The sequence below is a fragment of the Cygnus atratus genome, chromosome 6, assembly GCF_013377495.2.
Source record: "Cygnus atratus isolate AKBS03 ecotype Queensland, Australia chromosome 6, CAtr_DNAZoo_HiC_assembly, whole genome shotgun sequence".
In the NCBI taxonomy this organism is placed as follows: domain Eukaryota; kingdom Metazoa; phylum Chordata; class Aves; order Anseriformes; family Anatidae; genus Cygnus; species Cygnus atratus.
In genome coordinates, this window is record NC_066367.1 from 8844593 (window position 1) to 8987029 (window position 142437).

A 142437-nucleotide genomic window follows, 5' to 3' on the forward strand; every position below is an offset into this window, starting at 1 on the left:
CCACACAGGTGCCACACGGATCCCACAGGGGTCCCACACGGGTTCCACGTGGACCCCACATGGGTGCCTCAGGGATCCTGCACAGACCCCACACAGGTGCCACACACACCCCACACGGGCTGTCTGCCGGGCTGCCACCCGCTGCGCTCCGCGACCGCCCCGTCCCCCCCCGCCACCATCCCCGCCCCTCCGGCCGGGCCCCGAAATGGCGACGGCCCCCGCCCCTGCTCCCTCCCCTCCCCGGGCCGCCCCACGTGGTGCTGCGGGCGCCCAAATCCCGGCGGGCCGCCGCTGCTCGCTCCTTCCTCCTCGTCCTGCACATCCTCCTCCTCCTCTTCGTCCTCCTCCTCCTCCTCACATCCACCGACGGCGCCATGGCCGCCCGGCAGCAGCTCGGTAACGCGGCGGCGGCCGTGAGGAGGGCGGCGGGGTCCCGTGAGGGAACGGGGGGGACACCGACCGACCGCTGTGGAGAAAGCGACTGTTAAACCGACCGTTAACCGGCGGTGACCGTTAAAAACGACCGTTAAACGGCGGTGACCCTTAAGCCACCGTGAGGGAAAAGGGGGGGGGGGGGGGGGTGGCGGCCATTGCGCCGGGCCCCGAAATGGCGTCGGGGTGAGGGCTGAGGGGAGGGGGGGAGCTTCCTGCGTGCGTAAGTTACAGATCAATTTCCTCATCGTGCCTTTTTCTTTCTTTCTTTCTTTTTTCTTTTCTATACGGTGTCGCACTCTTAAAAACGCCATCCTCGCGCTCTTCCCGCCTTCCAGCTCTGCTCAGCGTCTCCGAGAAGACCGGCCTGGTGGAGTTTGCGAAGAGCCTGAATGCTCTGGGCCTGGGTTTGATCGCCTCAGGAGGAACAGCCAAATCCCTGAGAGATGCTGGCTTGCCTGTCAGGTACGGGTGCTGTCTTGTGCATCACCACTAGAAATGCTCCTTGTGCCCTGAGGTTGCTTAAATTACCTCCGTTCGTGAGCACAGAATGGTTGAAAACTGGCATGGGATAAAAAAAGTCTGTAAGTAAGTCTTCCCCACAAGACAAAGCAAGCAAACACGTTTCCCCTGAAACAAACAAAACTAAAAGCCCCGAAACAAACTTCAGAATCGTCTTGGCTACTTGGCTGGCTGGTGACAGAGTTGTGCTGTGCAGCTCAGCACTGAGACCAGTAGAGCTGTCAGGAGTGTTGTGCTGGAGATGCCTTTTTGTCTGTCTGTCTTGAGCCAGGTTTTCTCCCGTGAGGTAATTAGTGGTTTTGAAATTTGTAATCAGGCCCTAGTACTGCTCTTTACAGCTGGCTGGAAGCTGATCTTTGCCTGGCCCTGGGACAGGAAGAGTGACATGTGTCAGGGATATATTGAAGCTCAGCGGAGATCATTTGTCACAAATAATTTTACCAAGATGATGGCCTGTTTTTTGAGACAAAGCCTGCAAGTGCTGTGCATTCAGTGTCTGAGAAGCAGCATGCACAGACACTAGCTGTTTTGGCTCTTGATTTTTGGGAAAGCTTTTTGGGCTCTTCTGTGCTGAGACTCAAAATCAGCTCCAGCCAAAAAAAAAAAAAAAAAAAAAAAAAGAAACGTTTGCAGTATAGTGATGAAAAAATCTGTCACTTACTTGGCAGGACAGGTGACTGTGGCTTCTTTTTGCCTACACTGAACGCAGTGATAGGCCCCTGAGATGCATAAGCATGAATATACACCACCTCCAGAGTTCCCTCTCTGTTATCCAGCACTTGGTTTTGTCTCTCCAGGTTCCTTACTTGGCTGTGCTATTGGCAAAGCCTGAAGCAAAAGGTGGTCACATTTCCCCTTCTGTCTCCAGTTTATTGTAATTTGTATTCAGCTGTGGGGATGATACATATTTTCAAAGTGGATGAAAGACAGGCTCTAAAGTAACTTCATTGTTTGGGACATTTAATTAGGGTCTACCCAGATAGGATTATATGAAGCTGTTAGATCTATTAGAGAAACCCAGAATTGCTCTGTCTTAATTTGTTCTTACTTTGTTTTTCTGCAGTTCTGCTTGTTACTGCATTATTGTTCTGGTCCCTTCTCTGCCTTTGGATTCTCTTCTGTCCACCAATTCCTTCGTTTTATATCTCTTGAAGCACTGATGGTCATTGTAACTGTCAAAATCTATTTGGGACAGGAGGACTTTTAAAATTCACCATGGCTCTAGCACATTGGTCTGATCTTTGATGGTGGAGACAGTACAGGGGATAGTGTTTGCAACCTTCCGCTTCCTGAATAAAGCAGAGATGTTCAGCTCTGGCTGTGACCTAAAAGGTCACATCTTTAATGATGCGTCTTACCAACATTGCCAGTAGATGTAAATTGCCCCTGATGGGAATGAAACATTCAATCTATAGATAAAGTCATTATGGCACTTCAATTAACCTGCTGTTTTTTCATTGAGCAGAGATGTTTCAGACCTGACAGGATTCCCTGAGATGTTAGGAGGACGTGTGAAAACCCTTCATCCTGCAGTCCATGCTGGTATGTTGTTGATGGTGTGCTTTCAATCTGAAAAAGAAGTCCATGGGCAGTGAGGGTGGAAAGAAGGAATTGATGGCTGTCTGTTTGAGGGTTGTGTGGAAGAACTGAGTAATGAAAACAGACTTGCTCTAGCAGCAAAAGGAGAGGTATAATGCACAGGGTGGGGAAGAAGTTTATGATGACTGAAGGACTTCCTCTGTTGCTCTGCAGTTAGAGCTTTTCCTCCCTGGAGCTACCAGTATTTACAGGGCTCTTCTGTAAATGTGTGTGTGTGTTCTTTGCTTAGCCAATTTCAGGCCTGTGCAGGCAGAGAGCTCCACTGATTTGTAACCTGTGGGTGAATCTGGCACGCAGCATACGGAGCATGACAGCATAATCTTTAGTGGGTGATTTCTGCATGCTGTAACCTTTTTTTGTTCCTCTTCAGCAAGGAAGAGGTGTGAGGGTGATAGGTCAGTCTGTCTCATCTGCTGCTTCATCTCCTGTAACTGTCCTTGAGATCCCTTGAATTAAACCTGCTGCCCATCACACATTACACACCTGAGAATGCTGGAGGCAGTCTCCTCTGAGGACTTCAAACCCCAGGCTGTGCTGTTGCTTACTCCATGCCAGCCAGTCACCTGCGCATTTCTTTCTGAGCTCCTAGACCCCAGCTAGCCACCTCTTCTGTTCAGCTAAAGCCACAGCCTCTCTTGCTTCAGTTGTTTCATGAGCTTTGTGTCTTGCTGGCTGATGAGTGACAGGTGCCTTTTTCCTCTCCATGAACTCCTTGTCAGTTTTAGTGTTTCAAGGTTAGCAAGCGAATGCTTGCACAGTCTGCCTTTGAGGTTGTCATTCAGCGCTTGAAATCCTCTAGGATTCTGCATTGCAGAAAAAATCTGTTAGTAAGGAATCTGAGCAGCAGGGGAGTCAGGGAAATGGGAGAGGGTAGAGGAATAGGGACTGAGGACTGTGGAACTAGAATTGCAAAGATTATGGTCAAAAGGCTTTGAGGAGCACAGTCTGAAGAAAAGTGCTGCATTAAAAGAAAATGTTTGGTGGTGGTCTAGTTCTTTTTTTTTTTTTTTTTTAATAAGGATGTACTGTTTTTGTAACTAGGCATCTTGGCTCGCAATATTCCAGAAGATAATGCTGATATGAACAAACAGGATTTCAGCCTTGTAAGGTAAATAAATGTTTGGGGACGTGTTGTAAGTAAGTCATCAGTAATCAAAAATAAACATTGGAGAACTGTCAGCATCGGTGGATGGGAGCAGTAGGGATCTGCACACCAGAAATACTGCAGTCTTCTTCCTTAGCCCTGTTGAGAGATACTGTTTTTAAAAACAAAATTTTCTACAGATGCATCTTCATCTCTTGGAATAAGAGAAAACTAAAACAAAAGAGTTACGCCGTGGTTTCTTCAGGGATCAGAGGTTTTAATTTTTCCAGGTTATCTGTGAATTTTGATGCTTTACATTTAGTCCTTGTTGGGCCACATTACACTTTTTTGCAGAGTTGAATTCAGCGGTTTAGGAGCTGGTGCTGCTCCTTTCAACATGGCTCTGGGTGTTTGATCAGATGGCAATTCCTGGTTTTGAAATATTTCCTTAGTAAACATACCCTTTGAGATTTGCATAATGTTTACTGAGTTTCAACATGCAAATAAAGAGTAGACGTGAAAAGCAGGTCAAGAACGTGCACCATTTGTACAGACAGAAAATAAAGTTTAAAAAAAACTGAAAACTTACTTGGGAGCCATCATGAGAAGGAAGTGAGCTGCAGCCAGAGATTCAAGTAATACAATTCATGCGCTAACACATACCTAAGGTGTTTTTTTTCTATTTTTGTTAGAATGTATGTACTCAGTATTCTTACACAGGGCAGCTTGCGACTATGTGTAACTAATTGGTTTTGTGAGCAACCAGTTTTGTCAGTGGTTAGTTCCTGATTTAGAAATGAATGGTTGAACTGAACATAATAAATTATAGGTATAACCAAGAGAGGAGGCATAGTTTGACTGTGGTGGTGGGACCAGAATGCATCTTAGCTTTTAAAATTGTTTCTAAAAAGCAACGTGCCCAGGATGAATGGATTTCCAGGCTGAATTTGAAAACCTGGAATTTAAAACCGCAGGAGTCCTCATAGATGGCTCAGCAGTGGTGGCTCGTCATAGTATGCTGCATATTAAAGCAGGCTCTACTGAATTGCAGGTGGAGTAATGTTTTTACATCAGTGCCTTAAAGTGCATTTGCATCCGGAGCAATCATTTGGATTATTTTATGTAAAACAGAAGGAGCTGATCCTCAGCAGGAGGGTCTTTGCATAGTTGCGTTAAAGTTACATACCCAAGTCAAGGTAGGAAACCTTGGTATTATCTTGGCTTCCACAGAGAATGCCATTAGCAGTGCTGAAGTCCCCAGCTTGCTGATGGTTTGCAACGGGTCAGGAGCAGGAATGAATAGGGGAGAGAAACAGAAGTAGAAATAGAACTGAGGATAAAAGATGTGGTAGAGATTTAAAGACATGAGGGGGTTCTGAAAACCATGCTGGAGGCTGATCATCCCCTCCCCTTGAGTTCATCACACACTGGAAACAAGGGAACATTGGAGTTGGACGCGTTTGCCTTACAGGAAGTCACTGCTGACACTGGGCATGCCTTGGTGTTAGGTACCTTGATGCGTTCACTCTGCTGGGTTAAAAACCTCGTATGTGAAAATCAAAACAGATCCCTTGTTTGACTACAGTTCTCTGGCACTGGTAGGATGGGACAAGGCGAGTTATTCCTCCACAATTTGTGGAATAGGCTGCTGCTGCTTCTAGAGTAAAAATGGTAGAGAAATTACTTCATCAGATCAAGTAACATGGGATACAGGCTGTGCACTGAATACCTCTCAGGTTTTGTATGGTGTTTTGTTGTTGTTGTTTGCAGTAGACCTTGCTCTGGGGGCTTACTCTCTTATAAAAAATGGGTTGCTGCCTTTTTTCAGTAGTGCTGAGAGCCTTCCTTGAAGTCCTTTGGAATGGCTCCTGTTGTGCACCAGAATGACTAAACATTTAAACATATTTAAAGAAACTCTTTTAACTAATTTCTGTAAATTGTGGCATTGACCACCATAGCGTTGTTTAACACACAGAGTCCAGTTAAATTGTGTGCGTAGTTTCACCATTGTAACATCACTTGGGCTGTTGCTGGACACCATTGAGCCTTTTGGAGAAGGAAGCCTTAGAGCATTTTATGTTGGTCCCAGATCTGAGAGGCAAGACTGTAAAAACACTGATAAATAACTTTTGCATGCTAAGCCAAGCTTGGCCTTTCTATTTCTTGCTGAGTAACCTTGTTTCTCCCCTTGATTCTTAGAGTTGTCGTGTGTAACCTGTACCCCTTTGTGAAGACTGTGTCTTCTCCAGGTGTAACTGTACCAGAGGCAGTGGAAAAGATTGACATTGGTAAGTTAAAGGCAGAACGGACCCATTCTCTGGGCAGACGTGATGGTTTTGGTCTTTTAAGTGGTCTCTTCTGTTGATTTGATGGCCTTACACGCCCGTAAAGGATCATCAGACATCTATTTGATGTGGGAATACAGGGACGCAGTTTGCCATTCTTCAGGATTCTGTCTTGCTGGGACAAGATGGTTTTGCTGCACTCTTTACCAAGCTGTGGTCACGGGAACTGAGCTATTGCGGTGCTGTGGCTGCGGGGAAGAGATGGGAAGCCTAGTCCTGTACCCTAAAGTGTTTCGCTTGCAAGTTCAGGTTTCAGCAGTGGTGTCAATGGCCTCCGTGTGAGCTGTCCACTTGCCTCGTGTGGGTTACCTGCTCCTAGCAGTGGTGGCCAGGTCATCTCTGAATGTGCATTTTGGCAGCCACAGTGTTATCCCCATCACATGTTCAAAGCACCACGTCCGTGGTAACTGCCAGGTGAAAAATTCATGACAACCAAGCCAGGCTGCAGTGTGTCATGAAAGACATCCTTCAAGAAGGAGGAAGCAGTACGATACTGAGAATTTATGTGTCAGGCAGTAGATGACGACTGTGTGCAGAGATGACCTGCTGGCAACTTGCAAACTAATTCCTTTGACAGATAATCTCACCTTGAAATGGAAGAGTCATGAGCGAGCAGCTAACGCTGTAGTAAATCTGCAGCTCTCACTGCAAATCTCCCCCTCTGGGAGGGAGGGAAGAGGGGGGACGCAAATTCTGCATGTCTTCTGTGTTGCTTCCCAGTTTCGAGGAACTTAGAGGAAATTAGTTATCTTGTTGGCATTTTCCCCTTCTCCACTGAAGTCTGCTGAAGAGCTCAAGGATTAGAAGTAGGAGAGTGAATGCAGGGCTGGGTAAACCTCATTGCTTTTAAGCAGAGACAAAATTTAAATGGCAAGTGGCTGTTTCAACAGGCTGGCAAGGCATAGGTGGGGAAGTCAGGCACTGTCCAAAGGGAGGAGTCTGATGTGCAAGGATAGGGCAGGTAGGGCACACTTGCTACTAAAATGTAGAGAGCCAATTAAGCCTTTTTTAGAGCCTCTGGCAGTGTAAGAAAAATAAAAACCAGGAGCTCTGGAAAAAAGTTGAACCACTGAAAGTGCTCTAGATGTTGCTGAGAACTAATTGAGGAGGGAAAGAAGTTGGTCTGCGTACGTGGGAGGGTGGTTAGGGCCTGAGTTTGGAAGCACGGATGCCTGTATCTTCAGCGATTCTACTCTTGCTCGTTATTAACCCCAGAAGGCTTGCCTTTACTTCACTGCAGCAGCTCTGCCTGGCAGCTTGTGAACAGTGCAGGCGCAGTTTTGTGCCATGGGGTTGGACTGGGATTGAATTTTCTTGCAGTAGTTTAGTCCAAACGATGCCCAGCAGAGCTTTCCATTAAATGTTTTATGGAGTAGTGCTCACTCTGCATGTAGCAGTGCCAGCCTCTGCTTTTCTGTTGCAACAGCCTAGTATCTTGTCTGATTTAAAGTGTTTTAATCGCTGTGCAGAGTCAGATTTAAGGGGGAAGCATGGCATTTTATCTTACATGGAGGACCTGCACAGTATTCATTAATATTTGCAGAGAGATTTGAGAGCCTCAGTTGCTTGGCAGTGTCAAAGCGAATCTTAGAGGCTCGTCCCCAGCCCGGTGTTGCAGAGGATGATGCTTTAGCAATATGTGCAGAGCTGTCCTCTTCAGGAAGTGGCTGTGCTGCTGGCAGCATTGTTGCCCCAGGTGCTTAGCACAGCACACAACGTGTTTTCGCAGCGCTGATGGTGTCTGCACCTTCAGCACCAGGCTGCATTGCACGGGCTGACCGCCCTGTGCTTTTTCAAGATTCCCTTTTCCTCGCAGCACTGGGGGAGGTGGGCACATGGATACGGCACAAATGTTTGGTTGTGCGTGACCCTTCTTTGCCTCAGATGTGGCTCTCAGTTATGCTGTGTCCAGAAGAGAAGCACCTCATGCCTCCCTGCCTCTCTTGCAGGAGGAGTTGCCTTGCTACGGGCAGCTGCGAAGAACCACGCTCGTGTGACCGTTGTGTGTGATCCTGCAGACTACTCCTCGGTGGCTAAAGAGATGGCAGCATCACAGGACAGAGACACTACCATGGAAACCAGGCGTCACCTTGCGCTGAAGGTCGGTCGTCTTTGCTCACAGCAAAGGGCTGGGCCACGCTTGTTTCTCTTCTCCCTTTCTTTAAACACCGACTCCTTTGTAAGTTGATGCCTTGTCAGTTGACAAGCATCCCCCGTTCTTTCCCCAGGCTTTCACCCACACTGCCCAGTATGATGCAGCCATCTCCGACTACTTCAGGAAGGAGTACAGCAAAGGGGTGTCCCAGCTGCCCCTGAGGTACGGCATGAATCCTCACCAGAGTCCTGCACAGCTCTACACCATGAGGCCAAAGCTCCCCCTGACAGGTGAGGCCCAGGCTGGGCTGGCCCCCAGGAAAAGAGGGTGGCTGGGTATGTCTGCCAGGTGTCTTCAGACCTCAGATATCCAGCAGTGCCTGCTTTTAATTACTTTATTTCTGACTGGCACTGGCTTTGCGATGAAAAGGTTGAGCCGAGGGAGACAGAAAAGCTTGTCTGCTGACCCCCAGCAACACGTGTTGTCCGCACTGAAGATGCTTTGGGCAGATCTGTGTGGTGCACCTCCTGTTGGCCATCTACTTTAGATTTTGCAAAGGAAAACTTGCCATCAGTTTAAGATGCTTTGCTCCTTCCCATTTAACATATTTAGTACCTGCCCAGTTCTTTCATGTCACCATTCGCTGTCTAGAAACCAAGCTGTTCTTCTCTGGATTTTAGTGTTTCTTGTTACCCTCCCCCCCTCTCCCCCCCTCTCCCCCCCCCCTCTCTATATATATATAAAATGTAATATATATAATTACTTTTTTTTTTTTCTTTGAGCAGAGGTTTATTACCTTAGTTTTCCAGAGTGTTGTTTCTGGAGGCAGTGGCAGGGGGTGGTACCGGTCTCTCCCAAGAGCTTGGGACAGGTCTGGGGTCCGCCTCTGCCATTTTACAGGGCGTGCCGCTTACCACAACCTTGTTGGACTGGGGGTATCACTCTTCTGGAGAGAAAGTCTGGCTAACTTTGTTCTTGAGATTGTTGGCAAAAACAAGCTCTGCCTTGTGCGCAGGCATTGTCCCGCTGAGCAGACAGTGATGCTTTGTGTGGCAGTATTTCCTTGGACTTCAGCTCTGGTGCTTCCTAGGAGGGTTTTTTTACTCCTGCACTGGAAGCTGATTTGCTTTCAAGTCTGCCTCTCAGGCTTGGCAGCAGACCAATGTTGTGCTCACCTGTCCTGGCCTTGTGCTGTTGCTGAAACAACCTTTCCTCCTGTCTCCTGAAATGCTCGCAGTCCTGCTATGTCAACACCGACCATGCGGTTTTATGTGTGCCAGGGCAGAAGGCTTTGGGAGCAGACTTTCAAAGAACTCTTACTGTTGGCCCTTTGATCAGAAATCATGCCAGATGAAGCATTTTGTTAAAAGCTTGCCCTAAATTTCACGGCTGTGAATAGCTTTTCTGACAACAGTTAGAGGCACAATGTACTTAAAGTTTGGCTAGTGCCTGAATACTTTGTTGAATCAGAGACACCGTTGCTCTATGGAATTTCTTTACTAGATTTCAGCAGCCTGTGGTGAGGAAGAGAATTGTATTTGCATCTCCTGAGTCCTCAGCATACTCATTCCTCAAAAGTCACTGAAGCTTTTCAAGGTGCTTAACTAGTTGCTGAGGAGCTAGGGTCATTTAAAAAGAATAATCTTATAGTAATTTCCATTCTTTGTGGGAAAAATCTCTTCCACTTTTTCTCTTGACTCTAGAGAGAGGGTTCAGCCTGCTATAATGTGTCTGTCTGTGTGCTGCGTTGCAGTGGTGAATGGCTCTCCAGGGTTTATCAATCTGTGTGATGCTCTCAACGCCTGGCAGCTGGTGAAGGAACTCAAGCAGGCATTAGGCATTCCTGCTGCAGCCTCTTTCAAACACGTCAGTCCCGCAGGTAGGGTGGCTCCTTGTTATACCACGCTTTTCTCCCTGAACAGACTCTGTGTCTTGGCAGTTCGGGGAGGTCCCAGGGGCAGGGAGCAGGGAAGGGCTCTGGTGCGAGTGCCCTGGCTTGTGTTTCCCACTAGGTGCTGCTGTTGGAATACCTCTCAGCGATGAGGAGGCCCAAGTCTGCATGGTGCACGACTTCCACAAGACCTTAACGCCCTTAGCGTCTGCCTACGCACGAAGCAGAGGTGAGAGGCGCATGGACAAACTTAACCGCTCCAAAGAGCTCAGCTTAACATGCAGCCCTCAACAGCCTTTTGCACTCGGCAGGCTCTTCCCTTTGTAGCGCACTCCTCCTCCTCAGGTTTTGCTCCATAAGGATTCGACCGACTAAACGAGCTGCCCACATAGAAAAAATGGCTCTGCAAGTGAGCAGAACTTGTAAATTGTTGTAATTTTTTCCTAAGAGGCTAAAATCACTTTGGATGCTGTTCTTTAATCTAAATGAAAGACGTATAAAGATTTTTTTAATTAAAACATATATATATATATGCAGGTGTACATACATAGACATCATTGTGGGGTTTTGGCTAAAGGATCTGGATAATGAGGTAGCTGTGCTGGGAGCACACTCAGCCTTCTGCTGCAGGTGGGGTGCTTGGGAACGCTTCATGGGGCAGGAATGTTTCTGCCCTGTACTTGGGTGGTTTTCAGTGCTTTTGAAGTTCAGAGTTCACAAAAAAGAAAACTAACAGTAAATAAAAATTCCTCCCTCAGCTTAGCTGAGGTTCTTTGTTAATTCTGTCATTGTCCATGGCGTTCCTGGAGAAACTGGACAGATTTTGGAAAACAAAGCAAACTTACTTGTTAAAGGACACGATAGCATGGGTTTGTTTTTTCACTGTTTTTTTTTGATTAAAGGATCACCTCTGATCATTGCCCACAGAAAACCATTGCACGATTGGTAGAAGAGCAAACGTTTAGAATGGCAGTGACAGCAGGATGACCTTGCTACGCAGTAGAGCATCCATGATGGGTGCTGAGTGCTACCTCATTAAATACAGAGAAGACTTAACAAAAAAGTGCTCTTAGCTACCTTGCTGGGTCTGGTTTCTTGTGGGAAAAACCTGACGGGAGCATGAGCGTCTAAAAGCTTGCTTCTTTTTCCAGCTGTCTCCCATCTAAAATCTTTCTGTATGAACCTTGCCTCTCCCTGTCCTCTTGCCATCATGGCTACAGCAGAGCTGCTAACAGTAATGGAGATTGTAATTACTGAGTTAGAGCTTTTACAAACGCAGTGAAGGAAGACAATACCTGAGCTATGCAAATCTTTAAAGGTGCATGGGATTGAGGTAGGATTTTTCATTCTTGTTGCTCTCGTGGCCTATTTTTTTTTGCTGTGGAATTAAATTACTAGTTCTCGTGGAAATTGGCTGGGTTGTGGGAGCAAAGACTTCTCTCTGCGTTATGCCGTAGCTGGATAAGTTACTAGAAAATGTGATTTTGCAGGTGCTGATCGAATGTCTTCTTTTGGTGACTTCATTGCCTTGTCTGATGTCTGCGATGTGCCTACTGCTAAGATTATTTCCAGAGAGGTTAGTTAACAAGCAGCAAATCTTAGAGGTAGAAGGGAAAATCGCAATAGACGGAGCCACTGGTTTGTAGCAGCCATTCTGTTTGAATTTGACCTGTTTACTTAAGACTATATATTGATCCATTTGTGTAACTCAGTGTGTGGGGTGCAGAATTTACACCTCTCTCTTGATGCTCTTTTCCTTCTGCCTGGCTGCATGGCAGAGCTTGTGAAATCGTGGTGCTTGAAACGATGCTGTCCAAGAGGTGATTGCAAACCTCCGTCTCCCAGTAGGCCTCTGGAAAGGAGCCCTGATTGTGCTCTCAGGAGGATCTCCTTGAAAGGCTGCAGTAGAAGAGTAGGGGGCTGGAGCCTCTTGCCCCAGGCAGGAATGTGGATGTAGCCTGCTGCCTGCCAGTTGGTACAAGTTACCTATTGGCTCAGCTGCTTCCGAGGCTGCACTTTAAACTTTGCTGGGTTCATCTTTAAGTCCATAGCTAACCACATTGCACAAGTTTAAAAGCAGAGTTAAACAACAGGGAGTTAATGCTTTACCAGGCACGTTCATCCTGTTCCATGCTGCTTATGGTTTTGTTGGAGGGGAAAGCACAACATGAAAAGCTGTCTTGTATACTGGAGATTTCTTCTCAGAAAAAAATGAAAGGTCACATTTGACTTGTTTGTGAGGGCAACATTTGGTACACTACACTATTAAGAAACAAAGCAAAAAGAAAAAAAATGTTGGGTGATGAGAATGTGAAAGAAGTATACAACTTCATGGCACTGATTAACTCTTCCTAGCTTCAGCACTTTTAAGGCAAAACAAAACTACTCTTTTAGCTCTTTTGCCAATGTTTTGTGTCATCAGGAGGGTCGCTGCTGAAATAGGGATTTATATATATACATTTTTTGAGGCATGTTTCCTGTTAGAGCTGGGAAGTAGGGATGTCCTCTACCAGCAGTTTTCCTCCTGGAGGGGTGCATTAGTTACTAGTTCTGTTGTGTATGAAGTGATTGACTGTGCAAGAGCTTTCACTAACTCTGCTAAGAGCTGCCAGTGCTCTGCTGTTTCCTGTTTGAAGGGCTGAAACAGATATTGTAGTGGTATTATATGGTACAGACAGACCCTGACAGGTCAGTCTTCATCCTTTTGGTTATGACAGGAAGAGGTTTTGGTATTAGCTCTTCTCTTTTTCACATGGACACTGAGATCTCTGTGTGTTGCAGGTATCTGATGGCGTGGTAGCTCCTGGATATGAGGAAGAAGCCCTCAAAATTCTTGCCAAAAAGAAGAATGGTGGTTACTGCATCCTCCAGGTTTGTATTCCTGCTACACTGTAACCCTCTGATGCTCTTCCCGTATCTGCTTTTCACAGGTGCTAGTGTCCAGATTGCTTTGGGGTATCTGGACTAGGGAATCCAGGCTTCCCTGCAACATAAGGAAATGTTTCCTGTTTTTTGGGGGATTCCTTCAAAATCATCCACTTCTGGTGATTGGACTGACGGATTAATAATGCTGTCAGAGCAGCCAAAAAGGTCCCGCTTCTGCTTGAATCTGAGACAAATCTGCACAGAACTTTACTAGAACATCGCAGAAAGAAGAGCCAAAGGTTACCCGAAGTTGCAATTGTAGTGTTACTAGCGAGGGAGCTGTAGTAGGTGGCTCAGGAGCTTGAGGCAAGCAGGAATGAAATTGCAGACAATCTTGGCAGGCGATTACCTCCTGAATTCAATTAGCTTTGCAAGGATGAGGTTGGATTGGTTAAGGCTGTAGCTTTAGGGCCTGTCTGAACAGGGATGCTAAGCAAAGTTGATCTGGACAAACTTAAATGGGTTAGGGAAGCCATATAAAGTGTGTGCACGCTGGTATTTAAAGCTGGGAGCCTTAATTTGGTTTACTTCATGCCTCAATTACCTGAAGAGGGGCTACCAAAGTTCTAAATAAGCCTATGCACGGGTAGACCTTAACAAAGTTTAACAGTTCCATTTAACTTGGCTCCTTACACCTGTACAGCTTAATAGTGCTGCATGCTTGCATAGATGAGCCCCAGGAGAGTGAATCTCTGGAAATAATCATGTTCACTGTTTTCTTTAATGTCAAAGTGGCTTGGAAATTTTACCTTAAGGCATATATGAAACCACTTAAAATATTTGTGACGTTCCTGTGGTGGACTACAAGACTCTTTGTGCAGAAGTTCCTACATTTCTGTGAAAGACTAGAAGGCTGTAGAATTTTGTGGCTTGCACCATGGATGTGTGTATATGAACATCTAAACTGTACTACCTCTCTCCACCCTGTAAATGTTACTTCCTGCTGTTGAGACCTTGGTGCTCCAGTTAATTTGGGGTACTTCTAATGATCTGGCATTGCTTTCTCTAAATAGTTCACTTTTGCATTCCTTAGAGTGTGTGCTTTAACCAAGGCTGTTACTTGGTGTTGGCTTTGAGCTCCAAGTGCTTTAACTGGCCTATCTGTTGGCTTTTAGATGGACCCAGCTTACGAGCCCGATGACACTGAGATTCGGACCCTCTTTGGACTGCATCTCATGCAGAAGAGGAACAATGCAGTCATCGACCGGTCATTGTTCAAGAACATTGTTACAAAGAATAAAAACGTAAGTGTCAGAAGATAAATGAGCTTAAAGACCGGTAGAGTGAGCTGGTATGCTTTCATCAAGGAAGGCAGCGCTGTTCTATTTTAAGAGCTTTTAATATATTTTAATGAGGTTTAACTGGCTTTCACCAAAATAATGCAGCAAGCTTTTTGGCCAACAGTGCTTGGGCAAATCAGGGTGGTTTGGTTTTGTTTTGGTTTCTTGCATAAATAAGTGGAGATGGACCTTGCCCTTTATCTCTGACTAACAAAAGGTTTATTTCTTATTTATAAGAAGCCACGTTGTTTAATTTCTTATGGTGAGACAGCCATATGCTCAGGATCCATCGTGATTTCATTCTGACTCACTGTTCAGTTCTCCTGCTTGTGTGCAATGCATAAACTCTGGCCTTTCTGGTGTTGCTCATCACTTAGAGTTGACATCATCAGAAAACTGTCAGTTATTTCTGTGTCTCCGGTCTTGTTCTCATTAAAAAACAGATGTTAATGAGTGCGTGGTTAATCATGAGCTCAGGAGCAAGCTCAGACCTTGAGGTAATAAAAAACATATTAATAATTAGCCATGGAGTGTATTTAAAACACCTCATGAGGATATGTGAGCTATTATTATTATTGTGGTCCTGTGCGTACTTGAGTATGTGCTTAGCTTTTTGCCTGTGAGCACTTCTGAAAACAGAAGATGCTGCAGGATTAGGGCCAGTGCCAGAGCCATCTGGACCTGGTAGGACTGAGTCTTATCCCTACCAACTACGAGGTTAGCTGCCAGACCAACTGGTAACAGTTCTGTTGGTAACTGAACAAAACAGAATATTTTTAGCTATCTTGTTTTCCTCGCTGTGACACAGTCCTTGTGGTGCTTTTGGAGGCTTGCAGACCACCAGCCAGTTGGCTGGCCGTGCCCATTAGGATGGGCTGTTGACAGTGGCGTTTCGTTTCAGCTGCCCGAGTCTGCCGTCCGAGACCTGATTGTTGCCAGCATCGCTGTCAAATACACCCAGTCCAACTCGGTGTGCTACGCCAAGGATGGGCAGGTAACCAAACCAGAGGGCCCTGGGGAGCATGCTTTCACAGCCCGGCTGGTCGGAGTGCTCGCTTTCCTCAGGCACGAGCCTTAAAATCACCTAGTGCAGGAAGCTGCTCAACAGGTACAGATGAACGGCCCCACACAGTGCCATGCAGAACAGGAGCTAAACGTGTGCTTCTCTCAAAGCTGCCTCTAAACCCAAACTCAACATATTTCTCTTGGGGTAATGACAGGGCTGGCATTTCAATGACAGGGTTGGAAGAGTTCTTATGTGCTTCTGCAAGTTAGGCCTCGAGTCGCTTCTTTGTAACTGTTCTGCCTTTTCTTTACCATTTTTTGAGAGCATGTGCGTATGTTGTGGTCCGTATAGAGCCTTAGGAAATGACAGTAGTTATTGACAGCTAGGTTCTGACTGTCCACATGGTTCTGAGTTTTATTCTCTTTTCTTATATAAGAGAGATGCGATGTGGTTTCTTTTTTCCCCTTTGGGGAACTAGAAAACTTTCTTGCTTCCTGATTTTTAAATGCTTCTGATGGATGTTGGAATTTACAGGGGTATTATCAACTGTGTAGGTGAGACAGGGATTTTGATTTAAGAAATCTTTTCTTTCCAAGCTCTTACTAGGTGTTCAATTTAAATCAGTTATGCAAAAGTTATTGTAAATGTGTTGAAAATAATATATTTTTTGCCCGGAGGCTCATTCTTGTAACGCTGTTGTTTAGCTGGCCCTGTGTTCTCCATGGCAACTTTTCCATAACTAGGGTTATTTAAAAATAACAAATAAAACATAAAAATCAGAATGCTTTTGATCTTGATCATCAGAATTCAGCAAGATGGATCAAACAGCATATGCTTTAGGTGCAGACTGAATGAACTGCAGCACTGTTCTTTTTGCAGTGTTACACATCTACGTGTGTCAGATTGTTATTACAGCCCGAAAACATTGCAGCGCTGCCTCACGGTATTTTCTAGGGTCATGTGCTGTGTGGTTCTTGAAAACACATCTCTGGAGATGCAGCATTTTTCTTTTCTTTTTCCTCGTTTTTTTTCCTTGCATTTAAATGGCTCTGTTCTCAAGAGCACTAATTCCTGTAGCCCCAGAACAAAGGTGTCACTATCTTTCCTCCTTTTCCCTTAGTCCAACAGCAATTTCCTCAGTCCTTTTGTAAGTCTGAGCTTAACGCGGTGCTGCAGCTGTTTCTGAAACGTGTGTGGTAATGCATGCACCATATGGAAGGAGGAAGGTACGAGGGAGGAGTGAAAGCACTGTGGGCAGACAGGGATTTAACTAGCGTGGCTTCAGGGATGTTTTGTGTATTTGCAGGGATATATTTTAATTAAATACTAACGTGTGTTGTCTTGGTTTGCTGTATATGTGACAAGAAAGGCAAAGATCAGAGGTCTGTATGCTGCACTGGGAAACAAATGCCTTGTTTTTAACAGCAAAGATCAGCCATTCAATTGCTTAGTCACAAAGGTGGGAAATCGGTGCTGGGGGCCTCAAATCAAAGCTTAATGTCTTCCTAAAGAGACTCCTTGCAGTCCAAATGCAGAGATAGCAGAGTGGCATGCTATAGGCAGTGATGGAGAAGCTTAGATAGGAGCTCTCCTAGTTTGAAAATGTCTAAAAAGCCTTTTGGGATTGCTAAGTAGTGAGACCATTGTTCCCAAGGTACAGATGGGGCAGGAAAAAAGATCCTCTGAAAATCCAGCGCTGGTTATCTCAGGTTCCTTTGGGTGATGCTGTGCAGAACTCACTGCTGGTCGCATCAACCACCGAGGCACGTCATCAGATGAGTACAGGAGCGTTTGGGTACAAACCAAGCACCAGAGACAAAGTGATTTCAAGATTGTTAGGGTTAACGTGCATTTCCATGACCTGACTTGTTTAGGTTATGTGAGCCAAGTTTGGGAAATCCAGAGTTCTTCCAGTTCCATTGCTTTTGTTTCTGCAGGGGTTATTTCAGCCTCGCACCATTTCTGCTGCATTCCAGAACTGGTGTATCAGCTAACCAGAACTTTTTTTGACAGCTTGGCTTCATCGGCTGCTCCAGCTGGGGCTGGTGCTCTGTGCTAATAAGTCCTAGGAAAGGATGGAGTGGGAGGAAGCATTTATGGACTTGAGTGTCACTTAATTTGCAGGAAGCCAGCTGCCACTAATTGCAATAAACACTCTCACTTGTTTTGTCTGACTTTCAGCACAGTGAAGCCAAAGTCTGTATCGTGTTGATTTACACTTTGTTCAATGATACCATCATGTTTAAACATAGCTGTTTAAAAATGTTATTTCCTGGTTCTCTGCGCAGTAGGATAAAACAGACCTGGTGGTTCACCTGGTTTCCACCAATGCCACAGACATTTGTCAGTTACTGCCTTGCTTGTTTGTCTTCCCGATTGTGAAGTCCTTTATTTGATTTTATAATTCCAAAGGCGTTTAGGATTTCAGTTTTCATTCATTACTCAGGGTAAATCTGGCTAAATCCAGGCTAACCTACCTCATTTTGCAAGGACTCTCTGGACATCATCCACTCCACACTTTTGTACGCTATTCGAGCTGTGGGGACATGTTTGGCTTTCCTTTGAGCCGAAGTGTTCTGGTCAAGCAGTTCTCAGTTCTCACCCAAGCTTTTTTTGTTAATTTTTCTGCCCGCCCTGTGTTGCTGTGTCCTTTCCCTTGAGCCCAAGCAGGCCCTGCATAAGCACTTTTTTTCCCCAGTAGATTAAACTCTGACAGAAACCTAATTAACTTTTCTGTCAAAAAGAGGCAGGAAACGGAAAGGGGTGGGCAGGCTTTGGGGAGGATTTTGAAGTTTGTTATGATTTCATGTGGAAGCAAGCTGCTGGTTGAAGAAGGAAGAGATGAGGTGTAGGAAGAAGGAACAGACAGAAAGAAATGAAGTGAAAAAGGGAGAATAGGTACATTGAGACCTGTGTGTGGAGAGATCCGGGTACCAGTCTGTAGCGCGTATTAAGCAGAAGCTCAACCTTCTGATTTCTCCTCCTGAGGCAAGAAATTCCAGTCTAGACTGAAGAAATCTTCCCTAGCAGTGTTGCGTCAAAACATCCTTTTGTACAAAAAAAGGATTGAGCTTTCCCTGACTCAGCATTTTCCCACGAAGTGCATTTTATTACCATGTTCCTCCCAGGCTGGAACAGTAAACTCAAGAACAATGTAGGCTCATCTGGAGTAGGCATAAAGTGGAGGCTTTTTACATTCTTTTGCCTTTTATGCCATTATAATAACAGTTCTGTGTGTTGCAGATAGGCTTCCCCAAATCTACAGAATTTAAGTCTGAATCTAAGAATCTACAGAATCTAAGTCTGAAGGTGTGGGAGCAGGGACTGGACATCAGGGTGTGCTTCTGGGGGGAAGGTGCCCCTAAGCCATGAGAAGCGTAGAAGCTGTTTAATATTTACGATAAGACTGATAGCCCTGTGGGTTTATTAAGCGCCGATGGCTGTTGGGTTGGAGCTGAGCAGATGATATCAGATAGCAGCCCAAGCCTTTCATTTGCTCCTTGGGGGAACGGTATCCAGCAGCATGTTTTATGGTTCTGGTAAGAGGTGAAGTCACCGTGTCTTGATGAATGAGAAGACAAATGATTCATTCCTTTGAGGGCAGCCTTTGACTTATAGCTTTACCATCTGCTGCAGTCTGAGCTGGAAACTCTGAGGCACTGGCCAGAACTGCTGGCTTCAGCGCGGTGTCCCTGGAGCAATCCCCCCCGCAAACGGTCTGGTGAACAGTTCAGCTGTGGCTTCACAGGAGGAGGAAATTGTGGAAGGGAGTCTTGTAGTCTGACAGATCTCTGGTGTGAAAGGGCAGGAGCTCTCTTTGGGAAGCAGGACCCGGAGATCTGAAAGCCGTGGAGGGAAGTTACCAGCCTGAGTTTGACAACTGTGGTTAGATCGAGCATCTAGCATCTGTTTGTCTGGCACACGCTCATGGCAGAGGCAAAGCTGCGGAACTGCAGACAGCCTGGGGCTCAGGGGACCCCTGCTCAGTCCCTTGCACTTGCAAGCTGTGACTGCAGGCAGAGCAAAATGGACTTGAACAGCACATCCCTATGCCTGGAGGGCACTGTGAGGGCGAGTACAGAGTTGGCAGGGACCTGAGGTGCTCCAAGCACTTAGCACAGACTGCCCCGACTGGCACTGCTCTAGCAGTGGACCTGAGGTGAGTGGCTTTGTCACTGCAGGCAGAGGGACTTGTAGGGCCTCAGGCGCTGCAGCATGGCTTGCCCTGGCCGTTCACATGCGGCAGTAGTCAGCAGCGGTGTTTATGTACTGATGTGTTGTTTTGCCTTGGCTGAAAGGGAGCTGAGAGCCTGCCACGAGCCCAGAGCCCACGGCACTGTCTGGTTTGGCTCCAGTCTTGACCGTGATGAGGTGTGAAAGCATGAAATGGTGGCCCTGACAGTGCTGAGTTTTCCTGGTTCCTGAGAGGACGGTGAAGCAGTGTCCAGTAACCAAGATGTCCCTCGCCACGCTTACCTTTCAGTAGTGTCAGCACTTAAGGGCTGTCTTTGCCTCTAGCGCAAGTTTGTTTGTGTTAGCTAGGATGCAAGACTTGTTTGTGTTGTGCATTGGGCTGTGACACGAGGCTTGTGGGGTTACCTGACCACCAGGCTCCCAAGAGCTTCTGCATACTTTAATCTATGGTCCATGTGAAGAAATTGCCAGAAGTTGAATGTGTCTGAGGAGAACTGGGCTCCGAAGTGGTCTGAAAAAAGTGAATGAAAACTGAGTAAATAACATACTTTCATTGGAGCTTCCTTGAAGGAAAAGTCACCTCTTGGATTTTGCTCCCAGAACCACTAGGTCTGCCTTACATCAGGCACAAGTGCTATTAAATAAGGTTTGCAGGAGGCTGTTTTTAAAACTCCAGCCTTTTTGGCAGCTGTCAGAGTAGGAAATGTGTTGGGAGCTGCAGGGCCTTGATAATTACGTGATGCGATGGTCCTACTGGCCAGCCTTCCTGGTTGAGCAGTGGATTTACTTTCTTGCTGGCTTGACAGACAAAGTGCCCTGTAATCCTCTGCATATCGCAGTCGGTCTGTGATTCTCCCACTGGGAAAGGTAGATGATGGTGTTTGGGTGACCCGGGCTCAGCCTTTAACCTCCCTGTGAAGCGCCAAGGACAGGTAGGCAGCCCACCATCTCCTTACAGATTCATGTGTTCCTACAGCCAACGGGATTTTGCTTTGCCTTAACCAAAAGCCGTGACTCCCCCACCCTCCTGAGGCTGCACGGTTGGGCTCTGCTGGCTGAGGCTGTATTTTGGTGGATGGGGGAATGTGATGTCTGCAGAGCGGCTGTCAGCTCAGCAGGGCCGTGGAAGTTACCGGTGCAGAAAGCTGTCCCTATGGCCAGGCTACAGGACTGGGGATTTCAGTTTTCCTTGCTAATTACGTGCACTCTTTCCCCGATTCAGTAAGGAGCAGCTAGTTTGTGGGAGGTCTTTCCTAGTCCCTTGGCTGGAACGCGGCTGCGATTAGGATCTCTGTGAAGCAAGGCGTGATCCCGCTTTGTGTACCCGCTGCAGGTCATAGGCATTGGGGCCGGCCAGCAGTCCCGCATCCACTGCACGCGCCTGGCTGGCGACAAGGCGAACAACTGGTGGCTCCGGCACCACCCGCGCGTGCTCTCCATGAAGTTCAAGGCGGGCGTGAAGAGAGCGGAGATCTCCAATGCCATTGACCAGTACGTCACCGGGACCATCGGTGAGGTGAGTGCCGAGAGGTTTCCCCAAAGGCTTCAGCTTCTGCCAGACAGCTGGAACTACCACTACCAGGGTGGTCAATTCCCCATGGCCACGTCATGGCCGGGGCAGACTGCCCTGATTTGCCCCGCTGACGCTGCACCCGCTGCCCCAGGTACTGGGACCTGCTCTGTGCTTCGGTGTGCAGGTTGCTGTCCTCTGATAGCTTCTTTCACTGCTAAAGCTGCAGTTTTTAATTTCGCTGCCCCATCATGCCTGCTGTCCTTTCTTTCTCACGCTTTGCTTGTATGGCATTTTGGATTCTCAGAATCCATTCTCTACCTCCCTGATACAAGACAAGAAAATAGTATGCCCTTTTTAAGTATTGAAAGCTAGGAGCTGGAGTGAGGACCTCGTGAATCATCTCTGAGCGGTTGCCGGCTTAAGGGGATAAGGACTGGCGCAGTTGCTATTCTGAAGGTGAATCACAAACCAGGCTGCTGTTTGCCATGCATTAAGTCATCTCCCAGATCTGTTTGTGTGTGCTGGCATTTACACAGGGCAGCATGCCGCAGGCAGGCCAAGCAGAGCATCTTGGAATTAATGGTGGGGGGAAGTACCTCAAGTCCTAGGGTGCGGAGGGGAAGGAAGGGAGTCCAAAGAATGTAGAAAGAACTGGCAGTGGTAATTTGTTCCCACCATCACTCAGGACCTTAAAATTCCTGGTAGGAAGCTGCCAGCAGCAGAGCTGGGTGTCAGAGGGGTGCCATCGCTCGTCCCTGCGTGCTCCTAGCAGGGCAGTGCCCGGAGGCTGTGCTTGGGGCTGAGCTGGCACTCCCCGATCTTTCAGGATGAAGACCTGGTGAAATGGCAGGCCATGTTTGACGAGGTGCCCGCACAGTTAACCGAAGCCGAGAAGAAGCAGTGGATTGCCAAGCTGAGTGCCGTCTCCCTCAGCTCCGATGCATTCTTCCCTTTTAGGGATAACGTGGACAGAGCTAAACGGGTAAGGTGTCGGCTGGGAGGTCAGGGGGATTGCACAGACCGGGCTGGCCATTTGGATTCTGGGCAGGGTGTTCCTGTGGTCATTGGTCTCACCTAAATGGAAATTACCCAGCCATTGCTTAGGTTGTTGCTTTGGGATGAAAAGAGTATTGACATTTATTTAAAAAAAAAAAAAAAGGTTTAAGAGCAAGGCAAGGCCTCCAGAGGAATGGCTTTAATCTCACTTCTGAGCTGTGGAGAGAACCGACTGCTTAAACGAGGGGCTCCCCTTTGGCTCACTTCGGGAGTAGAGGCCGTTGTTTGTTCAGCCCGTAGTGGAGTAGGATGTTAATGAAGGGCTGGGGCTGCCAGCTCCTTTTCAGCAGGATTTTGGTTTTCTGTCCTCTAATCCTTCTCTCTCTCTTTGTTCAGAGCGGAGTACAGTTCATCGCCGCCCCATCCGGCTCCGCTGCCGACGAGGTTGTGATCGAGGCTTGCAATGAGCTGGGAATAACCCTGATTCACACCAATCTTCGGCTCTTCCATCACTGAGTTTACGGGGGCTGTTGTGGCCCCTCTTTGGTCACAGTCTCACCAGCAGCAGTGATTGGAATATCACCAGCTTAAACCAGGAGGCACGAGCAATCTACGCATAGCAAGTATTTGTAAGATCTGCAAACAAGACTTCTCCCTGTCTTAACAGGGAATGAAGGATGCAAGCAGTTGGCCTCTAATGTAGAAAATAAGTCTTTTACAAATAAATGTACGGTTCTTAGCTATGTGGAGCTTGTCGTATGTCGTCCAAATACTGTGTCCTGAGGAAAAAAGCTTATTTCTGAGGTAAATGTTATGGCCCAGACTTTCTCAATTCATGAGAAAGGTTATGGGATGGTATGGAAGCTTGGCTTAGGCCAGCTTGTGAATGTATTGATAACAACCTGGATTGTAAACTGAACTGAGCCCCTTTTTTGGGAGTTTGCAGGTACTGTCCTTCAAGTGCTTTAATCCATCATCCCCTTTCCTTGTGAGGAGAGGGAAGCGGATCCTTTGTGTGAGATAATCTCAGGTTCAGTACTCAGCCCTGCCCTGGATGTGCTTGTGGCTGAGCGGTGGTGTCGGATTGCTGTCTTAGAGGTGAAGAGACTCCTTCTGCCCATTTGACACGCTTGTTCTCATACGGAGAGTTCAATTCAGAGTTCATGCACAGGCATCTGGGAAGCATCTTGCCTGAAGCTGCTTCCGTTCTCCACTGTGTGCAATTTGCATAAAGCAGATTTGAACTCTGATTAGAAAAACAAAGTGAAAATCTGGAGCACAGTGAGATGAATAAAGTAACAGCCCAGGCACATTTCTGCTGGCAATCACTGTAACCATTTCAAAGAGATTTTTTGGTTCCATTTTATAAAATCTGTTCAGTTTTGGCAAGGAGCAAGCTGCAGTTCTGCAATAAACACATCTGTCGTGGCTCTGATCTCAACTGGTACAGAGGAGAAAGTCTGCGTGTGTTTGCTTTGCTCCAGCAAAGGGGCACGGTGGTAGGGGCTGGGCCTGAAGGGGGGAAATTCAGGTCCTGCTTCTGGCTCTTGCCCTGCCTGGGCGTGAATTTCGGTTTACCTGGGGTGGAGACCTGTTGTCTTTAGGACCGAGGGCTGTGGAAGAGCTGTCTGTGGGGTGGTCAGAGCCAGGAACAGGCTGCCTGGAGTGGCTGTGGAATGTGGAGATTGCTATTTCCTAAAATCTTGTCGCTGTCATGTGCCATGGAGTCAGACCACCTTTGTGTTTGTCAGACATCTTCACACACTGATGCCCGCACACCCCTACGTGCCGCTCCAGCAGTGGAGCAGGGGCTGTGGAGGTCTGAGCTTTGTGCACTGCCGATAGCCTTCCTTACGCTACCTTGTTTTGCTGTCGGGGTGCAGCTGTGCAAATTGAGAGGAGAAAAGTGGAGCCTTCAGCGCAGGCTTGTGTGGGACACGAGCCTGGGCAAGAAAACCCTTTGGGAATTACGTGGGTGCCTTGAGAGCACATACCGCTTCCCTGCCTTGCTGCCCAACAGCTCGGCAGGGCACTGAACACAGCGGTGGCTTAACAAAGCTTGTGGGAGCTTAAGTCAGGGTCTCCTTTATTGCTCGCCAGCAAACAGTGCAGGCTACTTTTATCCAGAACTGAGCAATGCCACTTCAGGTACTTCCTGAGGGGTGTGAGCAGTTCAGGGATCATAATCCGTGTGCTGGTTTTACCCTAACCTTTCATTCCATCTTCTGTGCGTACGTGTGCTCCCCTTGCCCTCCTCCTGTCTCAGGAGTGCCCCGGGCACTGCCCGGGAATTGCTGTGGCCTGAAACAGAGCCATTGCTTCTCCTTTCTGATCTCTGTGGAGGATTATTCCCAGGTGGCTGGAGTAGGCAGGACGGAGTAGAGAGGATTCTACTACTTTGGGCCAGATTAAGACAGTAGCCCAAACTAAAAGTGGTGTGTTACTCAACGGCTCGTGTTGGCTGTGTTAACCCCAGCCCTGGCCAACCTGACTGCTTTCCACACCACTGCTTCCCATGGAGTATCAGTGTTAGAGTCGTCGTGGTTTTTGTTAGCTTACGCTTTAAAATTTGGGTTTGGGACTCTTCCACTGTTCTTCCACTCCTCACTTGTCTTTTCTGTCACACTGCTTTGATCACAGCTGGCGCGTACCATGTGTGAGGGTCCCTCAGGAATCTGTTAGCCTGTTCTTCATCCTGATACTCTAAAGCACCGGATAAAACTGGGACTGGTAATATGCATCTGGCCAGCTCCTGTGCTGATGTGGTCCTGCTTCATTTGCTCTTTCTCTGCTGTCTTTGAGGAGCTATCTTTTGATGTTAATCAATGGGTACTAATCTTCCAGGCGAGATTTCTGCATGAGATGCTAGTAAAGGTCCAACCGATGGTGTCTGCCCAGGGTCTGTGCTTTGCTACTTGGGCTGAGCACGTTTCAATCCTCTGTGTGTGCATTTTAAAGGTCTGTAACAGTTCCTTATGAGGTGTGCCGATCCCCTGCTAGTTGAACGAATTACTTCTCCCTTTGATATTTGCAGTGATTAAATCTAACTGCGTAGCTCTGCTCAGCATCCATTTTCCATAGCACTTGGACATAGGTCTGCTCCCTTCGGCTGACGTTTTTTGAAGAGCAGGCTGCTGACAGGCTCTGTTTTGCACCATCACCATACAGCGCCTTGCCCCTGGCAGGGCCCATGGTGGCAGTGAGAACAGCTCCCAGAGGTGTGGAAGTAAGCAGAGGGCAGGGAGGAATCTCTCAGCCTTCGCAGCGAGCAGGAAGGGATTTCTTTTCCCTTCAGCTACCAAGGGGCTCCTTGCTGGAGTGCAGAGTCCTGACTCTGGTTGTCCCAGACACGGCGTCACCGTAGCCGAAGCTCTGTGCTAGCTGAGAAGACAAACCGGGGAGGTAGGTGCGCCTCCTCCTCTGGAACACAACGGCCAAGGGCTTAAACATGTGGCTGTGAGGGCCTTGGTGCAGAGCTCAGTGTCTGAAAGCTCCCTGCTATCGGGCAGGAGCTCCATTTGTCCCTACCCAGGCAGCTGACCCTGTCCTGAGCACGGCTTGGGTCGGACATTGCTTGATCCTAGTGCTCAAGAGGACTTTGGCTATAAATCAAGACTGCGTTGTAAGGCCCAGCTGCTGGTCCCTTGCCACTTCCAGCACTACAGGCTGGCTGAAGCAGGGACCCTGCACAATCTTTAGTTCCTTTTGTTGATGATCCTTTCTAGCAGAAAGGAAGTGTGGCTGATGTTTCGGATCTCACACGTCTCTACTCTCTGTGCTGCACTCTGCTAGCGGATATCAAACGTAACCGAAAATAAGAGACTCAGCTGAAGGACAGAATAGCCAGCATTGTGCTTATAAAAGTTAAATTCTATCAGCAATGGGAACCTTCGTGTTTTAAAGCACAGGCTCTCTCTACAGGGAGCTTAGGCAAATGCAGTGTTCAAAGCATTTTATCCCATAATCTTTCCTCTGTTTGTGGTGTTACAAGTGATGTGGCATTACAGTGAGGAGATCAGATGGACTCCAACTTGAGTTCAACTGAGCAGCTCCTGTGTGCCTGTCAAATGAGTTACTTAACGTCAAAGTGACAAATTTGTAATTGCTCTCTGGTCCAAAATATAGCCCTCCCTCGAGGAGGACAAATTAACAGAAATCTGGTTTAGCAGGGAGGTATTTTTCTGTGTCTGTCTAAGCCATGTTGAGTTTGCATGTATTTGAGATACTCATTTGGCTCTTGAACACTGCTGGGAGAGACCTGATTTCTATTGCAATCATTTTACTATTTGCAAATGTTTTTGTTGGTCTATAGATAGCAATCTGAAAGCAACGGCCATGTGGGTTTCTCGTGTCAAGAAGCCAAATTCTATTTTCATGCTGTGTTTTATTCAATCCAGAGAAATCCATTGACTTGCGCAATGCAGTGCTGTTGGAGCCGAGAGGAATGTGGCCTGAGGAAGCACGACAAGAACCTTTAATAATGCTCTACATTTGCAAATGTTCTATGGGTTTTTGCAAAGCTGGCAACAAAGGGACTTATTGCTAATTTTGTGCATTGTAATCAAGACTGGCTTTGTTTTTAAAAGGGCTTTTGAGGGAATTTTAATGAGCCCTCCCCCAATACCACAGTAGACTTGAACAAGCACCGACGTAGGTGAGGTCTGGCTCCCAGTTTTTGAGGCTTTCTGCAGAGGTTACTAACTGAAGGGTTTCTGTGACTTCGTTTACAGCAGTGTCTGAGGGCACGCTCACTTGTAACTAAACAACCTCAGCTCTGGATTTTTATTTGGATTTACCACAATGCAAATGCAGCTACAGTAGCTGAGATTTAAAGGAATGGTGTGATAGACTGTAATATAAACCCTTCAGCTGGTCACAGGTAAGTTATCCTCCACTACAGGGACAGGTAAAGTGTAGTCTTCCCCCATCTTTAGGGCAAGGCTTGGAGCAGGGGCTCAGTGACCCAGCATCAATTTTGACCTGGGGTGAGCATGGCCTCAGCCCTTGTGGCAGCTCAAACCCTTGAGAACGTTCTTGATTTTAGGTATTTAAGGGTCTGGCTGGACTGAGGCCCCTCTCCTTCGCCTCAGTTCTTGGCTAAAGCAGGAATTATTTTATTTTCCCTCCCTCCTTTTCTCTCTCCTCCACCTATTCCCCCAAAGCTGCCCCCTGCAGCATGGCATACATACTCAGAGGCTCTCTGCGCTCTACTGGGACAGGGGGGATGCAGCTGGAAGCCTTTAATTAACAAACTGCTCTACAAATAGTCTCTTCATGCTTCATTGAGATGTTTGCTCCATCTTGTTTCAAGGCACTGTTACTCCAGATCAGAATAATTGTCTTCTTCCTAGATTCCATGGTAGCAAAGAGAATCGCTTAAACTATGTCTGGTTTGTAAATCTTTTTATTAAAAGAGTTGTTTTTTTCTTTTCCACAGTAGTAAAGCTTTGGCACTTACAGTATAAAAATAATCACTGATCATAATTACACCAAATTCCTCTTTGTCAACTGCATACTAAGTGTCTTTAATACATTTTATTCCCATATAAAAACACTTGAAGGTCAGGGGAACAAAACTGATAAATAACAGTATGAGATACAAAGATACAGCTAGGAAAATACTAGGATCAATGAGAAAGAATTAGGACTGTGCATATTTTAAATATCACAGTGATTGGATTTGCTTTTCCTATCTTATTGCTGGCTGCACGCTTATGTGAAAGCAGAAGTGTTTGGTGGACTTTCCTATCTCTAAACTTCAGTGATGTCGTACTCAAATGTTGTTTGCATAGCACAGGAACCTTTGGTTTTTATACTCTCCCTCCCCCTTAATATTTTGATCCCCTGCCAATTTGGGTTAGTATCCTCCCCACCCCACTTTTTCCTTTAAATTTGAGAATACTGACTGGTATTCAACACTTTGAGCAAAAACAAGACAATTGCTATCATGAGAAAAGTCTGAAACACTCCAAGAGTGGCGCTTGGAGAAGCTGTGAGTTGAGCTTAAGCTGGGAGAATGGCTCCCGAACGAAGGGCCATTCTCAAAAGATGCGGTTTTGCTAGCATCACTCCAGTTTGGATGGTAATGGTGGCAGACAGGTATTTATTTATGCTTTGGTTTGGCTGTCGCCCTTGCCGCAAGAAGTCTTGCTGGATGTTACTTTCCCCGTGGATGTTGTGTGTCTGCCTGTACATCTAGGGGCATGAAACACTCAATGGGGCAGTTGACGTTCTGTCGGGAGGGAAGGAAAGCAGTTAGCGCTCTGTCCTAAGCTCAGACACTTGTGGTGGGGGCTGGTTGGTGCCAGCCCGTACAGCTGTTCCGCTTTGTGAGCACAAAGCAGGAGCTTTACAGCAGCAAGGAGACAAGGAAATCACTGCATGCACTACCGCCTCAACCAGAGCATGCAGGCATCTCCCAGAGCTGCTGAGTGACACTCGAGTCCCGCTGACGCTGTGTGTGGAAGTGTGAGCTCCAGCCCCTGTCCTTTGCTGTGCAGAGTGGTGGTTTGCTTTATCGATAGCTATCACCCGCAAGCACAAAGCTACACGCTCCTTTCAGCCCCCAGGCCCTGCCCAGACCCCCCTTCTCTGTGCCACGGACCAGCAGAGGAGGAAAGCATACTCACGGTGTTTGTGGCCTGGTGGTATCTCTGTGTGAACTGTGTGTAGGTATGGCCAGCTGAGCCTTCGGGGGCCACCTCCACGCTGGGCCGGCGGCAGTTGTCACAACGCCAGCCCTACGGAACAGAGCGCTGGTAAGACCTCACACACAGGTACAGCTCCACCACCACCGAGGTTATTCTCTTTTTATACCCCACAGTCCCTGAGCCCAAGGCCCTACAAATGGTTAAGCTCTCCTACTGATTATTTTTCTTCTTCTATGGGCCTGTTTTGGCCAGACATTGAGACATCATCTGACCAGAAACCTGACAGTCCTAAGACTGCTCTCCTCACTCCACGCTCGGCGTGCCAAGTCCCTCCTGCTTACCTGCTGTCCTCCATAACAAGTGCAGGAACAGATGGCCCCAAAGTACTCCTTCTGCCACTGCTCTCCAACTTGGTACATTTTCCCATCATCGTAGCAGGTGGTCTCATCTGTGGAGAAACAGAACTCGGTTGCAGGGCCTGTGCTTGGCTCTGGCAGTAGCAGAGCTCACAACAGGAGCCTCTGGCCAGCACACTCTGACCAGAGGCCCGCTGGCTGGCATGAGGAACACAGTCATTTCTGTAGCTCCCTAGACACTTTCAACTAGACCGTGAGGGTATTTGCCTGACAAGAGCAATGCTGTTTAATTCATGTCGCTGAATCCAAAGGATCTTCAGGTGACAGGCCCCGCAGAAGTGTCCTGTGTTGCTGATTAGGGCAATCTGTACCACTTAGTGCGGTGACATGTCCCTCGTGTGTGGCTTTGGGGTAAAGGCAGACAGGCACTGAGTGTGCTGTGACCTAAACTAAGAGGGTTTTCTTTTTAAGCGTAGAATTTCTTGTGGAGTTTCATGCTTTCAGCTCCTGAGAGAACAGTTTCAATCTGTTCCCAATTTAGCCTCCACAGCCTGGACCTGATAACACTGATACTCTGCTTGCCACCATGGCAGTACCCAAGTGAATGGGAACAGCCTTGAGATGGGTGCTGAACCTTCCCAAGCTGGTGGTATTTAACTTAAGTGACTTACGAGGTTCACACTTGAATTCTCCTTTCCCATTTCCAAGGCAGGTGCAGCTCATCATCTGGCCATTCTCCCCCTGCCGGTCCCACTTCTCCCCAATCTTGTAGTTCACACCGTTATCGTGGCACCACTCTGGAGAAGGCAGAGGAACATAAGCAGGTGTTACCCCACGTGCTGCAGTAGCACAGCAGGAGAACAGCTTGATGTTGTCTCAGGAACCAACAGAGGGCAAGAGAAAGAATCCCTACAGCTCTTGTGAGTCCTGAGGACAAAACCACCTCCAACAGCCACACATTTAGATTCCTGCAGCTTGTAACTGGTGAGATTCCTGCAGCTTGTAACTGGTGAGGTCCGTGACGTGTGGGAAATGAGTAGAGCCTCTTAGGAAAAGAGTAAGATGTGACAAAGATTGGTGTTGGAGGGGGTAGGAGAAGAGAAGAAATTCAAGGTAGGAAGGGAGAGAAAAATATTTTAAGTACTCTTGTGTTTTTGAACAAATACCCAGTAAAACTATCACAAACTGCAAAAGAAAACAAAGGGTAAGGCATGTGCATCAAATGATGAAATACAAATATTAATCCAGTAAAACAAATGTCTCCCCTGCAGTCACTCTGAGTCTATGCAAATTGCAGAAATGCCCTTTTTGCTTAGCTTACTCTGCAATTTAAAAGCACAATTTAAATGAATCAGACGTGTTAAACCACCACAGACTTTTGTTCCATTCCCTTGCATGAAATCCAAAACTCTTCCACGTAAGCTGCAGTCCTGCCAAGACTAAACCTTAGACCTGTGGCAGTGGTCTTGTCTGCTCCATGGTTTCAAAGAGCCACTGAGAGAAATCAGAGAACTGGTTCTGCAAGATGCTTTGCAAAGGCTGTCTGCGATGCAAAGCAGACTCTGGACTTGCTGTAATACCCACTGAAATCCACACAAGTTCTGTCTGGCCCTCTGCAACATAACCGGGAGGTGAAAATTCAACCAGAGTTTACTATTCAAAGCTGTCTTCTTAAATAGCTACTCAGATATTGTCATTTAGGCACCTTGTCTATCTCACATTTATTTACCCATTGCCTAGATATACCTGGAAAGGGTAGGAAAAATAACAAAAACATTTAATTTTAGTGGAAAAAGTCATCATATACCAATACTATATTGATTGCTGCTGATGCAATAAACAGCAATGCTACACAAGTTGCACAGCTGAGAAATAATCAGAGTTTTCCATCACCACTAATGATGCAAAACGCTGATTTGGTTTAAAAACTGAAGAGCCTGTGTTCATTTGCGTCATGTTTGGATCAGACTGGCTGTCAAACATGCCCTTAGAGCTCAGGGGGGTTAGGGACAGGGAGGGGTGGTCAGAAGCCAGCTACTCACTAGAAGAATCACATCTGAAATGACCACTGCCAAAGCCTAAGCACTGGCACCAGAGTTTAAAGCCAGTTTCAGATAACCGCTCCCACTCCTCGCCAATGGAATAGAAGGAGCCAGTGAAAGTATCGTAGCAGGTGTCGTCAGCTGGCTGGTTGAGTCCTTCAGACACTGGAAGGGAAAGAAAAGAAACAGGCATCATTAGTTCCTGTTGCTGTGTATGAAAGACAGAACGATTTTCACTGAATATGTGCATTTTTTTCCTTAAAACATCCTGGTAGTAATGGAACTACCCCATGGGCACACACCTGATGACTCTGTCAGCAGTTCAGACTCCCTGCGATTTATTTTCCATTTGCATGTGTCAGAGCAGTTGAATGAGAAAAAAAGCTGACGTGAAGGCTATTTTCATTTTGATTTGCCAAGTTTCAAGCAAGTGTGAGATTTTGCATTTGCTGCTGAGGAGCAGCAATCTGACTTAGCCTGTGTATGAGAAATGTGCTGTGAGATGCTGGGGACAAAGGCAGGAGGGTGGTGGCTGCATGGGCGCTTTTTGGAGGCATTTCAGACCCTAGCTTATGGTGGGGTGGGAGAGTGGAATGAGACCTTACAGCCATGCTGTTGGAGAGACAAATTTCCTGCCTTCTTTTTTGACCTCAAAATACACAGGATGAAATGGAGGGAGAGAAAAAACAGTTGCTGATCATATCCCTGTGCTGGTAAAAGCAAAGCCCAGGTCGTGCAGGGTGCGTGTGGGCTCTGGGCTTTCCAGCTGTGGCAAGTGCTGCCTCTGCCCACAAGTACTTGTGGTTGGTCACGAGGCTGCTAAGTGCAGCCTGTCTGTGCTTCATCAGCATCTCTGCAGGCAGCCTGCCCCGCTGCTGGACCTTCAGGACAGCCTCGTGGTGCTGCTGGGTAGCCAGCACAGAGGCAGTGGCAAATGACTGACAGAGCACTTAAGCTGGCCACCAGCATCTTCCCACGAGCACGCTGTGTTATTGTGACTGCAAGTTCTCCCCGCTGGGCAGGAATCTGCACCACCAGCATGATCCCTGACTTCCTTGGAGAGCTGCAAATGCCAGATCTCTTGCCCTTTCTCTCCAGCACAGACCCTTGAGGAATGTATGGAGCCTCAGGGCACATTCTCCATAATTAGACAACTGATCAAAACAGCTGTGGTCACACAATCAGTGGGGCAGCTATCCATAACCAGCATACCTTACAAATTACTTGTCCCAGTACCCTGCTGGCAAAGGTTCCTTTCAGACCTGTTCTTGAGCCTGGGCACCAGGTACTCGCTTCTTTGATCAAAGAAAGTGAGGCAGGTGCAGCAAAGGCTCACCTCGACTCCACAGAGCTTTCACTTACCAGTATTGCCAACCGTGACTACCTCCTCCAGCACCTTTTGTCTCCGGTGATCTTTCAGGGCTTCCACTATGATGTTGTAGGTGGCCCCTCTCGTAAGGCCGGTGAGCGTAGCACTGGAGGAAGTGCCAGGGACCCTGAACTGCAACAACAGCAATGGCACGTCACCAAAAAGGAAAGAGTGGTTACTCCTCAGGTGCCACCCCACTCACAAAGACATGGTGTTTAGATTGACTTGTGCTCTACACTGTGATGCAGCCAGCTCATTCCCCTCAGACACCGAGACCTTCAAACACCACTGAGTTAATTACTCTGGGCTGTGCTTTGTGATGGGTAAGTTATCACCATTTCAGGGAGACAGATATGGAGGGGGAGAAAGGAGACTGGCTAAGCGAGTCTTTGGCTTGAAGGAGCAGAACCTGAGTCTTCGAAACTCTAGAGCAAATTCCCAGTTGTCTCCCTGACTACCCCTTTCCCTGGTGAAACGTTGGTACTGACAGCACCTCAGGGGCTTGGCTTTGGCCGTTTTATCCTGTAGCCTCGCTGTGAACGAGCAGCATTTATCCTTCCTGCCCCCAGCTGCATTAATAAGACTAAGCCAACCCTCCCTGCCACCCCTTTAACACAGCAAAAGGCTGGAGGCCCAAGAGCGAGTCCAGCACCATCCCCGTGCTCAGGCAGTTCGCTTACCTGCAAAGTGTCCTCGTCCTGGCTGACGGGCTGACATGAGATGATGTACTCAGTGCTCTCCAGCAACGGCCTCCAAGAGATGGTGGTCTGAGAAAGAGCCTCCTGCCCCGTGGTGTCATTGCGCCTGGGCCCACGGGAGTGAGGGTAGGAAGGTTCGACTACGATAGGCACTTGGTACCCGGGGATTTCGATGGCTTCGTCCACATTCGGCGGCTGCCGTCTCGACCCCGGCCTGAGCGGAGTTGCTGTGGTGGGTACAGGCCGCCTGTAGCCGTGCTCTTCAAAGAAGACTTGCTGTCCCTGGTGTCCTATTGTCTGTGGGTGCCCTGAAGTGCCTGGAAGTTGGATACCATTTCCATTGTCATACCTATTGTTTGTGAGGTAGGGGGTCCCCTCGTCAATGGAAGGTACGTCGAGAATGTCGGGCTGGTTGGGGTGTGGTCTGGTAATCAACGTGGGAAGCTCATCTAGCCAAAGAAAGGTTAGAAGCCATAAAGCAAAGCACGGCAAATTAACAGTGGTAAATCAAACAGCTGGAGTGGATGCTGTACACTGCTCCAAGCAGATTAGCAGTTGTCCCAAGATACAACACACTTTTTATGACCTCATTGTGATTACTGAAGGTAATGATTTCTCTATATATTTATATGGCGTATAAATATATTTATTTCATACATGAGCATAAGAAGTGTGTTGGTATGAATTTTTCATACAGCAGAGCAACAGTTTTGACCACTGCATCCCAAAGAAGCCACCAATGCTCAAATTGAGAAGATGTAATTACAACAGATATTCTGAGGTTATCAATTAAGAAAACCACTGGTGTGCAGTAAGAAACTAGCCCCTAGACGGCGTTTGGATATCTACAGGGTATTTTTGCAATCTCAAACTGTGGAGGGGGTGAAGAGAGAAATGCAATGGGCAACAAGTAAGTCGATTCTACCTTTGATGGCATAAGCTAGAAGGAAATGAATATTAACCTTAAGTTAACTATGGATTAAGTACCCAGGCCAGAATCAAGCACCAGGTATGTTGATTTGTTCTTGGTGTTCAACATAGCCAAACGTTATTCATGTAACTTAGGAATCTCACCTCCTGCATCCTAGAAAGAAAATCCTCCTTACAAAGCCTATTTGACTCAAAAAAGAATGGCTAAATGGTGTGAACAGGATATTTTACTTACTATTGCTATTTCATTCTTGAGTTGGTGTTCCCCAAGAAGGGGACATCGTCTCCTGCTAGCACACAACAACAACCTAGAGCTTTGTTTTACCTGTCCTTTTTCTGCCAATCAGCGGTTCACTCTTTTGATTGTTCTTCACAGCAATGATGTAGATGATGTATTCAGTTCCTGGTTCCAAACCTGGAGAGGGAGAAAAGAAAATTTTATATTTAAAGAGAGGAGGGGGGGGGAAGGCCTAATGATAAAATGTGATGGTCAGCTAAAAGAAAGACAACTTTGTTCTGTTATTACAGTTTCTAATGAGAAACAGTGGTTTTATGGACATGCCTGTCCTATAAACACAATACATGTCTCTATTCAGATCAGCTATCAGATCTAACAACACACAGATGTTTCCTTCCCCCGCTGCCACAACTGTTATGCACTCAAGCGAAAGAGCCCATGATTCTGGCACTCCGTCAGTCACGCATTCTGAAGACTCATGTTTTGTGTCTGCAGCATCTGCAATCCCAGCTGACACGGTCAGATTTCAGTTTGTTCTGAGGAGCAGGGGGCTGGACTCTGTACTGCCCCAGAAAGCACGCAGGAACAAAGCTGGAATTTTCCTGCACAGGGAAGGAGGGAATTCCCTAGTGCTTTCTGTACAGTGATGTCCTTTGCTGTGGCTACTCAGCTGCACGAGCTGGTGGTATATTTATGCCTGGTAAGAGGGCAAGGGGTGTTGAGAGGATGGAGTTAAACAGCTCCCAGCTACTAGTAAAAGAAAAGCAACTCTTAAGCTCAAGTGCTTCAAGTGAGGAGCTCCCAAACAAAGCAGAGACACGTACCTGTAATAGTAGCCTCGGTGGTGCTGGGCCGAGGGCGAGGCAGAAGCTCCTTGGGTGGTGAGCCAGGTTTCTCGTACCTAATGATATAGCCTGTGATCTTGGCTCGGGGAGGCTGCCAGGTAGCCAGGAGGGAGTTGCTTGTGGTTGTAAGGAAGCGCAGGTTGGAAGGAGCATCGATAGCTAGGTGAAAACAAAAGGAAACAAGTCAAGTGCAGGAAAGGCGAGCAGCTTTACCCAGACTCTATCTTCTGAGACCCTTTTCAAACTCAGAAATAACACACATTGCTGCGAGTCATAACGTTATATGTGGTCAGATATGCACAACTTCTGCCCGCCCACAGGTGATCACTGTATGAACATGAGCAGAGAAGTCAGGCAATGTCATTACCAGTGGACGCATCAATCACTACCGGGGAGCTGCGTGCATTCTCGTTCAGAGTGTAAAGGTAGATCTTGTAGTCAGTGCCAGGTTGCAAGCCTGAAATGAAGTTCAAAGAAACATTAGCTTTTCTTGCTAAAACAGTAAGTATATTACAAAAGGCAGCCCCAGTTGTTAGTGTGGAGAACCTTCAGCAGTGTTTTCTATCTGTTTTAACATCAATCTGAGGAAGCCATTTAAAAGAGGCAGCAGAACATCTTTCAACAACTTCTTGGAGGCTGGTCTTAATGACTCATTTTTTTCCCACCTTTTTTTCCTGTATTATTCCCGTCAAGGAAATTCTGCTACAAAGCTAGAACCCAGCATACCTGCTGATGGCCTGCTGAAGCATCTCACTCACCAGTGATAGTGTAGGCCCTGACATCAGGGCTGATGGTCCTCTGGATGGGGTTCTGGCCACTTGCTGGGATGGCATCGATTTGGAAGCCAGTGATTGTCTCGGTCTTGGTTCTCCAGGTAATGGTGATGGTTGTCTCTGTGGCATCTGTCACACGGGCCCTGCGAGGGGGACTAACATCTGCACCAGAAGGAAAAAGTCTCCTGTCAGTACTGCGGGGATTGTGAATCTTACCGACTAAATGTGAAGGCCTTTGTTGGAACTTAGTGTAGAGCCCTACGTTTGACACAGAGTTTGATCTGTCTCTGGGCCTCCTCACCCAGCACAGAATAACTGGTCATTTGAGGAGGATCCCCCACTTACTTTCAAGAGTGGTCACCACCCCCTGGGCAGGTCGGCTGGTCAGAGAGTCCTTCAGTGCATACACACTCACTTCATACTTGGTTGCCACCTAGAACAGGAGTTGTTACACCACGTTATGACAAGGACCTGACAGGGAGAAATGCCCTTGTGTTTGGTAAAGCCCCATTTCTTGGTCATCAGTTACTGAGGTATGAAACCTTAAAATAAACCAGTGAGGGATTAACGGGATGATTCTAATGATTTCCACCTGTCATAAAAGACATGGACCCTGATAAACAGTAGCGTTGATAATGCTATTAGTGTACATGTGTGCACCCAGGAGCAGAGGAAATCCTGGAAGAAGCTTGTCATCCCTCATTTTGGGATCTCTGTGCTTCACAGCTCACTCTTCAGGAAAAGCTAATTCCTATCCTGTTTCTCCTGGGGTTAATGGATGCCATTTGCTATGATAAGGTGCTCTTGCTGTGAAGAAAAGAGAATAGTGGAAGTTAAAGTTTTAAGCATGGTCTTTAGTCTTTGACTGCATCGGACCAGGAGTCCACTTAAATTAGAATGTATTTTAAGGCTCACTTTTCAAAATGATTCATAAAACTCCTTAAAAACAGATCAGTAGCTTTTTAAGATAGCAGGCACCCTAAGAGCAGTGATTTTCGGCATTTTCCAGTACACGAACTACTGAAATGTTTCCAGTGGAGAAGATGGCTATATAGCAAATTTAAGCATACCCATAAAAGACCTGCATTTTTACTTACATTTTGCAGATGTCTTAGAAATAGGCAAGACTGCCAGATCTCCCATATCACAGCTTGAAAACCACTGCGTACGGTCACTTTATCTGACCTCTTTTGTGAAAGATGTGTAAAAGCATTTTTCTGGGTTGCTGTTGATTGTGAACCTGATTATTTGAATTTGATTAAGGCATCCCGTTTCCGTGCTAAACGAGGGGGGAGGGAAGAATGCAGATTCAGTAGGCCAGTTCCTCGCCTTTTAAAAACTATGATAATGAATAGTTACAGCTGATGGCTAGGGAGACGTCAAACAGAGTCAGACCCCTAGGAACTGTAATGAGCTACTCCAGCTGAGGTTTCCAACCCAGGAATTTTAAATGGGTTCAAGTTTTAACATTTCCTTCTCATAGCACACCAAAACACACTTCTCTGCATCGCACAAAGGAAAGTTACCATTAATCCAGACACAACGGCAGATGTACTGTCCGGAGAAAGGTTGATTTCTTTCATAGGACCAGTCTTCTCTTTGGGGTTCACTCTGACTCTGTAGCCAGTTAGACGAACATTTGGTGCATTCCAGTTGACAGTAAGACTGGTGGGAGTTACCTGAGTAAACTGCAGGTTTGTTGGAGGTGGGATTGCTGCAGAAATCAGGATTGGCACATGGTTAGTTTGAAGGAGGTGATGGTCTCAGATAAAACAGTATCCTGCCCTGAACATGAGACAGTTTCAGGCCTGAAATACATGAGGGGGAAAGCAGTGTGCTTTCTGCAAACACAGGTGCACAGCACCGTGGAAGGGGATAAGGCATTCAGGAGGAGATTCTCAAGTCTGTGGTAAGCCTTTTCTGGAGAAATAAGGAGGAGGTCTCATTGCTTCAACCCTGAAGTTAGGTGAGCAACACTAAGATACAAGGTGAATGCTTTGGGAGGTGCTTACACCTGTAGTAGGCCAATCTGTTTTAATTCTTCTGCCTGCCTCTGCTTTTCATCAGATGGCTGGTAGTTTAGTCCTGCTTCACTTGTCTCTCTCTGTTCATTTCTAAAGCATGACTGATGCTTTACAAAAGTAAGTAGGAAGCAGGCTCAGGAATCGCAAAGAGGATATAAAAATACTGCCAAATGCAGAGGGGAAGCATTTTACAGCCACTTACACAAGTGTAAATTACTACACAGAGAGCAAGGCAATGGAAAAGCAGAGCTGTGGTGGCCATAAGGCTCATCACAAGAGGCTGTTTGTGAGCTAATATATCTGATATCTTTAAAAACAAATGCTTGCATAACACAGGAAGCATCCACTGAAACATCTTGCCTTACTGTTTGTAATCCTCAGGCTGTAAACAGGGAAAAATATTCCTTACTATAGTGCCCCCTATTAGCATATTGCTGTGAAGTTTTCTAATTTTATAGACTGGAAATAAAAGATGTTTCTCCCTTGCTGCTTTGCTCAAGCAGAGCTCAATCTAAAGGCCATAAGAGTCAATGAAAGTCTTGAATGGCTTCAAATACACCTCTGAACAACCCACAAAGGGTGAGCCACAGAGAGTGGGCTTTAAAAAATTACTCCATTTGCATTTCTGGCAGGTAGTCAGCCAGCTGTTTCAATCATTACAGCACTTTGCTTCAGTTTAGTGCAATCTGAACACTAGGCACCACTGTCTTCATTACTGCCCTGGAATTAGAGTGCCAACTTTTCATCCACAAATGAATGGGAAACCTTTATTACAAAGGTGCTACTGCGACATGTCTGGCACTGTGCAAGCTTTGTAATGAATTCCATATTGCTAGAAGTAATCGTATCTCAAGGAAGAGTTTCCTTTTCCTTTCTCACAAAGGACTTTTAAATGTATTCTGCTCTGGGTTGGATCAGACTGGCACATCAGGGAATGCGGTCTCCTGAACAGAGGATGCCCTGTTCTTGTGGAGATGACGTGAGTGCAGGGTGCGGGCATACACACAGGCTGCAGTCCTTAGGCCAGTGCCAGTGAAGGATGCAGAGGCTCTGAGAGACCTCAAAGTCAACCAGTCTCCAAGCTTTTCACACTGATCTGTTCAATGAGGAGGTGAGGACCCTGGGGGATGGAAGCTGCCCTAGTCTGTCTGGTTTTGGTAACTGCTTCTGGTCACAGGGCCCCCAAACCCTACAGACAAGACAAGAGTGTGGTGAGAGGGTATTCCCACCAGGCGTTAGGCTCCCTGACTAGGGACTGAACATTACCAATCCACTTGAGGACTGAGAAAAGACTAATAAAGCAGCATCCCTCCTTTCCCTGCAATCTGCTTCTTCATTCCAGAAGATCTTTCCTGCACGCTCTCCCTTCCCCAGCGCATCCACAGGCCGACTCGGCTGGCAGCCAGCTCTCCAGTGCCAGCTCCTCGTCTCTCGGGAGCAATCACATCCCCTTTGCTGCCCCCGGGGCTTCCCCAGGGCCGAGCACCAGAAGCACACTTTACCCAACGGGGCAGAAGCCGCCGCTGCCATGGCCTGCTGGGCGTGTAGTTAGAGGTGTACCTGTGGACTGGGTCCCAGTGAGGGGCAGGCTCTCCATGTCATCGTATATGGCAACGATATTGATAGTGTACTCAGAACCTGGCCTGAGGCCATGCAGCTCAGCAGTGTCTTCTTCGCCACCTGGGGCCGGCAATAGCTCATGGATTCCATCCTCAGGGCTTGAGTAGGTCACCCTGTACCTGGTGACTTGCCCCTGCGGGCTTTCCCAAGCAATTTTGATGGAATCAACATCCACCTCAGTGAATGTTAGTCCTTTAGGGCGGTCAATGTCTGTTAGGCAAATTAACGGTAAGAGGTTAAGTGATAAAAAGCAGGTTGTGGGTGAGGAAAATAAAAAGCTTCTCTATTACATGCAAAGCAGTTTTCGGTTTTGCGCGGGCGAGAGGGTACTTGATTCTCCTCTGTGCTGCACCTTGCACACATGCTTACGCCTGTGCAGAGTCAGGCTGACAGTCTGCGGGTGCCAGACAGCAGGAAGGCACTCTTAGCCTTGCTGAACACCTTTGAGGCAGCCAGGACACCGATCTGTACCTGCATCTGAATCCCCTTGGCACTGGAACCCCCTTCAGACAAGTCCAGCAGCATTAAGCTAGCTTCAAGTGGTCAAGAGGAAAAAATTAAATATCTGGCTATCTCGAGACCTGTTTCTGTCTGAGACAGTATGTGGTGCCCAGTGCTAAAGGCAGCCAGACAACCCAGCTGACTTGGTAAGTTTGCATTCATGCTGCGTTAGCTTTTCACTATCGTCAGCTGCTGTGCGAAGCACCAGTCCGAGGAGAATCAGTCCCACTATTTTCTTTCATAAATTAACATCCAATTAACACACCTATCAAGAAAATTACTCAGTATATTATATTTTAAGATACCAGTTAGGAACAAAAAACTTTTCAGCTCTATTGAGTGCACAGAATGTCCACAGGTGCAACTGGGTGATGCACACACTTCCTAATTAGACCAATTAATTAGATTTTCCTAGAAAGATTTGAGCTTGATGCTAGACTGCAAGGTAAGTGAGCCTTGCTCCATACAAGTCTACTGTGGCTACACAGAGCTATACCCATCTGTTATACATAAAAGGAACTATAATACCATTTTTATATTGGATCCAAGTTATGCTCATCTAAAAGATTGCAACTTTTTTTTTTTATTTGCCATGTTATGTTAGTCCTGAATTTTCCACATTTTCTAGTTGGCAAAGATGATTTTTTCCAGGAACTTTTTGGTTCAAAATTGATGTGAACTTTCCCCTTCTCTGAAAAGCTTCAGCAAAATGTCTGTTGTCTTTAGGACAGTCCTGCAACTATTTGTGGCTGAGCTGTGGTTTTGAATGCAAGCTTGAGCACAGGAATAGTGTATATGGAAATCCCTACCTCAGAAGTGTCCCTGAAAAAGGCACTTACAGAGGCACCCTTCTGAATTAATTGCATGTTCCCTCTTGCCTCCTCTGTGCTCAGAGCAGTACTGTCCAGGCAGATAGAGCAACTGGAGGGCAGCATTCTTTTATTTTGGTAGTGCCTAGTCACAAATTCTTGGTAACTCATGAAGTTTCATTTACTCCTTTGCACAGGTCAAATGCTCCCAAGCTCAGTCCAGTCCCTTAACAGTAATCACCTTTGCCAACTAGCTCCATAAAGGAGATCTTTGCAAGGAGATCTTTGCACATTTTTTTCCACTGATTGGCTGAAGGCAAAGCCCAAAGAGACTTTGTGGCTTTAGTGAAAGAAAATCAGAAGTGCAGTATTTTGTGGGGTGGAGAGTTGCATTTTGCCAGCGTCTGGGGGAGAAGGACTGCATTTTTGCCAGCATCTGCAATTTAGGTGCATGGTACTTATCGCAGGGCAGGCCATCTTGCATTCTTCTGGGATCTGGGCACCTACCGCTTGGTTTCACTGGGGATGTGATACTGCATGGTAGATTCAGACATCAATAAATAACATGTTTTGTTACCGCAAAGTGAAATACATACTGGTGACAGCTGTCTCCACCAAGGGGAGGCTCTCTCCGTTCTGATTCTGAGCGTAGACACTGACCATGTACTCAACTGTGGGCTGCAGACCTTCAATAGTGACTTGTGTTTGATCTGGCAGGGAAAGAACAACATTAGTCTGTCTGCAGCTGCACAAAGCTGCAGAGCACCAGCCTCCAAGCAGTCTTGGATGAAGGGCCTATATTAGTCATTTCATGATTGAACATTAAAATGAGACAAGTTTGACACATCAGGTTTAAATTCTGCTTGCACTATGCTTCTCTGACAGTGCAGGACAAGGCACCTGCAATTTGCACCTGCTCAAAGGCCCCACAGCTCAAAGGGAGATTAACACAGTAGAAAAAGCAAGATCTGACCAGTTCTTGTTGTTTTCTGCAATAGGATTGACCATTAGCCCAGATGCAGCACAGGCACACCTGAGCACCTGTGTAAATCCCACAAAACCTTCTGCCCGTGTTCCTGAGAGCAACCTGAGAGATGGCTGGCCCTCTTTATGGTCACAAGATCAAGGCTGTATGTAGCAGGGACCAAGTTCCATATGCTGTGACTAAGGGACAATGCGACCCTCAGAAGGATTTTGGTGGAACTTTTGCTGGATGGTAGAAAATCCAATAGCATTCACTTAAAAATCCAGATATCTCTCAGATACACTGAGGTTGCCAAGGACAAACCTTTGCAGCAGAGTGGCATCACAGAAGTGTCAAGTTTTCAGGGCAAAAACGTGCCCTAGCTTCTGCTGGATGAGACTTCAGTGAAGTTAGCAGGATGGAAGAAAAGTGCAAGCAGGAAAAAGTTCGGTTTAGAGCATATGCCTAGCACCTGATGGTGCTGATTCTAGTGGTCCAGTCTTGCATGCTTTATAGACCTGTTGAAGGATGTCGTGTACTCTTACCTGGAGGGACATTTTTCGTTTTTGTGGGTCCATGGCCTTTCTTGGGGACAGCTGTCACCCGATATCCTGTGACTGGGGATGTTGAAGGGAGCCATCTGATGCTGATACTGTTGTCCTGGACATCGGTAACTTGCATCTGGGATGGTGTGTCTATTTCTGGGCAATAAAAACAGGTTTTCTGAGTACAATGCTACAGGAAACTCTCCCTCCACTGTTACCTCCTAGATGAATTTTATTCATCTCTTTTCTAGGCTGTGTTTCTTGGAACAGAAAGCATGAGGGACAAATAAATAGCAGCATGTTAGCCCAGAGCAAAAAGGTCTTAACCATGCTATATGGGTGACAGACCTTGTATAAGGGTTAGTTGAGGATTTCTGTTGTTTTTAAAGGTTACTAAATGCTTTCATCTGCAGCTACGGTAGGAGTAGGATCCAGACCAGGAGCGAGAAGAAAGTCCTGGAGTTAGAAATTTAGGTCTCATTGCAGTCACAGTGCACCAGAAGCACCAGAGTTGAGCCAACCAGGACTTCTGATATGAGAGCCCAACAGGATTTCCACTCCACAGCGAGCAGTCAAATATTGCTTGTCCCTATCTGGACTCCACTTGGTCTCCCCTCCTCCAAAAGTCTGAGATCCCCCTTCAGTGTCATGTACTTATCATGCTGGGCCACTGTTACATGCAGCTCCACTGAAAACAATGGGCTTAAAACACAGCCCAGGGTTTCTAACAGAAACCAGGGATCAGTGCCAACTTTATGGGGGGTAAGCCAAAAAAAAGCTTTTTTTTTATTTGTTTTGTTTTTGGTGAAGTTTTTGGTGGGGTTTTGTTGTACAGACAGGTCTCACCTGTTTTGTAGGTGACAGTAACTGGCTTGCTGCTGGCAGGGCTGTCTCCACGACCAGTTACAGCATACACGGTGATAGTGTAGTCCACGCCAGGTTTGAGGCCAGTGATGGTAGCAGTGGACACGGTGCCAGGCACTGTAAACTCCTGTACAGGGCTGCTTCCACCTGAAGAGGATGGGGTGGAAAAAGAAGTGTAATGGATCTCTTCAAGTATACATTTTCAATCATAAAAAAACAAGACAATCTTATAGGCATTAAGTTGAAGAGAGGATTATGTTGATTTCAGTGAATTTTGCGTCAGTTTTTTTCAGTCCAACCCAATGAAAAATTAAATATGCACACAGAAGCACCTCTAAAACAACTGGAGTGCTCCAAATGCTCCTTTTTGCAGGGGGCACATGAAGATAATTTGTTCTCCTGCAAAAATGAACCTTGTATTTGACAATCTTCTTTAAACATGCTGCAAAGATCTCAGAGAGAGGGGTTTTTGTCTGCTGCAGTCAAACTTGTCTTTGCAATTTGCTGTGGCTTTCTGATAGCCTCAGACTAGATCTGCTGATCTGCAACTGCCAGAGCAGCTTGCCCTCACCTGTTTCACCATAAGTGATCCGGTAGTATCTGACTGTCACTGCAGGAGCATCCCAGGAGATCACAAGGCTGGTTGGGCTGGTGGGGGTAACTTCCAGGTCCCTTGGAACGTCAGACACTAGAAATAGAAGTGAGAGAGAGTCTGAACACAACATACATCAGTACAGATCACACCCATCACACTGTACTTCTCTGCTTCTCATCTGTCTTAGTTCTAGCGCTGTGCACACATCTACAAGTGATGTATCATATCTAGTTTTAACAGCATCTACCTCACTAAAGGACACCTCAAATCCTCAAGGCAACTTTTAGTCAGCTTACTCGTCCCTCAAGGCTTACCTGTTGTTTGCTGGCCGACCAAGGGCACGCTCTCCTCCCTGCCGTTGATGGCAATGATGCTGACCACATACTCAGTCCCTGGGAGCAGGCTGGTAAGAGTGATGGAGTTTCGTGAGGGGGGCACGCGGTCCTCCTTGGGCTTGCTGGGACCATGCTCTGGGTGATACCGGATTCTGTAGCCGGTGATGGCGGCACGAGGAGCAATCCAGTGGACGGTGAAAGAGTTGGCAGTTATATCCGAGAAGTCAAGGCCAGTGGGGGAATCGAGACCTGGGTATTTCAAAGAGACAAGAGACTGAGCTCAGCTGAACAACTAATCATCACCACTGTCTTGTTGCATGAAGCTCAGTACCAAGACTCTGCCGTATCTTAAGCCAAATGCTATTCAGCTGTGGAACTAAGCACACACATGTTCAGGATCAAAGCAAGATAAACAAGTGCTGGAACACAACTGCAGGAAAGTGTATGGCAACTTTGGTCAACATCTGAAGTCTTCTCTAAATAACCAGTCTGACTTGTTTTAATATTTGTTCTTACACAGACAACACAACATAAAGCAGCACACAACCAGCAAGCTCTGTTACAGCTGTAAAACAAAAGTCACCGACGGATACAATAGGCTCTGCCTGGGCTCGTTCTCAGGCACACACGACTGGTACATTCACACGAGGGTCTATGATGCTCTATTTAGAACCAAAAGTTGTGGCTCACACCAAATGAGATATAAGACATCCTAGTATTTCCCAAGTTGTGGATTTGCATTGCTCTGATATCTATCTGACGGTCTGTCGACAAGGTGACCACACAAGCAAGGGCAGCAAGATCAACTTAATGGACGACACTAATTAATGCACAAAGCACGTCTTATGCTTTTTCTAAGTACCTGTTTTCTGGATTCCGGACAAAGGTGCACTCTCATGTTGCTCAGAAACACTGTAGACTCTCACAAGATATTCAGTACCAGGGAGCAGATCTGTGGAGTTTAAGTAAAGGGGTTTAGTCAGATTTCTTTACTAATGACTAGAAGTCACTTAAAAAGCTATGCAATTTTAATTGTGTTTATGGGGATAATCGGGTTTTACCTGATGGAAGGTCTGAGCCTTCAGGACAGTCAAACTCAAATCTTTTTTTGTGGCATTACTGTTGCCAGAAATGTTTTAGCCTGAAGGAGCACGGTATCCTGTATCACTGTGTTCTTATGTTGTGGGGACTGGCTAGAAGCAATGAGTTTTCATCACAGCCCCTTCTAGCTATCTAGTTATGTACCAGGGTAAAGCTTTAGCTGATATAAACTGAAACAGAGCCGAGGATTTTCAGCGCAGCTATTCTAATTTACATGAGCTTCAGATCTGGACCCTTATTCTAAAAAGAGCTATCGTCTTTCACTCAACCAATCCAATTCCAGGATGGGGAAAAAAAAACCTTGAAGTAAAACACAACTTTTGCACCAGCAAAAATTAACTCAGTTTTTGAAAAGTGCCCAAGATTTTTTGCCATGTCCCCTGAAGTTCCAAACAGTATTTATCTTCTGGTCCCAAATATACAGAACCAAAGGGACAATGACCTTTGGCACATTCTGATCGCCCCTGCCCCCCCCCTCCCCCCAAACCTCTGCACTATAGGTCCTTGTCTTCTTTGGCAAACTAGGAGAGTAATATGTATTTACTCTTAATACCTAACCAGGCTGCAAAGCAAAGCAATTACCCCATACTCTGATTCACCACCGTCCTTGGACTGATGGGAAAAGCTTTCCTGTGGTTTACTTTTAACTTAGTTAAAGCAAGTGGCCAAAATCCACCTGTGTGCATTTGCATGAGGCTACTTTGACATCAGCTTGTATCAGCTGAGAGTTTGACCAGTTATACTTACAGCAAACAGTTTTATTTTCCCTCATCTTATGCCACATCTCCACCCATATATAAGGGGCCTCTTATATTTGTCTTATCTAATTCTCTTACTTGTTAAGATCACCATGTTGTCAGAGGGTGAAATCGTCAGCTCTGCAACATCTTCGTCCTTCTTCACAGGTGAGTAGCGCACCAAGAAGCTGCTCAGCACGATGGAAGTTGGTGCAGTCCATGTCACTCTCATAGTATCAGGCCCCACATTAGTGAAGCGGAGATCAGTGGGAGGAGGCACAGCTATATAGCAAAGAACAAATATATATTAATCTTCTCTGATACATAAAAGTTGATCGAGACACGTGTTTAGGGAGTCACTAGAGAAATATCTCATGCATAACAGACTGTGTCAGATCCATGCAAACAGACTTCTAGACTACATTTGGTTCTACTACAGTTAAGAGAAAAATATGCCTGTACTGCTGTCAGGCTCCTTTAGCCTCCTGGCATTTCCCAATACTTTAAATATACCCTTCGGGGCTAATTTGAAAACAAGGTAGCAAGTTTCAGTAATGTGCTTCTTGCAGCTGGATTTCATATTACAGATGTGGAGCCAAGAGAGGTTTAAAGTTGCCATACAGCAGCTTACAGCTGGAAAAGTCATCTCATCTAGAATTCATACATGCACACACAGGAGAGGAGAGGGTATACCACTAATTTCCTATGACTACTTCTACTTGTGTTGAAGGATTTACAGCCTCCGGATTTTCAGACACAATAGGATTTCATGCAAGAACCAGTTTTCAGCTCGCCTTCTGCCCATGCACTACAGAGACCCTTGACGGTGTGACATGGCTGTCAATGGCATGTCCTCAGGGAGTGGTGTTTCATCTGCATCCTTTAGGGCAGTGTGGAAAGAGTGGGGCCACCACTGAAACAAACTGCTAGAGGCTCAAATAGCTCTCAAGGCTACAAATAAGCTGGAGGGTGCCTGCTGAACTGCTTCACCCTTTGGCACTCTGATTTTGGGGAACCACAGTTTAAATGTCTGGTGTATATATAGCTCGTGTTTCACACTCTCGATTCCAACTGGATCCCAGAAATCTGAAGGTGAATGAGGCTTGCAAGCCTGCAGCCATTCACAGTATTAAAATGCCTCAAATTAGAAAATTGAGCAGTGCATATCCAGCCCCAGCTGCCATTTAGAAAAAGAATTAAGCTGGGTTTGTCTGTCTTTCCCCCAGTGAGTGGCTCAATTCCTCTTTGGACAAAGCCCTGTCATCCCAACAGCTAGTGACAGCATGAAACACCGTCCATGTCACGAAACACAGAAGTTTTCAAAATTCACCCGTTTGCTGTGTCAGAGTGGTAGGGGCGCTCTCTCCGCCATTAATGAGTGTGATTACACTGATGTCGTAATCAATGCCCGGCTCCAAGCCTGTGACTGTGTAGTATCCTACTGAGGAGTCCACAAAATCTTCAAAAATAGGGACACTTTCTCCTGCCGCAACTACTGTGATGCGGTACCCAATAATGGTGGAGGCATTTAACGGGGTCCACCTCAGGCCGATGCTTGAGTCAGTTATGTCAACAAAGCTTAGGTCAGTGAGTTGGGGCACCTCTAATGAGTTAAAGAGCAAACGGAAGAGGCAAAGACACACAGAGGCAAAAGAAAGACGGGGGAGAAAAAAGCAGTGTTCATCACTATTAACATTGACAGAACTGTGGAAGCAATTGTGGTGATATGAAGACTTTCTCTTAGGGGTTGGGGAAAAAAGGAATTTGGGGAAGGGGAGGGTGTTGGGGTATTTTTGCAATTTATTTTGTACCCTTCTACACAGTCTCCAGCTGCCTCACTGGGCAGACAGAAGCTGAAACCCAGATTCCCCCAAGACAATGTTCTTTCAATTCAGACGTACAATTTTCAAAAAGGCCTGCAGCAGGCCAGCCACTGATGAGACAAAGAACCATCATTTTCTGACAGAGGAAAAAAGCACACCCCAATTATTTTTTCCAAGTTAAGAACAAAAGAACAAAGTTTTAGTGTATAAATAAAACAAGCTGATCTGAAATATTAGTGATTGACCTAGAGATTTTGTCTTGTTCAGATGTTAAACTTAACTTTTATCATTGGGATCATAAAAATATCAACCCCTTTGAAGGGGATGAATTGGCCTACACCACCAGCCAGTGAGAACCATCATAAAGCTTCAGTGAGGATCACCCAGTATCCAAACTACTTACAGTGGACTTGGAAAAAAGTCTCAAATACCTGTAATGGCTTGAGGGTCTGGCCCAGAATTCCTCAAGTTCTACTTACCACTAACTGCTGCCAATATATGTGCTAAAAAAGATGATCCAGAACGGTGAATAACAAGAGACTTTTTTTTGAAAAGATGGCAAATGGTTAAAAATTAGCTTTAGATGGTATGTATTCTGTAAGAGTGAGAATGTCACCATAATCAGAGGGTATGCCTGGACACGATGTGGCCAACAGGCTGACTTGATTCATTGACTAAATTTTTCAAAGCCTCAAACCTGATCCTCTGTAATGACCTTCTAGATTCTGCCTAAGTGTCTGTATGGCCAACAAGCACAGCTCTTCCTACAACATTTTTCCTATGGACATTATTCCTAAAGCAAAGCTGTTCCTTTCCTTTACATTAAGACCAACAGAACAAGGGTGAGCATGTGTATAAATGTTAGACGCATCTTTAATCTACAATGGTCAAACCTTCAGCTGCTCAAGTCAATAAACTGGTATTGACTTAAGCCACAAGATTTGGCTGTATAACTTTAGCCAGGTGATCCTGAAATTAGTGGGAGTTAATAGCTGCCTTTCCTCATTCAGGATCAGACACTGGCAGGTGAGTCAAAGATTCAAGGCTCAGTATCAGTTCTGTTGGACTGTTACATCTTAGCCTGAAAAGGAATTATGGGAGAGTAATATTGGAAGAGACTGACTGGCTTTAATAATAGTGGTTATGTTCTATTTTACTGTCCTGCCACGACAAGAGGAAAAAAAAAAAAAAAAAAACAAACTTATTTTACAGAATAGATGCCAAAAATATCGGTTTTCTGTAAAATCATTGTTAATCCACACGGAATGCATGTATCATATCACCTTTAAAGAGTGCTAAAAGCCAAAGACATACATTCTTAGCTCTTTCTCACACCAGAAGATGGAAAAAGGGCTAAAGCTATTACTGCCTTAATTAGGCAGTATCACAGTATTAGTTGACTCCCAGGGAGCATACAGCACTTCAGTGAAGCATGGAAATTTTGAAGCAGTGTTATATGAGCAAGCAAACAGTAGCTGGCATCACTTCAGGGCTGAGCAGAAAAAAAAAAACAAACAAACAAGGCCCTCACAAAGGAAAATGAAATGAAGCCATCTGGGGAGATGGACATTAATTTTGCTAGTGTGGCAACAAAGGTAGTTTCTGCAGTCATCTCAGTATGTAATGGGAGATGGCACAGACCACTTGTGTCCCAGAAGATGGGCATTTCAGCCTCCGCTCTCTTCTCCATTGTGCTGATCTTCTGCCATTATTGCTGCCAAAACTTCCTTTGCTTGCATCCTATTCATACCCCTCCTCACTTACTTCCTACTCCCACTGGCTGTGCTCCAGATGCTGGGGCACTGCAGGGTCAAATATAGTCTCTGCTGTTCTCCGGCTCTGAGCTGCACCAGCACTCATCTCCTTAATCATCATGTACTGCTGCACCAGCCCCATCTCCTTAACACCATGCTGTCTATGGACAGAAGATAGGCCACCCACACTGAAGTGGGTATAAAAACTCCTGTCATACCATGGAACACAGCTATTCTGTTTCTTGAGACTAAATCCGAAGTCCGAGCCTCTGCCAGACGACTAGCTGGAGTTCTGCAATGTAGAGCTCTCTGGCTTAACAATTTGAGTTTTGAGAAGCTAAAACTGCTGCTCATCCTTTTGTTACCTTGTGTGATGGTTTTGGAGATGGGGATGCTCTCCTGCTCGTCCTTGACTGAGTAAACACTGACGTTGTACTCCACACCCGGGTTGAGGTTTTCAAAGGTGCAGGTAGTCTGATCTGCACCTACCACTTCCTCCAAGGTGGAGCCCTGCTGCCCGTCGGTAGGAGCAGTGGTCACTCGGTAGCCACTAATTCCTGAAATACAGATATCCAGTATGCAGTAAACTCGTGCTCTACTTATATCAGGCATCAGTATAAACATCTGAGGCAAACATTACATTTCGCAAGTGTTTTTGCCAGCCCAAACCCAGCAGGCAAGAGGTTCCTTTGCCAAACACTCTGATATGAGCTCTGGGGGCACACCACCCTCACAGCATTATTTCAGTTTCCTGTGAGACCTTTCAAGGTGAAAAAAAATCTCATGACATATCAAGAAAAGATACATCTGCTGACAGTGGAGTTTTCAAAAGCCTTTCAATCCTTGTTTTATGGGAGCCAATTGTACAGCTCCCAACAGATTCTACAGGGAAAGATCTTGAACACTTTCAGAAATTCCATGCTTACTCTCAATGGCATGAACTCATTCTTCACTGCCAAAAGTCTTTTTTGGGTCTATTTTGCTTTTCCTGTTTAAACACCAGTTGGAATATTTGAAGAAATCCTTCAAATCCCTAAACCAGCTGAAATGATTAAAAGCAAGTCAAGGAATGCAAGTCATGAGAAGTTCTATGGCAGCCTATACTTAACTGTGAATTATATCCTTGGACATATCCAAAAATATATATATATTTTTTCCTTAAATGGCTCAGTAGCAAGCTTCCCATCAAGATCTTAGGCACTGTAGAATAAGCATTACCATTCTGGCACAACGGAGGGTTCAAAGCACAGTGCATATAGCTACCTGGAGTTGTGCTTCTGTCCCAGGAGACTATCAGGATTCCAGTATCGGGATTGGGCTCCAGGCGCAGGTTGGTTGGTGGAGACAGGGCTGCAAGCATTCAGAGAAATTAATCATTTATGGCACTGAGAACCACGTCAGCTCCCTCAGCATCCCTTCTCCCCACATTCTGTCCTCACCCTTCAGAATTAGTGCTACCGTCACCTATGCAGAGACACCTTCCAGACCACAGCAGGAAGAAGCTAGGACTCCCAGAAGACAGAGGAACACAGAGGAAGCAAGGGGAAGGAGTAATTATGGAAAAGCGTAAGTGTCATACGTGTAATCACTCTCCTGATGATGGGAGTCTCTCTCTCCTGGCCGTCCATCAGGACGGTGAGGCTGTAGGTGTACTCCACTCCTGGGGTCAGGCCAGATATCACGATGCTGCCAGAATCAGAGATGACCTCCCGGGGAGCCTCTCCACCTTGGCTTGGGCGCACACCCAGCTGCAGAGAAACAGCAAAGTTTGCTTTTCAGTCTCTAATACTCCTGTCCCAGGTAATTATCAGCATTCTGACTTGTCATCCAATGCGAGGATCATGGGTCTGTATGCTTCACACCAACCACTAGGCCTGTAGCTTGTTTTAGACAGCCTGAGCTCAAGCTGAGTTGTTTCATACCCTCTGGTTGGAAACCTGACCTGTATAGGCCTTCACGGTCCTATCAGCAAACTGACTGCAGAAATATAGCCACAAGGGACCATGAGGCCTGTAAATAACATGTCCCACTGAGGAACATGACATGAAGAGGACATACTTGCATCAGCCTCTCTGATCTGCACCTGCCCCCTGTAAGTAGAATGTTTTTTCCACCTCTTTCCTTTGTGCAATGTTCACTGTAGTCCATAGTTATCAGCTATAGTTAGTCCACCAAATTGCAGAGAAGCAAGAAAAGCACCGGATTTTGTTTTCTCCTACCTTGAAACCAATCCTTGGGGCAGGCGTCCAGGTGATGACAATAGAAGTCTCAGTCACTTCTGTGTTGAAAGGAGGAACAGAGCCAACAGGCTGATCTGTGAAGTGAATTAACAGAGACAGGCTGCTGTGCTGGTGATGAACAGTTGGAAAACACAACCTAGGGCAGTCCAAATAGCCAAAGCTATGTAGTAAGATGCTGAACTGTATTAGTTTTGAAAAGCAAAAAGACAAGATGACCTCTATCTTCTGCAGCATGCAAGTGGTCTAGTCATGGTCAGTGTTTTTGTTGTTCCTGAGGAAAACCAGAATACTGAGCCAGGCCTCCTATCTCCTCTATCCATCCAACCCCAAGAATTTGGGGAATACTGTTTTTGGCATGATATCTAAAGTGTTCCTCTGAAAGCAGGTTTTTCCTTCACTCACCATGTGCCATTCAAACAGCAGAACACTACACCCTTGTTTGTCATCCAGCTGTCCCAGATAGGACCATCTCATCCCTCACATACATCTTCAGCTCTTTTGAAGTCAGAGTGAAAGAGAGCTCAAAGTCCATCTGAGGAATCTGTGGTCTCATTGATATCTGTGAGGAGTACCACACAGAAGCCAAGGCTTTTGTGTATCCCAGAATCAGTCTAAACTCCACTGCACTTAATCTGAATTGACCACATGAATACTGAAGAGATTGTTTATTCATTTATAGTTGCAAACTGGTGAGGTTTCATTCAGATCAGCCAGAATTTTAAGACAATATTCATGTGAAGATATCCAATCATATCCTAATTGAGAAATATTTATAGATAAGACTGTCTCTGTCAGCAAAAAGCACCTCGCCAAGGTCAACAGTGTTACTGTGGTGATGAATTTAAACCCTTATTTTAACTTCACATTGTTATAAAATAAACCACATTCCCTTTTGAAAAGAGGATGTGGTTCTGGGCTTGGAGGGCTTTGAGTTTTGTCAGTTTATATGACTGCATCATTATTTAAAAAGGAAGTCTACTTGCTCTTTCTAGACGCACACGTGATTTTCTACAGACCTGCTTTTACTCTCAAGATCTGCTTAGTATTTCTTCCATGGAAGCTGCACAACTATAAGTGACTGAGATCTTAAAAAGTGTGTAGAATTTAACCTTCGTGTTAGTTTCTGTAACTGCTGTTGCTTAGACAGCATGGTTGGGCTTGAGAAATGACTGCCTTCAGCTTTATACAAATAACAGATTAATTATTCCTTACCCATTTTAAGGGAACTGTTTGCTTTCCTTGATTTGCCATGCCAAAACCAAACAACTGGCAAGACCACAAAATTAAATGTCTTTGTTGTTCAGTTAACCAAAAACTGAGGTACCAGCAACGTTTCTACTTTTGTTTTTAATCATCAAGAAGCTGAAATATATTTTACTGAAAGCTTTTTGATGCAAATAACTCTTTTACTGCCAAAAAGTTCAAAAGGAAGAAAAAGGAGTATTTCCCAAGCAGTTCTGCTGGATTGCCACTTCAAAAGGGTTCTTCTGTAAAGCAGTTCACAATAGCCACTTTCAGCTCAAGCCTACAGTTTTGAGGAAGGGCCAGGGTACCAGGGAAGAGGAATACGTGCCTATTATACTTACAAGTCGTGAAGACTCCAGTCTCTCTTGCGCTTTGCAAGTCTTCTTTAACTGCCACGAGGTACACTGTGTACTCAGTGCCGGGCTGCAGGTTCCTGAGGAGGTACTTCGTGGCAGAAGGTCCCACGTTGTAGGTCCGTGGCTGGCCTCCTCTCGTGGGACCTGCAGTCAGCCGGTATCCTGTGATCACAGCACGGGGCCGCATCCACAACACTAGCACCGAGTGCTCCGTGGTATTGAGGAATCTCAGGTTGGTTGGGGCATCAAGTTCTGGAATTAAAAAAAGCAGAACATGCATCAGTTTTTTTGGTTCAACCCCATCTCATCCCTACTTCCAAAGCACTTCCACTACCTTGCATAAAAACATGGGTGTAAAGTGAGGCTGTTGTGCCTGTATTTTAGGGCATTAGCATAACAGCAAGAAAGAGGGAAGGTGGGGGCCGTGAGGGAGCTGGAAATACAAATGAAATAACCATATCCATGTCTCAGTGCCACCCACTAATACGCACCGATCCTAGTTTTAGGCTCCAAAGAAAATAAAGACTCCGTGCCACACAGATCTGCCATACATGCCATCCCACAGGGCAGCCAGGCTCACGGCAGAGGCAAGACAGATGAATCCAACAGCTCTGAGGAATTGCCATAGTTTCTCATGGATGATGATTTTTTTTTTTTTTTAAATTAGCTCAGTTTAGACTTGCCAGCATTAGCAAGACTGAAACCTAACTTATAGCCCCTTTTCATCTGAAAGGATAAATGTTTTTGAACCTTTGCCCAGTCCTCCTCCCTGCCCCCCTCAAAATCCCTTCCCAAAACAAAACACCCCCCTGCCTTGTCCTTTTAATGACAAAATAATGAACAGTCAGCAGCTTTCTGGAGAAAACCAGCCTAGAGCTACTTAAAAATAACCATGCTGTGGAACTGACCATACAACAATCCTAGGCATGCTCATCTCTCCCACGGAAGTCATGCAACAAGCTCTTATCAGGCTTCCTCCGCATTTTATCGCTACCTCTGGGAAGCTGCCGAAACCGTTCGCCCAGAAAACTACACAAACAAGGGCCTGAAGTGACACAGCTTCTGAAGTGCTGCACTCGAGTCCCCAGCGAGTGGCAGAGATGTCACTGCCTTCAGCATAGGAGCTCTTGGGACAGGATGAGACTCAGACAGGGAATAACACTTGAGCAATTCTGTTCCACAGCAGGCAGCGTAGCACTGGCTGCAGCAAAGAGTTGCATGTCCACATGGCAAGCTTCCCCACCTTTTGCAGTCTCCAGTCGCATGTTAAAATTAAAACCAGGGAGGAGAGGTTCCATCAGTGCTTTTTTTGATGGCAAATGCCTTCCCCGGCCCAGCAAACAACATTTTTGTGATAGAATTAATGTTTTTGTCACCCTCCCAGTGATTCAGAGCAGCAGTTGTTGCCCTTTTCCCCCTCTACCTGCTTGTTTTCTCCTTTTTTGAAGGGGGAAGGAAAAGGAAGCAAGGCCTTCCTTCTTCCATCCCTTCCGAAGATGAGGAAAATATTTTGAAGAGACAAAGGATGAGTGTGGCCCTCCTCCCTAGGCCCCTCTCCAACCAGCAAGGCTGAGAGTCAGCTTTCTCTCTTCTTGGTACTTAGGTCTGTGTTGAGTCCCATCTGACAAGGATTGCATCTTTATCCATTTGTAGTCTACAGTCCCTTTCTGCACAACTTAATTTGACAGCTCTATTAGGCTTTTATCACTTCCTCTCCCCATACTGAAGAAAAGAGGGGATGATACAAAGCCACACACACTTGGGGTTTGTTTGTAGATTGCTCTTTAACGGAAGGCCGAGAAGAGAATCACATTTACACCGTGGGAAGAGACTTCTGCTGTGGGGTTTTCCTTGGGAACTCTGAATGATTTCTGTTTCCCAGGACTTTCGATTACAGGATGCAATTTATGTGAATACTTTCTGAAATGTGGTTTAGGCAGAGCAGTTAAGCAGATGATCACAGCCAAAGGAAAAGGATTCTAGACATTTGCTACTAGCCCTGCGCTCTCTGAATCAAGTGTCTGTGCTCTGATGCACATTTGTGTGTTGATTTTGAGATGGGCTCTACACCTATCCAAGGCTCCTGAAAACAACCACAAAACACTCACAGATCTGAGAGTTGAGCCCTTCTTTTTCTGCATGCTTCTGAAGAAGCTCAGATTCCTAAGCTGCATCCTTGCTATTGAAAGACTCAGTTGAAATAGGAGAGGGCATTCACACCATCTGTGTCACACTACAGACAGGTACCCATGGCAAAAGTCAAACAAAGATCCTATTTCCCCTGCATAGTCAAGGGGGAGGCTCTATTCATGGTTCCTAACTTTATGGCTATAAGAAACTATTTCTGAAACAGCAGGACTATATTCAGATAACCCCGTTTCCTTTCCTTCCTTCTCATCTTTATAGGAGTTGGGCTGGATTCTCAAAAGCTGCTTTTATTCACTGAAAAGTGTAAGAACAACAGATGTGCATAGCTGAATTTAGATTTAGGTTGTCTCCCCCATCCCACCTGGGGAGAATGAGCAAGTGGCTGCATGGTGCTTACCTACCTGCAGGGTTAAACCACAAGGTGGTCCTTTGAATAACGTAACCTGGTTGAAGAACACCACAACACCTAGTCACCCTCCTACTGCCCGATAAACAGGATCTGTTCAAATAAACCAGGTCCCAGGCTCTGTCTGGTCTGCTTCTCTTGGATCATGAACAGAGATAACCAACCAAAACCATGCTCAACTCTTCCTCTTCCCTCTGAAAACCTACTTCTTGCCCACCCAATGCTCTTCTCTTCTATGTGCTTCTGCAAAGCAGAGAGCAATGCTTGACAGACTGTGCTTTGCTTCTCACCTTGCCTCACACTGGTGACACGTTGCACTGCCACTAGATCACTAACAACAAGGTTCTGAGAGATCCTGCACACCCCTTCTCAAAAAAATACACACTCTCTGTGACACCATCAGTCTGTTGAGATCCCTGCAAAGCAGTTTCCTGGGTTTTACTGGGACAGTGAAATTTCTGGGGTGAGACAGGCTGTGGAAAGCCAGGCCTGACCTGGTGAAGCTAAAATGCAGTCCTTTTAAATGACAAGGCCTGTCCCTACATGCGCGTGCAGAACTCCTACCAAAGGCAGGAGCCAAACAGGTATGTGGCTGTCAGAAAGGAGATAGGGATTTTCAAAGCAGTCTCAGCAAGGCTCTTAAGTCATGCTGAAATCTGCCCTAAGGTATCCTCAAAAAAATCACAGGCTGTGATCTGCACAGTAAAAGAACTGCAGGGCCCATCAATTCTCAGCCAGTAATAAAAAAGTTGAATTCCAGCCATACGAAATTGTTTTAAAGTGCCATGAGAGTTAAACTCCCATTGGAAAGCCCTGGAGGAGGATAAATCTGCTGAAGAGATCATTGTTTGACTGAATGAATTCCCAGCCCTGTCATCCTAGTTATGGGATAACTCCCGGGCTATAACTGGTGCACTTTAAGTGCTCTGTTTATACATTTCTCTAAGCGACAGAGGAATAAGCACTTCAAAAGGTTGAGAAAAGCATGAAGGGAAGACACTTACTGGTGGTTTGCTCTCCAGTCAAAGGTTTGCTCTCCCTGCCGTGGCTCACGGCAAAGATCTTAAAGAGATAGGTTGTTCCTGGGATCAGGTCAACAACTTCAGCAAAAGAGCTTCTGGTAATGGGCAGCCTCTGGCCATGCTGGCCAGGGCGATTGACGGGGATTGCTTCCACCCGATAGCCAGACACTTGGCTCTGTGGTGGCGTCCACATGATGGTGACCTTGACATCAGAAACTTCCACGAACTGCAGATCTCGGGGTGAAGGAACTTCGTCTGAAAGTAGGGAGACGAAACAGCATTAGAGGGAATCCTTAGTAACTGGTAGAAGCTATAGGTTTACATGGAAGAAAAAAAAAAACCTAATTTTGATTCAACAATGGATAGCCCAAGAATATTTACCAAATAAATATCATGATAACCTTGCCTTAAAGGCATATACACAAATTCCAAGACAATATTCAAGCAGACTACAATTCAAAGTATAACTACATAGCTTTAACTATTTTATGATTTCAGTCAAAATATCTTGCCGTCAAACAAGAACAAAAAAAGCAGACGTAATATGCTACAGAATACCAAATATATGCAGAATCAAAAGCTTGAAAAACGAGAGTCCAATGACAAGAAATTCAAACCCAAGAGTTGGGGTTGAAGAACTTCCTTTTAAAATTAGAAGGGAGGGTTTTGAAAATCCATGGGATGTTCTGAACATCTGTAATTAACTTAAAATCCATCTTTTATAATTAAACAAATACAGGGGCTGATCTTGCCTAAAAGAAGTCAAAGACAAAATCCACTTCCTTTTGTGTTGGCCCAAAGTACTGCACCCGTGAATTCCTATGTTCAAACTAAGTTTCTTCAGATTAGGAGTGATACTGCCCTAAGGTTAACCAACACTCATTTTTAGAAGATATACATGCCAAACCATAAAATCATTGTGCTGAGTTCATTCCTGGTAAATTCCCATTTGCAAACACATGTGCTTGCAACTTGCAGGACCATCAAATTCCATTGCCACCACATCAGATTCCAATTTTTTTCCACTGTCCTTTTTTTTTGGTTTGGCTATCCAGCCCAATTGTCTACCTAAAGAACCCTGAAACCAGTATTTTCTATTTTATTGATTTATTTATTTTTAAGCGTGGGTGCCTCAATTTACATCATATGGTGTTATTTTGGCACAATCAATGTGAGCAGTGCCCCATCTCTGCTGACTGGGATGGAAAATAGCTTGGGACTGGAAGGGAGATGGAGAAGTCAGGTGAGCTATTTAGATTTGTGTTGTGGTATCTGAGTACATAACCTTAAACATCTGCAGGCCGAGCACTGAGGCAAAATAATTTACCAGACTCCTAAGATCTCTTAGCAGAATCCCCTTAAGACAACTTAAGGAACTCTGATCTCTCTTTTCCATAGACACAATACAAGCCTAACCTTTTGGCCTGCCTGCAGTCTGATCCCTTGGAATTATAACCCTATTAATGCAGAGTAGTGGTTTGACTGCGCCAATTCGTAAGTATGACTTTACCATAGAACTTCAGTATCCGTGACACAATTAAAAAAACATAACACAACAATAAAAAAACGAATTAAAAGTCAATTTAAGGTTCAGCAGCACTACTCATTTAGTTGTAGCAATGGGAACTCGCATTGTCACTTGGGTCTAGGTACTGACAGAATTCAGTGCCTGATCTACAGCACATGCTGGCCATTACCTGTGCGTGGGACGCCTGTGGTTTCCTGTTGGATGAAGACAGGAGTACTCTCCTGATTTTCTTCCACTGCATAGATGCTGATGTTGTACTGAACACCTGGCATCAAGTCACTGAGGGTTACAGAAGTAGCGGTGTCGGGCAGGTTAAGCTCCGTGCTGCTGCCTTCCACAGAGGGCGTGTAGATAATTCTGTAGCCTAAAGCAAGAGAGGTATATCTATATATACAGTCCTCAGGTGCAATGAGTAAGCCAATACAAGGAATGCTAGGAAGGAGAACTAAACATTTTCCCACTGAGGTTTCATAAAGACAGTTCCAAACTTCAGCAGCACCTGTGGCTTGCTTTTGCTGCAGGTCACATGTTCATAATGACTTACCCTGCATCAGAATATTTCTGAGCTTTGACATGCTGTTTTAAGACCTACACCGTTCTCATGTTTGTTATGGCAAGGTCTGGATGACAGGTACCAAGAGAAGGTCACAGGGCTTGATTTTATTTAACACAAATCCAGGAGGAATTACGTTGCACTCAGCCTCCTGAACTGCCTGGTTCAAACATTGAGACCCCTTCAGCTGTACATGCAACAACAAAAGCTGAACTGCCCATGGGCTTTCCAGCTGGTCTCTGAGACTGAGCAGCATTATGCACTCACCTACTGTCCCAGAGTTACACTTCATTATCCTTTCTACTTAGGTGTCAGATTCTATCAGTAGTGAGAAATAGATGTGTTCCAATTAGGCAAACCTGTGATTGGAGCCTGTGGTCTGCTCCAGCTAATGACAATTGATGTGTCATCTACGCTTTCCACGGTGTGATCAGGAGGTGCATCAGGAGCTGTTTAAGAGAATAACAGAGGAGGACAGAAAACGTGAGGATGAGAGGTAACAAATTTTCTGGGCAAACAAAAACGGCCTTAAAAGTGCAGCAACACCCAGCCACACATACCTGTAGTCTGTGAAGTAGACAGGATCAGATTCTGTTCTCCTTCTTCAGAGATCTGATAGACGTTAACAATATACTTGCGACCGGGAAGCAAGTCGGGGATGTTGACAGAAGTGGCTGTACTTGGAAGATCTACGGGAGGCAAGAAATGACAGATTGCCTTAGCAGTTCTATCTTGTCACCTTCTCACCAAACGAAATAATGGAGACCTCTGTTCCAATTTGGGCTGGATCAGTCCTCCTGCAATAAAACACTTGTTCTGCACTGTGGCCTTAGTCCACACCCGATGAGTTATGAGGAGTTGGGACAGGTCTCTATACTCAACAAGCAGTCCACACCTAGGACTGCAAGGCTGGATGTGCAATGAGGCAGGGCAACTCAAGCAGTATCCCCCTGCACGCTGTGGGCCTTTGGTCATCTCAGCCAACTGTGAACTCACTTCACATCCTAACTGCTGCGTTTTCAATACAGAAATATACGGAAGAATTTTCACATGAAGAAATTATGTGGAAAGACTGACTCATGAGGAGATGAATGACATTATGAGCCGATAAACTTCTCCCACCATCCCTTCCCCCATATGTCCACCTACATGCCAGATGTAGGAAATTCCCTTAAGACACTTGGCTTTAGTCTGGCCAGTAAGGAGCTGCTTCTTGGGGAAACTGGGAATTGCCTAAACTTTGCCTGAAAAGCCTCTGCCTGTAGACAGACAAGCTCAGAAACTGCTTCACAACAGAGCTCAGCTGTCTGGAGTGTGCAGACAAGAAGGCTGCCAGCACTGTCACCACTTTTAGTGTAAGCTACTTCTGTTCACGAGTCCAAGCCTGTAAGTTCAGGGGGCAAGAGCTGAGGGAGAATTATTAGCTCAGAGGAGAACTAGTTGAGATTGTAATCTCTGCTAGTCCTCCACAATCAGATCTTAACCAAATCATACTGAAACACAGCAAGATCCTCACTATTTACACCAGCTATACTGATCGTCACAGAAAACAGTGATGTAGTTAATGATACTTGGGTCTAATAGACTCAAATACTGTCTCACCAAGATACTGTGGCTCATCTCCCTCCTCGCTCAGCTCATACTCAACGCGGAATCCAGAAACTGTGTCAGATGCAGAAACCCAGGAGACAACAAAGCTGCTGGCTGTGATTTCAGTGACTGACTCGGAAGTAGCAACCATTGGAGGAAGAAGAGTTGTCTCTCCTGAAACAGTGTTGCCTAAAAATAAAAGAGGTTTAATTAACCGTTGTTACTTAGGTGTTAACCAGGATGCAGGAAACATCTTTGGGAAAAGCCTTTGGGCAAACTAGCACAGAGGGAGAGTAGGTTTCTCTGGATGCCACTCCTGCCCCGCTGCTCAACTCACTTGTCACCGCTGTGGTACTAGTTGTGGTAAAATCAAAGCGCGTGACTTCCTTGGGGCCATGCTGCTGAACACTGATGAGCTGTCCTTCATAAATCACACCAGGCTTCAGGCCTGAGATGGTGTAGGAGTTCAGGTGACCAGGAATGGTGGCTTCCTTCCAGTGCTTTCCAGAGTTTTTCTGCAGGAACAAAGACACCCATATAGCGAGAGACTCCATGGTCTGCACAAGCAGGCTGATCCAGTGAGCTAACCTGCTGCATAGTTAGCAAGCACTGTGATATTCAAACCTAAGTATGACTCGAATGGCTAATGAACAAAGTCAAGTGGAAGTATGCCAGGAAGCAGGGCTAATAACTTCTTGGGTGATTAAGTTTTACTGGGGTAAACTGAAAAAACAAACTTGAACTTGCTCCTTTACCAAGAAGGTTTATAATATATACACTAAAGCCATTCCTTATCAAAAATGTAGTAAGGCACGAAGGAATGGCTGGAAAATGCACATTTGAAAACCATTCACAACAGCACTCCAAGCCATCATCTGAAGACAATATACAGAAAAAGCTTGTCCCTCTACCCTGTGTTTGAACTCTATGGGAAGCTTTAAAATAATGCTCCATCCTCTGAGGTTTGTACTCCAGTGTTTTAAAGTCCATTTCTTTAAAGTCCATTTCATTCAGGCCTTGATCCAAGATACACTGAAGTCAGTAAAAAGACTTAAGTGCCTTTAATGGCTTTGGATCAGGGCCTTTATTGTTCTCTTAATCACAGGCAGCATTGAAGTACTAGTGTTCTTAACGATTAAATGGTCTTTTGTGAAGCTGTGCTCTGGGGAATTGTAACACAACTATCTACATTGGTTAGAACAATCACTCCTCAGACGTGAATGAGCCAACAAGCAGTGGTTAAACAGCTTTGGCTCAGACTTTACCGAAGATGGGAGACAGACTGCTTATTTAATCCTTTCCTAGCTGTTTTTACCTTCCTGTCCTACTAGTTTTTACCTCCTCGTTAATAGCGTACAAACTATCACAGTTGTGTCTGGGTACGCACACGGTACTAAAACAGTATTTCTGAAGGCAGGGAAGCTTTCACAATTGTTTACATTGCTTAAAGTGAGGAAGGATAAAGTTGTCTGCTTACTGCAGTAGTGCTTTTGTTAATACGGAAATTCATGAACACAATGACCAGTAATGTTTGCACATGAAAACAGCAAGTGCTTGTACAGCACAGGTTGTTTTTGATCCTCAAAGTAACAGTTAACCTTGTCAGGACAATGACAGTGAATTAGCAACTGAAGGTTGCTGAAATCATGTCAGCACTTCTTCCAGACATCCGAAAAAAACACCCACAAAATAACGAGTTTTTGAATGAAATAGCAGTTTTCGTGAGGCAAATATGGGTTCTCACTGAAAAGGGAAACAGTGTGGAATCTACAGGTGAAAGCCTGGAGCTTTAAAGAGCTGTGTATTTCTGGAGCTCTGAATGCATCTACAGGATAAGGTGGCTGATGTGGCACTCACCGGTCTCCAGCGCAGGATGTACTTGCTGATGTGAGATGTTTTTGGAGCATTCCATTGGATAGGATGGGAGTTTGGCTGATTTGTACTCTCTGTAATAATCACCTGAACAGGACCAGTTGCCCCTGGGGGAAAAAAAATAAGAAAAATCCCATTCTTAACATATTGGGGATGCTTTTCTTCTGCCTTTGTTGTTGAGTCATCAGAAAGCAAGAAAAAAAATGTATGGCTCACCCACTACTTACATACGTGGGAAACAAGTCAGATTGTACTATCCTTAATGCTTCAGTCTCAATAGAAAACTGATGAATTAGAATATATTCTAGGGGGGGTTAGCATGTGTTGTTTGGGTTAATTTCCTCTGTTATGAAATAGAAAATTGGAACTGCCTGGTATAGAAAAAGCGTAAAGCAAAGTCATTGTTCAAAGAGAGCTTCTCAGCTACTAACTGCTTTCATAAGTTATCTTCTGTGATGGGAGCAAGGGGCACAGGAACATGAGAGATGATCTAATCCTATGGCATGGTGAGGGGAAATTCCTGGTCTGACACCTTCAGCCTGCGAATATATGCTAGCCTTTTACTGCTTTGCTAGATTGCTTGATTAGTTTATTTGAAACTGAATTTCCAAGTCTTTGTGGAACACTCCACAGGTAGTGAGGCACATCTGCACACAAACCAAACCAGAAGGGTTGGTGAAAGGCTTGAGACACATCAGGTCCATAAACCCATGAAAACACAAGTTCAGCACTGCTCTAACACTTAAGACTAAATATGTAAACACAAGAAATTGGTAGCTAGATCACGCTCAGGTACGTTTTCTTCACAAAGCTCTCTAACAGAGAAGGAAAAGTTTTATGATCCAATGGTTCTCCTTCCAGTCCCTTCCTGCCTTGCTGGGGAGGTTTCACTGAACACTCAGCAACGTTGTACTCGTGTTAATTCTCAGAAAATCCCAGCAAAGAGCCACCTGGAATCTGCAGAAAAGTGCTGCTTTAGCCATTCAACATGTACACCCTCCCAACATTTCTATTTATAATTTATTTGGACAACTGTGTAACATATATACCTGCTACATATTTAACAGGACCTTTCTAGGCAAACAAAGCTGTGCCCACACACAAAGTTTCAAAGCTTACCTAACCCAGATCTAATGTTTCTGAATGTAGGTTTGGGTTTATTTACACATTTTCAGCCACTCTTATGTCTATAGAAAGCCCAAATCCCTGGTCTCCAGTCTGGAGACATGCATATTTCACATAGCTCAGGGAGATGTTTGTTTAAGCAGTTTGACAGGAGTCAATGAAGCTCAGCAATACCCTGTAAGAAACTCATGGTGGGGTTAGAGATGGTCTGCTTCCTATTCTTGCCATCCTTAGCTCACTGCCCCAAAATGAAAGGCAGTCCCTAGTTCTGCCTGCCAGGTGTCCTACTGCCATGCAGCTAGTAAGCCAGAGACAAGGCAATAGGAAGAGGGCTAGCTGTATTAAAATTCTTCCTCTGCATGAGATGATCAGGTTCAAATTCCCTTTCTTACCTTACAGGGCACTTAGGGGACAAATACATTGCACCTACTGAGTGGACAGATGTTTCTTAACCTATCTTAGCATAGAAACAGAGAATCAACTCAGCATTGAAGCTGCTACATCCAATTCTTATGCAGGGCCTTCATATTTACACAGATGGGTTGGGGAACCAGTGACATGACCATGGTCTCCTCCCAACAGAGGAGGCACGACACAGCATTAATATTTCATCTTTTTCAGGTTGAGACAGTGACAGTTGCAACTTTAAACAGGCAGGTAATTAGACCGGCAGTTAAGGAGGTTCCTCTCTTTTCAGGAACTGACTAGGCAAACAAAAGTTCAGATATCTAATTTCTTCAGGGCATTTATCAGGGGAAAAAGCTTCATTCTTTGGTGGATTTTGCTTCTGAAGTGAATGGAAGAGGGTTTAAGTTTTAAGCAGCAGAATCTGAAGGTTGCAGATGTGACATTGCTAAGCACCAAGAGGCCATGTAAAACCCAAGCTGTTGTGACAGTCCTCTAAGTGAAGCCTGGCCTCAGGAAATCTGTTAACAACCTGGCCCCTTCTATTGTAATTATGACACCTGTTTGTGTCTGTCAAGAACTGGTGAGGAAAGGGAAGACTGCTTTCCTCATCTCTTACTCAGCAGACAAGTTTCTTACCAGCATAGGCCTGCAGGGGCTGGCAATGCCACTCTCCAATACCACGACCATAACAATAGCACTGGTATCTGATGCCATGGACGTACTTCTCCCACGAATCTCCGATTTGGTAAAAGGTACGGGTTTCTGAATCCTGGCACTGATCTAAAGGCACAGAAAGAGACAGTTCATTACCACATGTTACCAAAACTACTGTCAAAAAATCTAAGCCAAACAGAAGAGGAAATCAGAAGAAACTTTTGCACAAAAAAAAAATATAAAAACATTTCTTTACAAATATTGTTGCATAAAGAGCAAGTGGCAGCAAACTGAGCCTTGAATCAAGGTTCTTGCTATATCACTGTGTGTGTTAAGTCAGGTGTTAAGAGGTTAACTCAGCTGTGATGCATTTCTTAAAACATTGTTAAGCACAGGCTGTCCACCTGGTAAATAAAACACTGGTAAGCACTGGCTGTCCCAGTGAAGTCAATGGGGTGTTTCTTCAAGAAAGGATTCGTTTTGCACTGGCAATTTTGGAGCCCAGTTCTTCTCCAGTCAACTGAGCTCATCTGTCATCCACAGCTAAACCATGCTGCTCTCAAGGAAACCAGTGGCAGAACTCCCACTGGCTTACGCAGAATTCAGACATACATAATTCTGAAGTGACCCATTAATATTCATCAGAATCATTCTAGATTTTACCATGGTATAAACCGAAGAAGGACTGAACAAATCCTGAAATCAGCTTAAGTTTGTGTAAATACAACAGTACCAATGCTTCAGTACATTTTGTAGCCTGACCTATGTCTGCGTTTCTGGCTCAATGGAAGTTTTCAGTGAGAACTAACATTATGCTGCTTGAGTAAACATGAGCCTTGTTTAGAGAGAGCCAACAAAATTAAACCAATTGCACCTTACAGATAAAGGAAATTTTGCCTCCCCTTCTTTCAAATTAATGGCTTTTAGGTAATGACTTTTAAGAGCTTTACAATCCAAGTTCCTCCAGTAAAACTGTATAGTTATTACTGTAAATAAAGCAGAACTTAACCACTAGTACTTTCTAATAGATTTTCTTGGCCATAGCTCAAAGTTCTCTAGATTTAGTAATTGCAAATCAAACAGTTAGGTCTTATCTTCCAGTCTAGGTTCACTAGGGAAAGTGGGAGGCAGAAAAAATGATTTAATTTTTTATTTATGTCCTTTATTTATTTATGTCCTTTAATTCCTGCACAGAGCCATGATGGTTTTAGCTAGCCTCCAGAGTGCTATTAACACCTATTCTCATTCTGAACTTTCTTTTTGCTGGAATAAAGGGCATCCAAAAAAAGTCAACTTAGTCCAAGGTATGTTAATATATGCTGGTAGCATTCCTCTCAGTTCAATGAGGAGACCTAACGATTTTAGGACAGAGAAAGGAAAGAAAAACTGCACCTAGCATCACTAGCTAGTTGCATCTTGATTTATCAGCACTTGGTCTGAGAGCCCCACCTGCTAGGCCAACAGCTCAGGTACCAGACTTTAGCCAATTCAGCCCAGCCTGTGGTTAATATGCCCAGCTACAAGAGCTTAAAGCATGTTACATTTTAGGAGATATGGTGCATTATCAACTTCTTCTGGGGCACATCTGATAACCCAACCTTACTTCCTTAAAACTGTGAACGCCCTCTCACTAACCCTCCAAATAGTGTTAATTCTACTTTTGCAGTTGTGCAATTCAAGGCAGAAAGTGCCTGAATTTGAGTTCTGTGAGCCCAAATTCACACGCCAGTTTCACCACACCGTAATGAATTCTTCCACAGCCATGGCCTGTGTTTGGCAAGAGGAAACAGCCGGTGACTTACCAACAGGATCACATTTCCATCTCCCCCGACCCTGGCCAAAGCACGTGCAGTTCAGCATGTGCCCCTCATCGTGACGCTTGTGGAACGTCTGGTTCACATCATAGGTGATACCGTCCACAATGCACTGGTCTGTTTGATAAAGAGCAGAGATACTTTGTCAGCAAGAGCTCTTAATGCTTAGACAAAATCCTTCTGCTTGGCACATATTTCCCTCCCCTTGATCAGCTTACGGAGACTGACCCTGACAAGCTCCATTCAAGCAAAATGGAGCCCCTCTGATATCTCAGATCATCTCAGATCAGTGCCACATACACACCGCTGCTCCTGAGTTCATTTATCAGCAGCGTGCAAATAAGTACCACTTGCAGAAAAATGCTCTGGAGGATGCAGTCCAAAGTAGTATGCATTAGTCAAGCTACAGGATTGCCTGGTTGCTCCTTAAGACAGATTCCACATTTGAAAGAATCTAAGCCAGCACACTACTTCTTTCACCTCTACCTCTTAGAAAGGTCTCGACTGTAAAGCCTCGGTGAGTCCCGTCTGAAGTCATTAGAACTGCACTACTCCAAATTCACAAGATACCACAATGAGGTACAGGTATCCTTATGATGTTATTCAGTCGGGCAACACTTCTATTCTTCGTAGTAATTTGAAGGCAGGAGCAGATCTATTCTACATCCAGGATGTTACTGGTGCCTACTAATCTACCATTCCCCCAAAACACAGTAACCAAACCCCGTGCTAAAGGGAAGCCTATTAAATTCAGTGGAGAACCTCATACGTCAACCTGTGGTCTGGCCCAGAATTCCTAAAGCCAGACTAATCACAGCAAGGAGCAGAAAGACAAAACAAACGATAAAACCACCCCAGAAGCATGTTGTTTTGTTAAGCGGGACCCAAGAGACCCAACTTCAGTTCTGGACTCAGTCACAGACATCTGTCCTTGGGGAAGTGACTCAGTTAATCCCAGGCCTTCATTCCCCATCATATTTTCCCACACCACAAGCATGGCATCAGGATAAACCAAGCAGTGGTCAGATCCTCCTGTGGGGGCTAAGGACCTCCTCTGGTTGCTATGTTTTAATAGTTCTACTTAGATAACATATGCCTTTTGAACGAAGTATGTATCCATGCCCCCATCACCAAGACCGACCACTTAAGCTCAAGAACTAAACTGCAGAGAACTGCGTTTGTGGAGAAAGGAGTCTCACAGACCTGAAAGACTTTTAGCAGTGCATTTCTCAGTGTTCTAAAGGAAACGCATAAAAAACCCTCCCAAAGCCCTTGAGCGGGCCTTTCCCTATAAATTAAATCCCATTTCAGCAGTGGTGTTAGAGTCCTTTCTTGGCTGCCTGACAGCAACCCCCCTGCCTTTTCCAGACATGAAGCCAATGCTGTGAGCTAACTGCAGGATGATCAAATGTCTGTGCTTTCAAGTCTTCTTTTTTTGGTATTGCTTAAGCACTTCTCCACTTGGGCCACTCATATAAATAAGTAAATAAGAGTAATCTCCGTGCTGTCCTGCCAACTTCTCATATAGATTAGCTTGCAAAGGGATTTGTCCAGCATAGAGGAATTGAAAATTTCACAGCAGAACAATAAAACAGGATGGTTCTGCATTCAAACTTCAGACTAGTCTGGGGTTTTGTCTGCTCTTGAGAGGCTTCTGCTGAGCTCTCTGTAAAGTCTCAGTGGCGCTGACTGCTAAATGCAGACAAAAGGAGGTAGGGATACATACTGATCAAGCTAATCAAGGTTTGCCTCTGCTTGCTAGCCTACAAAGGCTAGAATAATACTTCTCCAGCATGGAAACAAGACAGGAACTTCACATAGCCCCTCTGATTCCCTTTCTATTCCAAAGGAAAGCTTGGTAATGAAATCCTTGAGTCTAGGCTTGAATTGCCAGTAATGAGAAAGAAAACTAATTTCTCCCACCCTACTGAGGCTTACGCTGAAGAAGTGAGATGGACATGAAGATCAGTACCTCTGAGCTGGGAGTACGCAATGCAAGTCCACTCTCCACGGCCATTGCCTACACAGGTACATCTCATCATGTGGCCCAAGTCGTGCTGTTTGTCCCACTGGTCCCCAACACGGTACATGACACCATCATTGGTAGTGCAGATTTCTTCATGGGCTGGGTGAGAAGAAAGCAAGAGGATACTCTACGTGGCTAGAGGTAACAAGATTTTGGCAGGGTGATGATATTTTAAGTGTAGATCACCTGTAGGGGTTCATTCATTTTAGTTTTAATTTGAAAGCCTCTAGAATTAGTTTCTGTACAATGTCCAAAGGGTGCTGTGTGAAAGAATCCATTCTCGTTACATCCAAGCCTTTATGAACACTGTCATTTCAAGATCTGTGTTCATCAAGCTCATGAAGGGCTCAGATGCTGCATTGCTATTAATTACAGAAGGTCTTTTGTTCAAAAACTGGTAGTCGTATTCCCTCCCACGTGTCAAAGATCAGAGAGAGCATGGATTGCAGGAATGGACCACGATATTGATTTTGACACTACTGCCATTTCCAGGGTAACACTGATTTATAAGTGTAGACATTCCTAACCACAGATCAGGCAAGAGGAAGCGATGAGCCATCAGGGAGAAGCTTTGGCAGATGCAAGACAAAAACCTCCCTTGCTTTAAAGCAAGGTAGTTCAATGCTCCCCAATGGACCTACACCAGTTTGCACCAGCTGAGAAGCTTGCCTGCCACTGGCTTGTAGCAAAGGAGTGACAAAAATAGCGTTCTCTGGCATTGCCTGAGTCTCCACTAGAAGTGATTAATAGGGGAAAAAAAGGACAAAAAGCTTCAGAAGTTCCTTAAAGCTTTTTGGGCTGGGATGCAGCTCACTGGAAGCCATCCATAACTGTCCAGTGACAGACAGCTCTTTACTTTCCAGCTCAAAGAGCCACTTACAAGTGCTCCATAATCCCTTTATGGTTCTCAGTCTTACCAGCCATTGGGCAGAAACCAAATTTCTGGTCAGCATCATAGTTCTCAGTGGTTCCACACCACTTCATGTTGTCTCTCCGTCCCTCAGAAGTACAGTCAGTGTAGTTGCGGTTGTTGTACAGGAAGGGGAAGTGGCACAGAGCACCATTGGAATTGCCACCACGAGTCTGGACCAAAACTGTACAAGAGGGAAAAGGAAACAAATGCAAATCAAGCCTGTGCTCACCCCTGGCATGCAGGGAACAGCTTTAAAAACAATCCCCCAGCATTTATTTTTCCATGTGTGTCCTGTATGATATTTAATTAATTCAGATCTGGAAACATAAGCCTTGTACAAGGTCAGTTCCGTTTAAACATTGCTTTGGAAAGAGCTGCTCTGAGTCCCATGGACCCAACCATGGGAATTCCTGGGGAATATGGAAAACTAAAGCTCAGTGTGTTTGGGAAGTGGCTTTGCAGACCCTTTGTACCAGAAGTCCAGAGAATCAAATAACCTCAGTTCTCAGCATATCTGTATTATCTCACTGATGTTATTACCCAATTGTGCCCTTTGGCTTAAAGTAAAACCTCAGACCTCAGGAAAGGGTTACAACTCAGTTATGTACAAGACAAGTCAAAAACTCTGCAGGTTGAAAGCTTCATGTTTTGCAAGCAGTAGTGGGAAGAGGGCTCTAATCTACATGAACTATTCACCTCTTGAGCAACTCCAGTTTACAAATAATGGAGAACAAGGAGCTATTTGCTGAGGCTTTTTCTATATTGATATTTCTCATTCCTGACAGTATATCACAAGAAAACTCACTAAAACAAGAATGTGCATGTGCATATATATTTACATGTGTGCATACACGCATGTGGACAGGGGAGTGGGTTTTTTGGTTTTGCATTTGTTGGGGTTTTTCTTTTTAAAAAAAGAGCATTGTATGTGCTGCAGAGAAGGGCTTGACTTATAAAAATGAATTAGAAAGAGCAGTAAAAAAAGCCTGTGTAGTGTAAGAAGCAGTATTTTCATGTGGGAACTTGAAAAATTCTCTCCAAGGTCAGACTGCAGAGAAGCCTGCCTGGATACTGTTCCGTGGATGTCCGATGGGCTTTCCAAGAAGTACAACCACCCAGGTAACTGTGCTGTGAAGGCAATACGGGTCATCCGCTGACAAGAGGGAAAGCTGCTGCATTAGTCACACACCAGCTCTTGATCACAGTGATCACAAATCACATTAAGATTACAGCTATATATGGCAACCTGGCTAGATAGTCAGGAGCGAGGCAGTAAGAGAAGACTGCACAAACTGTGCTCTATGGATATCCTCTTCTTTGCAACCTAATAAGGGCATTGCTCTAGCAATTCAGCCAAGCAGAGGCAAAGTCCAAGTATGCTTTGGGCCAAAGCTCTATCCTAAGTACTCATGTTCCAAGGTCAGCTTGGAAGAGAGAGCAGAACTCAGAGGCAACACCTGTATCAACCCAAGCACTCTCCAAAAATGCCAAGAGCATAAAAATGCCGTGACTCCAGACAGCCCTCCCTCCATTCACAGAACTGTCTTGGTGTTGAGGTGTGCCTGGAGTCCCTCCAAACTGCTGGGACTGATCAGGCAGCTAAGAGCTTTTTTATGAAAGCTATGTGTATGTGAAGACCCTGTAAGAAGAGCTCACCATTCTGCTCAGTACAGAAGGAGTATCTCCTGTCCTGCTCAAAGTTGGAAGTGGTGCTGCACCAGAGGTGTCCATCTGTGCGGCCTTCAGTTGTGCAGGAGTAGAAAGTCCTTCCATTGTAGGTGAAAGGCAGAACACAGGCTTCTCCATCGGAATTGCCACCATATGTTTGGGTCACAGCTTTAAAACAAGCAAATCACAGCATTAGGCTCTGGCTTAAATCCTCAAATCTTACAGCTAACAGCAGTAGCCCCTCTGGGCCAAGTCACTGGCTGCTGTGAACCCACAGTGACTGCCATGGACCCGAGCCAATACACACCAAGAGAAGACTTAGTCCCACAGCTGTGTCATTCTTTTACATTCTTTTCTAAACATATATTATTGCAGCTTGGTCTGAATAAAATTATTAATGCTGCTCCCCGGGGGCTCCGTTTTCCCTCAGCAGTTATATATAACTCACTGGGAAATATTTTTGCCCTACAGAACTGGGATTCAAATAACCAAAACAACTACTTTTTCACCTCTTGCACCTTTCTCCAGCATGTCTTCAGCAGACATTTGCTACACCCACAAAGGGACTCCACTTCAAAATGAAGCCACAGGGCAGTCCCAAAAATCTCACTGGACTGAACAGGTACTGAACAAAGAGTCATACCTATTTCTTGGCAGCTGACTCCGTTGCCCAGGCAGGTACAAAGCATTTGCTGGCTGCCCTGCGTCTTGAGCCACTGCATACCCACTGAGTACACCACTCCGTTATCAGTTATGCACTGGCCATATGGCTGAGGCTGGGGCTGTTGAGGCTGAGGCTGGTACAACGCAGTCTGTACGTTTGTGAAGCTAGGAGAGCCAGAACCTGCAGGAGAACATGTGAGAGGTGAGACATCATGTGCAAAGCCAAGGGACAGAATGCTTCAACTAAATGCCGAGAAAATCTTAAGCACTCCATTAAATCGAAGGCACAATACTCTTAGCTTCCCTAGACACATTTTAATTATTCCACTTAGAGAACTTCAAAATTAGAAGAAAAACTCCATCTTCTGCTAATGATAGCCTCTGTTTTCTAACACTGTAGAGTGGCTTTAGAAAGGATTAAGACTGTCAACAGCTCTGCAAAGGAATTGTTTAAAAACAAATGCTTTTCAAAAAAGCTTTTAGTTGTTAGAAATCTAGAATTAAAAAAAAAAAAAGATCAGTGGCAAACTTATTCAGAACAGAAGTTTTACATTGCATACACCAGAAGGAAACCTAGATCCTTAAAATGGCAAGAAAATGAATGTAGAAGCTGAAAACTGACAGACTTTGGACAGGAAATATGTTACCTATAAACTAGGCAATATTTCATACAAAATTACAAACTAATGTATGTGTACTAAACAGCATTGTATGCATACTTTGCCTTTTCTGCTTTTTTTAAAGCCCAACCATTAGTAGGTGTATTTATCTTGTCAAAGAAACCAGAAGGTCTCAGTGGAGTTTAAATTAAGGGCATTTCAAGACAGTTACCCTGAGGCAAATACATCAAGTTCAAATACTAATCAAAATGCCATGTTTCCAAGACAAAGCTAGTAGATATTTCCTGCAGAAGCATGGTCCTAGATGTGATTTACTGTACTGTGATTGCACAGGCAATCACATCTGTATGTGCAAGCCCCATTTGTGCAAGGAAACCAAGTATAATTAATCTTATCTACACATGCACGAACAAGGAACACATCTCCTGAATTCTGACTTTTTTGCTGATCTTTCTCTGACAAGTCTTCTAAATGCCTAAATCAGGATGGTGCAATTCAGCATCAACTCCTAGCCCCTCAAAATGTGCCATTTCTTGCCTCTACTTTACACACTAAGATGCCCCACTTACCAGTGCTAGTTGTATGCAGGGATGTGTGTCTTTCACACTTCCATTCACCTCTGCCATTACCAGTACAGATGCACTGAAGCAAGTTTCCACGGTTATCCTTCTTGCTCCAGGTGTCTCCGATTCTGTAGGAAGTCTTGGTGTCTTGGTCATTGCACCTGTCTGTACAAGGAGCACAGCTATTAGCTATTTCTGGATTGGATGGCTTCACTGTCCAGTTTACAGTTCCAAACCATAAATCAAATGAGCAGATAGTTTAAAGCCTTCCTTGAGAGCCAACCTCGTTTTTGGTAGCCCACTAATACAAGCTCGATATGCACTAAAACCTGCAAAGGCTAAGAGAGCACAAATCCTGATCCTAAAGTCTAATGGAAAATTCCCACTAGTTTCCAGAACTGGGATAGTACTTCATAGCAATTGTCAAAACTAGCACCATAATACTCCCAGCATGAACACGGTAAGCTATGTTCAAAAAAGTTTAAACTTTTTTTTTCTTAAAGATCTTTTTCCTTAAAGTCTTTACAGTGGAGTCATTTCATACTATACATAGGACATAGGTATTAGTTTCTTCCCACTGAAGTAGAGCACCAAACTTAAACTATTTGAATGCAATATATAACTTTTTTTCCAAAACAAGCGTGCATGAAGCTGCCAGTAAAGTTAATATAAGCTGCTCATGTCATACAAGGAATATTAGACTTTCTAAATCTCCCCGTTATCTTTAATAACCCACAGCCCCCAATGAATTGAGTTAATGGGTTCAAAGGACGGCATAACAAACTACTTTTGTCTGGATGCCAGATCCACATGGATTATCTAGTTCTTCTTCTATTAGAACATTTTAACTTTTCATTCAAGGGCAACTTGATACAGAGGCTTAAATATAATCACAGATCAATGAACATGGATTTATGAAGAACTGTGGAAGGACATACGCATCATGTCAGACTGCCACTGAAAGAGCACTCTGGACAGAATATATGAACATGGAAAACACGTTACTAATTCACATTGGTTAAAATGACCAAAAAAATGAGTAATTTGCCAGAAGAGGGGTAAACCAGTGAAGTGTTCATAATGTAATTTGGCAAACATTACATGGAGAAAGCAACCTGTCTTATGGACATACAAATTCTCAAGTTAGACAATGAAAAGCTGAAATGTCCCCACAGAAGTCATCAGTGATTCTAGAAAACACCATAAAAGATATATAACAGCAGGCATACTGAAGCATAATGCTACTTTGTGGGCTACAGCTATCATTTTACATCCAGAGATTCAAATTTATGTATTTGATTACCTTTGAGAAACAAATTGAAAAATGAACAGGTCATTATATTGCAATTTCCCCTATGATACAACAATTCAAACCTGAGTTATAGGGGGAAAGATACTGCCAAATCATTTTTATTAGTAATATCTCCTCCAAAGTTCACAAACAACACATTCTGTTTTATTCATTCCTATTTGACAGCTAATGATTTTTCCCTATGTGTTGTAACAGAGTTAAGATTGTGAAAGCTGGTTTCATTTTTATAGCTTATTTCTTGACCAAGTGTCTCCAGATCTTCAGTTTTAATCCCAACCTCCTTACTGCTTTAGTTCTTTACAGGTCTGTTGTTTCTATCAGCAGATAGCTATTATCTGTGTGCCCCAAGGCAACTGAATATGAGGCAATTTAAAGGCTACAGAAGAGTTCCTCAAAACTTGCGTAATAAAGGTGTAAGGTACAACGTTAACTTTTCTTGAGGCAACTGGTATAAACCAAGAGCTCCACAATGGAGTCTGTTCCTAGCAAAATTAAAAGAGAAGGTAAATAAACAAGCGAGAGTTTGGATTTTAAAAGCCATTTGCTTTGTGAGTACTAATGCAGAGTATTTGCAGTAATGTGGTTCAACCATACAAAAAAACAGAGAAGTCACTTGCCCTGGCGAAGCATATTTACACTGAAGACAAAATGGTGGAGAAAAACTAACAAGTGAGATGGGACAGCAGACATAACAAACCCTCTTCAAGCACATAGCATGTATACACACACAAAACAACTTCAAAGGGAAAAGCATTTACATTTTCAACTTGTAAATTCTACTGTTGGATTTGGTAACTATTTCTCTTCAAAAGTCACTGTATTCTCCCTCAAAAGCCTATTTAAACCTCAAAAATGGAGTTATTAGACCAAACTCTGCCATTTTGCAGAGCAAGCAATTCCCCTGACTTCCTCAGGGAAAACATGCCTGTGACTCAACGGCTCTGCATATTTCCTGAAGCTTTTCTCTAAAGCAGATTAACAACCAAAATAATCCAGCCGCTTTGTCATTAGCACAGACCACCAACTCTGGCCCGCCCCCAGGCTGTAAGTGGCAGATGTCACCTCAGAGGGGTTCGTTTTCCACACCTCCTCAGGAGATAACTCTTGCCATCCCTCTAAAACTACTTCTGACAGCAGGAAAAGACCAACCTTTTCTTTCTGAGGCAGGAATTTGAAAGACACATTAAAATAAGGAAAGTGGATAGGGCAGCAGGTGCCTGTCAGCACTTACTTCTGGAGGTGCAGGTGATGCGGCCGCTGCCCTCCCCAAGGCAGGTGCAGTCCACCATCATCCATCCTTGGTAGGGCTTCTCCCAGGTCTCACCCACCACGTAGGATGTCCCGGCCGTATTGTCGTAGCATCGCTCAGCTGAGGGAGGGAAGAGGGTGAGTGTTTGCCTTGGGGCATCCCACATGGGGATGGCGACACCCCAGGCCAGGAAGAAGAGGAGGAGAAAGGAGGCTGAACCCCAGCCAAGCTGAGGGAAGATGGAGCCACCACCTACCCACAGGCTTGCAGGTCCACTCGCCCTTGCCGTTGCCCAGGCACACGCACTCCAGCATGTAGCCACCCGTCTCGTGGGGGCGACGCCAGGTATCACCAATCTTGTAGGACTGGCCGCCCTCATGACAGCGATCTGCAGGCAGGAGAGAGGCGGAGCTGAGGTGAGGGGCCCTGTGGCAACTAGTACTGACATAGGACAGCATTGTGGGGACATGGTAAGGGCCACCCAGGTGGGAGCGAGGGGTAAAAATGGTCAGTCATGGTGGAGGTGAGGGGAAGTGAGGAAAAGGAGGGCAGACCATGGCCACCTCCTTCAGGTTGCAAAATGGCGCCCACCATTTTCCTTTGAGGCCCGCCATTTTCCCTTGGTGCCTGACAGATATTTCCTTTACCAGGCCCTGTCCTCAGCTACACCCCACCAGGTTTCAAACCAGAGCTGAGACCTGCTGCTGAAAGGGGAACACCAGGGCATGAGGAGATGCTGTTCTGCCCTCAGACTGGGGCCTGGTGAGGAAGGAGGGGGCTGCTGCCATCTTGTGCTGAAGGGGCACCACACAGGCCTTTCGGTGGCTGTCCCTGCACAGCATGAGGGATGTGGCAGCGAGGTCAATATATGGGGGGAAAAAAAAAAGGAAGTGATACCCTGGAGACATCTGTATCAGGTTTAGAAATCCTGTCCAGAAAGGCTGATTCCCAGCCCAACAGAACCCCACAGGCCTGAGGTGCTCTGGGCCCACTGCTCAGCCCAGGCTCATGGAGGGAAACATGGTGAACGGCAGTTTGCTAACAAGATCTTCTTCCAAGGAAAGAAGGAGAAACACATCTGGTCATTTATTAGGAACCACTAAAACATTTCATTGGCTCATTTATGAAAGCTGGGAATCTAAGAGTTATAAAGATTGATTCAAAGCCAGTTGCAGTCAATGAGACTCTCCAGTGAGCTCTAAACCAGGCTGATGATGAGGAAATGAGACTTCTCTTATGTTTGCAATTTCCTTACTGACTCTTTCTTTTCTTACAACACTTATCATCCCTGCCCAATAAAATGCCATTAAATTCAGAAGGGCTTCAGCTCTACTTGTTATATTCGATGCATTTCTTTCCGTGCTATAATGGCTGGCTTCTGAGCCCTCTGTGGCAATGCTATTGGGCTCAGCACTGTTTGTCTTAAACAAGAAACTTCATACTTATAAGAACAAGACTTTTTTCCAAAGGTGCCTAGGGGACTTGGAAATCTCAGTCTAGAAGTCCCGAGACACAGCAATCTTCATCTGCACTCAAAGGAAGTCTAATTATGAACTGAAGGGAAATTGTGAACAATTCAGTGACTCAATAGTGAAAGGGTTTCCAGACAGAGAGACAGATTTTAAAGGGAAAACTGGGCAGAAAGGATTAAGAAGAAAGTATGGGACAGATGGGTAAGAAATTGCAGAAACACATAGAGCTGGCTCAATGGATATCAGATTCTTGTTCCCTTGGGTACTAGTGATGGCATGACATTTTTACAGGCCAGAGGCACTAGCTCTCAGGTGGTAAAAATTCAGAATAGTCCTATTAATGCTGACAATGTAATTTTGACCAACTAGCTGCAGATTAGACACTGACTTTTTTTTCCAGTCAGAAAAAACTTTCATAAATGTGTCTGTGAATATGTAACGCATTCCTGTGTATATTAAACGTACTAACCTCTATGGCTGTACACTAACAGTCATTCTGGCCTATGTTTTTATACATAAGACTTTACCTCTTAAATAAGAGCAATTTGGTTGTGCAAGTGCATGTACATGGGGTAAGGACTTCCAATTACAATATTTTAAGGGGCTTTGGATGAAAGCCCCCTAAATCTAGCTAATGGGCACTGGAAGAATTGTGCAAGTTGCTCTGGAAAATATGACACCAAGGAACAATAGCTCTAGTAACACACTCTTAGTTACGTACTGGCAATGGTGCAGCTGATTCTCCCACGTCCAGCTCCAATGCAAGTACAGTCCCAGATCATGGAGTCCTTGGGGCGCTCATATGTCTCCCCTACTCGGTAAGTGGATCCAGTGTATTTATCAAAGCAAGTCTCTTCAGCTACGAGGGGAGAAAAATGAACTTCATGAAACCACACCAGTAACAGATATAGACAACAAAAACATGTTCCTCATCTCCTCCCACAGATGCTCTTTTTTTTTTTCCCCAGGGGAAACATGGATTGATCTCCTCTTTCTTCTAACGGTAGAAGAGTAGAGAGGAAGTCAGGTGAAATTCACCCCCTCAGAGTCCCCATGCAGCTAAACAACTACAGCTTCTCTCCCACAGTGAGCCAGGAGTTGAGCATGGCACATAGGCAGGCATGCCCTGAAAGGATCAATCCCAGCTGTTTGAAGTGCAACAGTATGGAAGATGGGGGGAACAAACATCCCCCAGAAGCTGTGGGTTTTGTCATGTTAATCCTCCTCATTCTGCCCTGGCAAGAGCTTAAGTATATTAGTCCCATATTCTGCAGCAATCCTACTGCAGTCAACAGGGTCGCTTATGAATTGTTCACACTTGCACGTGCATAAGTGATTCCAGAACGGTTGTGCCAGTGCTGCCACCAGGCTTGAGATCTGCAACAGAACAACTTTCTTGACCTCACCACTGGGGAGATGAAGTTAACTGTGCCATACAGGAAACTTGCTATTGGACTTTGAAAGTGTAAAACTTGGAAATCCCTGGAGGGGAAAGAAATGTAGATTAAACCCCCTTTTTATGGGGGAGCAAGGGAACTGAGTACTCCCTCAAATACTTGAGCAGTATTTTACTCAAGCCTTGCCAAACAGATCTCTGGGATGCTCCTATCGGTCTTACATTAATGTTATCAGCCAGGAACCAGCTTTTCCTCTTGTATCTCTAGAGCAACATAAAGGAATTATAGCAAGCCAGTGGCTTCAGACCAATAAAGATAGAGAGTGTGCATCTGATTATCTGAGCTACATTGCATCTCAGACAGACGCATCTTCCAGCAGACGTTGCATTTAAAGTTTTTTTCTGTTACCTAAACTTTTTCTGCAGGAGACTAAACAATCTCATTTTACACTCAATTACAGCAAGCTCGCAGCATGGCTGGGGAGCTGTGGAAAGCTGTAAGTTGAAATATTTTTAAACAAGCTGACGACACTGCACAGCTATGAAAAGTTGGGGTGAAGCAATCAAACTGTACAGAGCCAGAGCTGCAAAGTGACTCCAGATTTGAACTTCCCCGTGCGAGTCGAGGAGTCAGCTCAGTTCGTTATAAAGAAGAGGCTGGCTCCAAAGTTAACGTTTAGATCCAATCCTCCAGAGAGAGGAGGGATGTTTGGCTCAGGGTTCTGGTGGCAGGCCCATCTCTAATGAAAAGCATTTCTTAAAATCCCAAGCCAGATCTTCAATGTAAGTGAGCGTAGATCCATTACTGACCCTAAGTACCAAACTTCAGCTGAAAACCCGGTCTGCCGGTTGTAACCCACTAGAGCACCTAGCCTACTTGGCTTCAAGAGCCCTTTGGGGGACTTGGTGCCAAAAAAACCCACTACCAACTTACGTTCAGGCTTACTTTCGCAGTTAAACCCTCTGCTCCCGCCATAGCAGGTACAGACCAGTGTGTTCCCCAGGTAGATGCGCTCCCACTGCTGGTTTATCTGATAGTACCTTCCATTGTCAAAACAGGTCTCTGGGGAGAGAAGAAAGAAGTTTCCCATTAGGGAGACCCCAAAACACGTCTCTGGGCAGGCGAGAGGCGAGAAGAAAGAAGTCTCCCATCGCCGAGACCTCCACCCCGGAGATCCCCACCCGCAGAGGGAAGGCGACCACCGGTGAGAAGCCCCCCGGGGACCACCCCCCGAGGACGAAACCTGCTGCTAGCCACCCAGCCCTGCCCGCTAGCCCTTTGGTACTCACGCTTGCCCTGCGCTGGGCTGGCTTGGGGCACGGTGGGGGTCTGCGCCTGCCTCCGGCTCTTCCCTCCCCGCCGCTGCCCTGCGCCCCCTCCCGCTGCCACCCCCAGGCAGAGGGCGAGCAGCGCCAGCCGCCACCCGTTTCGGCACGGCATCCTCCGGGCACGGCTCAGCACGGCTCGGCAACAGGGGCTGCTCGCAGGCAGCCCGACGGATGGGGCAGCGGCGCCGCCCGGGCGCTATATAGGGCGGGAGGCACGGGGAGGGGGCAGCCGCCGCCGCCCCGGAGCCCATTGGACTCGGAGCAGCCGGGGGCCGGCCGGGGGTTGCTGCCACCGCCCTACAGAGCAGAGCACAGCCCGCCCGGCAGCCCTAAAGCAGCCCCAAAAGGGCTGGGGTTCGGCCGGCTGGGGGCTGCCTGCCCCGGGGAGGGGTGTGGGGACGAGAGGAGAGAGGGTTGGGAGGCGGTCGTACCGCTTTGTGGGGCTTTTGGTGGGGCTTTGCAAAATCGCTTAGCAAAATGGCTCTTTTTCTTCTTTTCTTTTCAGAGGGGAAAACTTTTCTTTCTTTAGAGCGACGCTGTAAGCTGATACGCCTCGGTTCAGGAGGAATAATGTTCTGCACGGGGGGAGAAGGTGAGGCGGAACGTGTGTGCAGGTTGGAAACAGGAAACCCCAAGTGGAGTTTTGTCTGCTGCTAGTGGCTCAAAGTTAGAAGTTTTCACACCCCCTCTGGAAAAAATGGTGCCGCTTATGTTCAAAATAAGTTTAATAGCCTCTTAATGTGATATTTTTTCTTACTCTCCAAAATCAACTCTGAGAACAAAAGAAAAGTGAAAACCTATTAGGCTTTGTACCCCCTTTACATATATGGGATCTTCAGTGTGATGATCTAACTTAACCAGGCTGTATACAAATGTTATCACTCTCTTTTGCCACCTCTGCTGCTTGGGGGGTTCTCTTTTCCCTACGTTGAAGGAAAGCTGCAAGGCAGAGAGCACACACTGTAATGGTGGCCCTAAAGCAGGAAGCTGCTTGGGAGGAAAGCATCGTGCGCTCCCTGCTCTGGTACAGCAGCTGGACCAGTCCTCGAGTTCAGATCGTACAGGAAGGTTGCATTGCTAACCATTTTCATGATGACTTCACGTGCTTACTCCATCTTTGCGAAGGGATTGTTGATCTAATAGTCTGCTCTGGCTCCTGATTTATTAAAACAACTCTGACAAACATGAGCATGAAGTAGCCTACAGTGTTTCCAAGAATCTTAAGCCGAACACCTACAGGTCTCCTTGAGGGTTCTTTAGTGAGTTGGGCACCAAGCTCTAGTTGCACTTAGGGCAAACTGGTTGTATTACCTCACCGAAATACAGGCAGTAATATCCAGCTTGGGATGGAGACTGTTCCTCTAGGCAGTGTACAGCTCCAGCACATGTGTTGTTCCAGGAAAGCAAATAGTTGTGCTGTCAGGTGTGTCTTTTCAAAGAAATTTCTGTTCCTTCCTATGAGGAACTTCCACAGACCCATTAACATGAGCTTCCCTGCTGAAAGCTTACTGGAAATTGAAACCTGACCTAGCAATTGAGGTGAGCTGTGGTGAGCTAATTCTCATCTTTCCTAATTTTTATTTTTAGATACACTGCACTGCATTTTTATTGAGTTACCAGAGACACATTATCCCTCAAAATAATCACACGACTAAAGTTGCCATAGAGCTTTTGAAGCAGGGCACATCATCGTAATGAGAACCTGCTTTCAAACAGTTTTCCTGCTTTTTTGAGACCTCAGTTATGAAGTGTTGCCCTTAAATGCCAGCTTAAAACAGCTCTGGAATTCTCTGATAAAACCAAGCTGAAAAGAGCATTGTGAGAAGGTGATGCTCTAAGGTTGTTTATATTTGGGTTGTACTTTACCTAATCTACTCCAAAGGAAGCATTACTAAGTGGAAATCAGTGGAAAATAAGAGTTTTCCTTCTAGGAAACACATATGTGCAATGAGGAGGTAATTTTAGGTCTTTTTTTCCAAGTACTGTATGTAGGTCTTGGTCAAATTTTCAACTTCTGTTGTGCAGTATGAAGCATAGAGCTGCTTCTGGGCAGCGCTTGCTTCTCCATGCGCTTCCAATGAGCACATGAACATGTCCCACTGCTGTGAACTGCTAATTAAGCACAATTGATATGGAAAACGAAAGGGTAATGAGGAATCTTCAAGTACAAAAGGATTATGGCAAATAAAAATCACTGGGGAAACCTTGGAATGTATGAGCTAAGTGCAGGTGATCCGTAATGAGCTGGCTATGGTGGAACAAACATGTAGAAGCAACAGCCTTCACTGTGGAGCAAGACCCCATTGGTCTTGAGTGCTTCAGGGAGTTTATAACCTCTGTAGGTCTGGGTGCATAGCACCTACCAGCTCTCTGCAAGCATAAGAGAAGAAGGGTTGCTGTTCCCAGCACTAAGACTTCTAGATCCATTTCCAGCATGCTGCTTTTAGTGACCCAATTTCCAGCCTGCTGCTTTTAGCGACTATTTTAAAATGGCATTTAAAAGCTGCACATCCTGGCTATACTCCACGTGAAGGCTAAATGATCGATTGTTGACCTCCTTTACGTCTTTTGTCATTCTGCATAGCACCTAAGTCTTCAAGGACAACATGAGTATTTACACAGAAATGAAAATGGCATTCAGTCTGAAGACTGAATGAGAAATACAGTGTTAACAAGTGTGTGACTGTGTCTAATGCTTACCACAGCACTAGTTACACAAAGAGAGAGACAAATGTAAGAATCTTGTTTAAGAAAACATTACTGGAAGCATGTAAAACAAAATAATAATTTTCAGTGATTCTCAAATTAGTTTCTTGCATAGCCATCATTTATTAGCAGACAGAAATAAACTGAGTCGTATTTCAACAGAATTTGAAACAGGCTGGTTTCACTTCTAAAGGAATCTATGACAGTAATTATGACACAAGCATGCAGTAATTATTATATTGCATGCTGTTAGACTTTCTGAGATGTCTGTAATCTATTTTGGGAAATGGATGTGAGTCCTTTGTCCTTCTCTTAGCTCATCCATCAAGCTAACAGGAATGAAAGAAAGATTCACCTGAAGTCTTTCTTAGGATGAGATTACTTTGAATTTATAGCGCCTTGCCATGCTTCTGCATCCCAATAAGGATTAAGGACATCCTAAACCTCAGCTTTAGCCATGGAGATTCTGATTCATGTTCTTGCTCTTTTTTTTTTTTTTTTTTTTTGTACTGAAATCCTAACTTTTTCACTCTGGTAGGAAAGGCACATGCCCTTATAAGGTTCTCCTGACTTCTCTTGCTCCATCACACGGCTCTGCAGATAAGCCTCTCCACTGGGCTGATTTGATTTCCTCCGCTGCACACACTGGTTGGGGACTGCAGATATGACTGGGAGCACGGTCGGGCCCTGTAGCTATTCTCCTGTGAGTTCTGACAGCACAGAGGGAACATGAATCAGTATGGAAAGCACCAAGCCAGGTCACTTGTTATTCTTTTAGCAACCTTAGAAGGATGGCCACAAGGGCTTAATTATCTCCTTCTAAAATTATCACCCATAAAAACAAGAATCGTAAAGACAATAGGTCAGGATTCCTTTCTTTCACATGGAGAGACCATTAAACGCTTCCTGCAGTTCCCAAATATTTTGCAAGAACTCCTGTTGCGAGCTGAAATTTTCTGAATCATCAGAATTTCAAGTCTGTGGTTTTCGTTAGGTCAGAGCAAAATTCATTTCAAGGCTTGCTGAGGCTCTGCCGCACAGTGCTTCATTCACTCCTGAGTGCAGCAGTCCTGAGTGTCTCATCCAGGAATCTGGAACATCACTCCTTAAATGAAATCCATTCCTTCTGCTGCTTAACTGGCAGCTTTAGCGGTATGTAACTTTATGCCGGCTCTTGGTGTAGGAATGAATTTCAACGTGCATAAATGGTCCCTAACAGGGCATTAGTTACAACTTGGCACTCTTGATGGAAATTCCCTGCTTCTCTCCCTCCTCCCCAGTCTTTCATAACTAAATGTTCGGTGTCATCAAACACAGAAAACACATTTCCTTTCTGTAGCTGTCTGTGGATTATGTTACTTCATTTGGTCGACCCGAATCGTTGTAGTTTGCCAGTGGTGAGAAGTTCGTAGCCGCGGCTCTTGTTTTGCAGTGGTTCTGCAGTACTGTCAGCCACAGGCGTTTAACACTCATGAATCTGTCCCTGGCACGAATCTGTCCTGTCTCAGGCAAATGGTTTAGGGTCAGGGTTAGAGATTTTCATTCTTTTTCATTTTTTGGGGGGGAGGTTTCAGCTTGTTTGTTTTTCTGATTCTGCAAGGAGGATTTGCGTCACATACAAAGCAATTCAAGAATGGTAACTGAGACTCTGACGTGCTTCCTGATGCCAGAACTTCAACCAAAATGAGACCTGTGAACTGGCAGGCAAGGAGCAAGTGACAGACCCTCATCCACAGGATCAGCTTTTGGAAGAGCAATACTAGCTTAAAAGACCCGACAACCTGTTCTTCATTGCATTTTGAGATGTTAGGCAGAGATTTTCACAGGTACCCAAATCTTGTTCGGGTTGCCTAAATCCTTTGAAAACCCCAGCCTTATGCCCTGCTGGGGATATTCCGTGGCAGTTCTGTGAACTCAGAGCCATTCTGGAAGTCTGGCTGCAGTTTTGGGATGTGCCATGAGCACTTTTGAGTGTGGCTCTGGGACCTGGCTTGAGGCACCAAGTGTGGTGTTGCCAGCTTTTGAGGGAGATGTTATTTTAGGCAGTGTTGGAACCATCTTGTCCTAATGAGGGATGTTCCGTCTCCCCAGCTATGTCTGCCCTGCTCAAAGGAAATCCCCCTCTAACACTGCTGTATCACTTATTTTTCCACTTTCAGAGATTAAGTTGCCCCCAAAGACATCTTCAGGGAACAGGTGACTCCTCTCTTTCTCCAGCTGCCCATGCTTCTTTTGTGGAAGGAGATGGCATCTTGCAGCTTCTCCCCAAAGCAAAGACGAGAGAGCTCCAAAAGGCCCTGAAACGGGGCTAATGGGACAAAATGCTCTCGAGAGAGGATTGCTGCAGGGCCTGGGCAACGTGGTGAATCGCATTGCTGAGCCTGGGGGAGACAGGTTACCCATGGAGAGCCCGAAACACCCTTCGCTGTTACCTGGGGAGAATTTCAATGCCAGCCATTGTGTGCAAACCTGTACACGTTAGGCATGAATGAAGGAAGGAAAAAAGTTGTGACAGCTGGAAAAGCATGGTTTCTTATAGCTGTTATTTTATTTTTAATTTCTGTGTTTTGGCCCAAATCCCACTTGGTGCTGGTGATGAGGGAAGGCTCCTAATTCCAGTGACTGCTTTTATTTCGTCGTTACAGAATTCTAACAATAATTTGACTTTGGAATAGCAGAGGGTTTTTGTTCTTCTAATGGAAGGACAATGTAGTTAGAATAACTTGTCTCCCTCAAAGCCCAGCAACTGAACTGAAACCCTCCCTTTTTCTGCAGCAGCCTTAAAAGTATTAAAGCAAAGTTAAGTAACGGTGATATCACCACCAGCAGCATGAGGTGAACTTGGCCACAACCCCTGGTGTTTGACTGCAACTGCTTTTATTCTCTCTCAGCAAATATGGCAAATCACACTAACGCTTGTTTGGTTTTAGGCAGGCCTGGTCAAAATCCAGAAATAAATGCTAGCACTGGGTTGAGCTTGGCTTGCTGCAAGGAAGTTGAATACACTGAGCAAGCAAACAGCTATTTATTATGATGATTATGGGGGAGTGCGTAACGGGTTGAAATTGAGAGTCACAAAGGGCTGAACTGAGCCAGGAGCATCCAGAAAGAAACTATTTTGGCTCCGAGCTGCAGTTTGTCCCGTTTCCTTCTTACCCCTTCCACCCAGCCTTACATGGAACCAAGGAGTGTGGATAGTTCTTTGCTGCCAATTTTGAAGTTTTTTTTTTATTTCTTCTTTTACTGTTGGTAACCTGATTTTTTGGCTGCAGTCTCAGAGATGAGAGAAGCTCTCACTTTCACTTGTTTTTCAGCCCTGCCCAGAAGTTCTCGTTGGCTGCCTTTTATACTTTCCATCTTCCGAGGAGGAACTTGGGTCTTCTGCCTGACTTCCTTATCGTTTTCTTTTCCCTGTTCTTCCACCCTCTCCCATCTGCTAGCCCAGGTCTCCTGGCCGGCAAGATGCTCCTTGGTTCTGATGTATTTGTTTGAATTTGGTTGTTTCTTTCGCCTAGCAATAGTGTCACTTATCCTGTGGGCCTTCCCAGCTATTTCTCTTCTGTGGGTGGGAATCCAGCCCAGAGAGGCCCAGAATAAGGCATAAAGGCTGCTCCTGACTTATTCAAACCCTTCTTGGAAGATGAAGCTGCATGTGTTTTGCTTCTAGCATGAAATGTTAGTGAAGCAGGGCTGGAGTTTCATTCAGTGTCCATCAGTTCCATTCGCTTGCTGTGGGTGGGTGTCTGGCTGCCTTCAGGTCAGTGCAAGGAATTCAGAAATCACTCAGAGCCAAGGAGTTTGAAAAACGTGTGTCATTCAGTAAAAAATGCATCATTCAGTATCCTACCTATGTCCTTATACAGCATATAACCAGTCTGAAGTCGAGACCTCCTACAGGTGTGGTTCTTGTCTAGGGAGCTTTGTGAGTGAAGAGTTTTGGTCCTATATGTAGAAAGGTATTGAGAAGGGCTTTTTCCTGCCAAGTCACTTCCATGGGAAGTCTCTAGCTGTGGAGTCAGGCTGAGAAATGCAGCTTTGTCAGTCCTACAGCTCACTGCCTAGCTGATCCTGGCGCGGCTCCATGTTAAAATTTAGGTGTTCTTTGGTAGTTGTTTTTTCAACTATTGATTTGCTTGCATACAAAGTTAAGTGAGCATCCCGAAGACTGTTCCTGACCAATTTATTTTAACTTCTTGCTCGTTAACCTGTTCAATTAGAGGCATACTGACCTTTGAGCTTAGCCTATCTTGCCTCTAAGGCTTTGCAAACAACCGGTCTCCAAGCCAAGTTACTTCCCTGGCTGTCTTGAATATACACATTATCATATGGTACAGAACCCAGTTTGTTTCAGTATTTTATCTGGCTGAATGCTGGACCTCATGGCAAAGGCCTTTGTGTACTGACTCAGAGAATTTCTGCTCTGTCATTAATCCTTTGAATAACTCCTTACTTTGATTATAGTGGGCTGGACATCTTTTATTTTTTTGCTGGCACTCACAGCTGATAATAGTCTGCATATGTTTTTTGATTATAGTCCTTGTTCTGGTTTTAGGGTTGCTTTGCATCTTGGACTGGTTTGGCGTTCTTATTTTTAGTCTGTACTGAACTACGTATGCATGAAATCACACGGATTTGGAGCTGACTCTTTCCAGCAGTCATCACTTAGTTCTTATACCTTTCTGACAGTATTTGTGGAATTTACAGCATTCCTCATTCTTGAAATGACAAATTATTGTAATAACAATAAATAGACACTGTTTTCACGGGCCATTTTACGTAATTCGTTCTGCCATTACACTGAGCTCATACTGTCAAGCCACAGGCGTTTCTGTGAGCAAACTAAAGTCCTCCCGTTGATAACATTTAGCTGCTGATCTGTATACAAGTGGTGGACCTTGATATGCTGCAGGAGGATTTCTGCTGGGAAGTCACACCTGAGAACAAGTGAGTTTGCCCAGAACAAGGAGCTCTGCCCAATGCTGCAGAAACTCCTCTCGCTGCTTCCAGGTGCTTACACACCACTTTAAAGCTTCAAAGTGTTTCTCAGGCAGGTCGTCCATCACGGCTCGGGAAGCTGGTGATTCAGACACATCCCTTCTCCTGCAGAAGTCTCCTCTCAAGACCAGCAAGCGCCTTTTAGTGGTGTGTGAGGAAGGGATGGCCTCATAATTTAACCTACTCTTTCTTGTCTACACCTCTCCAGTACAGGCACAGGAGCAGTCGCCAGGCAGGCACTGAGGCAGGTAATGGATGGAAAACTAAATCTCTTATGTGATTACTTGAGGTGATTGCAGTCCAGCCCGTTGGACTGAGTGATATAGTTCATGCTTTTCTTAAAAGGAGAAGTATTTGGGCCTGCTAGCAGGTTGATCTAAGGACTTTCTGAATGGGATAAATATTAGCATAGAAGAAGAGAAGAAAAAAGGGGCTTCAAAAAGAAAGAAAACCTGAAGTAGCTTAACACAGTCTGGGGAGGAAAGTTTCCCATTTTGCTGTCCAGCATGGCTTCTGGCAACACCAAAAAAGCTGAGCATAATTCTTGAGTGAAGTAGGAAGCTTTGCAAGGATGCATCATATCTTGTGGTCATATGCTAAAAACAAATATCCCAAAGCACTTGATGATGCATCTGGTATTTGTACTCATTGAATATGCCCCAAGCCAGCCATATTTATTGGAGGCACATTTTTCCTTATCCGGGTCATGCAGAAGTTAAAACAAACATTACTTAAACACGTATCATCAAATCGGGGTATTAATCTGGATAGATTAGTTTAAACCCACTTGCTGTTCATGGCAAAGCTGAAAGATTTATTGAAGCAGATAGACTCTGAAGCTTCTACCTGCTTCAGAGTCTGCAGATATACGTTGTTTCTGCATTTGATTATACTCTCTAAATTTATACACAATTTGGAAAGAGATCATAACTTACTTTCCAGGAACAGCATTCATATTTTCCATACAGTGTATTAGGATACAGTGCAGATTATATCCACTTTAAATAAAGGGAAAGTTTTTGACAATGTGTCTCTTAAATTAGTTTATAATCAGAAATGTTGTGGGTAATATTGAAAGTAAGTGCTGCCCGTGGCAGTTATCTCCTGACCGACACCTCCTCACTCTTTTCAGGTTCTGTTTCAGAGGTGTTCAGGGATATGGAAATGTGAGACTGTAAAGGACGTATTAAGTCTCTGGTCTTTAGAGAATATTTTGGATAATCTCTTCTGAAACATAGCTTCTACAAATTACTCTTTTTTCCTCTGGCAAATATCACAGCCTGAGACATTTCTCATGCAGAAAGCCCCAAAGGAGAAAGTAAGAAGGAGAAGAGGGAAACATAGCTTTGATAGGATTTTTTTTATAAAAGGTGGAGCATCTGTGCATGGGAAAGAAATGTTTAAGACAAAGGCATTCTAAGGATCTCAGAAAAATCAATGGCATATAACCAGTGTTGCCGTAAGATGCCTACGTGTGGTGGAGCTTTAGGCTCTGAAGCACCAGTGTTGAAGCACCTCTGAGACGCGTGGCACCTCTGAAGCATGGGAGACCTAAGGCTGTTTGACAGTCCAGGTCCAAGAGTCTTGTGAGCCCAGGTGTCACTGAAAGACGGTCTGGTTTAGGTTCCTTGGTACCCAGGCCCCATCGTTGAGGCCCCTGGCTCCCAGAGGAACGCAGAGCCTGGTCAGAAAAGCACCAAAGGGAAGGCAGGTCGGCTGTGCTGAATTCCCAGCTCTTGTTGGCTCACAGCTTAGAGAGCTGTGAGGGACCCTTTGTAGCTGAAAAGCTCAAATCCCGATCCTGCGAAGATTCATTAGTGTCTAGCTTTACCTATAGCAATAATTCCGCCATGTGATTAACCTTAGCTGTCACCTGAATGAAGCTGGGCATGTGCTTTGTCTCTCCAGAGCCTGCTCCCCGCCCCACTGGAGCAGCATTTAAATACATCGGTATCCTCAGCCTCACCACTGCGAAAGTGTGTAGGAATAAGCTGCACGACAGGGTCATAAATTACATGGCAAGCAGAACAAATCTTGGACGCAGATCATAGCTGCTGGAGGGATGAGGGCTATGGTCGACACATGAGCAGGAAAGGAAAGGAAGACTAATATTTAAGAGGAAAGAAGAAATTTTACTACTAGACTGTTCTGTTGAAATGAGACCATTTCTGACCTTGGTTTCCTTGGGAGCAGGCTTGGTCTCCTAATTTGTTTAACGTTTGTCTTTTTGTCTAACCTCTCAGGGAAGGATTGATGCTTTAAGACCATTAGAAATTCTGCTTTCTTTATAGAAAAGCCAAAATCAAAGCCATAAAGTGCAATCGCGTTTAAGCAGGCCACATCAATCCTACAAAAGCATATATACTGTGCGTGCGTATCTCTAAATCCACGAACTACATGTCTAAGCTTTCATTTGCATGTCAGCCTTCATGGGACACAGGCCTGAGGATTCTTTCTACGCCTAGCATCCATCCAAAAGACTAAACACCATTACTGTGTAAAATTCTTCTGTGTTCTTTGAAGTTTCAGAGCCCAAATCTCTTCGAACTGTGTTCTAAAACTGCAGTGTGACTTTAAGAGGTGTCTGGAAAAACTTCAAACAATTAGAAATATGCACACAAAAACTCTGTGCTCAGATGAGGTAATTCACAAGAGGGTTTCCAATTAGCCTTTTGGAAACCAACTATTTTATATATAAATGTCAGTGTTAATTAAAAATCAGCATAAAACAAGAAGTGAAAGCCATAATAGTCTATTTGTTATGAATACCCTGATTAAGCACTTCCCCATTAGTAAGAGTTTATCACTATTCCTGGAGGTGGTGAAGCTTTCTAAAGGGGAGAAGCAGAAATGAACCCACTGGAGGATGCAGCCCATCGGATGATTTCATACCGAAACAAACACATGGAGAGTAATTTTCAAGGACACTGTGGGTTCTTGCATGATGCCTGCTTAATGATGAAAGCCGAGTGTCCTAAACCCTTTGGCAGCTGTAAAAATCCCTCCCATGATTTAAGCATTTTGGCCAAAGTCCCCTCCCCAGAGAGCTGCTGATGTCTGCGTGGGCTTATACCATGAATCAGTGAGACCTCATGAGTTAATATTTGTATGCTCTTAGCTGGCTTTTATGAGTGTCACTAAACGGCTTTTTAGATCTGGAGGAGATACCAAAAATGTGCCTTCCAATGCTGCCGCTTGTATCCAGGCCGATGGAGGGAGTAGGAAATGGCCTGAGCTTAATCCATCCTCAAGACAATCTTAAATGATTAATTTGCGGTTGTCCTTGAGTGCCACACAGCAGGTTTCACTGCTACTGAGGTTTTTGCCAGAAATCTTCTTACTTACTACTGCTACACACATTACTGCATTTTTTAGGGCTGGAAGAATATGCCGGTGCTTTCAAGGCACACTTCGGTGCCTCACTAGTGGTTCACACACTTAAAAAAGTTCCCAAGTCTTAGCATTTTAAAGCAGAAAACATTCAAAGATAAAATTAATGTCAAAACCATGCCCCATGTTGTGTCCAGTGCTATATGCAGTTTCTTTTTATGGATGAACAGGAACACTGCAAACGTGCCTCAGCTAACGGTGACTGCTTTCATCCTGAAGTCCTGCTAGACCAAATTCTCTCCTAAAGGCTGCCCACAATGTTAATAAAATGGTGAATTTTCCTTCTTGGGCTGTAGCAGATGCTTGTGGTCCTTGTGGTAGAAAGCTGTCCAGCAGCGTGAGGTCCCCTGTGCAGGACGGGGTGCTCAAGGTCTCTCTCCTCTTTTCAGCTGCTTGCTTTATCGGGATGAGAAAGTAGAAACAAAGCTGATATGTCACAAACACTCCAGGTCATGCTCATCGTTGGTTAGTGCCTTTTATTCTTCCTTCTGACATGGGGTTTAAGGCAAGGAGGAGTCTGTAAGCTGTCAATCCCCACACCTCCCTGATGGGGAAAGGTTCCAGGTATAAGAAGCAGAGATTTAGACCATCCGTGGCTGCTGTAATGAACAGGTTCTTGTTTGCTTAGATAATTCTAGTAAGGTGTGTGTTTCAAGAAAAGATTCATCTCCAGGAAAGGCAGCACTTTGTGACGTTCAAATGCCAGGCCAGATTTCAGTCTCTGATTTGTTTTGCCACAAAGAAAGAAGAGAGTTCATTTACAAAACTGAACTCTTGATGTTGATTTTAAATCCAAGCATAGCTTTAGGGTGTTTTGATCTAAAACTTTTAAATTTAGACTCATATTCAAATTGACATTCATAAGTCTGTTAGCTTGTATAAATTCTGTATAAATGCACAAACTGCATAATGCTCAATGAATGGGAATTAGAAGACACAACCTTGTTAAAGTGGAGCTGCAAGAGCCAACAATAGGGACAGCATCACAAACATGTGAGTGAAGACTTCCCCAAAAAAAAACGTTTTCAGAGGGAAAAGGCTCCACAAACACCCATAACCGCATGGCAAGGAGTGGGAAGCAGTCTTCAGTCTTTCCTGCTGAGAGGGAATCTGAGCAAGGCTGCAAGCAAATGCCGAATCCCACAAAGAAGAAAGGAAACTTTTCACCTGTCACCATTTGCAAGTTGCCAGAGGCAATGAAAATGTAAATACAATAACTCACTGCAGTAGCAATAGCTTTGCAGTGAACTGCAGAGTCACCCTAAACCCCCTTGTTATATTATAAGGGTATGCTGAGCATGATGAATGCTTCTGGTTTAAAATATTCCAGAGAGAGCATTTTTTATCTCTCTCCCCTTCCAGACTCCTACCAACTGTGTTTGCATCTAATAAAATCCAGATGCTTCTTGAAATAAAATTACTGCTATATTGGGTTGCAAAACTTTTGAAATTAAGGTTGTGACATTTTTAGCAAATGCTCCCTTTTGCTGTAGTGGACTCCAAGAAGAAAGCAGTAGGTTTTATGACAGCAAAACACAACTAGAAGGTGCTTATTCTTATCTGCTAACAGCAGTATTATTGCTGTGTGCTGCTCTGGTGGGCAGTTTCTAATACTGTATCTAACATTTGCAGACAGCTAGATCTTGGAAAAATATTTGATTTCTCCTGATTTCTTCTACCATAGTGTACATTTACATATATGCAACTACGTGACCGCTGAAAAATACTACAGGCTGCCAAGATGACCTGAGGAATTAAACTGACAGTATAAGCATGGAGATTTGCAAGCATGCTTCCAGAGGAAAGCATTTTTGGATACTACATCAAGGAGGGCTATGAGGGATCCTTGTGATTATTTGCAACACATTATGGCAGGGACCCAAGCTAGACAAAAAGTGAATTTATAACAGCTCTATTACGAAGGCATTAAGAGCCATTTTTTATGCTGGTATTACAGCCTGCTTTCATTTTGTTTAACAGACCAAAGGCCTTTATGTGCAAGCTTGTCTTGCACTTACCTATCTTAAATCATCTCCTCTACAGCTACAGTAAAATACCTCGACTCCTGGTGTATTTGGTACTGTCTGTGATCCCGCTGCACAAAGACTCACCTCTCGCAGAAACCTTCAGGCTGAGCATCTCCCTGAACAGCTCTGGAATGCACAGATTGTCCCAGCCCAACTGCAATACAGGGCAATGTGTCCCATTTTTGTTGAAGAACTGAAATGCTCTCATTGCAAGGCCAGTCCCACTGTGTTCAAAAGGAACTCACATGTGGCCAGACACTTCTGAAATCCTGTTTCCCTTTCTGGAGCAAATGCATCTCAGATAATCACTGACTGCTTTTCCCTAGGGCTTCCTCAGGGCAGGTGCTACATGGACAAGCATCATGCTAACTATGCTCTTTTTTTTTTTTTTTTTTTTAAATTCTCAAATTCTTTTCAAGTCAGAAAACTTTGGGAGCCCTCCCTTTTGAAAAATTGAAAGTTTTACCAGTTTGATGTCCATGAAAGTTTCTGGTTATCCTGATACTGACTTGAAAAACAATACTGAGGGAACTCAGGAAGGAAATATGTTAACGCAAAGATTGTTTCCTGCAAAGTATATTAAAGAGCCGTGGAAGCAGCTGTCAGTTTTGGATGTTGTAAGTGGGAATGACAAAAGGTACAACAAATGAAAGAGAAGATGGAGGAGATGTCAGCTCTGCACACCTTAATGTCAGCCACTTCGTCTGCTAATGTGTCTGCGTGTATGCAAATACATGCTAATTTGTTTTAAAGATGTTACTGTACAGAAGGTAAAGAAGATTCAGGGCCTTGAGTGTATTTAGATTCATAAAAAAACTTGTCCTGAGAACAAAGAAGATGAATTGAGTCTTGAAAATAATTCGCTGTGTTTCAAAAGAAACACACACCGCTTGTTTTCAAGGTCTGTCATTTCTGTCTCCAGTTAAACACATGCTGGGCTTCTGTGTTGAAATGCAGGTGTGTAAAGGTGGACAAGAGTCACAGCTTGTATTTCACACCAGCTGTGTATTCTGATGAACCCTGAGAAGTACAAGTGACCTGCAACAAGATGGACCTAAGTACTTTGCAAGGCCAAAGCAGAGAAAATATCAGCCCACAAATGTCACAGGTTAGCATCCTTCAGCTTCACACTGAAGATGTTGAAGTTTGAGATCTGGGCTGCTTTCAAGTCTGTGGCACAACTACATCAGTTCTAAGAACTGCAAGACTTCAGCTATTAATCATCTTGACTGCAGAGAGAAATTGGAAGGAGACTTGTTTACTGCAGGGGCTTGCAGTCACTGAAGTGTAAGGGGACAGTAATCAAAAGATGGCATGTTCCAGTGCTGTGCTTCAATGTGCCAGAGGCGTAGGCTGCTCCAGCCCTCCTCTGACGGAGATTGCCTCAATAACCGTTGTCAGGGCTTCACCTTCCTAATTCAGAAAGCTTTTCTTAACTAAAGCTAAAAATGCTGCTAAACTCCCTGTTGATGTTCCCCAGCAGCCTTGGAGAACGACTGATCTTGGTTTTCTTACACATGGCTGTGTACACACTTTGGGGCTCTAGCATGGTGCCTCTTTTTCTCCTCTTTCTTTCTTTCTTTCTCTCTCTCTCTCTCTCTCAACTCTCTTTCTTTCTTTCTTTTTTTTTTCTTTCCTGGTAAAATCCAGTTTCTTCAGTCTGTTCACATTTCATGTCTGATCACCTTTTACAGCTGTTTTTACTGCTCCCTTTTAGGCTCTTTCCAGTCTCCAGCAACCATGCTGAAACACTGGAGCACCAGAATAAGAGCAGTGGTATCACATTGGAATTGTCCTCTGGGTGTTGTCTACAATGTAATACTGCTCTTCCCATTAATACAGCCCCAGATGAGACTCATCATTTTTTGCAGCAGGAACTGATTTTTTATATATATATATTTTTAATCTAAAGTTTTCTATACTGCTTAGTTCCTTGCTAGAATTCTGCTGCCAAACCACATACTCTTCCCTTGCCCTTGGGCAATCTCCACTCATCTCTGTCAGATTTCAGACCTGATGTCAAGGTCGTTGTGGATTCTGACACCGCCCTTGAAATTCTTGGAGGCTTGGGTGACTTTTGGACACAAACATGGCCTTTTTATTCTTGACATTTTTACTAGGGAACCATGTTTTAATTGGAATAATTCGAATTTTTAGCCTAAAATCAGTCCCTGAAAGAAGAGCATTCAGGACTGAAGGAATTTCAAACAAAATCTTATTTAAAGCAATCCTTATCCTACCTTATCTCTTCCTTCTCTGAAATTTCAGAAGAGATCAAGGAAATAACTTATTCACAGTCTTTATAAATGAGTGCTAGCATTTATGTTGAATGTGCTAATAACGTGCAGCAGCAAAAGAGAAGTGGAAACTAGATCACATGGCAAATGCTCCTTTTTCTCCATGCATTCTGCTTACTTGCTGTGGCTGTAACATCCCCAGAAATATGTAAAGTTTATGTGCAGAGCAACAGACAAAACAACAGTCAACAAGAATTCCTTTCTTTCTGGCAGTGTTGTGTAAACGCAGCGATGCTGCTCCTAATGCGAGCTGCCCTTTATGTGCCTCATGCACACGGGGTTGTGTATATGCATCTGTTTTGAAAACAAGCTGCGGTGAATCATGTTGGAAGAGCTTCACAGCCCCGTGTTGCTGGCAGACCCTCCAGCAGCAGTCTCACGGAAAAATCTGTTGCCAGCGGGCAGGTAGAGAAGGCAGTTGTTTTCTCCCTTGCGTTAATGACAAGGAGGTTTTTTTCCCTTCGCTCTGTATCCCTAAGCAGTTGTGTCTGTTTCTGCATTCCCGTCAGTATGCCGAGGGCTGCTGTTCTTCCATCAGTAGGCTTTTAGACATAGATCCACTGGTTTGATCTCTGTATTGCAGCCATGAAAAGCGAGGGATTGTTTGGTAGGTACTCGGTGGGATGGCTTCTTTCTCTTGCAGTAACTTCCACCAGTGTTCTCCAGCGTAGACACTGGATTTCCCCAGTACCCGCAGCCACCAATAACACTGCGATTCCTTCCAATGACTTCGCAAGGAATTAACATCAGCAAAAATCAAGCTATTGCCAAGATGGAGGCACACACTGGTAGGAGAATGCCGCAAGGGATGCACTCAGCCCTGCCTTTGGTAGGAAAGCTGACCAGGGAGGGTTTGCATGAAGCTGCTGGCTCGTTGCTCAGTTGTTGCCTTCCCTGGTGGGACAGAAATCACAGGTTTTGTGGCAGTGCCGTTTCTGACAAGCACTCTCAGCCTCTAGGAACCCCACCCCACAGGTTCTTCTTGAACATCCGTGCTGCCAGGATGCCTGTGGGGACAAATCCTCCGTCCTCTGACTCACCCCAGCCACCTTTGGGCACGAGATCCCTCTTGCTCCTTTCTCTGGAGCCACACTCATTATGCCTATCGCATCATCCCCCGCTCCCTCTGAGAGGATATGCCAGAGGTTAGGCTGAGCTCTGAGAGATAAAGAGAGCGTGTCTCACTCCTACAGCTGCCTGAAGGATTTGCTAAAGCTTAAGGTGACTGACAGCATTTTGAGTTGCACAGGGGTGTCAGTGGAGGAATTACAGCACGTAAAATGATAAAGGATGCACAATTAAACACCTAGAGTATTTATTGGGTTTAAGTTATAGCAGCGAGTTGTCCTCTATGTGTTTCCTTTTTTTTTTTTTTTTTTTGGATTAAACCTTTCTTTCCTGGCATAAACCCAATCTTTGGAGGAACAGATTAGCAGGACTATTATGCCATTTTGCCTAATACCCTTTCAGGCTTCTTTGTACTGGGAGCTATAAAAGGATGGTGTGTAATCTACTCCAGGTTACAAAACACTTTGGGCACACTGACAGTCACACCTACCTGATACCAGGATCCTTACTGACCTCCGGGCTGATGGATGACGCTGTAGGAACAGAGATAAACTGGGCCCTTGATGTATCAAGATGAGTCTGATTTCAAAAGCAGCAATTTCTGCATAGAGATTAGATGTATTGGCTTGCAATTTTAGAAGATATTCATTCAGGGAATTCTTGCTTTGGCTTGAGCACGTGAACCCCCTCAAGAGAGGCTCTACAGCCAGGCTGCTGTTGCCCTAATTAATTCTCTTGTGTATTGGCATTTACAAGCAAATAATTCGACTCTCTCTGCTTTATTAAAACACATATTGGAAAGTGCTCAGCTAAAGAGGAAATGAAAATTTCCTTTCACACCCAAGACCCTTCCTGGTAATGCAAATACCCTGACATTACAGCAGCCAGCCCGTTGTGTGGATGAAGCAGGGCAAAACAGAGAGACTTTGCATCGAGGGCAATGGAGAACAGTTGTGTGGGCACAAACTCCTCCTGCCGCAGCACTGGGGGGGACTGGGAATAACCTGGCCAGCTCGTTAGCTGGTGTGCATCGGCATGATTTAATTGATTCCAGAGGAGCCACTCTTCCTGACACAGCGGGGGTGGAAATCTTCAGCAAGGCTTGCACCGAGGACCTAGCTATTCATGAACTGTCGGCTACAAAGCTTTGTTTTTTACCATAGGCAGCTCTGAAGCTGGCTTGAAATGAAGGGTTCGGGGGAGAGGCCAAGGGTGCAGCTATTGCAGCTGTTGCACAGTTGGGAAGGGAGATGTACTCTGCAAGATACTTTGATCAGGCAGCTCCATCCTATAACTGCTTCTAATTATTCACTAGAATAATTACTCAGTGGAAATACTCCTTCAAGGATAATTACTCAGAAGAAAGTAGCCATGACTGGAGAAGTGCAGCAGCGTATCTGCACAACATCCACGCAGAACAGCGTTTACGAGAACAAGAGGGAAACAGCAACTTTCCTGGTGGAAACCACAAGGGCAATTACAAGTAGGCGAAATCCCATTTGTAACTGAGCCAGGGCTGTGGGCTATCACTCCCACTCTTGTGGCAAGTGAGGTGGGGTTTTTAACGATGAGATACAGTCAAGGGTTTGGAGTGATGCCTCCTGTGAGAAGCGGGAGGATTCCCTCCCATCGACACGCTCTCCATCCCATATCCTCAAAGTGAAAGCACTGGAAATGTCAGCAAAATGTCCACGAGACGGATAGGCAGTCATATCCGGCATATTGCTAATATCAAATATCTCTCAAAGTGGCATAAAATTCCATTTTTTTAAAGTTTGATTTCAAAACTTAAACAAAAAATTACTTTTAACAGTTAGTATAATAGTGGAACATGGGTCAGATTGCTTGAAAAGTAATACCCCTCTTTAATTTGGGATGCTTGAATTGCAGGACTTACGAAGTGACTCGGGTGCACGTCTGCCCTGATCTGAAAGACAGATTGCTTGTTTATTAGCCCAAACACAGCTCTCTGCTAAAGCTCACTGATAGGTAAAAAATTCAGATGAGTTAGGGCTACCTTCACCTTTCTGCACAGGTTTGTCCCTGACGTCTGTTAATTGCTTTTACGGTGCTACAGTCTTGGGGAGGCTGCAAGCTGAAAGCAAACACCTCTTTCCTCTGTTTCAGGATCTTTGGAGAAGCAGAAACATCAGGTTCTCCGTGATTCCATGCCTGCCATGTCAAATACAAGTCGTAACATGCAGGACAGGGCTGCTTCCCTTCAAAGGCTTTGTCGTAAATGCCTGCATGGGGTACATTAGCTCCCGTTGCACGTCACGCATGGTTGGACTCATGTCCCACTCTCTTGCAAAACCTGCTCCATCCCAGGCTCCGGGAAGCAGCTGGCAGATCGGGAGTGGGCTGATTTGAAAAATAAGTATGGAATGTGCTCTGAGCTGGGGCGGCGGTGATGGCGGTTTGGATCGGAGGGAGAGCAGCTTTACCTTCTTAATCATCCCATGTTTGCTTAATTATCCCAAAGCATGTCTTTCATTCCCCTGCCCCCTCTGAGAATGTGAGACGGGCTTGTTTTAACTATTAGGAAGTATGAAAGGTGAGTTTCCCCTTAATTCAACATATTTCCGATTTGCGCACTCTCCCCCCAGAACACAGCTGCTTTGACTGCTGGTTTTTGTTTGCTTTTCTTCCAGCACTCTTGCCTTTCTTTGGCCTTTTTTTCCATCTTCTCCTCCTCCTCTTCTGAGTCATCTGTTGACATCACTCAGCATTGGCCCTAGTTGTTATAGTGGGAGATTGTTGCTGTGTACAGGTACAAAGAAGGATCTTTTTCGTGCTAGACATGTGAACACCAAAGCTCCCTTCAATTCTTTTTCTTCAAAGTCAGGTATTTAGTGTCAGGATGTTCGGCTGGTGTGAGGTTTCTTGCACAGAGCTATTCCAGTGGGCACCAGCTGGAGTCAATGGAGATGAGGGACATGCTGTGAATTCCTTTTTCCTGTTTTCAGCCAGGAACTCCCTTCTCTGAAGTGATCTTTGTTCACCCACCAGGCTAGCCCAGGTGGAAGCTGGCATCACAGCTTTGAAAGGTTCCTTTATGTGTCTGGTTGCCCAAGACATATCACAACAGCATGACGCAGTGCTGCGACAGCTGGTTATTTATATCCTCTGGTTGGTGTTGTGGGAAGAGGGACGTTTGTGTATCCTATGCTGAGGCACGTATAGTGTCCTGGAGTGACCTGAAGTTTGATTTATTCTTCCCAAAACGTCCCCACTCTCTTCCATAGCCCTGCTTTGTATGCTGCATGAATGCAAAATGTTTCCAGTACCGTGAAGGTATAAAGAGCCCTGCCCTGATTTCGGGCTGTAAATGGTGATGAAAAATAGGAAAAATAGCTGAGAACAACTGAGCTGTGGCATGGCCAAGGCCATTTTGTTGTGGCACTGATTCCATCTCAGGTTAGTTCAGCTGGCCATCTTGTCCTGATTCTTGGACCTGATCCTTTTGGATGACCTCAATCCCTTTGACCACAGGAATCTGGCCACTCCTGTGCAAGGCGATCTCCACTCCTTGCCTCTTTCCTGCTACCTCTTACTGATAAGAAAGTATCACTGGTGAGAGACTGAGCTGATGGGTTTACAAAATAGCACTTCTGCCTTCTTAGGTAAAATAGCTTTGAATTACAAACAGTTCTTACATGACAGAGATATTCTTCCCCAAGGAAATAAGAGGCTAAGGAGCTGCTGGACTGACCACTTAGCTGGTGTCAGGGGAATTGCTGTGCTGCTCCTGTTCCCTCTGCAAGAACTCTTTGGTGCCTTCATCTTCTCTTCTGTGCCTCGTGCCTTTCGTGCTGAAGCAGTAACTATGTTAAAGCAAGGACTTTCTTATAGTTTGTTTTACAAAACGTCATGCCTTAGAGTTCTTGATGATCATTTTAGGCGTTATGGTGCTAGCATAAGATAAAAGCTTACACTGCTGTCTCCGATTTCAGAGCAGGTATGTTTAAGGGAACATTTTTTTTATCCTTTAATGATGCCCTTTGCTTTTAGAAGGATTTCTGGCCTTTCTGTTCTACTATTATTCTTTTCTTTGTACTCTTCCTTCTCCAGGTGACAGCTCAGTGTTGCATGGTTATTACACCTGTCTTCACTCTGCTCAGAAGACAGCGTGCAGCAAACATGTGTCGTGACTTTGATAAAGATGGATGAATCTGTGTTTATTTTCTAAAGGGATCCACAAACCATTTCTCCAGTTCAAAGCAGAGCTGATTTTGCTTTGACGGGTTTTATGATCCCTCTTCTTTGTTTTCTGCAAACATCTGTCCAATCATTTTTTTACAATATATTTATGGAAAAGAGCGTGTCTCAAATATGGAAAGGAAAAAGTGTGGCACGCTCTGAAAGTATTTGCTTGGCTGTTTTGGAAGTTTTTGTGGGTGTTGGAGTGTTTTAATCATTCAGTAAAAACAATGCCATGTAATTTAGCAGTTCAGAGGCCATTTACACAGCCTACTCACTATTCCAAGGCTGGAATCCATTCATCTAGACTTCAACACCAAAGGTCCTCTAAAATTGGCTTTATGAAGTTGGGTGGTTTCTTTAACATGGTTACTAAGTGGAGCCCTTGCTGAAGAGCTCAAAGCTCATTCAGAAATAGCCATATATTTTTCCCCCCTATGGATCTTTTTAATAACATGTTGTAAAATGCTTTACCATCAGTTCATACAAAGACTAATTTATATAAAAAAAAGAGTTTATTGTAGAGGAAGTGAGTCAATAACAGAGGAGATAATCCCGAAGAGATGGACCCACACATATGAAATAACAATCCTCCAGTGGCATGAAATAGGCAGAGCAGAAGTACAAATACAAGTAATCAGATGAGTCTCTGGGGGATGAAGTTAGGATGAGATCAGAGCAGTAGGATGAGATGAGAACATTGGAGTTCTTTAAAATCCAGGGAGTGACTCTTAATTGGATTAAATGCTGGGTGAATATTTAAGAGTATAAAACCAGTCAATGCGTCTGAAAATAGGGGAGATTGGAGATTTACTCCTATTTCTTGCATCAAGAGATTGTTCTGTTCATGGATTTGGGATCCTCACAAGTTTCTGAGGGCAGGGATTTGGGAGTTTGTTACAAGACAGAAATAATTTCAGGAGGCATGGCCAAGAGAAGGACAAATGCTAAACACTTTCCATCCACAAAGAATTGCTGGAAGGAAAAAAAAAAACACAACAAACAACCAGGTAATAGTATCTTACTTGCCAACCACAGGACATTAAGCAGAGAGCTTAATTAGTTAGCTGGTGGTCAATAGAAGCAAGTGGGGTCTTAGAAAAAGAGTATGGTGAACAGAGAGAAGACTGGCCAAATCATTCTTCATAGTGAGACATCATTCAGACAGAAAGGGCAGTAGCAGTAGCAGAGAGGAAAAAGCAGAGAGTATTTGTTGAGACAAATAGGTGGTGAGCCCAGTGGGCTGAAAAAGGTATTGTTTTAAAACATGGCACACCAGCAAGAATTAGATAGCTGCTTATGAAATGCTGCTTGCTTGGAAAGCTAGTCACAAGCATCTCTTTAGCAACAGGAAACCAATGGATAAATCTTTGTAATATTTATTTTTTAATTCAGTAGTACATGGGAAGGTCTGCCTCTATAGTATGTCTGCACGTAATATATTCAATAAGTGGGCATGCTCTCAGCAGCTGTTTTCCATGCCTCACACTTCCTAGGGTAGAATGTGATATTATTATCTGTCTATATAGACATGCCATGATGCTAAACGATAGTACATTTCATGTCTGGTGCTCTCTGTGATAAATTCTGCCCTCTGCTTTAGCCTTGCTTTGAGCCTTGCTACCTTGAAAGGATAGACATCGAAAGAGAAGTCAGGTCCCCGAGAATGATGAGCGTGGTTTACAAATGGTGAGATCCTTTTAGCTGTGTTGCCTGAGCTTTGTTTCCTTGCATGATCATGCTTCCCTCCCCTCAACTTCTGAACCCACTGACTAATGTCAACCAACTCCACCGGCAGGGCAGAAACATCAAGGATAATTATGTTCCTGCAAGCGTCTTGGCAATAAATTGTTGAGTAGGAGAGAGAGATCTTGTGGCTGAAAGGAAAGCCTGAAGTGTGAGTTCAGGAGTGAGTGGGTCTGAATGCACCCAGGAGAGACGTTAGGAAAGCTTCACTAATGGGGAAATGATTGAGAATCCACACATCCGATGTGGCTCGGTAGCAAACCAGCTTTCACTGCGTGCTGAACGAGGAAAATTAATTGGGGGTGCTTTTGACTTGTGGCCTTTGAATTTGTAAGGTTCTCTGTTCTCTGCTTTACTCTACAATCTAGCAGGGTTTTTTTTTAACCATGAAAGTCGACATTGTTCTACAGCGCTGTGTCTTTAGGAGCTGAGTTGTTAAGGAAAATGCCAAATAAATTGAGATGAATGGTAAAATTAAGGGTGTTGACGGCACAGCAGAGGTCTTTGGAGATTCTCAGATTATAAAGGCTTGGAGGCCCAGAGGTGACGTGCCACAGGAACTCCATGAATCTATGAACTCGCAGGAAACAATTTCATGACCATTACGCCAGGTAGGATTGATAGAATAAAATATGCCTCCGTATATACACTTCACTTCATTTCCCTGTATCTTCCCGCCAACTGACTTACTCTGCTGACTGCCTACGTTAACTCGGAGGTCTCTTTGTGCTTTTTGAAATAGCACAAGAGGCTTCAGAGAGATTCAAAACTCGCCTTGACAAGGCTTTGAACAGCCTGATCAAAGCTGGCCCTTGCCAGAAGGGGGGCAGGTTGTGCCAGATGACCTCCAGAAGTCCCCTCCTACCCATATTGGCCTGCGAGTCTCTGATGCTACGAATCTTCCGTCTGTCTCATGATTTAATGTGACATTTCTGGCTCATCACGGAAGACCTTTTTAAGGTTTGCAAGCTATCCAGTCATCAAAGAGAAAGTCATCAACTGCTGCCAAAGCAGTCTGCTGTTAAGAAGCCTGTTTTTTCATGCTTTGTGTCGCTCTGTTCTAGATCATTTCCATGCCAGAAAAAATCCTGGTCCTGCTACTCACTTCCTTATGGCTGAGTCCTGAAAAGCAAGCAGCTGAGTCTGTTATTTCTGTTGAGAAAGCCTGGGATCTGGATGGTTTGGCTTTTGAGGGGGGCAAGAGTCCGAAGTAACAGCAGGCCTTTTTCTCTCCTTCCATGCTTTATTCCCCTTTTCAGCATAGATACAAACCCAAGCTTTTCACATTTCAGAGGGATAAAACGTGGCCTGGGAGTTTCCCACAAGTGTTTCCTACCCAAATCTCTCTCTTTAGTTCATCCTGAAAATTTAAGCAAGGCCCATAAAGAGAAAATTAGAAAGGAAATAGGCTCTAAAGGATGTCAGAGAGTTGTGCCTCTCAGCTATCATGAGGTTTTTGAACACAATAAATCCTTTTCTTCCCCCCCTACCAGGTGCTTTTAGGTGATGTCTTTAAAGATGTTACATTAGACTCAAGTTTTATGATGTACCTGAAGAAGAGGAGCAGGAATTTAACAACAGGAGTGATATTTGAACAGCAGGGGCAGGAACTTCCCAAGCATTGCAAGTGAACCTGGAAATGTTAGCTGCTGGGGTGTTAAGGAAAAGAAAACGTTGAAAAACTCATTAAAAATGACAAGAATTGGTAACGTCTGCTTTTTTTGTAGGCATTTGTTTTGCTCCTGAGGACTTCTAAGAGAAGTGACAAGTGGGGCTCCAGAGTGTCCCTTTGAGGAGGGCCTATGATGCTTTAATTATAACTGAGAGTAATTACCCATTTCCAAGATAAACTTCAACGTACCCCGCAACCAAAACCAGAGGGGCTGGGGGGCCAGGAGCGTGCGGGTTCTTGCTGGCTGTCAGGACAGAGGTGACTTAGAAAACTTCTCTGTGCACCCACTTAGACACAGAGCACCAGCTTTTGTAAGTCAGCGTTGTGTAATTGAGTATTTGCACCGTGTCATGTTGCACCAGGTGAGGCTCTACCTTTAATTCTCTCACTGGTCAGGATTTCCTACTTTTCTACATTCTACCGGAAACAATCATTGGTGCAGACCTGGGGATACATTTTTTTTTTCAGTGTCCTTCCACGTGTGCAGGCAAGGGATGGATGCAGTGTGCATCCTTCACTTGCCTATTCTTACAGCAAGCTCTGGCTGTAAGCATCATTTTGGTCTGGAGATTGAAAGCAAAAAACCCTCTACAGTTTCCAGAATCCACTGACGCTGGAAAACTTTGTCGTGACTTTTCCTGGTGGATTTCTCTTTTCCTGCTTTTCTTCATGGGAGTGTGAAAAAGCTGGCTGTATGGCTGTTTTCTTTCATACATGGGGGATGCCAGCTCAGAAATTACAGTTCAGTTAGGCCACATGGTTCCTGTAACCCAGCAGTAATTAAAATCAGATTAAAAAGGGGTTGAGATAGAGAGAGGAAAAACACATATGTTTCCAAAGGTCTGGATAAGGAGTAAATAAATAATTTGGATTAAAAATAAATAGGATGGTTTGGTAAGCACACTTGTTGAATTGGACGAGGAACATGATTTGAAACTGAAAGCCCTTCCCTGTTATGATCATTTAATTGTAGAAACTCCAGGATAAAGGAAAACTGGCTGGAAATTTCTGGTTAAAACAGCATTTTGATGGAAAATGCCAGTTTTCCCCAAGCTCACATTGTCTGATTTATGTTGACAACCCCCTGTGCAGCAGCCAGGAAGGGCTCAGTGCATGGTGGAGAGTTTAGGGAGCTGGGACAAAGAGAGGGCAATGGCAGAGGGACTGCCCCCTTTCCTCTGAAATGCATTGTTCTAGGATTCACTAAGTCAAACTTGAACCAAGTTAAACTTCAACTTTACAGTGTTTTGGGAAGGAATGGGAAAAAATCAAGTAACCTAGGGACCGTGCCATCAGCCAGGTGCCCAGCATCTGTGGCCAGCTGCAGCAGAAAGCTGCTGCTCGTTAGCAACCCCATTATTACTGGGATAGTACTGGGGGGAGGGAGGGCTGTAGGGGGTTCCCTTGATATGCCCCAGGTCCTTGTTGCTTGTGCCCCTGTAATTGGAGCAAAAGCTTTTTGGGTGGCCCTTTATAAGGGAGAGTTCCTGCTACCTGCTATGTCATGGGGAAGTTTGGAGTGAGTTTTGGCTTGTGTTGCTTGGAAGAAGTGTTCTTGCTCTGCTGTCACCTCTGCTTGGGGCTCCTCCAGCCCCAAATGCTGTGAATTTGTAATACAGGGCTGTCCTTTTCTGGAGGAGAGATCTGCTGTTAGAGGGGGGCTGTGGGTATGTGGAGAGGGATTTCTAGATGCTGACACCTTTGCTCCATTATGCCCTGCTGTATTTGAAAGCTAAAAAGGCTTAAGGGTGGGTTAGCTGACCCCTTAAATCCTCCTTTTTGTACAGTGGGATGCTTAAGATAAGGCGTAGTGAAGCTACTGCTGCTTTCAGTGCTGCTTGTGATTTCTGCTCAAAGCGACTGGAATAAATTCTTGTACTCCTTTTGCCCCTTCTAGCTTTGAGTACCTCTGAAGTGCAAATCTGGCCAGAAAACCTTATGAAAGACCAAGCACAAAGATAACAATGACTTTTTTGTGCTCTGTTTCAGCATTGTGCTTTGCTGTGGATGAGTTTAATGCCAGCAAGTGGCCTGCTGCAGCTCTGTGACCAGGAGGAGAGACCCGCATCAATGCATACAGCAGGTAATGCATCTCGTTTACCATGTTGTGGGTGTTCTTTGTATATGTTTTCTGTCTGGTTTGCTGAGCCTTCAAGGGAAGGCAATCCATCTTGGTGCTGATGTGTTAAATGAGTTAAAAAAGAGGTAGCAGCAGAAACACAGGTGTTCTGAAATTGTATTTTCATGTGGAAAAAAAACTAAGGCCATTCATAGTAGAGAAGCCCAATGACAGCACATCCTCATGTAATGGAGTAGCTTTTTTTGTCTACTTCAGGCAGGTAGATAGTGTTTTGAAAACTTCCTCTTAGAAATCAAAGAAAAATCTTTGTCCTAAAATCCTGTTCTGTGGCTTTCATGACAAGGAAACAAACTTCTGTAAAGAAAACATGGAGGTGGAAGGTAAGTCGGAATTTATTCAACTATTGAGACTGAAGTATCAGACAATATTCTCCTTAAAAGCTGTTTATTTTTGGTCTTATGGGAAAAAATGGTAAAAGCCTTGTTTTCTGACTTTAAGTGTGAGTATTTCTGCTGAAGGAAAATACTAGAGGTGCTTTTGTAAGAGGGTCTATACAGAGTGATATTTCCCTCTTTGCTGAGCATTGCAGAGAAAAGCAGCCTGAGACAAAGGCTGCTTGTTTGTGGAGTGTGGCACAGATAGCAGCTGCAAGCAGTTAAGTGGTAGGGGAATCCTGTCCTAGCTGCTGCTCTCCTCCCTACATGGACCTGCCCACTTCTTATACTCCTAGTCCCCAGGGACCATGCAGAGGAAGGTATTCTTCTACAACACCAGTTCTTATTTCTGTTCTTGTTAGCAAGAATCTGTTTGATCTGTTTCTGATGCATTTGCAACAACTTGTAGTTGGTTGGAGAGGTATTCTCCTTGAAGCGTGAGAGAAAAGCATGCAAAGAGGGTCAAGATATCCTTTCCTCATTGCTCTGGTGCTCCCAGCCTTGTGCATTCTGCTTTTCTCAGTGAAAGGGCAGGATGTTGGCCTACCAGGCATGTTTTGTGTGGGATGGACTGGGTGATGTCAACCCAAAGTGTCCAAACGAGGATCTATGGTGCAAAGCCTTGGCCAAATTAATGACTCTTTGCTAGTGCTATATTTTCTTGTGCTTGTGGTCACACAAGCTGATGGGAAGTTTACCCATAAATGAATCATTTTTTGGGTAAGTGCTCTAAGTCCAGCCTAAAACACCACCTCGGGCACCTCCTGTCCTACCACAAAGACGTAGGATCACTCCTGGAGACTTCTGGCAAGGCTGGTGGTCAAGAGCTCATGCGGTGAAGTGTGAAACCAATGGTCCTGTTGGGTTTCATCCATTCCAGCTGAAATATCAGAACTTGTATTACACACAAATCCAAATGCTTGCATTTTAAGTCGGCTGCAATCCCTGATGCCTCAGAGCTTCAGCCTGCTGTTCTCTGTGGTGAAATAAAGCCTCTGACCTGCTGCCAGGGTGGTGGTGGATTATTGGGTTTGTTACCTAAACCACTGCTCAGCGCCCAATCTGGGGAGATTACAAGTTGATATAACTACACATTAGGAACTTTTAATGAGCTGAGACCTCAGTCTGTACTGAGAGGCAGCTGAATGCAGGCAGTAGCTGGCTGGAGTATTGGACTGTTAGAGCTTGCACAATTCCTGCTGTGATGGTGAGCTGTAAAACCTTCCTACCAGCAGGAAACTGGGACACTGGGCAACTGCAAACCATCATAGGGTCTCTTTTCCCTGCTGCTGCCTCTGGCTTTACACCCATACAGTGGCTCTGAAATCCAGCCCCCTTGTACCACATCTGCACCAGCAGAAAAGATTGGAGAGTGGGCCAATATTCGTCACTTTTCTACCTTTTTGGGTGATTCCCTTCTTATTAGCTCCATGTATTTCCCTTCTCCTGGCCAGCCCTTTGGTTCTTTGCTTTCATATTCTTTTTGTTTGCTGATTATGCCAGTAAAATATCAAGGCTATGTTCTCCGTACAGTTTCTACTTTTGAACAAATAAACTACATTCACTGGAAAGTTACCAGTGCAATTAATGTCTCCGGTGCTCGTGTCTGAAGCCAACCTCTTGGAAGCATTTCATGCTCTATAAATACAGTAGAGGAGAACAGGGGTATCTGCTATTACTATTTTCCTCCCTAATCAGAAAGGGAGGAAAATCAGGCATGGAGGAGGAGCTTGATGTGAAGCAAGGAAATGTGAAGTGCTCATTAAAAATTACAAGTGTTAGTAGGGAAAGCCCACCTGTGAGCATACTGTACAAGGAATAACACAATTGCATACTCCTGCAAATGTTTTCCTTTTCATTTGAAAACAGCAGAGAGCATGGTAGTGAAGGCAGGGAAGGATCTTCATCATGTGTATGTTAAGGCCTTCACTTTGTTCATTTTATCAGCAATTTCTTTGGAAATTGTTTTAGACTTGTCCCGGGGCAGGGACTTTGTCTTTATTCTCATGGAAATGCATTTCACCTTTTCTCTGGTTCCACCTGGGAGAGCACCATTTATTGGAGCTCTAGTTCATGTGCAGGGTGCTAATGGCTTACTAAATGGTTTATATGAATGCACTTTTCTGCTTGTTCTTGTCTTAAGTTAAAATCAATAAAATCAACCACCTGTTATGTTAGCACTTCTCTTTAGATCTCAATGAATTTTATTCCTACCTGGTGTTTTGAGAGATTTCCTACTGGCTGAACTCCTCAGGGTGGAAAATCAGTGGTTTCAGTGGAGGTGTTGTACTGATAACTACCATTCCAAAGCATCCCTGGTAGATGCTGGGGTTGGAGGCTTTGTATATGGTGTGCTTATGGATTTAAGTTTCTCCTTCCCATGTTGTTGATGTGAAACTTTACATGGTGGGGAAGCCACTTAAAAGTGCGGCAGAAGCCAAAGGCGAGGAGGAGAAGCTGGCATCACTTAAGGAACATAAAGCCTGTTTTGCTGAACACTTGCAGCCCTGTAAGCAGCGCCCTCTCATCAGTACAGAGATGCTGATCGCTGGTAGTCTCATCTGTAGTCTGCTGGCTCCTCTTCGCAGGGTGCTCTTGCTCGACAGAGGCTTGTGATGACAGCTGGGGAGGCAGGCTCTTGAGAGCAGATGTGGGAGGAAGCCCTCTGACAGCCTCCACGCAGTGTTCTAAGAAATTCAAAACTCTTAGGGTGGACTGCTGGCATCAGTGTAGTTCTGTCATATAAGCAAATGAAGATGAAGGATTTCCTTTCAGAATAGTGCTTTCAGCACTATATTTTCAGCATTGTCAAACTGCAAAGCACTGTGTTCAAACAAGTCTTCTCAATAGTATTGAAACAAAATGAGGTTTTTGACTCCAGCAAACTTTTTCCTGGAATGGTAATTTAATTGTTGGAACATGAAGCTTTTCTAATTTGGGCTGAAAACTGACTTGAAAGTTTTCTGTGAAATTAAAATGTCAACTTCTGTCCAACTGAGAATTCTGCATGTGTCCAGCACATGCAGGGAGACTTTAAATGGCAGGGTGGGGGAAATGGCAAACCCTGTTCTAAATGTGTACCTCCAAGATCGACCTTCATGAATTTCTGTGTAATTAGCGGCTGCGCACCGTGATGCTGGGAACAGTTCATGGAACCCCATTAGAAGTTGGGAACCTCGTTAGAAGCTGGCAGTAGAAGAAGAGCTGTAGATGGCTCCGTTTGGAAATAGTTTGTGGTACCTACCTGATGAGGTGACATACTGATGTGGACCTTTGAAGTTCACTGTAGTTTATTTGGCTGGCTTCAAGCTATCTTTCCAGACTGCAGTGGAGAATTAAGTGGTGATAAAGATGACTGGGGCAGAGTGGAATACAGAGGAGGTGGCTGGCTTACTGCAAGAATGGGTTGGGGACCTGCTGAGAGCGCTGAGACTGGCACAAACACTCCCAAAACATCAGCACTGCCAGTATGAACAGGAGATCCTTTGGGGTTGAAGCTGGGTATGTGTCTAAATAGTGAATGTAGACTTTGGGAAGGGGGAAAAAATCTGCAGAAGGAACCAATTTAAGATAATGTGACCAAATCTAAGTGCTGATTCAGCACATAAGCGTGAGAGGGAGATGAGAGCCTGGCTTCACAAACCAGCCTACTGTCCTATAGCTTTTGTGAGCCACTGAGGTGATGACACTCAATGCCTTAAATATTCTGTAGGCTGTATCTGTCTCCTTGGCCAGCTCTCTGCTCTGTTTTCTGCTTGGTGGTGGTGGAAAGGCTTCTTCCCCTTTGGACAGCATTCTCCAAGGCGGGTTTCATAGTTGGGAAGCAGCAAAGGCACTTGCTGTAAGTGACAACTCACTTTGGGGGAATAAAGCCTATTTAGGATGCTTTTACAGCAGGCTGGATCTTTCAAGTACCCCTAGACAAGAAATGGTTGCTTAATAGCAGTGACAAAAATGGGAACAGATTGAAAAAGTAAAGAGATTTTGTGTTCATTAAATAAAAGGATCCCTGCCCTCTGGATTATGAAGTCCTTATGTTAGAGGCAGTAGTGGATGAGGTAGGAAGTGATGGCACAAATCAGCAGTTTCAGGACTGTTCCTATTCCTCACTGTACTCCCCAGAAAGCTAAGATCACAGGCAACCAGACACCTTGTGAGGAGGATTTGTTGCCCTGGGAAGTTTATCACCTAAAGCAAGAGATGAGTTTTTTTGCTGGTGGCAGGCTTTTCAGACAATTGGAAAGCAACACTAATGCATCTTACTGATACTTTGTCAGTCAGCGTGGAGGGAATCCTGTACCTCTGGGTCATATGAATAAACCATGAGCTCTGTCCTGCCTTCCCTCTCCTTGGCTTCTCCAAAGGAGCTTGGAATAGATAAGAGCCTTTGAGGCAGAGAGAGAAAAGAGGTAATTCTAGATCACAAGGTGAGCTGCAAACCCGGGACCAGACCTTAAAAGTCTTGCTTTACAAGCCAGAGCAATCTGTCTGCCATAGAGCTCTGTGTGTGTTGGTTTTGGGTTAAGAAAAGATCTGGGTGCGCTCCAGTACTTCTAGTGATGCTCATATAGAAACAGAGCATGCTTACCCTGTTTTGCCCTGGCTATGCCCCATACTGGGCGCTGTGGAGGAACTAATGATGCCAGTCCAGTACCACTTAAACCTTTCCCTGCATCAAAAGTGTTGGCACTTCCTGGTGGAGTTCAGGTCACCAAAACAACTGGGTCCAGTGGGGCTGATACATCTTGCAAGAGCAGACGTAAGTGTCTGGGTGCACTGACTGCAGTCAGTAAATGGCAAAAACTTGTCTGGCTCAGGCCTTAAATGGTCACGTTGACCGCAGTCTGCTCTATGCCAGGAGCATAAAAACATGCTAATTCCTCCTTCACCAGTTCTTGATAAGAGCAAAGCTGTCATGCAAATTCCTTGCAGATAAAGATGTGTATTTAAGCATTTCCACTCTATAATTTAGTACCTTTTTAAGCTGCCCAAAATTGATGACTTTGTTGCCGTAGACAGGACTGCAGCAGATAAATATTATTTAAGTGGTGTAATGGTGGTTTGTTATCTTTACATTCATTCAGTTCGTACTGGTCAGCCAGTCTGATACAGTGAAAAGCCACCTCTTCCTGCTTCAAGTCTTTGAAATGCTTAAGATCGTCTTTTGCCCAATGAGGAATTTTATACTTTTAGTAACTGGCTCCACACATGCTTTAAAAAAACAATCAGGCTCATGTTTGAGAATGTGCTCATTTCGGAAAGCAGCTTGGTGCTGCTTGTTCAAGAGCTAATGCAGATCCCATTTTTGCAGTCTCAACAAACTGTTGTAATGTTCTGGAAATGGATTTGTTGGAGTGAAGGTGCTTCTTAATCCTATTTTTTCCTAGAATAACTTTGAAAAGACTCTCCAAGACAAAAGTAATCTTGCCCACTTCCATACTGGTAAATGGGGCGGGGGGGACACATTCAATTTCAGTGTTTTTGAACCTCCAGAAAGTTGGGGTTCTGTTCTGTTCTAGAAATTCAGATAAGCTTCTTCCCCTAAAATATCAGCAGAGTTGTCAACTTGTTATATTTGATGGTTACAAGTGTGTTCTTGTTATTACTGCAGTATTAGCCAAGAGAAATCACTTTAGGTTCACTTCTGGGGAAAAATGTTTATTATTATAGATGTAAATTGATCATTACCTCTTGTTTCAGTGCAGTTAATTCAGGGCTGGAATATGCAGCAAGCTGCATGGCCCAGCGTGAGCTCATCGGTGGAAGTCAATGGTAGGTACGTTGCAGGCAGAAATGTGGAAATAGGGTTAAATGCCTCCAGAAAAGGTTCAACAAGATCAATACAAAAAGCTTCAGTGATATCTTATAGGAGCTCACAGAAATCTATCACATGTCTAGCATAAATGCTTTAATACAAAATAAAGAATAACCTAAAGGGACTGGAATAAGTAGAAGGAACGTTGTTAATTAGAATTGATGCACTCTGCATCAGACGCTAAAACTGGTTGATTGGGTATGATATTGGCTTAAGTTTTTTTAAAAAAAAAAACAATTAAAATTCCTTCAAGTCTAGTGCTGGCTTTTAAAGGTTTGTTTTCAATTTGAGTTCTTACTGAGTTTAAAACTGTTTATAACTTCTTTAAAAGATCACGGTGTAAGGTACACAGGAAAATTTGATATGTTGCACAGGAAATCCAGCCCAACCCAGAGAGCTGATCTTTGTTTTAGGGAGGACACTGCCTGGAATAAGGTACCTCAGTGTGTGGTGCTCGGGCTTTGTCCAGGAGATGTTGGACTTGGACATCTTCTGATGCCGGACTTGAAATTCAGGCCTGAAATCATAGCAGCGTCTCATTCAAAGCGGAGAGAGACTTCCTTTTAGGGTGGAGTGTTTACTTTGCTCTCTGAATTGTTTTTACAATGTTCTTTTTTCTTCAGAGCTCTGTGTTCTCATTTCAGAAACCAAAACGTTGCCCGCCTTGTTAATGGCAAGTCCTGGAATCATTTTTCAAACCACCTCTGATTCATCCTGCCAGTTTTCTTTCCATTATCTATGGACATAAACAGTTTATTTTTCAAGTTTTGTGTTCCCTGCTTGAAAGGGTGCCCCTGCACGTGCTTACAGCTTGCATGTTGTGATGAAGAGGCTTGATCAGCACAGAGAAGCTCTATATGTTGGTGCTCCGTTGGTCTTTCCAAACATAATACTTTCTGCTGGGAACTCTTCCCTAACTGCTTTTGGCTTTACTGCGTAAGGACCTCAGACTGTTCAACTCATTTAAGGACTAATTTAGTTCTACTCCTGTTGACATAGGCAACAGCTTCAGTTGGCAGGAGCCCCTGTGCCCATGAGGCTGTTCTGTATCACCTTGCGTTGTACCCAAGGAAAATGCCTTCACAGGGCATCCAGAAGTTCCCTCAAATCTCCAAATCCCACTTTTCCAAAAGCCCCAGAACTGACCCTAAAGAGACCATGGCTGAAGCCTGCAGCCCATGATCTCATGCAGCCAGCTCTGCTGCCCTGTCTCACATTTCTTCCTGGCCAGACTTCTTCCAGGATGCTTTGGGGAGGGTGAGGTATAGCTGGTTTCCAAACTGACCATGCCCAGCTGCTGCGACTGCTCTGTTGGGAGTGTATCACAGGAAGCAGTGTGTTAGCAGGGATTTTGTCTTTGTTACCCCGACTTCATTTTTCTAAAGCTTTTTTAAAAAAAAACTTCCAGTAAACGTGACCTCTAGCATTTTTGCTAGGCTGATCCTGCCTACCAGTGTCCCCTTGCTCTTGACAGGTACCACTGACTGTGCTGGGCTTGCCCAAACACAGTGCTGGCATACTTTACGTCACAGGACCCGGTGAGATTTGGTATCAAACTCCCCTGGCTGTAAGAGGACCATGGTGAATGTAAGCATTTCCTAAGCTTGGAGGAATGTCAGTCATTCAGGGCCTGCCACTTCCAATAAGTGTGTGCGGCTCAAATCCACACATGGTTTAATTGTGGGCTTGAATTAAAACAGAAATCCTGAATGAAAGCGACTAATTCCACTTTGAAATTTGACAAAAGACGTTGATTTTGCTAAAAGGAAACACTTCCACAGTCAGGGCTCTCCACCAAGCCTGTTAGCGTGGCTCAGCCTGCAGGACTGCTTAGATAACGCTGGCACATGTGGTGGAAGGAAGACGTGCACCAATTTGTACCAAAAAGGTGCCCTTATTTGGGAAGGGAATGGCTACTACACTGAGCCTCTTACAGAGCAACACTGTGAGCATCTGAGTGTCCCCACTGACTTGTGTCCCGGCCTTGGTTTGTGGGGAGTGTAGGGAATACCTGTGGCCTGCCAGATGCAGTTGGAGCTTGCTGAATGGATCAAAAAACAGAGTCCACACGATTATAGAGTTTAGCACTGAGCTCTCAGTCCCTGGGTCTGCCCAGAGTAAGTGTTGTCTGCGCGGGTGGTGCTCAGTGGGCACAGCCCGCCTGTTCCGTGGTGGTTGAACACAACCACCTGCTATCTGCTGCTTTCCCAAAGCACTGCTGCAGATGCACCTGGAAATGGCAGCAGCCCAGCCTCGAGCAGCTGCATGCTGAGTACACACCTGGCTTGCATCTCTGCACCAGTTCTTACTAAAGCAACAGCACGTCCTGGTGATGCTGCAGTGTTCGGAGAGCCTGGTGAAGCTGGACCCTGCCCTTTATACCTGGTGGCTGCAAAAAATGGGGTGGAAGGGCTGTCCCTGCTGTCAAAGGCACTTAGCATATGACTAGTCCTGCTGGAGCCTTGCTGACCCTCAAAAGCGCTGCAGTAAACAGTGTCATCTGCTTTTCAGATCATAATCTGCTGCCTTTTTGTTCCTGGAGCTGCAGGGGAGCTCGGCCCTTACCTGTGGGCAATATTCAGGCTGAGATTAGCATACAGGTGATGGAGGGAAGAAAACCTGAGGGAAGCTTAAGCAGTGCCTAGCTCTTGCTCTGACCCTTGATTTCCCCTGCCTGATAAGAGCTAGCTTCCTCCTCCCACAGAAAACTCAAACAGCAGCTAGTTATACAGTAATGGAGATTAAGGAAAAGGAATTTAAAGAGCTCAACCTTCTGGAAAGTCTATTGTTTAACCCTGGCTTTGCACTTTGCTATCGTAGCTCACCTGAGTTTATTCCAAACCAGTGAAGGTGTGTTGCCAATACACGGGTCATTAACTTGCAAACCATGCTGAAAGGTGCGAAGTTGAGCATATTTTTCTTTATTTTTTCACCTTCAACAAGGATGTTTGGAGTATCTTTGACAGGCAGAAAGCAGGGCTGCTCACTGACTTGAAGCTGCTTGGCAAAAGCTGATGGCACTGGTCTGCAGGGAGGTATTTGGAAGACCTTTAGGCTGCGTGGGATGCATCTAACAGGCCACAACAGTTATTCAGATTCACAAGATAAGATTCGGAGATTTTTCCTCCAGCTGTATGCTAATACTTTCCCTTTAGTGTTGTCCCCTCCAGCTTGCTTGATACCAATTCTGCAGCCACCAGGCTGTGAAATCTTGCAGTGCTCTGAGTTTTGCTGTGCAAAACCTTAGTGCCAGAGGAGATGCCAGTGGTGGTCAGAGCAGTGGTTCCCCTGGAGGGTTGCTGAGTTATGGAAAATTATGAGCAACCATCCCTGGCAGAGGCTGGATTGCTTGCAGGAGGCAAGGCTTTGACTTGCCAGCCTCTTGATAAATACCCCACACGATATGCTTTTTGTTTGGAGAAGAGATGTAAACTCCAGTCCTGGTCAAATTTTAACTTAGCCTGTTGCATTCTGCCTTTCTCTCTACCTTGAACTCTTATTTAAATGCTATGGCTTTATTTTTTTTTCTGTGGAATAGAGCTGCTGAGCAACTTTAGAGGGATCTTTATTCAGTGCTGTATTAGAGCTCTTTTTAATGCAGGCTCACTTCTGCAAACAAACTGGTGACTAATTTAAAATGAACGAATAATCTCACTGAGTTGGGAATATTCTTATGAACGAAAAACCCTCAGGGGTTTTCTGGGATTTGAATCTGTTCCACATGTAAAGCTCTTTGGGAAGGAAGAAAGTTTGTGTAAATGCACAATTCAAAATGTTTGTTTGTGTTTACACAAAATACATTCCTTAAGTTAAAAGGATACCTTTGTTTTGTAGCTTAATGTAAATGGTTTGTTATGTGTATTTTCAAATATCCTATTTTCTAAGCTGACTTTTGATTTCTAACTATATGAAACCATAACTGAAAGCATTCTTTTGTGTTGCTAAGAGAAAAACATACAAACAGCAAAGCGAAGTAAGTACACTCAGTTTAACTATTCAGCAGAAAGCTACGTTACATGTGAAACTAAATAGAAGCCTGTCTCTCTTCTCCATTTCTGGTGTGCTTAAGTATTTCATGAAGTAACAGGTAAGGTTTTTGGAGAGAGCATAATTAAGGCCGTGCACTTTAAGGTAATGATAAATGGGGTTTATAGAGCTGCACATGGTACATGTCTCAAAATGGTGTGACTGCAGAGCTGAGCAGCTTTAAATCAACTCCGAATTCACGGCCGTATCCTGTGCTGTATTATTTGATCTTAGATGCTATTCCAGCTATGGTGGTGGTGTATTTATACACATCCACAATGGTCTTATGAATGTCATTATAAATAAACAGAAGCAGGAGTTATTTTAAGTCTGAAATGCACAAGTCATCTATCCCAGTGTCTTTGGTTACACTGCAGACAGCAGTTTTGCAAGGAATAATCCTAAAGGCTCAGAATGTTGTATTGTCTGTAATGTGGCTTTTGTCTGAGATGTGCGCTTCTCTCTTGGATCTTAGTAGTCAATAGCAAGTGCTTTTCATGTGGAAATTCCTGGTGTTCTGAAATTTTTCTTAAAATAAAAATCTTCTTAAAGACAGTCCCAAAAACTGAAGCTCTCAACGCAATTACATGAAACCTGAAGGTAGAAGAAGTTTAGCAGTGTGAGAGTAGATGATAGAGCAACGTATGTCCTGCAGGCACATGTGCAAGCAACACAAGATGTGCAGACAAAATGGGTGTCATGCGTTTCAGTGCACACAGACCGGGGTAAGGCTGGAAGCATGCTTGATTTGGAGACTGGTATGTAGTGCGAGGGGCCAGCCTCTGGAAGACTGGGGCAGAGCCTGCAGCATCACCAAGGAGATTGCAGTTGCACCACACTGACTTCATATGTGGGGATAAAACAATAAAACATGTTTTTCCCCTTACTGCAGATTGCAATCAACATGCATTGCAAACTAGGAATTCTGCTTCACCTGGATTTTGTTTATTGGTTCAGTATTACAAGGAATTAAAAGGAAGAACTTGAGTCGTCTAGAGAAACTGAAGAAATGCATCTCAGACTCCAGTGGGAAATGAATTTCTTGATAGAATACTTTAGAAGCATTACTTCAAGAGGGTGGGAAAAAATGAAAGTAACTATGCTACAAATACAATGTACTCTAAAACACAGCAAACAAAACTATATAGTCCACAGCCAGTCTTGCTGCCTCTGCTTCAAATATAATTTTCTACCTTTTAGGGTAATGGTTTAAAAGAGAGGGAAGGGTGTATGTTGGTTTGAGTGACTGGAAGTGTGATTTCTTGGAGAATTCATGCTTTGTACAATTATTTTCTGCTTCTGGGTGCCCATCATTGCTGATATTAATCCTTATTAGTCCTGTGTATTAGAGCAGAGATGTGAATAAGGATTTTTTTCAGTGTCCCTGGTTGTCTTACCCACCAAACTAAAGCTAATGAGTTTTTCTTCTTGGTGAAAACCTTCCCACAGTCCCTGCTGCTGTTTTCTGCTGAAGTTCCTCATCTGGGTTTAGTCATCGCTTATGACTGCAAGCCTAACAAGCTTTTACATAAACATTTATGCATAAAAGCTTTTACTATTGTTTCTGTGTAAAGAAAAGTACACATTCTAATTGCCTTTTTCTAACAAAATTACAGTCCTCATAAAGGACCAGTTAGAGACACCTCAGAACAAATTTTCTCCTATTTTCCCTGCAGCAGCAGGAAACTTTCTGGGGTAATGTAAGCTCTGTACCTCTTCTAATCCCTCCTGGCCCTATCTCTTCACACACAGCCAGCTCCTGCCTCCCTCCGTGCTTCCAGTGGTTCATCTGCATCTACATATCTCTTGATCCTCAGTTTTGTCCTACTTCACAAGCCTTTGAGTGACCTTTGCCCAAGACCTTGCACTGTAGCTGCATGTCACATGAATGCTGCTCACCTTGTTTATCAGGGTATTATTTCCTAAATTTGCCATTACATTTGATTCCAGCTGTTCCAAGCCTTTCCATGGCTCTGAACACTTGGTGAATAATCCATGTTTTCAGCAAATGATCCAGAGAGACACTGGGTCTGTTCTTTCAAAGATGTTATCATATGTAAGGAGCAAAATAGGAAAATATTAAGACCTAAGTTGTCTTGCTGCTTAGAATGTGTTTAGAGTGTCTTAGGGTTTTGACTTGCATCCAGTTATGGTCAAATAATTCCTTGTTCCTGCAGATGAACAGTGAATTTCCAGTAGGGATGGTCTTAGACTGGTAAGTGCATATGTTTCATCTCTTCCAGGCATTTCTCCTTTCTGCTGGCTGGTTTCTCACATTTTCAACATTTTCACTTTCTTTAGAAAGCCCTTATCCAGTTTCTAAGCTTCTTGCTTTTCTTCCCCAATCTCCGAATGTTCTTTAATGTAGGTGTTGAGTACAGTCTATTTTATCAGGTCCGTAATGATTAAAGAAACCTCAGTTCTAAAATTCAATATAATTATCAACATCACTGATATCTGTTACTAATTTAGGCTTAGAGTTCTGGATGTTGCTCAACATATGTGGGGCAACTGAGCTCTAACTGTAACCTCTTACTCAGAACCCTTGGGAGTCCCTACCAGGGAGAACTTTCTTGTAGATAGTCCAAGCTGAGCAAAAGCTGCAGTTGAAGCTGAAGTCAGCACTCTTATTTGTAAATTCCCAAACTGCTCAGGTGTGAGGATGAGCTCACCTGGGGACAGCTGAAGCTGGTTGAAGCCAAGTATGTATGCAGTACAGTTTTGAATGCTCTCAAACACTCGGTTTGATCTTCCCAGTGTTAAGAAGGTCAGTTGCATGCTGTGAGCCATAGTATGGATATGCCCAAACTGGTGTTTGCCTAAATAATGCAAGTCCACCCTTCTGCTCTTGCTGCTACCACTAGCACTGCTGGCTCTGACTCCACTTCTGCGTTGCCCTTTTGGTGTTAACGTTTGCTTTGTGGTGATGTTGCAGGTGGGTCTCTTTTTGTAGCACTTATGGTAGATGAACTGTGCTGTATTCCAAGCATGTAGCCTTTGTTTACAGCAGCTCTGTACAGATAAAATCCCTGTTTGATGCTTAGCCCTTAATTAAGAAGGAAAATAGCATTCTCTTTCAGTAAGTGTTGTCGGAGTTGCTGCCTAGCTCTAACTCACAAAGAAAACTCTGACAGTGGGTGGCCTAAATAGTTGTTTTGCTCTTCCAGCCTTCAAACTGCCCTCTGCCCGGGCTGTGGAGAGGGAGCGATGCCACTGGGTACCCTGCGGGGCAGTGCTCAGCACCAGCCTGGCACAGGCAGCTCCATGCCTGCCAGCAGCTGTGTTGGGTGATGAAAGCAGCTGAGGGTGGCAGAGACTCCTGCAGCATCCTGCCAGCTGTGCCTTGCCAGTTCCTGAATGTGCTGGCCATCCTGACTCTTTTCTGGCTTTGGATTAAGCTGTCCACCACAGTTTCTAAATGTTTGGATTCCCAGAGATACCACCCAGCTGTTACACCTCTCCTCTTGCAGAGCAGTGTCTCTCCTCACAACGTCATTTCAGCAAGATGTCAACAGGCTGTGCAGGAACAGAGGGAGCTTCCAGGTTCCCATGCTTCTCAGGAGAATATCTGTGGTTGTACACCTGCATACACGGGTGCTCTCAGTCTGTAGGGTATTGCCTGGTAGCTGCCTCCCTTTGGAAGGATGGGAGATCACAGATGGTATGGGGTGATCTCAGCTGGCTGTCAGAAAAATCCTTGGATAGGAGTTATTAGAAAATGCCAAACTGCAGGGTGTCCTGGGGTGTGAGCTGGCTTCATACTTGAGGAACAAAGTAGTCAACAGGAAATGACAAAAGCAATTTGAAGAACCAGTGCTGTAGTCTCACATCTGAAACATCAACTCTGTTGGGATGTATTTCCAGATTGGCATCAAGTTTTAAGTGGCTTTGATTTCACTTGTGATAAGATGTGGCTAAGAGGTCAGAGTTTAGCATGCCAGTTCTTAGTCATGTCAAGTGCTATACCCACTGCAGTACTAGATTAAAGATAAGACTTGGGATTTCAGCTTTCAGTATTTTTTCAGTCCTTGAGTTTAATTCCAGGTCTATGGAGAAAGAAGAGCAGCTAAAGCCAAATCATTCCTTGCACTGCTGGATAGGTTGGGCTTGGAATGAGATCTTGGTTGGGAAGTCTTGGTGTCTCCAATTTGCACACCACAACAGAAGACTTGAGCAAAGCCAACCTTGGTGAAATTGCTTTTCAGAGAAACTCTGTAAGTGCTTCATTTTGCAGAAGACCTAAAAATAAAATAAAATAAATCAGCTGGCTAGGAGAACAGGGAGTGAATCAAATTGTGCAGTGCTTGGTTCTACCTTTATTCTACCTGTATTTTACACTGAGGGCAGCTCCTTGGGGGTGAAAGGTGTCATAGGAGATGAAAGCAATTTGCCTGTCTGGTTGAGGATGTAGGGAGTATTTTGAATCTGACTAAATACATGACAGCTTCATCAGAAGAGCTTAACTCTGAACCAAGGAATGAATCTCATCCTGCTTAGCCTCTGTCCAAATGCAAGTGCACCTAATTTTGAGAAGGAAGTTATTGGAAGCATTGCAAGATAGGTATTGTGTGGGAAACGACATGAAATTTGGCTTGAAGTGAAGCAAAAGCATCTTTGGGGAGTGATGGCTTAGCTTGAATTCATCTGCTGCTTTTTGTTTCTATTGCTGGAAATTCACTGCTTGCTGGAAGAGGGAAATTTTCCCAGAACTGGGATGTGAGCAAACATACCTAGCAGTAAAAAATCTTAACCCCAAAAACACTTGGTTTATTTTGATACCTCTTCCCTCCCTCATCTGAAATACAAATAAAACTATTTTTGCTTCGTAATCCAGCAGAACAAGTTGCTCTACCTGCCTTTCACAGGTATCTCTTAAAGTGCATGAGCTTGGGAACAACTTTCAACAGAGTGAATGAACTACTTCTGTGGATCACATTTGGTGAATTAATTACTCAGATCAAGGTTCATTATCCCCAGGGTGTATAATGAAACCCCATAGGGGACTTGGCAGATTTGAAGAATGAACGGATATTTTCTTCCACTGCCAAGCATCATTCCCCCTCACAGGAGCTGAGTAGTGGAAAAATAGTACATCAGTCTCAATGAGCAGACTGAATTGTTACAAAGGCTCAGTAAATCAAAAAATTGAGGATAATGTCTGGTGGGAACCTCTTGAGTTCTGTCATTTCCTGTTATATAATTTGCTAACCACTGTGAGATTATTTTCTATGGCAGGGGTTCTGTGGAGAAAAAAAAAAAGAGTAAAAGGAAATCTAAATCTGTCCCATCAGATACAGAAAGGAAGGCACAAGTTGCTCTACAGTGCAGATGTCAGATGCTTGTTTGGAGCAACAAAAGCAAGTTCCATCTCTTGTGGTCCACTGCAGGTAATAATGAAGCATATATATTTTAGATGCATACATCCTGGGTAACCAGTTTGCAGCAGGAGACTTTCAGGAGCAGAATCCTAAGTGGAACTGCACTTGGGCATTGAAAAAAGTAGCACAAGAAATCAGTATTGCAGAATTTTTAGAAGACATCAAAGGTTTCAAGAACTAATTGAACTGAAATTAGCTTGAATCTTTTGGCTTGGATGTTCTGGCTCATGCTTCCTCCCTGTGATGAGATTCTATTTCCAGTTACATCTGTCTGCAGCCCTTTCCTTTGAAGGATGTCACGGATTTGAAGAACGAGGTGTGTCAACCTACAGGTCTTCCAGAAAACCTTGAGGCTTCAGCACTGCAGATGGCTACAGCCAGAACCCATTCTGCAGTTTGGAAACTGAGATACCTCAGGACATCTCAAGCCTTGGATAGACTCTCTGCTGGAACACTTCCTGTTTCTCACCACCTAGCTTTTCACTAGTAAATGGCAGGTAGGCTTGTTCTACATGCTATGAACGCTCCTTCCAAGGGGACTTGAGTAGTTTACGGGTGCAGGGTGGGATTTGACCTCATTAAATATCGTGCACTTTTCTTTAGGAGATGCATCACAAATTAATTCTGGAAGAGTAGATTAACTACAGTGTTGTGGTATCAGTCCTTCAGGGTATGAGCCAACCACTGAAAATGGTGATGGTAGTGCTGGGAAATGTGCTGTTCCTGTTCCCTGTCTGGAAATCACACTGTTTTCTTGGCTGGAACGGGGAGGGGAATTCAGCTCAGTCACTTCCGTGCGTACCAGGGCTGCCATGGTCATTTGTTGCACTTTGACTGAGACAGCATTGTGCGCTAATGGGCAGTGCTAATTTTAAAGTGTTTTTTCCCTTGCAATTATCTGGCCATGCCAACTTGAGTGGTTTGAGCAATTTCTTTATGGAACTTTACTGTTAAAAACCCTTTGTTTAGATCTGGGGCTTTGTTTGCTTAAGCTGAACGAAGCAATGATCACTTTAGTAACCTAAAAGAAATATTAGCTTTGAGGAAAACAAGAAATTGTCTTCCCCTTAACAGCACCTCCCATCCACTTCTTTCTGTCTCCTTCCCAGTTCCTCGGAAGTTCAGAAGTTTCATAGATTCAAGTGCTGGTTGCTTGGGGAAGCTCTCTCCATAGAGAGAGAGATGGCTGTGTGTTGTTCTCTGGTCAGATTACCTTCTCTAATTACTTGTTAATCAGAATGTTTCTCTTGTTCCCCTCTGGGAGGGATCTCTGAGCAGTCATGCTCTAGGAATGTATGGCTGAACTATCTGCTGCTGCTCCGACCAGTGGAGTTGGGCCAGCGGAGACTTGGGCCCACTGTTTTTTCCAGGTTTCCCAGAAATGCTTTTCTGAGCGGATTTGCATTGTTTCCCAGAGGAAGGCTAACTCCACTCGATTTATTAATCTAGGCAAGTTTTTAAGTGACAGAACCACATGGCAAAGTGTGAGTGAAGGCTACCTCATGCCCAATTCCCTTGGTAGATGTTATAAGAGCATGAAACAGTTGATAGTAATGATGGTAACTCTTCTAACTTCATCTAGTTATGAGAATCTGTTGGTCATTGTTGACACCTGAATGTGCCTCTCTACCCCATAAACTTCTCAGTATGTAAAACATCTCTCATATCTCAGTGCCAAATCAAGTAGCCAGAGGGTTTCCTCCTTAGACGTATTGCCTGAACCTGGTATGTAATGAGCACCTGCTCACTTTTTTGTCGTGCAATAGCTTATTTCAGCCTAGCTGCATGTTATTTGTAAATCTATTGCAAAGATCATGTCACGTAAGGAGGGGGGGCAACTATGAGGTCCAAGGACTTGTCTTTTTGTGGCTGGTATTTATGGCAGTTAACCTAAGCGATTTCAGGGCACCGATCCATCTTGCTGGAAAAGTATCCCATGCTACTGTACTTTCCTTGGACTGATATTCCTCCTTGGTGAAACTTTTGTGACTTTTTTTACAGGGTGCTTGTCACTGGTGCCCCCCCTTGGACTGTATGGCAGTGGAGGAGGGCATTCCTGGGGTATCAAAGGCAATTGCAGGATGATTAAATCTGCATCCCCACTTTAAGTGAGTGGATCACAAGCAGTGTGAGTGCCAATACATGCAACTTCTGTTGGTATCTGACTTTCTTTGTGGAGTTCCTTTTTCAGAGAGATCACAGTTCAGAAGCTTTGTCTCCAATCCTAAAGCACAGTTTGAAACTCAAGGCTTGGGCTCTGCTAGAAATCTTCCATGGAGGGGTGGGGGTTTGCCTTTTCAGCAGCTTTAAGACTTCACTGCAAGTATCAGGCTGCTTGTCTGCATCTCCGAGAACAGGCTGACTCACTGGCTGCTCTGAATGTCCCTCTTTGCACAGCTGGCAGCACATGTCTGTTTGTTTATGGGATGTGGAGCAGTTGTTGTGGCATCTCCCTCCCTTGGGCAGAGGCACAACATGGACTCATGGCTCTACACGCAAGTGCACACTGTCACTGACCATATGAGTCACTTTAATAATAATCCAAGCTGGCTCAGCAATTGTGAGAAAGATCCTGGTATGAAGAGTTTTCTGAGCACTAGCCCAGCTCTCCTTTCCTGACATCCATCCTTGTTCTTTCCCACTGTCTGCTGTGGCAGGCGGCCTTGAGAGCAGCAGACTGACTGCAGGGCTAGAGGAAAACTTAAGTGCCGAAAGAGCACAACCAAAATTCCTGCACAAGGAGGAATCGTAATTTAGGATGAACCCTCTGTAGATGAATGGAGGCAGCCTGGAGAGACCGGGGGGTGCAGGTGTGAACTCCCTGAAGAGACCAAGATGGGGAAGTGGTGAGCTTCAAAAAGAGGAAGGGCTGTGATGGGGACAGTGTTAAGCGTCAGTGGGTTTGTGCACAGATAAAAGCAGATGGGGGGGGGGGGAAAAATCCCTTCAGCTAAGTCTGAGACGGCAAGGTATGAGCTCTTGCACCTGTGCTAACCTGTGCTAGCTTGAGAGCAGGACTAGGTCTGCCCCACCAGGTCTGTTTGTCCCCAGTACACTATAATCATTCCTATAAAACACCAGCCAGTGGAGCTTCCATGAAACACTGAATAAATATTTTCTCCTCTGTCTATTTCTGTAAAAAGGGTCTTTTGATGAAAATGCCATTAGTATGTTTGAAAAAACCATCCCCTGAGTAGTTATTTACCGAGTCCTTAAATACCCAGGCTGAAGAATCGCCTCCTGTGCAAGTGCTGCTGTAGTCCAGGCAGAAATGTCGGTGTCCCAGCCCTGAGGCTCCACTCATTTCCTCCCTGTGCTGCAGACGGGGCTGTGGATGCACAAGGGGGGGCCTCTGCCACCACTCCTGTCTGACCCAGTGGTGTGGGCCATGGCTGGTGGCTTCCACCTGGCCACTTCCTTTCCCTCACCCTATCTACGTGGCCAGGCACATGTGGGGAATGGGGTCTTGAAAGGAAAGTGCCATTGTGAAACTGTGGAAGGCATCAAGAGGGATTGGGAGGCTTCAGTGCCATGGCTATCCCATAGCACGTACAGCTGGAGTCAGTCTAGACTGAAAAAACCCACAGATATACTACTATAGACTGAGCCAAAGGATGTTGTGAAGTAGCCTCTGCTGTCACCAAGGGGGCTGGTGGTGTGTGATGCTCCTCTCTCCCACCTGGCTCAGCGTTCTTCCTAAAAGCCTCAGGCCCTGCGGAATTGGGGTCCCCATCTGTAATCACCACCACTGCTCTCTTGCTGATGCCCTATTTAAAGTGAGCAGTAGGATAGGGGCTATGTCTTGGGTGGAGATTTGCATAACAGCTGGCATGGCAGAAATTATTTCAGATGTGCCTTTTATTGAATGGGACCTATTTTGCTGCAAGCGAAACACACATGCAGGTATACAAAGATAGCTGTGAAGTTGAGATGCTGCTGATGATAGGTTACTACATAAGCTACTGATAAATCCTTGACCCGTTTCATCTCACTGAGCTTTTTGTAAATTAAGGAGCTGTAAAATACGTGCAAATCCTGATGAGCAGCAATATTTCAGATGCAGTGAATAGCTGGAGTGAAGCAGGAGCCAGGAAATGGAGATAGTTGTGGCTTCTTTTGCTATAGGCATTGTGGATGCTACTTTTGTTCGTTGCCTTCATTTGCTGTGGTGCGTTCAGGGTGTTGTAAGGTCTTGATGTGAGCAGCTACAAGGTCTGCCTAGCCAAGAACTGAGGAGTTGTCTTGTTCCTTCTTGCCTGGGAAGGGATGGAGCCGGGGGTGTGCAAGTTTACAGGTACAGCTGTATTGCTGGTGGGGAGGAGGAAGAGCTGTAGGCTCTCCAGCTCCCATCTCTGTAGCATCTTGCTCTGCCAGTGCTCTGCATGCGGGGCTCATTCTCTTCTGTCCTCTGCCCCCAGTTTTCTGGGGGTAAATGTGTGCTAAATTCTGATAGGGACTGAGTTTTTAGATGGAGTTACTGAGTTTTGCAAGCTCTGGGTCAATTTTAGAATAAGTTTTTAGCTACAATTATGCCTAAAGCTTCCTGAAGTTTAAACTAGATTAGATAGGGAACATGTGATCTTTGGAGGAAAAAATACAAAATGCTGATGAGGAGAGTGAACTGTTTCACTTTGTGTGCGTGCAGTACACCAAAACTGAAGCTCTGGATGTATAAAGAATCTCTTGGTCTTTTAAGTAAGTGAGAGCCTTTAAAAATTGCATGTATTTTTCAGTAAGGTTGTCTTCAGGGGAAAAAAAAAAAGGTTGCCTTTAGATCATCGTCCACATGTCCTTAAGTGCCTAGGGTAGCTCTTAACCTGGTCCTTTGCTCCATAATCTGTTTGGGTGTCTGCCCCTGCCTACAGGTACCTAATTTAGGTTAGGAGAACGAGACTTCGGGTCCTAAATCAAATGGTGCTTACTGAAATGTAATCCTTCAGTCGGATGCCGTAGTAGAGATTGTAGCTGCTCAGCCACCAGCCTCCAGCAGTTTATTGTTACTTCTAGCGTGGCTAAATAACTATTGAATTATCAGCATCAGATGAGTTCTGTAATTGATTCAGTTGTCTCTGATAATTTTTACCCTCTTTTTCCTATTAATCATGACTTCTTAATTACTTAAGAAGTTTCAGTATTGTTTTACATGATCTTAACCAAGCCTACCAGCATGTTCTGGTGGTTTTCTCTCCATTAACAAAGAGGTGCTGTAATGGTGCTGTTAACAGCTCTGCAGTTCTGGAGAAGGGCAGAGCCACCAGAACCTACCAGAGATCCTTGCTCCGTGTACTCAGCCGTTGTGTCGATAGAAATGTTGGCTGTGGCTGTGCTGTTGAAAAGATGATAGGAAGACTTTGTAAGCTGTTATCACATGCACGGTGTCTTCTGGGGCAGACCTGAAATACTTGGTCATGCTTTTAATTTATCAATATTTCAACATGTTGATACCAGGAACTTTTTGGGGTTTACTGATATAACCCAGTCTTTCTGCGTGCTTTTAGAAGGGTCATTGAACAGATCCCTTTTACACTACCTGTACCACGTGAAGAGGTTTGCATCTAACCCAGCAGCAAGCTCTTCACACTTAAACACAGGCAGGGGAGTTTGAACCAAACAGGTTTGTGTAAATAATACCTTGCTTTTTCAAAAGCCTCAAAATCCCCTTAGATCCATAACCAAAGTTGTAGGGGACTCTACCAGTAACCTAGCTCCAGCTTGCCCTGCGTCCCAAACTCCTCCAGCTCTGGCGCTAGATTTGTGTGGGTAGGAACTGCCTATTTTAAATGCTCACTCTGAGATGTGTGGTTTAAGGGGTGGAAATTGTGCCTCCGTACTAGGCATCCTCCATTTCCCTTAGTTCCCACCCTGGTCTCATAATAAAAGAATGTTGATTGTGCTTATATTCAGAAAGTCAAGGGGCAGAGGAATTTGCATCCTTCTCTCCCCAACTTGCCCTTGACCACAGAGGTGGTCCAGCAGCGTTGCTCTAATGCCGTGTGGATACCTCGGTGTCCCAGTGAAAATAGCATTTCATGTTTGTCCATGCTCTCACGTGGGCATTGCCTATTAATTTACTCATCCACAGACCTAGCTATTCATCTCCAGGTTCATTTTCGGGTTATTTTAGTGCAGGTTTCCATGACAAATGCACATGTATGTCTTCTGCTACTTGAAAAGCTCAGTGTGAACAACAGAGCCCAGAAGATGCCCTATTCCCAGCATGGGATCTTTTAGATCTCTTCAGCTGCCTGAAACTTTTTTTTTTTGTATCACTGTGACTCTTGTCTTAAAGTAACAAAGCTCATGGTCACAGGAGACCAAGGATCAGATGCTGAAAGCAGCAAAGATGACAAACCCCAATATATTTCGTACAGTGGTCACGGCATCAGGCAGCCCTTACTGTGGTGTTAGGTTGCATGAAAAAACACTGGAACTGCCAAAAAAAGATGAAATTGTAGATTGTTTTTATCAAAAAAAAATCTTGCTTATCAGACAAGCTTCCTGCTCAGAGTGGGTAAGGAATAAGTTGTTTCTTGTATTGCCAACAGGTTTTTTTGGAGAGGGTCTCCCTAAAGGAAGCTGCATGTTGATATATATGTGTATATATGTATGGGGGGGAAATGTGCAGAAACAGTATTGGCTCTAGCAATGGGTCTTGAGAAACTGCAGCAACTTGAGCATTTTTCTCAATGGGTGAAATGACTTAATGTGACTGAATTTATCTGGGAAGACACTGGCAGTGGGGATGTCTGTAGGTTGATGTACGCCAACCTTTGTTAGCTTTGGAGCTGCTGGCTGCTTAGGGCTGGCAGTGCTGGCATTGCTCGTTCACGTGGATGGTGTGACATGGGGTCTTCCACACCTACCAGGTGCTGTCGTAGCCAACGCTGCATTTTGAGCTGTCATTTATCACTGCACACAAAACTAAATGGGGCTGGATGCTCTATTTAAAGAGGAGATGATAATAGTACTTGCTACAGTTATAGACTTCCCACTGCGCTGAGGAAACATATGACAAATCCAAGCCAACTATTTTTCCAGATTTTGTGCCAGGGCTCAGTTTGCATAGGTGGCAGTACTGGAACCCCTCCAGAGAAAGCTTTTTATCTGGCCACTCGCTTTCTCCTAGCTGTTCTCACCTCGAATCCTGCTCAAGTCCAGTCTAAACCCGCCGTAGCTGACAAACCTGAGCGCTCTGCTATCCAAACTGGCTCACTGGCTTCAAACCTACCGCAGACTGAGATGAGTGAGCCTCAGATAAAGGCAGAGCTGGGCTCTTCCATTTCCTCTGCTTGTCAGAGCCAAGTTCTTTTCCAACAACAAGCTGCAGAATTTGGGTTATTAGCTGCTTGCTTTCTGCACAAACTTGTAGGTTTTCACCATTGGCATAGGCAAGGTGCTATCCCATAATACACTGAAGCCCTCCAGGCAGGTAGGTGGGCAAATCTGAATTTGCTTGTGTACTTTTTGTGCTCGGTGGTGAGAGGGGCTCCAGGGGCGACTAGGCACTTCTGCCCTTGGGAATGGGCTCTACACCTCAGCTGGGTGACTGACGCGTCTGAGCAATTAATAATAAACTTTGTAATGAGTTCCCAGACAAAAGCTCCATTGTACTGAAGCTTTGGGGAATTGGGATGTTGTCCAAATATCTGCAGATACCGGATAGCCTGATTCCACAAATAATAGAGGGGGAAGGTTTGGAACTCAGAATCTCACAGTCGTTTATGTTGGAAAAAGACCCTTAAGAACATCAAGTCCAACCACCTTACCTAATATAGGGACACTTATGTAATATAGACATGTATTGCATGCACTTGCATGAAAAAACATCACCTTGGTTTTGCTTTTTGAGTGTGGCCACCCACTCTGAGACAGTCCCTCTGGGAACCAAAACACTCAGGAGCTGAGCCTTTTGGTCTGGGGAGGTGTAGCAGCAGTCTGGGAAACACGACCTGCTGCCTTGAGACCTGTGCCTTCCCCCTCTGTCTGGGGGGAGCTGGCAGACAGCCACATGTGGGGACACCCCAGTGAAATTCAGGGTTGTGAGCAGGGATGGCAGAGATGGCGGCACCCATAAGTGGCTGAAGGCTAAACAGGTTGAGCCTCTTGTATGCCTTGAGAGCAGTAGTTAAATTACAGAAAATTCCTGAAGCCACTGGTAATCTAGGGGCTTGAAGTGCCCCTGGAAACCTCTGCTGATTGATTTTCTTTATATTGGAAAGCAAATCTGAAAGCAAAGGAAGGATCAAAGTCTCATGACTGAGGATATCCTGAGTTTCTGCTCAAGCGTTTTGAAGACTGAGGTTCCCCTTGCCCCCAGAGAATATTACTTTATTCTGAGTTTTGAAAAATGAGAGCATACCACATCCAAAAGAGCAGCTAATGACATGGAACCAGCCAAGCTGATGGGGGATCCTATGTGCACAGGTCCCACAGACTGAAGCATGGCATAGGGGTCCTGCTGGAGAGGGTTCCTGCCTGCAGTGGCTTAGTCCAAGGCCTTCAGCAACCATTTTAAATTCTTTTTCACTATAAATGGCAATTGCATCTTTTATTTGCACTTGGCTCCCTGGTTTTGTTCAATCTGTTACATTTTAATGGCTGTAGTGGAGTTCCACTGAAAGCCCTAATGATTTAAAATCTGAACTAGTGGGGAATTAAGAGCACAGCTATGTTGTATGACCTTGATCTAATGTGGTTACTTCTGACAAAAGTGATTTTCCTTTGCCTTGTCTATTTAGAGTATGGCTTTTAGGTTGTAACACATGCACTGTATGTATACACCAATTAGTTTTCAACATGAACAGATATGTAAAATTGAAAAGGCCTTGATATTGCCCTGGTCTCAGCTGAAAACACTTCAGTCAGCAGCCTGGGACCTCTGGTCACCAATGATTCAAGGTAGGGCTGAACTTGTCCCTTTAGCCAAGATCCATCAATTTAATCTGACGAGCTAATTAGTGACTTCTCCCACCACCACAACTCTCCCTGCCGCTGATCTTTCTGCTGGTAGGTGGCAGTTAAAGATCACTGGTTCTGTGTCATTTGTGATTGTATCTTAGCCTTGCAGTTACACAAATACTTCAGTGCACAGGTTTATGCATACAACTGCCCTACTGACTTCAGCAGGATTCCTTGTGTGCGAGGCATGTGTTTAGGTAACTCACCAGAGCAGGGTCGAACTACTTATGAAAGATTTTCCTCTGTTCTCTAGCCCAGCAGAAACAGGAGCCGTGCGGAGCTGGAAGGCATCACCAGTGGAAGTGAAGGGAGCTCTCATTAGGGGTCTCAAAAGCTGCAGGTTAGAAAATTAAACCGAATAATGGGACTATCAGTGTAAGGTAGAACTTGCCAGTTAGAAGTGAAATGCTGGCTAAAACAAATACCCGTACAAACCTGTGCAGCTGGATTGATTGGAGAGCTTGATTACTCATCCTTTCCTGTCTAGACAGACCCAGTTTTCAGATTTCATTAAAAAAGCTAACATTTATCGTGCCTGATGGCTGTCTTGGTGCTAGGGTGAAGGTTCATGAGTTACTGTCAATGTGATTGGAAATGGAGTTTAGGAAGGCATTAGTAAAAACGACTTAACCTTTTGCTGTAGCTCTGCGGAAAAAACGTGCTCTTGTCTCTGGGGGTGTCAGAGGGAAGCTGCCTCTTTTTCTGAGGCCTTTTCTCAGGTCTATAATTACACACTGAGCTGAAGCACACCACGATCCCTTACAGCAAATGCACTCAGCATATTCCATACAAGCAGTGGAAGAGCTGTTCTGAAGCTGAGTAGCTACAGTCAGTTTGCAGGATGCTTTTCAGTCCCTCCTGTTCTAGGAGAGCAGTGGTGGAAACTGTGGTGTCTGGAACCAGACACTCCTTGGGTTGCCTCAACTCATGGATGAGGATGGTGAGGGCAGCTAGAGAGCCAGTATTTTCAAAAGCTGTGAATGAGCTGAGAGGGCCATGCTTAGTGTTTGGCTATGAAGAATTTAATTTTTCACTTTCAGACTAGAATAGTAAAGGCAGGCGGTGACCTGAGTAACCTGGGCCCCAGGCTTTACAAGGTAAATGACAGGAAAGCTGGCCACTTATTCAGAGCATGCCTAGGCAAGGTAAAGGATTTATTTTCCTTTTTACCTGTTGCACTGGTTGTGGCATGATTTTTTTCACTTAGTGGGGGTGAGAAGTGGGGATGAAGAACCACAAAGCTGGCTGTGTGCTGAGAGGTCTTTATAGGAGCATGCTTGGCCCCATCAATTATACATGGGCTGTCAGAGCTGAGGACTCTGATTTTAATTGGATCAGGGTGTCCTGATAGGAAAAGGACATAGATACTAGGTGGGGATAGAAAAAGGTCCCAACAGCAAGCAGATTACATGCTGTCAGAGTTATAGCTTTTGCTAGAGAAAGGGAGCCCAGTCTTGTTTTTCCCATGTCTTTCAATCTAGTCAAAATGGTAAAAATTCTTTCTTTAAAACTTAAATTCCAAAAAGTCTTTTTTTCCCCCAAACTATTTATCTCTTCTGATTTTTCTAACTTGTAATTAATGTCTTGTAATGTCTATTAAACAGCTGGTCAAAATGTAAAGACTCCAAATAGACTGAAAATACTCAGGCTTTGTGTTCAGGCTTGAGAGGTGAATCAAGAGGACTGATAGGTTTTGACATTCACTAAATGAATATTTTTAGGCAAAATAGTATGGCAATAAGAAACATAGCTGCCAATGGGCTTAATGCCGAGGTGGATTTCAGAGGTTTCAGAAAGTGACAGAATGGTCTATTTACTTATAACACCATGTTTTATATTGGCTGTCTGTGTTGGTTTAACTTAGTGTTTTATGCTGCTGCCCATTGTTGTAGTAATTACTGTATTCTGAACATATTAGACAGTTATTTTAGTTTTTTTTAGCCCAGCCAATATTGAAATCCGAGTTTAAGGACATCTGAGAATCCTTCCCACTTGAGAGCTTTTGCCTTAAACGGGCAAAGTCAAAAAAGAATTGGAGTAAAATAGGAGAAATGAAGTCTCTTTTACAGCAAGAAACTCCCAGGCAAATCAAAGATCTGCATTTGTAGAGAGAACCTGAGTGTCAAAACCTGAAGAGATCAAGGGGTGCAAATTACCTGCGGAGATCAGTGCTGGAAGGGTATGCCTACAGCGGGGCTGAGCTCAACGAGAACCTCAGCCCGGTGCTTAACCAGGTGCTCTTCCCAGGCAGTCTGTGCCACTTATGTCTAGTGTGAGGATTGCTGAGACGACATTAGGAGAGAAACCTAGCAGAGCGCTAGCAATGGTGTTGAGCTATCCCAGAGCATGAGCTGACTTCATTAAGGGGCTGGCTCTGATTTCTCTCCATACGACCTACAAATTTCAGCAACTCCCCGCTGCCAGCTTCACATGCACTAGCTCCTAGTGTTTCTGATCCTGAAAGTGACCTCGGAGAGATGCTCTAACAGGTATTTCAGCTGTCCTTTCATCTTTTTACAAAGAGGGCCACGTTAAGTGCTCTCTGGCTGCTGTTTCAGGGAGCTGGCACGGCGGTGTGGTAAGGAGCTCATTTTAATAGAGCCGGCCTCGTTAGCATGCCAGATGCTGAAAATGTGCACGGCTGGATTGCTGCCAAAGACCAGGCCTTCTCCTCTGTGGCTGTCTGCTGGCCTAAAAATAAAGTCCAAGTGACTTTATTAAAAATGTCTGTCTCTATGCGTATATATGAACATATACATTATATATGTATAAACATGCGTTACAGCTAAGCTGATGTTTGCCCACTGCCTACTTAAAGGATCAAGTCCCGCTCTGTCCTTTGGGCTGTCGGAGTGCAGGAGCTGTTTGTATATCTTGGTCTTGAGGTGACAAGTTGGGTTTGCTCACAGCACATTGCTGAGATGCTCTGCCAGTTCCTGAGCCTGAGAAGGGACCAAGTGGGGGCGTTCTGAAAGGCATGGGTAAAGGGTGATCACATGGAAGCATCAACTCAGCTGGGGGAAGAAAAGGATCAAATGTTAAGGATTGCCAGGACAGGAAAAAAGAATAAAACTTATGGCACTGTATAGATCCTTAGTATACCCTTCACTTCAGAACTGCAAATGATATTTAATACTCAAAAATAAATGAACAAAATATAAAATAAAACAATAAGAAAAAAACAACCACAAAATAGATGAATGGTCTGGAATGACTTTTGTACAAGAGGTGGGTGTTATTTCTTTGTGTGGGAGAGATGAACAAGAAGAAACTGTCTTTCAGCTCCATGACCTGCAGGGAGACGGTCAGTAGGGAAGGTTTATTTGCTTGCAGTTCCAAAAGCAGAGGCACCAAATTATTAGCTAGATCCTTCAAAACAAGTGAGAGGAGGTATCTTGTCACATAACATATGAAGTCAAGTGCAGAAGTCATTGCTAAAACTTGCCAAGCAACTACTGAAATCCAAAAAAAGGCGTTAGAGAAATTGCCGGAAAGAAGATATCTTGGGAATTATTTAAAAAAAAAAAAAAAAACAAAAAAAACCCACAAAGGTCTGTTTAAGCACATGGACTTTGGCTCAGGAAATCTGAGCCATGCATTGCCAAAAAAAATTGAGAGAATAATGGGAGGTGTTGCTAAATGCCTGTCCTCACGTGCTTCCTTGTGTAGCTAGCTGCAAGAGGAGGGAGGTGACTGGGCTTGGATGGTCCTGCAGTCTGACCCCTGCAAGTCCTCCAAAACAGGTAGAAGTCCCCATTTCAGTGGGCTGGGGCTGGAAGACTGGTTGTGCTTTTGCAGAATTATCCTAAACCATTGTCCCCTGAGGCACCATTTGGATTTCTAGCCTTTCCTTTGTATCCTGGTCTTTATTTTTTCAAAAGACAATGAGGGCTAGATCCCAAAAGATGCTTGGACATCTTACTCTCATGCATGTTAAGGAGACTTAAGTATCCTTATGGATCTTTCCATAGGAGATCACCTGTATCTAAGCAGACCTGTATATCTACCTTTTATGCTCTGTCTTCAGAAAGGAGTACCTTTCTCTAGCTACTTGCAAAGGCCCCTTTCTTCACCAGGACTTGTACGCTCCTGGATTTGTAGATGTGCAAGTTCCTACTTGTGTTCTTAGGAATGGCAGGTCCATCCATCTCAGCAGGACATTCAGTGACGAAATCAAATGAGGGATGAAGGGGCTGGGGGGGAAGCTTCCGAAGTCACAAATGTGGACAGGATTGATTTCAGGGGGAGAAGAAGAATAAGAAGTTAGCAAATTTAGTGCAGAAAAACCATTGTGAGAGGATGGTGTCACTAAATAGCATTCTAGGAAGAGGAGTGATGGCTGCAGAAGCTCAGCAGTCTGCTATCAGATCATAAGACATGGCTATCCTGAAAGATGAACTCAGCCCCCTAAGTTTACAGGAGTATACTGTGCCATTGCAGCCCGTTCGAGGGTGTCTAAGATAGGAAATATCCGTCTCCTGCTTGTTTACCTATATGTGGTGGCTCGGTGAGCGTTTACAAGTGGTCCCAGTTCTCAGTAAGATGGTGGGGTTGGATATAGCCAGTATTTTCCCATCATAGTCTAGTTCAAAGTTGTCCTTGTGGGTTTATGGCTGTCTAGTCCCCTCTCAGCTCTGGTACATGGGCTCATTTTTAATTAAACACCTATCATTTAAGGAACTAAAAACAGTCTAAAAGTTGTGTTGACCAAAGTCTGAAAATATAAAATGTTCTTTGGGGGGTTTTGGGTGTGGATCATGAAGCACATTCTCGTAATATTTAGTATGTCATCTTCAAGCAATGTTTTTAAACCTCAAAACTCCAGGGAAGTTCTGTAGGCTTTAGCAAACAGATGTTAGCAGTCAGGAAAGAATTATGATTCCTGCCCAAAAATATTTCCTCCTGCCTATCAAGACATCCTGATGTGCAACACTTTCAAGATATGCCTCCTATGGAGCTGAGGACACACTGTTTCTGCAGGTCTGGGAGTCAAAGAAGTCTTCGGTGTCTTTTAATCAGTCATCAAGGCAACATATCGTTTGGGATGTCCCAATTAACAGAGCACATGTGCAATTGTGTGCACTTTGTCCCTACTAAGTAGCTGGGGAAAGTTGTTTGACTCAGCTGCTGCTTGGCACTTAGCACTCTTCTAAATTAAATATGTGCATTCAGGAACTCGGGGTATGTAGGATCCTGATCTGCTTCATGGATTGATGGGAATTAGCTGTGAATCCAGACCATTTCTTATGAAAAGGGCGGAGTGGTTGGTCCCAGAGGTCCTGGTGAAGGGAAAATGACATTATCTGGTCCCTGGGAAAAGTTGAGCTGCAGCTCCATGGTGCTGTATCAATTCTGGCATTTTCTATTTAAAGTTTCATAATAAAGGCATACAAAGGTTCCCCAAATACAGCGAGATGAGGCCGTGGCTCACTGATTCAAACAGATCGGAAGCTTCTGCTGTCTTACAGAGAGTTTGAGGGTGTCTTCGTGAAACTACAATGCAACGTGAGGGTATCTTCATAACAGCTTGGACATGAGCTGATGTACCTGGGGCTGTCTTGATGTTCCCACTGCACAGGCACCCCATAACACAATTTCCTTATCTTTGGGTTGATGCAGCTCTGTGATGTATCCCTCCCATGGGATGCTCTGCTTTTTCTTCAGAGCTTTCACACTTGAAGATTTCATGGAGGCAGCTGTAATCCTGCTCTAGCCCTGCTTGTGGTGGCAGCCTTCAGAGGAACCTGCAGACAACCTGCCTTTACAGCAGCCCCTGTGTCTGTGGCCTTCTGTTCCCCTTTGCCATCTCAGTTCGTGACCCTGTGAACAGCTGAGCAGGACCTGTGCTTCCATGGAGCAGCAGAGCTGTGGTTTTGGTCTTAATCCCTCCAGATGGCTTTCCTAGTTCTGCTTTTCCCATCCTTTGCTGGGTTGTGAAGAAGAGGGAAAGGAGGGATGGTGGTTCTGTAAGTGGAGAAATAACACTTGCTGACATGGTACCCTCCCCTGCTAGCTTATATGTTGCCTTCTGGTGCTCTGCTGCCATTAGAAGTTCGTGTCTTTCCCCATCTTTATTTCCATCATCCATTTTTCATGTGTTTTCCTTCCTTAGAAGTTACCTTCCAGTGTAGGTCCAGCCTGGCAACTTTTTTCAAGTGCCTGCTGAATGCTCAGCTTCTGCCCTTTAGCTCAAGAGAAACAGGAGGCCAAACTGAAGGGCCTGGGTTTTCTTTTAGGGCTGCTGTCAGTGGGAAGAGATATCTTGGATATCTCCTTTTCCATTCTTTGCTGGAGATACAGACTGACTTTCACTTTGGCAATTTGATAATTTCAAATTTATTATTGGTAACTTCCAAAACTCACTATTTGAAGTAGCCTTGCTTTGTGTAAATACTAATTTTGAGACAACGTTCTGTCAATACTCACATTAACAGACATACCTACTCTTCCCATGAAGCTTACCAGGCTTTTATATTAAAGGCAGGTGAAATGGGCAGCCTGTGAAAAGCAAACATGTCTCTGATTAACACACATGAATCAGCTGTGCACGTATAGATGACATTTTGGTGCATCTTCAGAAAAAGCGTTCCTGTGCTTGCCCTGTTTGTCTCATTTTACAGAATGATTCATCCTCGGGGATGTGGGGAAAGGACGTAGGGGATTCCGCATAGAGATGCTGCGTTAGCCATAACTTCAGTGTGGTTGTGACCAATGGAAATATATACTGCTCTGCACGGATCGCTGTTTTGGAGACCAGCCCGAACTCATGCGGGTGTGTAAAATGAAGTCCCTCTTGTTTTTGGGTCTCTGGTGGGGCTGTTGCTTTGTGAAAGGTGTTGATTAAGCTTTGGACAATTGTGGCATCCGAATTATATTCATGTTATCACCACCGATTTAGCAGGAAACTGTCAGGAAGGCAGTGATGAACTCTGGTAGAGAGCTGCAGGTGGCATGGCCAAATAACCGTTTCCCTGTGATTGATGTTAAGGAAAAGAGATGTTCCAAGAGCAACACTAATGGCAGTAGCTTTTGCATGTGTTTAAAGCCTAACTCAAAATCCATGAAGTCCTTGGAAAGACTCCTTTTTCTGCTTCACCAGGCTTAGGACACGCTCACAGGCCCCAAGAAAATACATGACATGGACACGGCGCTTTGACTGAGCGTGAACCCAGCCGTGTGCTGGCAGATTTCTTGGCTTAACAAGGCCAAGTCCCTTGCAAATGGCTCAGGCAACCTCATAAAAATCAGAGCTGTGATCTCTGGGATGGGGGAAGTCTATCATAATTGTGATTATAGCCTTCTGTCTGAGCCACTTAACGTGATTGACGTGCTGAAGCTCCATAACATTGCAGTTCTATTTATTTGTTGCCCTCGTCTCTCGAGCAGCTGGATGTTAAGGTGCCTTATAGGAACGCAAGCCCAGGAAGGGCACTCCCTGGAATGTTTCTGACAGCTTCCAGAAATAGAGAGCAAGTCTGACGAGCTTGGATCGAAAAGTGCAAAATTCCATGCACAGAAGCTCACACCTCTTGGTAGAGGCATGGGAAGCTTACGTTCGTAGCTGTTTCAGCTCGCACTGATGTCAACGGGAAGCCCTTTGCTCGAGTCCTTCATCAGCAACGTTCTGAGCCTGGAGAGGAGCGGGATTTAAGGGATTTAGGGAGAAGGTGACACCTTTCGCCCTGTTTAGTAGCAGGTTGATCTGCAGCAGTTTCCCTGCTGAAGGCGTTACGACCCGTCAGCAGAGGTAATGGTGCAAGCGGTCCAGTGCTGGCATCTGCAGCTCCTGCCTCTTCACAGGCTGAGCAGCAACCGCTCGAATGGTGAAATACATTAGGAAAAACAACGTTTATTTATTTATTTTTTTTGGAAGACAGCAAAGTATGGCGGCAGCACCGCTGGGGCACTGGAGGCGGGCCAGCTACACATATTTGGTGAGAGAAGAAAACCAACCATTCGTCTTGAAGAGGATGTAAACACGGGGCTTTAACTGTCTGTCTTAGCCTCTCCTGCAACAGAAAGGAAGCCTTGTATGTTGGACTGTTCTGCTCCACTGTTAAAAGCTACTGTAATTCAGGCTGTGTTGAAAAGGAGCAATTTAGGGATAGATTATTTTTTTTTTCTTTTACTGTATTTTTCCAGAAGATTACTTTCACATAGGTCCCTTCTGACTCACGAGGGGAGAAATCATTTGGAAGGAAATAAATCTCTGCTGATGGCTACTCAGAAAAGCAGCCAATGAGTACGGGTTACCTAATGTTAATAAATGCCATGGATGATGCACTGAATAATCTATTTGTTTGTGTTATGCTATTAGGAAGCTGAACTTTATTAGGCTTCCAAGAACCACAGGCACACTTACATTTTTGGTGTGTGTTGCTGTGTAACATTGACTGGCCCATCAGTTTGAGGAGGGCAGTACGCTCCAGCTGCACACCATGATGGTGGCAGGGCCATCCTTTAACACTCGGGCAGACTGGAAATCTACTGCATGCAAAATGAGCCTTGCACCCCTTCAGCAGAGCAGGATTTGGTCTCGGAGCGCCTGCTGGCATTGCCAACAGGGATAACTCCTGCCTGAAGGATGCCCGAGCGGCTGGAGTCACTGCTATGCGTTGTGTCGGAGCTGGCATGGACTTGTGTGCCCCAAGAGAGGACCTGACCCTTCAGTTCGTATTGCAGCTTGGTTATTTCTTACCCTCGGTGTGGCAGCTGGGGATGGGGAACCTCTTCCAGCCTGAGTTAGGTTAGGTGCAGCTGGTCTCCTAACACAGCAGAGCAGAGGCAGAGCCAGGTCCTGTGTCTTGTGCCAGCTGCTTCTCCCATGCATCACCTCTGCCCTGGGGCCTTTCTCCATGTCTTGTTTCAGCTGTTGAGTGCAAGGCCATTTCTGTTCAATCCTCAGCTGCAGTCAGGAGCTGGATGGCTGGCCTAGACCTTAAATCACCCATTTTCAAACAGCCCTGCCCCTAGGGCTTTTATTACAGACTTCTATTATGTCCCTCTCTGTTCTGTTGTACGTGCAAGATAGATAAATATCAGGTAGCTGAAGCCTGTTATAAATCTGATTGAACAGCAAAGGGAAAAGTGGTTTCCAATGTAATAGCAAAGCTTTGATTGAGATGAATGAAAGATAAGCAATTAAATTGTCTCATTCTCACTGTTGGAGCTAGGTCTGCAGGTCCGAAAAACATCGGATGTGATTCTGGGGGCTGTTCTGTGCTGGGAAACAGAATGAACTGGAAAACAGGTGGGAGAGGTTTGATTTTTGGTCACCAGGCTAAAATCTGAGGAGATGACGGAGAAAGGTTTGGGGAAGATCTCTGGGGCTCCAAAAGCAGCACTGGGATGTTGGTGAGGAAGAGAAGTGTTTGCTGGTAGTGTGAACACAGCCAGGTCCCCATCCAAAGCCACTAAAGCAAGGCACAGGCTCCCCGTGCCTGCGTCCTGGTGTTGGAGCAGACTGTTTCCTCCACCCTCTGCGCTGAGCCTGGGTTTGGAGCGCGTTTGTGCCGTTGAGTCATCCAAAAAGGAGCCTAGCACGAATGTATCTGGCACAGCAAAGAGCTTGGCCCAGTGCCTCTTCTGATTTGGTGAAATATTCTTGGCAACAGCCGGACTTTTTTTAAACCACTTCTTCATTAAGTGCAGCTTTATATGCCAAAGCATGCCAGGTTCACTTTATGTGCAGCCTATTTTAAGGAGACGTATATGCAGGCTGCTGGCTGGGATAACAGCGGGAGCTGTGCCCCATCAGCCCATGATAGCGGTACCGGGGGATGCGAGGTGATGTTTGCACAGGTACTTCTGCTAGTTCTCATCTTTCACCTGCCCCGTATCACCCCAATCTTACCACAAGACCTCAGCCACGTGGACTGGTGATAATACTTGTAGTAAAGATGTGAAGAGCAAGATTTGTTTTGCACGGCTGGGGCATGAGCAGCAAGAGGCGTGTTCCCAGCTTTTATGTTGCAGGGAAAAGGGCAGGAGCCAATGAAACCAGCAGTTCTTGGCCTCTAGCTCTGAATTTGCCCGTTCCCTTCTCCATAAGGGGATCTGCTGTCTGATTCCAGCAGGACCACTTCAAGGACTGTATGGTTTTTGTGTACCTTAGCACACCTGTAAACCTGGAACCCATTTGCTGAATGCAGGTCATGGCCGGAAAGGGGTCTGCCCCAAGATGCTTGAGCACACAAACACGTGGACTTATGGTAAACGTGAGCATTTGGGTCAGGAAACGTCCATCCCAAGCTGGCTCAGGGCACCTGCAGTGCTCTTGTCCTCAGTTATCAGCAGCTGGTGGCACTGTGGGGAAGGGGAAAGCGGAGGTGAGCTGGAGAGGCTGGCACCCAGGCAGAGGAGGCACAAGATGTGTCGCTGCTGCTGTGCCAACTGCCCACAGGGCTCCGTCTTTGATGCCCCCCGAAAGATGCTCTGCATCTGCAGTGCCGATTTGCAAGCCCTTCATGTGAAGCTGCTCCGCTTCTGTCCCGTCTGGTTTTTGGTGGCGTGCTGAGGGTGGTGTTGAGGACTAAAAATGTGCATTTACAATAACATTTTATCTTTTGGGGGCTGAAAGCGGCGTTCTCTTCGACCCCAGATGGGGAGCGGATGAGTTCTGGTTTTTGGCCTCAAATTTTACACGTTTTGGATGGATGGATACAAAATACCGTGTTTTCAAGTTCAGCCAGTGAACCGAAGCGTACTTATTTGCACAGCTGTAATCCCTCTTCAAAGGGGCCGTGACTCCTCCCGCTGCCCCAGGTGCACGGGGAGGGCACTGCAGCCCCCACCCCGAGCTGCGCGCCCGGGGAAATGCAGCCCCCTTACTTCGATCACCTCTGTAGCATCTCAACTACCAATTCACAGCAGGAACCTCCAGGTATATCCATGCTGTTTTTGTCAGCAGACGCAACTCCTGCTTTGCTACGGGCTGCTAAAATCCAGCCGGCCTCGAGATGCAGCCAGACAAGGCTGCGTGGAACAGGAGGCGGGGGTGAAGCTGCTTGTATGTGCGTGCACCTGCACAAGCCCCAGGACTTCTGCCTCTGGGCTCCTGTTTATAAATAAATAGGAGCAGCTTTCATCCCCTAGCAGCAGTCCAAAAAATGGCGTGAAAAATCAATGGGCTTTTTTTTACAACGAAATTTTCCACAAAAAGCTGCCTCTGTGAAAGTATTTTTTACGAGACTTTTTTTTTTTTTGAAGTTATAAAAGTTCCAGCAAAATTATCTATCAAAATATTTTCGTCTTCTGGTGGTCAGAATGTACTCCTGATATTTGCATTAGAAATTTGGGGAGCCTTCGTAAAAAACCTTGGGAAGGCTTGAAAAAACAATGTCTGCTCTAAATATTTTCAGCACAGGAATAATGAAAAAAATCTGTTTATTTTTATAATCAGTAAAATAGGTTTATGCAATTTAACCGGAGGGACAAATGTCCCTTTGGCTTCGTCGTGCCTCCTGTTCAGGCTCGTGTCCCAAGGGATGCCAGCCCGAAGCCATCTAGGGAGAGCGCTGCTCGTGCGGCAAGTAAGTCTGCTGTTCGTTTCTGTCCAGACCCAGGCATTTTTATTTGGTGGAGAAGTTCTCAAGTGCAAGCTGTATTTCAGCACTCACTCTCGGAGGTTTGCTTGATGAGTGCAAAAATGTGATTTTGTTTTATTTTTTGGTGCAGTTTTGCTGTAGTCTGTTTTGCCTGACGTGTTGTGATGGATGCTACCTGTTCTCTCACAAGGGCTGTTTCATGTTATGCTTCTTTCAAAATAAAATAAGAAACAAAGGGGCTGGGTAAAACTAAGGGATATGGCACAGAGGTGCAGCTGATGTGGCCGGGGAACTGCTGAAAGGATTGCAGCCAGCGGCGCGGGAGCACAGGAGGGACAGCATGCCACGTTCAACCCGTTGTGTTTGTTTTTTTCTTTAATATTGAGTTCTAGATCTGATTTTAATGGGTATTTATTCCCAGCTTGCTTTATAAAGCGGTTATTAAAAAGCAGCCTCTTAAAAATATATATTA

General features: G+C 44.9%; 2 protein-coding genes and 1 long non-coding RNA gene across 16 annotated transcripts; 2 read left to right on the forward strand and 1 right to left on the reverse strand.

The window, feature by feature from the left end:
- Window positions 1-237: 237 nt before the first annotated feature.
- ATIC (5-aminoimidazole-4-carboxamide ribonucleotide formyltransferase/IMP cyclohydrolase) lies at window positions 238-22627 on the forward strand. The gene is made up of 16 exons (XM_035536784.2): window positions 238-396; window positions 771-897; window positions 2420-2496; window positions 3595-3661; window positions 5837-5925; window positions 7932-8083; window positions 8211-8367; window positions 9831-9956; window positions 10090-10197; window positions 11459-11544; window positions 12750-12839; window positions 14009-14137; window positions 15075-15167; window positions 20707-20889; window positions 21713-21868; window positions 22279-22627. Exons 1-16 carry the CDS (start codon window positions 375-377, stop codon window positions 22396-22398), a joined length of 1782 nt encoding a protein of 593 aa, XP_035392677.1. The 5' UTR covers window positions 238-374; the 3' UTR covers window positions 22399-22627.
- Window positions 22628-26255: 3628 nt separating this feature from the next.
- FN1 (fibronectin 1) lies at window positions 26256-79940 on the reverse strand. Of its 14 annotated transcripts, none has more exons than XM_050711684.1 (46): window positions 79589-79940; window positions 79233-79361; window positions 77624-77761; window positions 75687-75818; window positions 75413-75550; window positions 72876-73034; window positions 71667-71867; window positions 71012-71191; window positions 69360-69536; window positions 68389-68541; window positions 66405-66533; window positions 64585-64728; window positions 62401-62522; window positions 60881-61058; window positions 60556-60732; window positions 59514-59642; window positions 59313-59402; window positions 58570-58764; window positions 56855-57127; window positions 53282-53548; window positions 51675-51769; window positions 51035-51203; window positions 50719-50805; window positions 49821-50012; window positions 47209-47481; window positions 45978-46160; window positions 44903-44992; window positions 44020-44289; window positions 43682-43798; window positions 43093-43257; window positions 42247-42402; window positions 41334-41447; window positions 39368-39637; window positions 37310-37497; window positions 36129-36216; window positions 35769-35945; window positions 35378-35467; window positions 34990-35169; window positions 34253-34342; window positions 32980-33446; window positions 32293-32431; window positions 30931-31095; window positions 29560-29685; window positions 28874-28980; window positions 28512-28622; window positions 26256-27229 (listed from the first exon to the last, which is right to left on the reverse strand). In XM_050711684.1, the coding sequence occupies exons 1-46, from the start codon at window positions 79737-79739 to the stop codon at window positions 27200-27202; spliced, it is 7401 nt and encodes a 2466-aa protein (XP_050567641.1). In that variant the 5' UTR covers window positions 79740-79940; the 3' UTR covers window positions 26256-27199. The 14 variants fall into 14 exon arrangements, with proteins under 14 accessions (XP_050567641.1, XP_050567643.1, XP_050567644.1 ...); XM_035536835.2 differs by lacking the exon at window positions 26256-27229 and adding an exon at window positions 27269-28114; XM_050711686.1 differs by lacking the exon at window positions 39368-39637.
- Window positions 79941-121605: 41665 nt separating this feature from the next.
- Window positions 121606-138608, forward strand: LOC118243104 (uncharacterized). Its single transcript, XR_004777184.2, has 3 exons — window positions 121606-121958; window positions 137040-137191; window positions 137806-138608. It is a non-coding gene; the product is annotated as an uncharacterized LOC118243104 (long non-coding RNA).
- Window positions 138609-142437: the final 3829 nt, after the last annotated feature.

Bases quoted from the DNA above. Each gene is read 5' to 3' on its own strand.
- FN1 (XM_035536835.2), bottom strand. From the start codon at position 79,739: ATGCCGTGCCGAAACGGGTGGCGGCTGGCGCTGCTCGCCCTCTGCCTG. The intron at 68,542-69,359 runs GTAAGACTGAGA...CTTCTCACCCAG, and splicing joins TGGTTTCTGCCCAATGGCTG to CCCATGAAGAAATCTGCACT. The intron at 59,643-60,555 runs GTGAGACAGTAT...TGCCTCCCGTAG, and splicing joins AGATGAGCCACAGTATCTTG to ATCTTCCAAGTACAGCCACT.
- ATIC (XM_035536784.2), top strand. From the start codon at position 375: ATGGCCGCCCGGCAGCAGCTCG. The intron at 8,368-9,830 runs GTGAGGCCCAGG...GCTGCGTTGCAG, and splicing joins GCCAAAGCTCCCCCTGACAG to TGGTGAATGGCTCTCCAGGG. The intron at 15,168-20,706 runs GTAACCAAACCA...TACCCGCTGCAG, and splicing joins GCTACGCCAAGGATGGGCAG to GTCATAGGCATTGGGGCCGG.